Source organism: Gracilinanus agilis, chromosome 2 (assembly GCF_016433145.1).
Source record: "Gracilinanus agilis isolate LMUSP501 chromosome 2, AgileGrace, whole genome shotgun sequence".
Lineage (NCBI taxonomy): Eukaryota > Metazoa > Chordata > Mammalia > Didelphimorphia > Didelphidae > Gracilinanus > Gracilinanus agilis.
In genome coordinates, this window is record NC_058131.1 from 266,763,386 (window position 1) to 266,891,485 (window position 128,100).

General features: G+C 39.1%; 2 protein-coding genes across 2 annotated transcripts in view; one reads left to right on the forward strand and one right to left on the reverse strand.

The window, feature by feature from the left end:
• SAMD10 (sterile alpha motif domain containing 10) overlaps nucleotides 1-10,620 on the reverse strand; it is an 11,912-nt gene extending 1,292 nt beyond the window's left edge. The window contains exons 1-3 of the mRNA XM_044661188.1: nucleotides 10,530-10,620; nucleotides 294-475; nucleotides 1-75 (exon numbers count right to left, since the gene is read on the reverse strand). The exon at nucleotides 1-75 is cut by the window's left edge and continues 94 nt beyond it. Of these exons, the coding sequence (XP_044517123.1) occupies nucleotides 1-75; nucleotides 294-475; nucleotides 10,530-10,620 (348 nt within the window). The remainder of the gene's footprint in view (nucleotides 76-293; nucleotides 476-10,529) is intronic.
• A 33,177-nt stretch (nucleotides 10,621-43,797) lies between these two features.
• On the forward strand, nucleotides 43,798-100,464 carry PRPF6 (pre-mRNA processing factor 6). Its single transcript, XM_044663901.1, has 21 exons — nucleotides 43,798-43,978; nucleotides 45,743-45,911; nucleotides 47,813-47,931; nucleotides 54,832-54,910; nucleotides 55,691-55,867; nucleotides 56,032-56,187; nucleotides 56,380-56,474; nucleotides 57,216-57,372; nucleotides 60,921-61,083; nucleotides 64,213-64,331; nucleotides 65,657-65,875; nucleotides 66,407-66,529; nucleotides 72,289-72,410; nucleotides 75,413-75,551; nucleotides 77,781-77,900; nucleotides 80,396-80,572; nucleotides 81,202-81,335; nucleotides 83,359-83,450; nucleotides 93,392-93,506; nucleotides 97,271-97,397; nucleotides 100,053-100,464. Exons 1-21 carry the CDS (start codon nucleotides 43,908-43,910, stop codon nucleotides 100,203-100,205), a joined length of 2,826 nt encoding a protein of 941 aa, XP_044519836.1. The 5' UTR covers nucleotides 43,798-43,907; the 3' UTR covers nucleotides 100,206-100,464.
• Nucleotides 100,465-128,100: the final 27,636 nt, after the last annotated feature.

The window sequence follows — 128,100 nt, forward strand, 5'->3', positions numbered from 1 at the left end:
CAGGACCACAGGCCGCATCAGGCCACCCAGTGTGGGGCTGGTGTGGTAGAACCCATAGTGGTCATAGTGCCGGCCCTGTAGCAGGAAGGGTGCTGGATAGACCCAAGGAAGGACTTCCTAGCCATAAAAGTAGTGAAACAGTGGGACAGGTAACTGGGGAGGTGGGTGGATAGACAGAAAATAGGCCAATCATATAGTGGGAGAGACTGAAGTTACACATAAGAATGAACTGGGAGGCTTTGGGAGGGGGAGATATTAGAGGGGTCTGGGCAAGGGTTTGGGGAAGGGGCTACCTGCTGTGTTTCAGTGCCCGGCTGCTGCAGGAGCTTGACCGTTCGGCCTCCTGCAGCTCGTTGGCTCCGACTGTCATGCCAAGTGAGGCTGGAGCCTGGTGCCCGCTGTAGCCGGCAGGGGAGGTTCTCAGCAGACACAGTGTGCTCCAAAAGACTCCGGCAGAAGCTGAAATGTGCAGCAGCTATGGAGACACAAGAAAGGATTGGGAGGCGGGGGTTGAAGATAATTAGAGGGACTCAAACCCAGATCCCAGTCTATTCCTCTCCCCCTTGTCCTACCAAACTCAGAAAGTGTCAGAAAGTTTCCTGGATCCCAAATAAGGGGTGTACTGGTAAATGTTTAACAATTGGCTGTCTGTGGAAAAATGGCACCCACAACATACTTTTAAGTTTAATCTGCATTGTTAACATTTTCTCCATCACTTTCTAAAGCCTAGACCAGTGATGGTGAATCTATGGCGCAGGTGCCAAAAATGGCACACAGAGCACTCTCTGTGGACATGTGCTCACCTTCCCCACATTCTACTAGAAGGGCAGAGGGACTCGGTGGAGCTGCTCCCCTCCTCCTCTCCACCATGCCTGGTGACATTGTTTCATATCCCCTACTCAGTAACCTAATGGAAGCACACAAAGGGTAAAGTGGGTGGCTCAAAGGTGGCAGAGCTGGAAGGGAGCAGAGTATTTGGGCCACTCCCCTCCCCCTCTTCACCTGTGCTGAGGACACTCCTCACATGACCCACTTCTCTGCCCAGTGGCCAAATGGGAACCCTTCCTCTCTCACAGTATGTGGTCTATGGGGGGACAGGCACAGCACTTGGTCTGGGGGGTGGTGGTGGAGGCAGGGCCTGGTACTCCATTTCTAAAAGGTTCGCCATCACTGTTCTAGACAATTAATAAAACAATAAATCAAGCCCTGATTTTTTTTTGTAACAGTTGATGATTTCTGAGATGGAAATACTCCAACTGAAAATTTAACACTTTGCCAAGCTGGTAAGAGCTAGTTTCAGTATATCTCTACCCAGATCTACCCTTTCCTCATAATGTTTTTCAGTTTTCCCTATAGCAGCCTCACACCTCAATTCAAGATTCACTCACAGGGTGCTTGGCATTGAGAATGAGCCCAACATTTCTCATTCCTGAAAGAGTGGGCAGTTCCGGAACACCCATTACATAGATAACAACTCTGAGTCATACAAAAATGGACTGAAAATACTGGGATGCTAGCCTGAAGAAAACAATCTGGGGGTGGGAGAGAGGGAATAGAAAGCATGATATCTGTCTTCAAATATGTGAAGGACAGTAGTGTCGAAGAAGAATTAGATTTAGTTATATGAAATCATAAAAATAATTGAGTCCAATCCATATCTGAATTGGAATCCTCTCTACATATCAAAACATAGTAAAAACACAGAATAGTCATCCAACCTTTACTTAAAGATGTCTAGTGGGGACAACTGGGTAACACAGTGGATAGAGCACCAGGTCTGGAGTTGAGAGGATCTGGGTTCAAATTTGGCCTCAGACCCTTACTAGCTGTGTGACCCTGGGCAAATCACTTAACCCTGTTTGCCTAGCCCTTGCCCTTCTGTTTTAGAGTTGTTACTAAGACAGAAAGTAGGGTTAAAAACAAAAAAAGATCTCTGGTGACAGAGAGCTCACTATCTAATGAAGAAGTCCATTTTACTTTTTGATAGATCTGATTATTTCCTTTATATTGGTCCAAGATCTGTCTCCTTATAACATCCAAACATTACTTTTAAAGGTTTTACCATTTGAGCCAAAGTAAAACAAGTCCATTTGTGTTTCTTTACATGAGTCCTTCAAAGACAGCTTTTGGCAATCCCTAACCCTTTTCTTTTCTATGGTAACCAGTTCCAGTTTTTTCAACTGACCCTTCAAAAGAATAGCTTGATATCCTCTCAACATCTTGAGCACCCTCCTCTGGACACACTCCAGTTTGCCTATGTCCTTTTTAAGCTGTGGGTTTTGGCACTGAACACAGTACTGTGGATCTTGTTTAACCAAAATAGAGGACAATTGGACTGTCACCTTGCTTTTTCTTGGCACTATATTCTTATTAATGTAGGCTAATATTGCATCTGGGTTTTGTGTGTGTGTACGTTTGTGTGGCTTTTTGTCTACCTTTTCACAATGTTAACTCCCATTGGATCTGTAATCTGTTTGTATGCCCAGATCTTTTTTCATATGAATATTGCCTAGTCAGACCTCTCCTAGTCTACATTTGTCTAGTTGATATTTTTGGAACTGAAGTGCAGCACTTAAATTCATTCCTATTAAATTTCACCTTATTACATTCAGTGTATTGTTCCATCTTGCAGATGTTTTGAGATCTTCATTCTATTGTCTAGCATGCTACCAATCCCTCTAGCTTTGTGTCATTCACATATCTGATAAGTAGCCATTCATGTCTTCTTCCAATTTACTGATCAAAATGTTGAATAGAATAAGTCCAAAGACAGATTTCTATATCACTCTGCTAAAAGCCTTCCTCTAGGTTTGTATCAATACATTGACTGATTGTTGGGTTCAATTATTCAATTATTTTGAGATCCACCCAATTATATTGTAATTTAATCCCCATCTCAGTTTTGACCACAAGTATATTGGGAGAAACTTTGTCAAATGCCTTACTGAAATCCAGGTTTAACACATAGAATTCATTAATATATAATTCCCCTAATTAATTTACCATAATTGGTCAAAAGAAGAAATGAGGTAATTCTAGCTTGACTTTCTTTTTTTTTTCCAAACCCTTGCTTCTGACTTAGAATCAACACTATATATTGGTTCCAAGGCAAAAGAGTAGCAAGATCTAGGCAACTGGATTAAGTGACTTGCCCAGTCACACAACTAGACATTATCTTAGGTCAGATTTGAACCCAGGACTTCCCATCTATGATTGTGACTTTGAGTCACCTAGATAATCCAACATGACTTTTTCTTAGTGAATTCATTCTAGTTCCTCATGATCACTGATTCCTCATATGGGTTGCATCATCCAATCAAATAAGTAGGGATCGTTATTGCAATGTTCAGAAAAGGCAGTAAGGGCAGTCTGGGATGAATGAAGCCAAATGCCCAAAGCGCCAAATAGTAAATGTGGTCCTTTTATAATATCAGTTAGGAATAATCAGTAATGGAAAGAGAACCATACTTGGAACCAAAAGATCAAGGTTCAAGATGTAGCTTCAGTATCTACTCACTGTATAATTTTGGGCAAGGAATTCTGAATCTCAGCTTCTTCATCTGTAAAATTGGGACAATCACTTTTACTACCTACTTTATGGCAAATAATGTGAGGTTGACACTTTTTAAAATGCTTAAGTGCTATAGAAATATGAGCAATGTGTTTCTTTTAAATTATCAATGGATGACTTTGTAAGAAATACTGGACTGAATTCATTCCTTCCATGAATTCCCTCTTGAATAAACTGTTAGTCATATAGGCACATTTTTTTTTAAAAAATGACACTTTTAAGATAGTGTGATATAAAGGAAAGAGAACAAATGGATTTGAAGTCAGAAGGTTTGAGATTGAATTCTTTTTTTCACTCCTTGCTATCTCTGCAACCTTTGGCAAGTAATTTACCCTTTTGTGACTTGTTTTCTCACTTATAAAATAAAAGAGGGGAAGTAGAAGAGAATATCTCCAAGGTTTCTGCTAGCTCAAATTCCTCTGATCTCCTAGGACAGTGCTAGTGAACCTTTTAGAGATTGCATGCCCAAACTGCACTTTTAAGAGCCCCCCACCCATTACCCCAGACAGCAGAGGGAGGAAGTGCTCACGTTGGGTGGTTGGATGGAGGGATGGAACATTTAAAAATTGCCCTCAGGCTCAGTGGAGAAGGGGAATGAAGCAGCCCCTTCTGGCACCCTGGGGTACATGTGCCACACCTTCACCAACATGGTCCTAGGATATTGGTCATAAGTCAGTTTTGACCAATGCCTCCCTTATTACAAGACTATACCCTGTTAACTGTTTGTCAAACCACTGACTCTTTGGCACACACTATAGTTTACCTCCCCTTGGATACATCAAAATGGAATAGGACCTTCTATTTTGAAGCTCTCACAAAGGCATCCCTTTAATAACACATTCTATCATCTTGCCAAGAATAAAAGTGAAGTTCCCTAGCCTGCTTTTGGAAGAATCCACTTTCTTCTCATTTTCAAAAATAAGTAGTGCATCTGTCCATCCCCAATTTAATGGTACTTCCTCCATCCTTCAGGAATTTCCCAACGATTATTGATTGCAGTTCAGTAACAACATTCATCAATTCCTTCCATTCACTGTGATAGAGTTTGTCCAGGCCAGGTGCCTTGAATTCACTAAAGGCTACTTAACCGTTGCTTTCTTAACTTTGTCTCTCATCTTTCATTTCATTTCCCCAGTAAATATTATTGTTCTATCCTTGCAAGTCCAAAGATCATTCTTCTTAGTAGAGGGAACTAAAATAAAATAGGTGTTGGGTACTTCTGTCTGTTGTGCATTTACTGTAATTCTTTTTCTACTTTTATTCTACTTCTTGCCTCCAAGAAGGACAAGCTGAGGGATGGCTCAGTGGAAAAGAGAAATAGGCCTAGGGTCAGAAAGAGTAGATTTCAAATTATCCTCAGATACTTACTATCTGTGTGAGCCTGGGCAAGTCATTTCATTTTTGAATGACTCGGTTTCTTCAATTGTAAAATGGGGATAAGAATAACACCTATCTCACAGGGTCATGGTGAAGATCAAAGGAAATAATATTTATAAAAAGCACTCAGCACAGTGCATGACATGTAGTAAGTGTGATATAAATGCTTATTTTCTTCACCACAGTAGTTTTTAAAAGTACCCCCTTGGGGCAGCTAAGTAGTATAGTAGATAGAGTGTCAGGCCTGGAGTCCAGAGGACCCAGGCTCAAATTTGGCCTCCAACATCTCTTAGCTGTATGACCCTGGGGAAATCTTTTAACCCTGATTGCCTATCCTTTATTGCTCTTCTGTTTTAGAATTGATACTAAGAAGTCAAGATTTTAAATAAATAAATAAAAATAAAAATATCCCTCTCCTTTACTTTCATTTAGCATTTATCTAAGCCTTAGCTTTAGGGTTCCTGGTACTGTTCTTAAAGGACTATGCCACTTATTTTTCCTTCTATTTCTCCTGTTACCTGCTCTTTTTCTTAAACTCTTCTATCTTATGCAAAAAATATACCAAAAGTCTTAGGGCAGTTTAAGCTTTAATAAGCATATTAAATAATTTATGTATATTTCATTAATTTCCACTTACTATTTCATTAGTGTTAACCATTATTGATATTGATTTATTAATATTTAATGATTTTATTAAAGCTTAAACTGCATGAAGACTTTTGGGATACCCTGCATAAACTCTTTAAAAAACAAATAAAACACCAAGATGGTCAATATATTACCTGTGCATCCATATCTATTTCTTTAGAAAGCTTCCCCATTTATTTCTTATTGAAATAATTCATTTGTGTGTCTTCAGATTTATTTTTCTCAAAAGATTGCTAACTCTCCTGCACTAACTTCTCCTGCATGAATTTAGGACACAGGATCTAACTTATCCTTTCTCTGAACTCTGAGACTTGCTCTCCCAAAATCTGGTGGGGTGGGGGGAGGGATGTTACCCTATACCTGGTGATCACCTCTTTATCTATCTCCTACTTGAAGATGTCATGGCAACCGCCTTCCAAGGTTCCTTTCTATTTCACTAACCAGTTTTTTTCCTTTGTGGTCAAAATCTGATCCACAACAGTGGAACCATCAGATTGGCAAAGGTGACAAAGAAAGAAAATGAGATATGTTGGAGAGGCTGCCAGAAAACAGGCACATTTGTGTACCAGTAGAGCTGTGAATTGGTCCAGCCATTCTGGAAAGCAACTTGGAATTATAACCCCAAAGTTACTAAATTATTCTTGCCCTTTGACCCAAAGATATCATTTCTAGGCCTGCACTTCAAAGAGATCAAAGAAAGAAGAAAAGATCTTATATGTACAAAGAATATTTACAGCAGCTCTTTTTGTGGCAAAGAACTGGAAACAAAAGGGGCACCCATCTACTGTGGGACGGCTGAACAAATTATGGCATATGAATGTAATGAAATACTATTGTGTTTTAAGCAATGATAAAGTGGGACTATTTCAGAAATACCTGAGATGACTTATTTAAATTGATGCAGAGTGATGTGGGTTTGAACCAGGAAAACAATTTATACTGCGACATCAACATTTTAAATACAAACAACCTAAGAACTCTGATCAATGTGTCAGTCAACTATAATTGAATGCTGCTCATCTTATGACAGAGAGGTAATGGATTAATATGCAGAATAAGAAACATATTATTTGATGTGGTTGATTGTTTTGCTTGACTCTGTTTATACCATACAAGGGTTTTAGGTTTTTTGTTTTGTTTTTTAGTAGGAGGGAGAAAAAAAATTAATGTTTGATCATTTAAGAACAAGAAAAAAACCTTTTCAAGTAGAAATACTATTCACATACTGACTTCTCCCTTTTGGGAATATATATATACATATATATCACATGCATATATATGTATATGTACATACATACATACAATGACATATAATAAAGGACAGAATTAAGGGTGGTGAGTGGGGCAATGAGGTAGCACAGTGGATACAGTGCCAGGCTGGAGTCAGGAGGACCTATGTTCAACTCTGGCTTCAAATACTTCCTAGGTGTGTGACCCTAGGCAAGTGACTTAATCCCATTTTCCTAGCCCTTGCTGCTCTTCTGTCTTAGAACTAACACTGAGACTGAGGCAGTTGGGTGTCTTAATAGATAGATTTAGGCCTAAGCCTAGAGATGGGAGGTCCTGGGTTAAAATTTGACCTCAGACACTTTTTAGTTGTGTGACCCTAGATAAGTCACATAATCCTCATTACCTATTCTTTACCACTCTTTTATTCATATTTTATTTTCCCAGTTACATATAATAATTTTCAACATACATTTTTCAGGATAAGATCCAAGTTGTTTCCCTCCCTTTCCTATCCCCCTCCCCAAGATGGTAAGCAATTTGATCTGAGTTATAAATGCATGATCATAGAATACTTATTTCCATTTTGGTCATTGTTGTGAGAGAACATTCATATAAAACCAAACCCCAAAATTAAAACACAAATAAAATTAAGTGAAAAGTTGTATGCTTTGATCTATTTTCCTACTCTAATGGTTCTCTGGAGGTAGAGAGCATTCTTTGTCATGTCTTTCAGAATTATTCTGTATCATTGCATTGCTGATAATAGTTAAATATTTCACAGTTAATCATCATATAATACTGCTGTTTCTATGTACAGTGTTCTCCTGGTTCTGCTCATTTCAGTGTTCATTAGTTTATGTAGGTCTTTCCAGGCTTTTCTGAAATCTTCCTGTTCATTATTTTTTTTAATAGTATAATACTATTCCATCACAATCATATATCACAGTTTATTCAGTCATTCCCTAAATAATGGACATACCCTCAATTTCTGATTCTTTGCCACCACACAAAGAGCTGCTATAAACATTTTTGTGCAAATACGTCCTTTCCCCTCTTTTTTAAAAAATATCTTTGGGACACAGACCAAGAAATGGTATCATTGGATCAAAGGGTTTTACCATTCTTCAGCCTTGGAACCAGTACTTAGTATTAACTCCAAGACAGAAGGTAAGGTAAGAATTGATACTAAGACAGAGGGTAATGGTTTAAAAACAAACAAACAATAGAAAAGAGCAATGAATGAGGTTAGTATTCTATTTGATATATGGGAAAAACTTAACTACTAGGGTGGCTCAAGAATTGTGAATTTCCTATCACTGGAGATCTTTAAGTGAAAAGACTGACTGACAGTTTGTCAGGGATACTGTAGAGGGAGATTCTTGTTCAGGTATAGATTGGCCTACATGATCCTTAAGGTCCCTTCCAACAAGATTCTGCCAACCATTATTACAGAACTTCTCTTTCCTCCAAAAAATGCACTTTTCCCCGCTGCCTTCCTGACCATTATTCAGTAGTTGGGGGATGGACTTGAGGGTTGTGCTTTTTCCAGGGGGTCTGGGAGATGATTCAAAATGCAACAAGGGTGAAGAGAAGGATGTGCTTAAAAAGTCTTTTGACTCATATACAACCAATCCATAAATCTTTCTTATTAGTCCCAGCACCTCCCAAGAGCAACCTGTCCAGTTCCAGGTGCTGTTACTTTGGAGGACCCTCAGGTCTTAATGTAAACATAAAGCCCTAGGTTCAGTTCAGTAGCAGTTCTGTGGAGTAAAAAATGCAGGAAGCATGGCTCTCCTCAATTTGCAGGTAGGAAAACTGAGGCTTAGGTTTGATTGCCCTCTCCCCACTACCTCTTTGAGAGATGCAATTCTTAAATCTCAGAAGATCTTTAGATATAGGACTCCCAATTGATAGTGCCTCTGAGATTCAACCCAACACTTTGTTTTACTTGGAATACCTGCCCTTGGAAAAACTAACAAAGTCATTCATGACACCTAGGCCCAGGACACTTATTCTTGCTATAATAGCCATTAGCTAATGGGGAGCGGGAAGAAAAGGAAATGGTTCATTAGGGAACATAGGATGACAGAATTCACCTGAGTTCCCTTCAGACCTCTTTGGTCTGACACAGGGGACATTCATTTGTTTCCCAGGTTCCCAGTTTGACATTACTTAGGAGGCATAGTACGGAGAGGTCTGACATAGACCAAATCCTATAATAAACTAATAGGTGATATTGGAGAAGAGGGAGTCAGGTCCAAAGCCTTCTTTGAACATCCCTTCCCTTTAGCTTTGAGGACTAGGACTTTGCTGATGCTTCATCCAAGGGTGTGTGTGTGTGTGTGTGTGTGTGTGTGTGTGTGTGTGTGTGTGTGTAGGGGGGCTGAAATTATTTTAATGGAGACTGGGGAGTCCTGGAGACTCAGTGCAGGGAATTGGGTCTGGGCTACTGGGACTCCCCAAGCCAGAGAAGTTTGGAACGTAATCACTCTGCCCCAGTACTGTTCCTCCCTAGAGAAACCTGTCTGACATCCAGGCCCAATTGACATCTGTACATACCTGCCTTCTTAGCACCTCCCCTCATTTCCTGCTTTTCCCTTTTTGGTGGCAGAGAGGCAGGGCTACCCCTTCCCACTTATCACCAAACTTTCACAAATAGAGTCTGATTGAGAGGCAGGGGTCCTAAACTCCCCACTTACTAGACCGGTCTGCATCCAGGTTTCCTTGGCAAGGAGGAGAGGAAAAGTGAAGGGGGATCTTTGAAAGGGAGCTTTCTTTAAGCCTTAGCCCCAGGTCTTTTCTCCCTTCCTCCCAGCTCTGACATGTACAAAATGCTGCTAAACCAAACCCTTTTCATCTTGGGTGTGTGTGTGAAGAGAGGTGTATAATTTTCCCTACAAGGGGAGCTAGGCTCTTAAGAGAGAGGACTGCATGCCTATAAGGGTCAATTCCCCAAGAGAGTTGTGCCCCTAAGAGAGGTAGTGCCCTTGAGGGAGAAGAGGATTCTTTGGAGAACCAGTTCCCTAAAAAGGGTCCTCCGGGAACTCAGTGGGTATGGGTTCTGTTGCCCCCCCTTCCATTTCCTCCCTTCTTTCCCAGGGGATCGGACCAGGGCTGGGAACAACAGGAAGATGGGAAATCAAAGGCGGCTCCACCCCCCCCCCCAACTACAAAGGCGACCGATTTGTCGTTGCTTCCTTTCCCCTCCCCCCACCCTTTGCTGGGGGAATGAGGAGAACTGTCACGGAGGAGTCACCCCAACCCTTCAGGCAAGAGGGGTCTCCTCCCTTTAGCACTGACTAGAATTGAGAGGGACTGGAAATCCCTGTCTCAGACCTCCCCCAACCATTTCTCTTCTTAGTCCCCAAGAGACCTCGGCCCAGAACCCACTCGGGCCAGGCTTAGAACAAACCTCAGTCAGGGATCCCCCACAAAATAATCCGCCCCGCTTCGAATCCGGCTGCGCAGCACCAGCACGAGAAATCATAAATTGGGGCTGAAACGGGATGGGGCGAACTGGAGATCCGGCTCGCTTCTTCTCCACTGTGCCGCAGCTTTATCAGCTGAATGGGAACCTCCCGCCTATCAGTTCCAGCTAGACCTGGTGTCCTTTGCCACCCTTGCCCCCTAGTCCCGAACACTCTTCTCACCTTGGCCCTAGGGCCCTCGGATCCCCGAACCCCAGCCCCCTGCCAGCTCTCACCGTCCACATCTCTGCGGTCCCCGAAGCTCGTCCTCACCGCCCCAGCGCGGCCTCTCGGAGGGCTCAGCTTGGACCTCAGCTCTGTGAACATGGGGCATCCGCGCCGCGGGGGAAAATCAGAGGGGCTCGGGATGGAGGCGTGGACGCGGGCTCAGGGTCCCGCCCCGGCTCCAGCTCCGGTTCGGGTTCTGGCCCCGACCCGGCTCACAGTCAGCGCCTAGTCTGAGGTTCCAAGACACCGACACCGAGACACACGCGCGCACACACACACGCACACGCACACGCACAAACACACAGACAATTCACACACACCCCTTCGGGAAGTGCAGAGGGGCGGGGAATGTGTCACAGAGAGGGAACGAGGGTGCTGATCCAGCTGTGTGTCTTTCGGTGTATGCGTGTGACTGAGTGTGCTAGCGTATGCCTATGCTTACCGAGTTGAGGTTTCTTTACCCCCGCCCCCGCTCTACGGGCTGCCCCGGTCTCCTCGGGTCCGCCCCTAGATCTGCCAGCCCCGCCCTGCTTCCCTGGCCCCTTGGATGGGTGGGGAAAGCTAGCAATGAAGGTAAATGACCCAAGCTTTTTTCTTGGGTGTGCCCCTCTTTACCTCTCCCAGTCTTTCGAGTTTCGGGGTTGGAGGCAAGGGGGAGACACTCTCGTTCAAACCCTTGCACCCCCCGGGCTCCATTAAGGACAAATAGTCACCGGAAACAGCGGCCTCAGATGGTCAGCACAGCTCCTCACTGACTGGCACGCGTGTGTGTACCATCCATGTCTTACGCCTGTCTACGTCCGGCTGTCTATGTTTGAGATTCTTTTGGAATGCGTGTGCGTGTGTGTATGTGTAGATCTGGGTCTGAGGTGATGTGTATCTGTATTCTTTTTCATTTTGTATTTAATATTTGTATCCCTAGCACTAATGCACAGTGCCTTGTACATTAATAGATGGTTGTCAAATGAACGGATTCATGATCGTTCGCTGTGTTTACCTGTGTGAATGTGTGCCTTACATGTTTTTAAACCTGCTCTGTTCCTGCTTCCATGTCTCTGAGCCTCTGCGATTTTGTGCTTCTGAATCCTCCCCCTTCAATCTCCTCACACATTGATGGGGTTTAATTTGTGTTGGATTTGGGTGGTGTCCATCCCACCAAAGTGGCAGAAGTCCTAGCAAGAATCTCCACAGTCAAATGCGCGTTGTATATGGGGGGGGAGGGGGGGTGAAGGGGGGTGAAGGGGAAAGTAAAAACATGAATCATGTAACCATGGAAAATTTTTCTAAAAAAAATAAAATATTAAAAAAAAAAAAAAAAGAATCTCCCCAGTCGAAGAGTGAAAAAAGACATTCTCTTCTCTCTTCTGTCTTTTCTCACTCCCTCCCCAATGTAAGGCCCCTGGCTCCCATTAAAATACTACGTCCTTTATCATCCCTTTGGGGTTGAGGGACAAAGAAACAGACTAGAGCTGTTTGCTGCTCCTGCTTCACTGCAGTATTTGTGCAGTATTTGGGGATTCTAGCCCTAGCCTTAAGCAGGGAGGGGAACATACCCGTTGTGGGGCAGATACCTATGGAGCCTGAAAGCAAGTATATCATTCTGCGGCCAAAGCTGTCAGCTCTCAATTAAATGTACTGACAACATAGAAAAAATAAAACAGTGGATAATCCACAGATCATTCCTCCTTTTATTTGAAAGCCATCAAAGAATATTTCCCACACACACACTCTGAATATTTACCTTCCTAATTCAGTTTGCTGCAGGCTTGCATTTTAAGGATCAATGTCAAATAGATGGGGGGAAGGAGGGAAGGTTAATTGGACTAATTGCTTTTTAGAGATCTAGGAGGGACTTGGGAAGGGTACCTAGACAGGCAATTGAGTCTCTCAGCTTTTCATGATGAATTGAATTTCCTAAAAAGCAGAAGTCACAGCTTGTAGGGGGCGGGGTGGGTGGGGAGTGGGGAAGGGATGAGACCATATGGAATCCCATATGGTAGTTTAGCTGCTAGCTTTTGGGGGATGGGACCTGATATCCAGAAAAGGGGTACATTTCTGGAGGGAAGGAACAGCGGTGAATCAAAGAATCTTTGATGGGGGAGGGGATCTATGGGTCCTTCTGGTTCTTCTGCATCCAAGGACTCAGAATGGGTGGAAGTTTCCTGTGATTTATGATTTTGTTTCAAGGTCTTTAACTTATTTTCCCCCCTAAGGATGATGTCCTCAGAAGGCCTGGTATCTACCAGGGGAAGCTCCCTAAGACCATAAGTTAGGGGCTCTCATCCATTCCAGCTGTCATTTCTTTGGACAGATGAGAGAAAACAGAACTATTTTCTGTTCTGGTCTGAGAATTCATTTGGGTTACTTAAGATCCTATTGACCCAAAGTTTAGCCCACTCTCCCCTCAGAACACTCACCTGGGATGTTTACTCTACTATATAAAGCCTTGGTTGTAGCAACATCAGCCATAATTAGTGTGGACCAGGGGCTGGCAATGTATGGCTCTTTTGAGGGCTGTTACAGGAGCGCGCACTGTGAGCACTGTATGACTCTCACGAAATTACATTTTAAAAAATGTGGCGTTTATGGCTCTCACAGCCAAAAAGGTTGCTGACCCCTGGTGTGGACACTATGTTCTGATTTCTCTAGCTGGGTGGCACAGAGTATATAGTACCAGGCCAGAGTCAGGAAGACCTATGTTCAAATCTGGCCTAAGACACTAGCTGTGTGATCCTGGACATGTTACTTAAGCCCATTTGCTTCAATTTCCTTATCTGTAAAATGAACTGGAGAAGGAAATGGCAAACCTCCCCAGAATCTTTGCCAAGAAAACACCAAATGGGGACATGAAAAGTCAGACATGATTGAAAAAACCAAACAAGAACATATTCTAACTAGAAAAATTATAATTGTACATTCAAGTTATTATTGCTAAGTAGATTTAATGCTCATCCTAAGGCTATAATATTTAGAACTAAAAGGAATCTTAGAGGCCATTTGATCCTATCCTCATTTTACAGATAGGAAAGTAAGGTCCAAAGAGAAGTAACTTACCTGAGATCCTACCACAGAGCTGGTTTACCTGAGATCCTCTACTTCCAAATTTCATGGTTTTTTCACTGGTTATATAATACTGTCTTTAATTCAATTCATGACAGCAGCTGTGACTTGAGTCCTGCTCTGGCTCAAAGATGGAGCCTTTGTTGTGAAATGGTATGTAGGAACTCTGGGAAGGATGTTATAGAGATTCCATTTAGATTCCCCAAATAGACAAGATGCATATAGCATTCCTGGGCACATTTAGACATGTGTCCATCTAGATGTCCTTTCATGTTCACTTTTTTACTGACATGTGCATTCACACATCTAAAATGTATCTACCCAGTATGTAGAAAATACATGCATAGATATTCACATACATAAACACAAATTCAAAAATTCATTTGCACATAGGTACACATTTACCCAGATATACAGAAATACACAGATGCCCCTCTCTCTACTTCCACTACTGACAGGCTGAGAGGTATTATTTATTCCTCTTTGTATCCTCATCGGCCGTAGGCCAAAGCAGGATTTAAAGATTATGTCAGGTCATGGGGTTCCAACCCAATCTGTGCTTTAGATTCAAGGAAATCTGGGTGATTTCCAGCTTCAACCACTTCCCCTATTTCCAAAGACTCAAGGCAAACAAATAAAGAGTATTTGATTTCTCCAAGGGGGAAGGAGAACAGTAGTAGAGACTGTAGCACCCAAGGACAAAGTCGCATTAACTAAGCGTCAAGTGCCCAGGCTAAAAATGGTCATCTTAGAGTTGCTTCTAGCCAGAGCAAACCTAGACACAGACATGGGCATAGAGGTCTGTGTGGGCTGAGGTATACCTTGTCAGAAGTTGACTACCATTTAGCCCACAAAACTCCTCTCCCTTCCTTGTTATGGACTAGTTTGTAGGCTCAAGGACAATTATTGGGATTTGTCAACATGAAGGCAGGGGAATTGGGGGAGGGGAAGGAAGGGAGTCTCTTGGATAAAGTTCCCAAGAGAACAAGGCAGCTGTGTGATTGGAGTGGAGGAAGGGAAGGGATATGGGGTGGGAAGAGGGTTGAGAAGCAGAGGGGGTCAAAGAGGGAAGAGATGTGGGAGTAGGAAAGTGTTATGTATGAATGAGGTTTTTGTTCACAATCCAATTCCTCAAGGATCAGTGGAGCAGGATTGAACTCTGAGAGCCTGCTACCTCTTCTGGGGGGGGGGGAGGAAGAGCCCCTAGAGATGATTCCTTCCACCCCATATCCCCACAAAATTTTCAAAGTCTTCACTATATAGCTAGGTATGGAATTCAGAGTCAAAATTTGAGCTTCTGGACACCTTAGATGGTGGGAGCTTGAACAAAGGACTATGTTGGACAATGCCTCCCAGTCCTAAAATGACTGTTTAGCTGTCAAGTTGTCAACTAGTATCACTTGAAGAATATTAATGTTAATTTTTTTTAACAACACATAAAGATTGAGACCTTGGGTACTTCTTACTGAAGCTGAAATATGGCTCTGTAAAATCTAATTCACTACTTGGTCTCTGCATTTATTCTTTTAAAATTTTAAGTAAAGGGATTAGAAACTCTGATCTTTTGTGTTTTGAAAGGTCAAGAGACTGAGTCCATGTGAAATTTGTTTTTTCTGCCCAGGATCATTAGGCCTATAATATTTCAGCACATTTTTTGTAGATGGGTTGCGAAAATCTTTCTCAAGTAATCTATTGTTTTTAACTATCTGTCTTCCTACCTATCTGTTTTATTGATGCTTTTTTTTGCATCAATAGAACTTTTCAGTGAATCCTCCCAACCATCAGTTATAACAAAAAAGTTAAGTTAATACAAAATCAACATATTGGCCAAGTCTTACCGTATATTGATCTTATCCAATATCTCATTACTGCATTGATTAGAGTTCTAAAGCTCTTCAGTATTGTTTTCCTTTCTGTTACAGCAATTACAATACAATTTTAATCATTCAAAAATTACAATACAAATACAATTTCAGAGATGAAGCTCCCAAAGATATTTGTAAATCTTCCTTCCTAGGAAGGTATGAAGAGTGAATCAAACTTTCTTTGTCTATCAAACAGCAATTTTTAAATTAATCAGTCAAAAACTTAATCACCCCTACTTAACACTAAGTAAGAGAATTCTCAAGTCACTAAAGTGAGTGACAATTCCAGAGGCCATTGCCCTGCCCCTGGGCAGTTCTAGGCAAATTGAAAGACAGCAATTGGACAAGGGCCATAAAAAGTCCTGAACTTCCTGTCCAAGAGACCTTTGACCTTGGAGCTTGGACTTGGGTTCTTGGACTGCTTCTTGGAGTACTGCTCCTGGATCTTCTTTGCACTTTGATTTTGGAGGACTTGGCCTTGGGACTTGGCCTTAGGTCTTCTCCTTTGGAGTTCATCTTGGGTGGGTGAGTAGCTGGCCTTCCTTTCTTGGCTTCTGGAGAGATAAGTTCCAGAGATTTCTGCTTTGACTTTGGAGGAGGCTGCATTGGTGGAACTCTGTCTAAAGACACCACCAAATGTGGGGAAGCCCTTGCGGAGCTGAACCTCACTTCACCTGAGAAGGGATAGTAGGCTTCTTAAAACCTGTCTCTTTAGCTACCTTTTCCATTTTCACTCTTTCTACCTCTTTGTAAATAAAGCTACTAAAAGTCATTTTTGACTTAAGTTATAATATCTTTAAATTGGCAGCTATAATATTACTTTAGAACTTTCATATTTAACATAAAACCTAAATTTAGTTTCTTACAAAGGAGATGCTTCTATATATACCTATGCTGAAAAGGGAAGAAAGGAGAAAAACTTTTCCAGTGACCAAGAAGTTATACAGGTAAGAATGTCTCTGAGGCATTGGGGGAGGGGGAAATGACACATTTTTACTTTAATTATTGCTATATCCTTGAAACAAGTATCCCTTTTTAAAAGCTAATTGATGTTAAGTAGTTAAATGGGCCTGAGATGCTAGTTACTGGTGTCTAACAGTGGGAGGGATAGGGCAGCTAAGTAATGCAACAGATAGAGTGCCAGGCACGGAGTTGGATAGACTCATTTTCCTGAGTTCAAATCTGACCACAGATACTTACTAGCTATGTGACCTTGGGCAAATTACTTAACATTGTTTGCCTTAGTTTCCTCATGTGTAAAGTGAATTGGAGAAGGAAATAGTAAACTACTACAGTATCTTTGCGAAGAAAACTTCAAATGGGATCACTGACTGAACAACAACACATCAATGGGAAAGACATAGCTAATGGAGACTTAGATATAAAAAGGAACCTTAAATCCCTCAGAGAATCTTAATGATAGAGATAGCTGGCCTGGCTCTGTAAGAGTGAGCCAGAGCTATTTGTTACACCTGAAAACAAATAAGCGAAATCACCCTACAGATAGTGACTATTTGCTACTATGCTACTATGTGGCATAGCATTCCTGGAATCAGAAAGATCTGAATTCAAACCTGGCCTCAGACTAGTGACCCTGGGCAAATCAAATTCATATTTCTTTTGCCTCAACTTTCCTGTCTGAAAAATGAAGATAGGGAACAACTAGATGGTGCCTTGGATAGAACACTGGACTTGGAATCAGGAAGAGCCATCTTTCTGAGTTCAAATCTGCCTTCAAAAACTAACTAGCTGTGTAAATCACTTAACCCCATTTGCCTCAGTTTCCTCATCTGTAAAATGACCTGGAGAAGGAAATGGCAAACCATTCCAATATCTTTGCCAAGAAAACCCCCAAATGGGGTTAGGAAGAGCTGGACACAACTGAAAAATGGGTGAACAAGAGAACCAAAAACCTCTCAGGGTTGCTTGTGAGGATCAAGTGAGATAATAATTGTAAAGCACTTAACACAGCACCTAGCACTTAGTGAGTGTTATATAAATGTTAGCTATTGTGATTTTAAAAATCTACTTTGTTTTGCTATGTAGACAATTTGACTATCTCTTATATTATTCTTGATTTCACTGAGAAAACTTTGTAGCGAGCCATGCTCTTTTTTTTTTCTTGAATAGGACAAGAATTTAATTCCTATAGGGAAAATGATAACCGTAAGAATGACAACATATCTCAAGAGAACAATTAGAATGGAATTCAGTAACAATTTGTAGGTGCACTACAGGTGCAATCTGCCAGGAGGCTAGTAGTTAAGCTTCCTAGATAGGAAGTCCTTTATGCATTGTTGCTAATTAGTTACTTTGCATTTTCACCTCTGATTGGCATTGCTTGATCAAATAGCCAATTTGTCCTTTCTGTTAACCACTGAAGATTCTCTTGCTGTCAAGTCGCTCCTGTTGCTGCTATATACCAAGTGTTTTTCCAATACTCCTCTTTGCAAGTAATGTAGTCTTTGATTGAGGTTTGAAACACTACATTATATCCATGGAAAGGGAAAATGTGTTATATAGATAGAGAGTGATGGAGGCAGCCAGAAGTTTCATGCTGATCATAGGAGCATAGATTTTGAGCCTGAAGAGACTTTGTTTTTTTAATTGAAAAATGTTATTTAATTAATTGATTTAGAATATTTTTCCATGGTTACATGATTCATGTTCTTTCCCTCCTCTCCCTCCCACCCCCGCCCCAGCCAACAAGTAATTCCACTGGGTTTTACATATGTCATTGATCAAGACCTATTTCCATATTATTAATATTTTCATTAGGAAATGGCTTAGAGTCTGCATCCCCAATCATGTCCCATCGACTCATGTGATCAAGCAGTTGTTTTTCTTCTGTGTTTCTACTCCTGAAGAGACTTTAGAGACTATCATGTCTAACTCTCTCATTTTACAGACAAAAGAAACTAAAGCTGAGAAGTAGGTTAAATAACTTGTCCATGGGCATATAGCTATTAAAAGCCTGAGACAGGGGCTCAGTGGATAGAGAGCCAGATCTAGAGATGGGAGGTCCTGGGTTTAAATATGGCCTCAGACACTTTTCATTTTTATTTTTTTTAATTTGGAATATTTTTCCATGGTTACATGATTCATGATTCCCCCCTTCTTCTTTTCTCCCCTTCCCTGGGCTGACAAGCAGTTCCACTGGGTTATACATGTATCATTGTTCAAAACCCATTTCCATGTTATTCATATTTACAGTAGAGTGATTTTTTTGATATTAAAACCTTAATCGTATCCTTATCGAACCACATGATCAATCCTATGTTTTTCTTCTGCCTTTCTGTTCCCACAATTCTATCTCTGGATGTGGATAGCATTCTTTCTCATAAATTCGTCTAGATTGTCCTAGGTCATTGCATTGCTGCTAGTAGAAAAGTCCATTACATTTGATTGTGCCATAGTATATCAGTTTCTGTGTATAATGTTCTCCTGGTTCTGCTCCTTTTGCTCTGCAAATTCTTGGAGGTTGTTCCAACTCACATGGAATTTCTCCAGTTCATTATTCCTTTCACCACCATAGTATTACATCACCACCAGATACCACAATTTATTTATTCAGTCATTCCCCACTCAATGGGCACTCCTTCATTTTCCAGCTTTTTGCCACCATGAAGAGTGTGGCTATAAATATTTTTGTACAAGTCTTTTTTCTTATTATCTCTTTGGTACAAACCCAACAGTGGTATGAGCTGGATCAAAAGGCAGGCATTCATTTAGAACCCTTTGCGCATAGTTCCAAATTGCCCTCCAGAATGGTTGAGCCAATTCACAACTCCACCAGCAGTGTATTAGTGTCCCAATTTTGCCACATCCCCTCCAACATTTATCACTTCCTTTGCTGTCATGTTGGCCAATCTGCTGGGTGTAAGGTGTTACCTGAAAGTTGTTTTAATTTGTATTTCTCTAATCAGGAGAGATTTAGAACACTTTTTCATGTGCTTATTGATAGTTTTCATTTCATTGTATAAAAACTGCCTATTCATGTTCCTTGACCATTTGTTGATCCTGGAATGGCTTGATTTTTTGTAAATTTGACTTAGTTCCTTATATATTGGGGAAATTAAACCTTTGTCACAGATACTTTTTAACTGTATAACCCTGGGCAAGTAACTTAACCCCAAATGCAACACTCTTCTTCCTTGGAATCAATACTTAGTTTTGATTCTAAGACACAAAGTAAGGGTTTAAAAAAAATTCTGAGGTAGTATTTGAATTCAAGCCTTCTACTCTCTTCCCTGGTGGTTTTCAAGTGAGGAGGATTAGTATGAACCATAAGGTGAGGACAGTGATTGATTACCTTATCTCTCAACCTGGATGTCAGGTGTCCCTAAGGACATGTTCCAATTTCTTTTGTGTTTCTTCTCTCCTGATCTTAGGTAAATGATATTCTGAGATGGAAGTGCCCATGTACTCATGGAGCCTGGGAGATCTATCAAAGCTACCTGAGGTCCCACTGACAATTGGAATTTGAAAGATGGTAGCAATAGTGGCCAAACAACCTTTACCTAGCCCATCAATGGATGGACCCGTCACCTGAGACACTGAGTCCTGCGAGGAGCTGGCCCAGTTCAATAAGGGAGAGCCTTATCTTTTGATGACACCATTCCTAGAAGCAAAGTTGGTGGAACTTTGTGAGAGGAAAAAATAGGACTCTCAGGCTCATGAATATTGAAATACTTCTACTTTCCACATGCTTCCTACACATATATCTCACTGCCTTTATACATTAAATTTCAAAGTGCTCTCCTCAGTAACCTTGTGTAAATGTAGGAGAGAAGAGTATCCTCCTACTTTAAGGAAGAGGATTTTGTAATTTCATACTATTCTTGCTATAACTTACTATACTTATGAGCTGTGTGACCCTGGGCAAGTCACTTAACCTCCATTTGTTTCAGTTTCCTTATCTGTGAAATGAACCACCTAATAACTCCTACATTTTAGGATGTATAAGGATCAAATGGGAGAATAATTGTAAAGTACTTACCACATTTATGAACACTCTATAAATATTATCTATAATTATTGTTATTTTCTCAATAAATTCCTTTTGTTAAAAAAAATTGATGTCAGCTGGTTGATTTGGGAGCACACCAGATGGAAGCTTGACATTAATAGCATTAGAAACTACAACCCTTATGAGAGAAGCCACCTTCTGGGGACCCAGTCTAATAGTGATAGATTGGGAGAATGAGACCATTCTCATTCCTAACAAAGTGCTGTCCTAACAAAGTGCTTCATATGTAGTTGATGTTTAATAACAGCCAGCTAGATGGTGTAATGGATTGAATCCTGGACCTGAAGTCAAGAATTTGAATTTGAAGTTTGAATTCCACTGTAGATAATTAATGTATGACTCTGGGTTAGTCACTTAACCTATTTGCTTCAGTTTTCAAATCTGCAAAAGTAGCAATCTATACTGTATCTACATCTGAGCATTGTTGTGAGGATCAAATGAGATAATTTTTGCAAAGGACTTTGCAAACCTTAAAGTGCCATGAAAATACTAGTTATTCTTAAAAAAATATCTGTTGAATTGGATCCCACTGAAAATAAGTTATTTTTTAAAAATTAAATTAGCAAATTAAAGGGAAAATTAATCACAACAAAATATAATATAAAAATTAGTTAAATTCACATTGTGTAAAATAGTTCTTCTATTTAACTGTTTGGGGCACCATGGTCTAATATCTTCCTTACCAGTCCCAAGTACATTGCTCAGTGTCTTTGGAGTCAGAAGGCCTGTGTTCAGTTTGTGAATGTGTGATGACTATGTGATCTTGAGTAAATTATTTCACATCTCTGAGCCAAAGTTCTTTCATGTATGAAATATATGAATGAATGAGAATTCAGTAAGTGCTTACTATGTGTCAATGTATGTACAGAATGTTGGAGATACAAAATGAAATGAAGGGGGTTGCATTAAGTTATAGGTATCAAATATGTGGCTTGTGGGATATATGTGCCCACCATTTCTCAGTGTGGCTAGAACCAGATTAAAATGTAATTGGTGGAGCAACCAGGTTGGCTCAGTGGATCAAGAGCCAGACCTAGAGACATGAGGTCCTGGTTTCAAATCTGGTCTCAGACACTTTCTAGCTGTGTGATGCTGGGCAAGTCACTTAACCCTAATTGCCCAGCCTTTATTGCTCTTCTACCATGGAACTAGTATTGATTCTAAGAGAGAAGAAAAGGGTTTTTCTTTAAAAAACACAATTGGGAAATAGTTAACAAAATAAATAAAAATACAAATAATACTATATTTTAAAACTAAGTCAATATGTGGCCCACTAGGATCCTTATGTATGGATTTTATGGATTAGTGTCTCCTCTTTCTATTTGAGTTTGATGTCACTGGACTAGATAACTTCTAAATTCCCTTCTAGCTTTAAATTTATGATCCATTTATGTCCCCTGTCTGTCCGAGTTTAGAGGAGGAATTCAGTCAAAACAATGATCATGAGATTATATATTTAGACTTCCAGTTGTTTTTCAGTTATGTCTGATTTTTCTAGACATTTGGGGTTTTCTTGGCAAAAATACCAGAGGGTTTCCCATTTCCTTCTTCAGCTCATTTTATAGATGAGAAAACTGAGGCAAATATGATTAACTGAGTTGCCTAGGGTCAACCAGTTAATGCCTGAGGCCATTTTTGAACTCAGAAAGAGAAATTTTCCTGATTCCAGGTCTGATTCTCTATTTCAACATCTAGCTGCATGTTTAGACCTTGAAGAGAATTTAAAGACCATCTAGACCAGTGATGGGCAAACTACTATGGCCTGTGGGCCAGATGTGTCCCCCTGAAATGTTCTCTCCTGCTGCCTGACAGATGAACATTTCCTTTCCTTTGGCCCCCTCTTTAAAAAGTTTGCCCATCGTTGATCTAGACCAATACGTTCTGAACAAATGAGGATCTGTGGTCAAGAGAGAAGAAGTGACCTATCCCAAGTCACACAGACTTTAAGTAACAGAGTTAGGATTTGCACCCATGTCATCTAACTCCAATCCAGTGCTCTTTTTGACTACATGAAGGTGTCCTTGGGAGATGCTCATCTTTTGAACTTAGTTTTATTCCTCTCTAGGACCACACTATATCACCATAAACTTGCATAAAGAATTAAATTTTTTGGTTGGACTAAATATGTGAGAATCAAGATAATACTGTGGCTGCCGATTTTAAAATTAATACAGCCCAAGTCAAAATGACTTAAAAAAAAATAAAACCCTTACCTTTCATATTGGAGTCAATACTGTATATTAGCTCCAAGGCAGAAGAGTGGTAAGGGTAGGCAATGGGGGTCAAGTGACCCTTTCCCAGGGTCACACAGCTGGGGAGTATCTGAGGTCAGATTTGAAACTAGGACCTCCTGTCTCTAGGCCTGGCTCTCAATCCACTGAGCTACTCAGCTGCCCCCCCCCCAAATGACTTTTAGCAACTTTTATTTACAAAAAAAGGTTGAGAGAATGAAAGTAGAGAAATGAAAAAAGAGGATAGAGGAGATGTCTATCCTATTACACTAAATATTTATTCCAGTGCCTGTTCAACTCCGGCAGGGCTCGTTAACCCCAACCAGAGGGACTGATGGTAAATTAAACAAGGGTTCCACCCATGCAGCCTCCTCCAAGAAGGGTACACCTCTCTTGAACTAATCTCTCCAGTAGCCAGAAAAAGGGGGTCAGCTTCTCAATTACCCTGGTTGAAGTTCCAAAGGAGAAGATCCAGGAGCAGTCTTACCAGAAGCAGTCCAAAATCCAGAGGCTCAGGTCCAAGTTGTAGCTCTAAGTCATAGTCCCAGTCCAAGATCCTCCAACCCAAAAATTCAGTTCAAAGGCTTCTTGCATAGGAAGTTCATCTCCTTTTATAGCCCTTTTTATGTCACTTTCTGTCCCTTCCTCCATTTTACAGGGACCAATTGCAGTCTTTAAATTTGCTTAGCACTGCCCAGGGGGTGGTCAGTTGTTTCTGAGTTGTCACCCAGTTTAGCAATGGCTTGCTAACCTCCCCTACTTAGTGTTAAGTAGGGGTATCTATGCTTTTGGTTGATTAAATTTAAAAGTAGACAAGGGGAGAGCCAATCCCATCATCACAAACCCTCCTGTGATCCTTTGGGAGACTAGTCTCTCTAATGGATCATTTAAACATAACTATCTTATACCTCTAAAAATCTTCTAACTAAAGGTGCATACAATATTGCACTTTCTAAGAGGAAACTACAATAGTTAAAGATAAGAGGGAAATAGAAGAGAGAGAAAACAAAACCAATGTTTGCTAGGTGCATTGACAAAAAAGCCAATTAGGGGGCAGTCCCCTTTGGCAGGAGTTTACTTTCAGAATAAATGTGTTCAACCCCCTTCAGTTCAATCATTTATATCCCAAAGTTCATTCTGGATCTTCTGATGCAGTGCAGGTTTCTTTATGGCACTTTCTCTGAACAGTTCATTTTCTAGATTCAAGGAGTTAGCAAGCTTCTTTTCTTGAAATCTTTAAAAAAATCTTCAATTTTATGAAAATTATACAATCCCCCCATAGGAGGATATTGACCAATACCCAGATCAACTCAGAATACATGGTTTAGTTATGGGGTGTATAAATCATTTCAAAAGAAAATAAAAATCATTTTTAAAAAAGGAAAAACAAATAGAAGAAAAAATTAAACTTTTGGAGAAAAAAATCAAAACCAAAACCAAAATATCAAAATCTATGTATATAAAAATTTCTGAATAAACAAGAATAAATCCATAACAGGTTCTTAAATCAAGGTTCAATTAAAGGGATTTTTGTCCCACAAGTCTGTAGGACAAATACAGTAATATTGTATTTACTATGATAATTAGATTAAGTCTACACTGCCCATCTTTAGATTTAATCACCAAAGGTGAGAGCACCTTCCAATTCTGGGAGGTCCTAACCCACATGTGCTAGAGTAAGCAATGAATCAGAATCAACCAACTGCCCCCTATGCTTTCTATGAGAAAGTGTCTATTGTGATTGGACACAAAGGCTAGGGGAAGGCACTGGAAGTGATGCATACGTGACCCCTTTAAAAGAGGGAATTGAATGAGTGAGGTTGCTTCTGGTTTGGTGAAGGGGACCTGAGGGAGCTTTGCTGGTTCATGACTGAGACTGTTCCACGTGGTGAGTTTAAAGACTGAATCTTCTTGAACTTCTATTAAGAAACTTTCTTTTATAGACTGTGAATGAAGTTTGCTCCACTCACCTCCAGGCCTCAGGCCCTTTAATCCTCAGCTGAGGGTGAAGATCTACCTGGATTAATTAGTGAGATAGATTCTTATTTTCTTCCTCTCTCTCTTCTCTCATGTAAATAAACTTCCATAAAAGTCAATTTTGATTTGAGATTATTCTTAATTGAGGATTGATAATAGTTCAATCCTCTGGCAACCATCTTTAATATATTGAACCCATAAAACCCCTTTTTCACCCTAACATTACCCATTGGCAGCCAGGACTATAGGAAATTGCCATATTATAAGAGAGAAAAAAGGCCTAGATATTTGTGTAAAAGAGAAGTATGTTTCCTTGGTCTAATTTTACGATATGAGTCTCCCTTCTGATGATTCAACTCACAATGCATCTGAGTTTGGTCAACCAGTCAACAAACACAGTTAAATCTTCTGAATGCAAATAAAAGCTGAACAGAATGACAGTACCTGCCTTCAAGTAGCCTTTCATTATTTTAGAAGGATATAGTTATGTTATTGTTAGTCCTTCATTGCTAGTTCTCCTTGAACAATGGGTACCCCCAAGGAGATGGTACTGTATTTCAAAAGAAGCTGAAGGGAAGAGTGAGGGAAGAAAGCTAGAGTGAAGGCTGGAGACACAAGGCAGGTTTGAGTATTTTCCTTAAAGGAAGGTCTGTGAGGAAAGAGCAGCAGGAGTTAAAGTGTACTTCCAATGTGAGAAGTCCAGGGAAAGAGCAAACTTCTAGAGGAAGGTAGGAGGCTTCTGTGGAAAGATAGAAAATATGAAATCTACACTGAATTTTTTCCATGATAGTGGTGAATCCTTTCACTGCGAATGTATCTCTCTGTTTAGTATATGTTTATTAATTGATTGACTATTTTGTGCCACACTTAATGATCAGAGGTTCACCAAATAAGGGAATGTCTTTGAAACTTTGAAACTTTGAAAGAACTACCAGAGTACTAATGATGAAACATGAAACTAACCACTAGAGAGGGAGGAATCAAGATGCAGAATGAGATAGACATTTTTGGACATGACCAATGTGGAAATTTGTTTTGCTTGACAATGCATATTTGTTATGAAAGTTTTATTTTTATTTTTCTTAATTAAAAACATTTTAAAGCATTTACTCAAACGCACATTCAGGGTTTACAAAATGTTTCCTTCACAATGACTGCAGAGAAGGTAGTTCAAGTCTGTATTATGATCTTCAATAAATTTCAGTTGATTTCTATTGCTTCCAGGATAAAATACAAAACACTCTGGCATTCAAACCCTTCCCTAACCCAATCCCCTCTTACCTTTCCAGTTCTCATATCTTACTCCCCAATACATACTCTCTGATTGAGACACTGGTCTCCTGACTGTTCTATTACTCGAGCTCTCAGTTCTGGGCATACTCTCTGGTTGGATTGTTCTGGAATGTTCTCTCTCCACAGCTCTGACAGCTGATCCCCCAACTTTCTTTAAGTGCCAACTAAAATTCCACCTTCTCCAGGAAGCCTTCCCTAATTCCTCTTAATTCCAGTGCTTTCCTTGTTTTATTTTCCATTTACTATCTATATAGCTTGCTTTGTATATATTATATTTGTTTGGATGTTTTCTCTCTCCTTTAGATTGTGAGCTCTTTGAGGGCAGGGACTGTCTTTTGTCTCTTTTTATATCCCCAGCATTTAACACAATGTCTGTATGTAGTAGCTACTTAATAAATATTTATTAAATTGAGTTGAACATAAAAGAAGTAAGGATGGAAAAGGTTGAATGACTTGTGGAAACTTGAAAAGTAAATTTGATTACTCAAAGACAGACAATCAGGATTTGGATCCAAGTCTTCTGATTCTAATATCCTTTCCCCTTTGGGATATGGAAAAATAATTTTTCTCCTGCCTTTTTTCCTCTCATGAATACTCTTTGGTGGCCTTTACTTCAAAGGAGGGGAGGAAGAAGCAATGTCTGTCTGCCAAGTTTAGGATTTAAATTAATATTCAATACTCCAAGAATTATATTTTATAGAGTTTATTAGTAATCACTTAAAGTAGAAGGAATAAAAAGGAAATAGAAGTTAAAAAGTAATTATCTAACAAAATTAAAACCACATGAGCAAGTTCTCTTGTCTCTCCCCCTCACCTCACCTCCATAATGTGCTATCACTGAAAGAGAAGGATAGAGGCAGGGCTACACCAAATTTATATCCTGCCTAAGTCAGCACATAACATGAGAAGAAACATGAGATGCTGGGAATTGCAGTTCTAGAGTTCAGAAATTAATTACATAATCCCCCCTGTGATTCCCATGGAAACAGGCATGTAGAAATCTCCCAGATTTACATTCCTAGTTTCCCCATGGAATTAGTACACATAATCTACTTATATCTCTAAAGATTTATAATTAGAGGCAGACAGGATTACAAAAATCCATTGACTTTGTATGTACATAAACAGAGAGGGGTGGCTTCAGGTGTTTTAACCCAAACTTTGGGACTGGTTCAGCATCTGGTTGCTTATTATTCGGCCCAGCTGGACACAGTAGCTTCCAGAGCACCACCATATCTTAGAGGCATAGCTGCCACAATTTTATTAGTAACTAAAGCTGTTTATTAATATCGGAATGCCCATTAACAATAATATACCCACATGAAGTCAAAGCATTATTGCTAAGGCATAGAACACAGGCATTTTCTGACCAAAGACTTGCAAGATATGAAGTAATCTTGTTGGGCAATGAGAATATTATTTTAAAACACTGTAAAACTCTTAACCCTGCCACCTTGCTTCCTGATTTACCAGTTCCAGGAGAACCATTACAAAGCTGTGAAAATCTTGAGTGTCCATGGCTGAAAAGCCTTGAGATAATCTCCTGGACACTCCTTTAGACAACCCAGATCTAGCCCTATTCACTGATGGTTCTTCTTTCATGAGGGGTGGCATATGTTATACTGGAGCTTCTGTAGTCACAGAATTTGCCACTGTGTGATCAGCTTCCCTGCTCTCAAATATAAGTGCTCAAGGTGCAGAACTTATAGCTCTAAAACATGCCTGCATAATCACCAAATACAAAAAGGCAACAATTTATATGAATTCCAGGTATGCATTTGGAATTTGTCATGCAGTAAGTATGTTATGGCTTCAAAGGGGATTTTTAACATCAGCTGGAAAATCTATAGCACATGCAGAAATAATTAATGAAGTTCTTTCTGCTCTCCAGCTCCCTGAAGCCCTAGCCATAGTTCATTGCTCTGCCCATACAGCTGGAACTGACCCTGTCGCTAGAGGAAACCAACAGGAAGACACTGCCGCAAAACTTGCTGCCTTAGAATGGCCTGAATTAATTTTAATTTTGACAACAAAACAGATTTATCATTTTCCTATAATGAAAAGTGGAAAAATGGGAACAAAAATTCAAAGCAAAACAGATCAATGGAGTATGGGTGTGATCTGAAGAAAAATCCCCTGCTCCCTAGAAGATTTTATCACCAAATATCCCAATCTTTTCATAAAAACAGTCATTTTGGCAACCAAGGCACTATAGACTCTGTTAAAAGAGTATGGATAGCCCCTGGTATAACTACCATAGCCTCTAAAGTGTGTGCAACCTGCCCCACCTGCCAAGCATATAACCAACATGCCTTTCGTGACAAAGCATTTGGTGGGTACTCTCTGGCTTACACACCTTTTGAACATCTGCAAATTGATTTCATTATAATACCAAAGGCTGGACATTATAAATTTTGTCTAGTCATAGTAGATCAATTGACCAGATGGCTAGAAGCATTTCCTACTGCCTGAGTCACAGCAGCTTTTGTTGCCAAGGTACTCTTGAAAGAGATTATTCCTCACTATGGTTTGCCAGCACAAATTGATTCAGAGAGGAGAACCCATTTTACTGATTTAGTCTTGTCCCAAATTTATTCCTGTTTGGGGATAACTCCTAAATTCCATGTATCGTATCATCCCCAGAGCTCACACCAATTTGAAAGAATGAACAAAGAACTTAAAACTATGATTGGCAAACTAGGCACTCAAACCCATTTAAAAATGGCCTGAAACTCTCCCCCTAACTTCATTTCATCTCTGAAGCAGGCCCAGGGGAAATCTACACATCTCACCATTTGAGATGCTTTCTGGACATCCCCCTATACAAGGTAAGCCTTTTTCTCCTGCATATACATCACTTCCGGGGCGGGGGCACTTCCATTGCTTGATATATACAGGAATTACAGAACAAATTGTGAGAACTTCATGAATCTGGAGTTGCAGTACAAAACTTTTCACTTTGTGACCTAAACCTAAGAGACAAGGTGTACATAAAGAACTTCCAGCTCAGTGGAGCAGCTCAGCCTGCCTGGGAAGGTCTGTTTCAAGTACTTTTAACCACTCCAAAGCTAAAAAATTAGAGAAAAGGACTCTTGGATTCATTGCTCACCTGTAAAGAGAGTACCTTCTATTGACACTAATTGACTATATCCTGTCACATGCATTGGAAATGAAAGTCCATAGACAAGTGGACACTGTCTTGACTGACACACTGAATTCCTGAATCTTATTATTTTATTGCTTTTCTTTTTATTTTCAATAGAATATTTGATTCCCTTGTCTTATTTTTTGTACTTAAAGTATATATATTCAATATTAATCTTTTTTCAATTTTGTAATAGAATAAATTTAAAATATCCATTTGTTCTAATATTAATATATATCCAAAAGCTTTAGACTATGGAAACCTGCATTGATTGATAAATGTTATGGGACTTTGATTAATGATCATGTCTGATTCCAGGAAAAGAAATTATAAAAGAGCCACTGCAGGGGCAGCTGGGTAGCTCAGTGGAGTGAGAGTCAGGCCTAGAGACAGGAGGTCCTAGGTTCAAACCTGGCCTCAGCCACTTCCAGCTGTGTGACCCTGGGCAAGTCACTTGACCCCCATTGCCCACCCTTACCACTCTTCCACCTATGAGAAAATACACCAAAGTACAAGGATTAAAAAAAAAAAAAAGAGCCACTGCACAGTACCAAGGAATCACAAAATTAATCTGCACAGTGCCTATGAGCACAAGGTCAAGGAGACCAACCAATCCCAGTGGGATTAATGAGAATCTGCACCAAGACAAAGGACTTGTTGGAGGTTTGAGATTGCGGCTGTTTGACATACATCAGATGCAGGTCTTCCCTGTGCCACATTCCAACAAGTACCTAAATTTGGCTACCATCTTGGCTCCCCTATCTCTGAGAGTGAAGGTAAAATTAGACCAGGGAAACATACTTCCCTTTTACACAAATATCTAGGCCTTTTTTCTCTCTTATAATATGGCAATTTCCTATAGTCCTGGCTGCCAATGGGTAATGTTAGGGTGAAAAAGGGGTTTTATGGGTTCAATATATTAAAGATGGTTGCCAGAGGATTGAACTATTATCAATCCTCAATTAAGAATAATCTCAAATCAAAATTGACTTTTATGGAAGTTTATTTACATGAGAGAAGAGAGAGAGGAAGAAAATAAGAATCTATCTCACTAATTAATCCAGGTAGATCTTCACCCTCAGCTGAGGATTAAAGGGCCTGAGGCCTGGAGGTGAGTGGAGCAAACTTCATTCACAGTCTATAAAAGAAAGTTTCTTAATAGAAGTTCAAGAAGATTCAGTCTTTAAACTCACCACGTGGAACAGTCTCAGTCATGAACCAGCAAAGCTCCCTCAGGTCCCCTTCACCAAACCAGAAGCAACCTCACTCATTCAATTCCCTCTTTTAAAGGGGTCACGTATGCATCACTTCCAGTGCCTTCCCCTAGCCTTTGTGTCCAATCACAATAGACACTTTCTCATAGAAAGCATAGGGGGCAGTTGGTTGATTCTGATTCGTTGCTTTCTCTAGCACATGTGGGTTAGGACCTCCCAGAATTGGAAGGTGCTCTCACCTTTGGTGATTAAATCTAAAGATGGGCAGTGTAGACTTAATCTAATTATCACACCACTAAACCACATTACCTTACCCAATGATCTCTTCATTGCTAAATTTAGTAGACATTTTTTAGTCCTCTTCATTCTCAATCTTACTGCCCTTCTGTGTCTGACACTATCAACCACCCCTCTTCCTAGATACTTTTACTACCCTAGACAACTAAATGGTACATCATGGATATATCACTAGACTAGAAATTAAAAAGACTTAATTTAAAATATGGCTTAAAATATTTATTTTAGCTTTGTGACCCTGATGAAGTCACTGTAAGTCACTTAACCTTTGTTTGCCCCAGTTTCCTCTTACGTAAAATGGAGATAATATATTTGCTATATAGCATTAAGATAATATACTGAAAAATGCAAAATCTAGTCTCAGAAATGTATTAGTGGTGTGAACTTAAGCTATCATTTATACTTGTTATGGGATTTGTGTCATGCTCTTGTTACTGTGTTTCTATTGTGTCTCTAGATTTCTGATATTTGAATGGAAATAATACCTTGTTAAAATTGTGTTACATACATCTCTTCAGGTTGTCCTTGCCTGCAGATAATATCAACTCTGCTTACCACAACTATACTGATTGCAAGTTGTGAAATTGCTAAGTACTAGTACTGTGTAAATGGAATTAGCTCATCCTCATTAATTTTTAGACTCTAGCCATCAGAAATAATGTCACCCCACCCAACTTAGAATTAAGTGTGTGTGTGGTGGGAAGATTAGTTACCCACACATGACAATAAGTAACAAATCAAGAACAAGGGACTGCCCAAGGGGCAGTGTTGAGGCTGCCATTTGTCCGCTTGAAATTGAAGGTGGGTGCAGGAAGTGACAAAAGATGCTATCTTTTAAATGTGATGGTAACTTCCTGTGGAGGAGTTGGCTCTTTGAACTTGGTGTAGAAGGATCTCTGGTGAGACTTTAGACGACTTCCCTCTGAATTGTCACATGGGTAAGTTAAGCTGACTTCTTTTCACCTCCTTTGGTGTTTCTGGAGGCTCTATCCTCAAGGAGGCCTCTCTTGCCTCTCTAATTGTAAAAGGCCTTGTGGCTAGAAGCCTTGTTTAATTAACCTCTGTGCTCCTTTGCTGGGACCTCTAAATTCTTATCTGGTCTGGACCGCTGGTCCAGGCCAGAGTTTCTCTCTCTCTATTTCCCTACCTTCAACCTTCCTAATTGTAAATAAACTTCCATAAAAGTCATCCTGACTTGGGTCTATTTTTTTATTTGAAATAGAGTTAATCCGATTTCTGGTGACCATATCTTAAATATCTAGTTTCCCCTCTTACAGTACCCAAGTACAATAAGAAAACTTAAGGAGTATTTTTTGGGAGACTACTCTTATGAAATCATATCTGTTCATGTTTTAAAGTCAGCCATCATGCTACTCACTTCAAGGTGTTTGCTATTTGAGGTGAAAATTTGTTAGACTGACATTGCTTTGAGTTTTTATTGTGGTTGTGAAAATCTGAAATCTCCAATATGTCTAACATGTTTAAGGAAATGCTATGTGCTGCCATCTGGCAACTGCTACAAGTGGATGTCTGTCCTTAGGAAAGGTTGGGAGGATAACCTTGGCATGGCCAAGGGAGGATTCTTTTGACTTGGTTTCTTAACCAAAAAATTTTCTTACCTAGTTAATTAATCATAAGCCTATTACTAACATGATACTTTCCTATAGCTATCAAGAAGTTTGTGCCTGAAGTCAAACAGAGGTAGGGGAATATTTTCTTCCTGGTATAATTATATCTCTCCTTTCTTCCACCTTTTATGACAAGATTCTTTGTCAGAGCAGGTGGCCAGTAAAACATTTGAGTTACCGCTGGTTCATATTAAAAATACTAAGATATCCCCATTCAGAGAAAGGACTGTGGAACCAGAAATACATTAGAAAAATATATGATCGACCATGTAGTGCGATAGGGATGTGATTAGGGTTTGATGTTAAAGAATCGCTCTACTACAAATATGAATAACATGGAAATAGGTTTTGAACAATGATACATGTAGAACCCAGTGGAACTTCTTGTTGGCTTTGGGAGGGCGAGGAGAAAGTGGGTAAGGGGATCATGAATCCTGTAACCATGGAAAAGTATTCTAAATAAAAAAAAAATACTAAGATGCCAGTAAGGAGTATTAATTCCCAAACCAACTAAATAAAAGTGGTTTTGAGCTTGTAACCAACTTAAGAATTGTGTGTTTATGTGTGAAAATATTTTTTCAAGTTGTTCTAGTGATAGCTCATCCTCCTAAGGGAAGAATTAATTGGAGAAGAAAATTTTGAGAAACACATGAGACAGGCATAGACATACATAGAGGAAAAATGAAAGGATAGAGCAAAATCTATTGGGCTTCAAATGAGAAAAAGAAGGCAGGGGTTACCATCATGATCTCTGACAGAGCCAAAGTAAAAATAGATATGGTTAAAAGAAATAGGGAAGGTAATTACATCCTAATAAAAGGCAGTATAAACAATGAAGAAATATCAGTACTTAACATGTATGCACCAAATGCTATAGCTTCCAAATTTCTAAAGGAGAAGGTAGTGGAGCTCAAGGATGAAATAGATAGCAAAACTATACTAGTGGGGGACCTCAACCTTCCCTTATCAGATCTAGATAAATCAAACTAAAAAAATAAATAAGAAAGAGATAAGAGAGGTGAATGAAACCTTAGAAAAATTAGAGTTAATAGATATATGGAGAAAAATAAATAGGAATAAAAAGGAATACACCTTCTTTTCAGCAGCACATGGAACATTCACAAAGATAGACCAGGTAATATGGCATAGAAATATGGCAAACAAATGCAAAAAAGCAAAAATAATAAATGCAACCTTATCAGATCATAATGCAATAAAAATAGTTATTAGTAAGAATACATGGAGAGGCAAACTAAAAACTAATTGGAAATTAAATAATATGATTCTCCAAAATAATTTAGTGAAAGAACAAATCCTAGAAACAATTAATAATTTCATTGAAGACAATGACAATGATGAGATTTCTTACCCAAACCTATGGGATGCAGCCAAAGTAGTTCTAGGGGAAAATTTATAACACTGAGTGCATATATTAACAAACTAGTGAGGGCAGAGATTAATTAATTGGGCATGCAACTTAAAAAACTAGAAAATGAACAAATTAAAAATCCTCAAATGAAAACTAAATTAGAAATACTAAAAATCAAAGGAGAAATTAATAAAATCAAAAGTAAAAGAACTATCAAATTAATAAATAAGTCTAGAAGCTGGTATTTTGAAAAAACAGATAAACTAGACAAAGTACTGGTAAATCGAGTAAAAAAAAGGAAAGAAGAAAACCAAATTAACTGTATCAAAGATGAAAAGGGATACCTCACCTCTAATGAAGAGGAAATTAAGGCAATCATTAAAAACTATTTTGCCCAATTATATGGCAATAAATATAGCAATCTAGGTAATATGGATGAATATTTACAAAAATATAAATTGCCTAGATTACAGCAGAAGAAATAGAATACTTAAATAATCCCATATCAGAAAAAGAAATTGAACAAGCCATCAAAGAACTCCCTAAGAAAAAATCACCAGGGCCTGATGGATTCACAAGTGAATTCTATCAAACATTCAAAGAACAACTAATCCCAATACTATGCAAATTATTTGATATAATAAGCAAAGATGGAGTCCTACCAAATTCCTTTTATGACACAAATATGGTACTGATACCAAAGCCAGGTAGATCAAAAACAGAGAAAGAAAACTACAGACCAATTTCCCTAATGAACATAGATGCAAAAATCTTAAATAGCATAATAGCAAAAAGACTCCAGCAAGTTATCAAAAGGGTTCTCCATCATGATCAAGTGGGATTTATACCAGGAATACAAGGATGGTTCAACATCAGGAAAACCATCCACATAATTGACCATATCAACAAGCTAACGAACAAAAATCACATGATTACCTCAATAGATACTGAAAAAGCCTTTGACAAAATACAACACCCATTCCTATTGAAAACACTAGGAAGTATAGGAATAGAAGGACCTTTCCTAAAAATAATAAACAGTATACACCTAAAACCATCAACAAGCATCATACGCAATGTGGATAAATTAGAAGCCTTCCCAATAAGATCAGGAGAGAAACAAGGATGCCTATTATCACCTCTATTATTTAACATTGTACTAGAAACACCAGCAGTAGCAATTAGACACACTCTAGAGTTATGTTGGAGAATCTACAGCACATATGCCAGAGGGGATTCCTTCCCTCTCCTTATCCACATGCACCTGAAGACATTTCTCACTTCACCTGCCCAGCAGACCAATGGGAGAGTTTCCTCTCTCCTCTGTCTAGGGTAAATGAGGTGGGGGGTGGAGGGGACTCAATGTGATGTCAGGGTTGCAGTTTGGTCACTTGGTCTCTAAAAGGTTTGCCATCACTGCTCTAGAAGATGTGACGTGAGGAAACTGGGCACCTAGGTTAGTTCTTCAGTGTCATAACTAAGTGATCTGAGAAGGGAAAGGAGAAAAATGAGGGGCGATCTGGCCATAGCCCCTCTTACTGGAATTTATTAACCATTTCAACAAAATGTTTCCAACTCACTTTAAGAACATGTTCTGCACATATTCCCTATTAATTACTCCTGTTAAGCAATTGAACAAAGCCTTTATAAACCTTGTTATCTGAATATCAGCTGTCTCAGGCCACAGACTGGGTGTGGCTTGCAGACTTCTGATTTTGTATTTTGTGCCCACAAAATAAAATCAGATTCTTGGCTCAGGATGCTGCCTGGTTCTTTTTTATCTCTTTAACAGGGTTGTTGTGTGGGTCAAATGATAAAATAATTATAAAACAATAGTACTTGGCACATAGTAAGTGTTATATACATGTTAGCTATTATTATGCATTCTTTTTATTATTTTTCTAACTTAAGTGACAGAGTTTTCTTAATCTCCTTTGCTGGATCACTGTCCATTCACTTTCCAGGTACTCCCCCTACCCAAAGAAGCCACATGCTTATTTGTCTCCAAGTCAAGTGTTCTTAACTTTTATTATTTTCACTAGATTTTGGCAATCTAGTGAATCCCAGTGATTCAATCTTAGAATAATATTTTTAAATGTATAAATTAAAACAAACAAATAAATATTTCTGAATGTATAAAATAAAATACATAGGATTACAGAGTAAAACAATGATAGTGTTATTATCTAGGTATTTTTAAAAACTCAAACCATAGTTCTATAAACTGAGATATGACTTCTACAGAACTTGAGACCCTCTTCCCCAAGGGAGAGCCTACCCTAGAGGTACTGTGCAAGTATAGCCTCTCAAAGAATCCAAGTCTTTCTGTCCCCAAGAGGAAGAGTATCCAAGGGACACTGTGTGAAGCATAAGTCCTACAAGCCCAGAGTTTCTCTTTCCCCTATGTTAGGAATACCCAAGAGATACAATGCCTATAAAATCAAGAATAGTCTTTATTAAGCAAGGACCTACATGTGTGTATGGAACTGGATCATTAAATTTTGAGACAGCAGGCAGCAGAATGTATATAAAAGTGAATATATATTTTTTCTTTTTTAGGAAAGGGAGATGAGAAAAGGGATTGGAAAAGGCTAATCCAGGGAGGGATTTGGAAGTGCAATGGGTGGAGAGTTAAAAGTTTCAGGAGGAAAGACAAAAATCCTTTGGTACATATTTTTTGGTACAATAGCACTTTCTTCAACAAGATAAACAAATATGAGGTAACTCAGCCCAAAGTTTTATAGTACAATAATCCACAAAGTCTTCAGATCAGCTGTCTTGTCAAGGTCAAGTGATAACAGTTAAATAGGAAGTTTCCACAGCTAAGAAAGATAGTTTGCTGAGACCCAAGGACAGTTGAGTAGCCTGTGATCAGAACATTTTCTGGGACTCAAAGTCATTTGAATATCCCATCCCAAGGATCTAGGGAGCTTGTAGGAGATGGTTGACATGGTTACTAATCCTGCAGAGTTCATTCTCCAAGGCTGCCAGCCTCAGTCAATCTCAAAAACTCTTCAACTGCATAGTTGAGAAGTTCCACCATGTCAAGATAACTAGCATATTTATTTTCACAATTCCCAAGTTAAAAACCTTTCTTGTAGGTGATCTCATCAGCTTCTCATGGATTCAATTATCCTCTCTATTTGAATGTTTGCCAGATCTACATATCTAGCCTTTCTCTTTCTTCAGTTCCAGTCTTACATCACTAATTGCCTACTAGATATCTTTGCCTGAATGCCTTGTAGGCATCTCATACTCAACACATTCACAACAGAACTTCATAATCCTCCTTCTTTAACTCACCCTTGTTCTTAACTTCCGTATTACTGTTGGTAGCACCACCATCTTTCCATTCAGTTTCACTGAACTATGTTGGTTGACATTCTTGACCCTTAGTTCTTCCTTATCCCCTACATTCAATCAATTGTTACATTTTATTGATCTAACCTTCTTATCTCTCACATGTGTTCCCTCCACTCACACAATCATATCTGGGATAAAATACAAACTCCTCTGTTTAGTCTGTCAAGCCCTTCAAAATAGGGCCCCAATCTTTCTTTTCAAACCTTACACCCATTTACAAATTCTGCCGTTCAGTCAAACTGATCTATTTGCTATTCTTTTGCAATTCATAGCCTAGGTACTCGACTCATGGCAAAACCCACTGTAGCTTGGCCCTGGAAATCTTGTATCCTCTTTTGCATAGCTCTTGAAACAGATATTTGCTATCCCTTTGACACACTCAAGCATTTGGTGACATTAGCAAAAGATCATCAACATAATGCACTAGTTTACTCTCGGTGAATATGATTGACTCAAGATCTCTTTTCAGGATCTGGCAAAAGATATTTGCACTTTCTGAAAAACCCTGTGGAATTCGGGTCCAACAGAGTTACTTGCCCTCCCAGGAAAATGCAAAAATCTTCTGACTGGACTCATGCAGGGGTACAGTAAAATATGCACAGCACAGGTCCATGACTGTGAACCAGGATGCATTGCTTGGAATTTCGGTGATGATATTTGCTGGGTTAGGTACCACTGCATGTCCCTTCTTAACAAAGTTGTTTACTGCTCTAAGATCCTGCACAAAACGTCATTGTGTTTTGCCATTTGGACCTTTCTTTGGCTTTTTAGTGGGCATAATAGGTGTGTTGTACTCGGATATAGTATAGACCAAAATGCCTTGTTCCAGGAGACTTTGGATAATGGGCCTGATACCCTCTGTGGCCTCTTTGCTCAACCTATACTGAGGATTTTAGGTGGAGTGCCCTCTTTCACCTCGATCTTTACAGGTTTGGCAGATTTTTAAATTCCCAATCGGTCAAATGCTTAGCACAAACTGCCTCTGGGATATCTTTTCGTATTTCAAAGATACTCCCCATATGTTGTTCCTCCTCATCACCCTCCACTTGCCCTAGAAATAGCAAGGGATGGTGCTTGAGTGACTGTTTGGGTAAGTGTAGGAATATGTAGCCTGACTTATCACACTGGATAGTGGCACCTAATTCACAAAAAACATCCCTCCCCAGGAGGTTGGATGGCATCTGGGTATCAACAGAAAGGAATGATCTAACATCATTGGGCCTATTGTCACCATCTTAGATCTTAGCTTGGGCACCAACTCCATTTGCCCAGTGGCTCCTTTTACTCTCACAGACCCCATTAGTGCACAATTTTCTGGTGCTGATGTCAACACAGACTGGGTTGCTCTGATGTCAATAAGAGCAGGATAGATTTGATCCCCTATTGTCACTATAACCAAGGGTTCCCTGTCTTTAGCTGTCTGATCAATGGGTACCAAAGGTGTTTCTATCTCAATGTCCCCCAAATCCCATTGATCTTGTTCTAGGACTTCTGTCTGTGCTGGCTCAGTATTCTGTGAGTGTAATGATGGTAAGTCTCCTTTAAAAGTGGCTTTTTGGACTGCCAATGCCTGCATTAGCATCCATGGACTGTTCATGGGCCTATCAGTGTCAAGATGTATCTCAGTTTTCCAAGACCATGAGTAAGGTAGAGTGTCCTTCTCTTCACTGAACTTGCTTTGCTTGACGTGCAAAGTTAGATTCAGGAGAGGTATTTCTCTGCACTAAAGGAAATTCTTCAGAATTGGGAATGTGTTTTTGGCTCATGAACACATCCCAATCCTGTGAGTCTATGCCTTCTTCTTGTATTTGTTCCCTAGACTCCATGTCAGTAACAGGAAACTTAACTGCAGATGTACTTTGCATAGGAAACAAAGTCAGTGTTGTAGATTCTTTCTCTGTTCCTATTGATGTAATTTTGTTTCTCTCTTGGCTACTGACATTTATGGAATTGAATTACTTTAAATGCATTAACTCAGAATCTACTCCAAAGGCAGCTCTCTCTGGAGTATCACAGGCTTGAAAGTGTGCTACATCTTCATGCACTTGACACTGAAGTAGGCTTGGTACAAATTCCCTAGCTCCAGGATCCAACTGTAAAGTTCCTTTAGTATTGTAGCTACTAGACCTTCCATTTTTCCCTTCCAACTTTCCCTAGAGAAGAGGTTGTGCCTGTGTATGAGAATTCAGCACTTTTCCTTCTCAATGGTCTGCAGGAGCCCATCTCCCTTGTTGACACTGTCTGTTTTTAAGAGATCCGCATTAGAACACCTGTCTAAAATCATTGCCCTTGTTGTTTGGCCTTGCTGTGCTACAGATTGATGTAAATGATCCACAGTCTTACTACAGAATGATGTTTCTTTCCCCTCATAGTGAGAATCAATGAATGCTACTTTCTTCAAGCTTGATCAAGAACTTGTGCAGATGTGCCTGGTTCCCTGTCAGTGTTGCCCACATCACTGTTTCCTTTCCCATAAATTCTCTCTTTTATTTCTATTATATCCTCCTCCATTTGCAACTCCTCCTCAGTCATTTCCTTGTAACTTTGTGTTACATCCACCAACCCATAATTCGTAATTTCTTCTGCACTCATTTTGTCTTTCCCACATTCCTCTGCCACATCATTGTCACTGCCCTTATCTGTTCTTGCAACAACTAAGGCTACTTTCTCGGTTCATAAGGTACGAGGTCTGGTTCCTTGGGACAGGTATTCCTCCATTTTTGATAAACTAGGGGAATTACTAAATTTGGCACAGTCATGGTCACAACATCTGGCCTTTACTTTATCACTATATCTGTTGTTGTCCCTGTTGTTGTTACTATTATTGTTGTTGTTGTATTTCGAATTATAATAGGTGTTTCTCCTGTTGTTGTTATTATTGCTCCTATTTCCAAAATTTATTTGGGACTTGAACCTACATTCCCAAACTATGTGCCCAAGTTTTGAACATAGGAAACACTGCTTGACCAAGTTGTTTGCACTGCTGGAAGATTGCCTAGGCCTGCTCTGGCTCCTCTGATTGTTGGACATCAGAGCCATATTTTTAATCTCCTCTATTTCCTTGGATTTCTGAGCTTCTTTCAGTTGCCTCTTCAACTCTGCAATCTCCCTATCCTTTTCAGAGGTCTTTGATGGCTTTCGTTCACTCTCTCTAGATTCATGGACATATGCAGCTGTTTTCCTTAACTCCTCAATGGGCATGGTCTCCCATTGTGGGCAAAGTAACTTGAAATAAGCCTGGATATAATTCAGACTGCCCTTAACAAATTGCTTCCTGACATGCTGAATGTTGTCCTCAGCAGTCATGTCCCTGAAACCCAGGATAGTTTCACCAGCCTCTAATAACCTGTCCAGATAAATACTTGGGTGTTTCTCCTTCCCCTGCCTTAATTTTTCAAAGGACCCCCATGCATTAGATCTTCTTGCCTGTAACCTCATTGCTTCTGCTAAGTCCTTCCTGCACCTTCTAAGACAGATCATATTAGCATGTGAGGACAGCTCTAAGTCTGTTAAGCTGTTCTGGCCACAAGGCAAGATTGGGGTTGCTTCTAGTTTCGGCAATAAATTTTGCCTTTTCACTAGGGGTGAACAATTCTGAAAGTAGCAATTCCACGTCCTCAAAATTTGGGTTGTAAAGCCTCACTGCCCGATTATATTCTTTTACTGATTTGTATGGGTTGACATAGAGCTGGGGGAACCTCCTTTTCAAAATCTCCAGATCACCCCCTGAAAAAGGTTTGTAGCCTTTCACATGTATAATGCCTGCATCTGGTTGTACTATAGTTTTGTTGGTGATTGGAAGGATAGTTACAGGAGCTGCTTCAGCCCCTGCAACCTCTTGTTGTTCAGGGTTCTCATCTTTAACCTGTTGTTTCATATCACCCCCCTTCTTTGTTGTGACACATTCTCAATGACCTCTCTAGTTGCATTATTGTTTTAGCATCCAAGTCCTTCCCTTCCCTGATCTGCCTGTTAATTTCAATTAAGGTCTTCATGTGTTCCACCATTTGCTCTAAAACTGGGTTTGTAATTTCAGTTCTCCCAAAGGTAAATGCCAACACCTTTCTTAAAATCATAAGGGCCCCTGAGGTATCACCTTTAGCAGATTGGCTAAAATGAAAGAAGGGGAGAGTAATGAATGTTGGAGGGGATGTGGCAAAATTGGGACATTAATGCATTGCTGGTGGAGTTGTGAACTGATCCAGCCATTCTGGCTGGCAATTTGGAATCATGCTCAAAGGGCTATAAAAGAATGCCTTCCCTTTGATCCAGCCATACCATTGCTGGGTTTGTACCCCAAAGAGATCATAGATAAACAGACTTGTACGAAAATATTTATAGCTGCGCTTTTTGTGGTGGCAACAAACTGGAAAAGGAGGGTATGTTCTTCAATTGGGGAATGGCTGAACAAACTGTGGTATATGCGGGTGATGGAATACTATTGTGCTGAAAGGAATAACAAACTGGAGAAGTTCCAGGCGAACTGGAGAGACCTCCGGGAACTGATGCAGAGCGAAAGGAGCAGAGCCAGAAGAACATTGTACACAGAGACTGATATACTGTGGTAAAATCGAATGTAATGGACCTCTGTACCAGCAGCAATACAATGACCCAGGACAATTCTGAGGGATTTATGGTAAAGATGCTACCCACATTCAGAGGAAGGACTGCAGGAGAGGAAACATATAAGAAAAGCAACTGCTTGAATGCACGGGTTGGGGTGGACATGAATGGGGATGTGGACTCGAAATTACCACACCAATGCAACCACCAACAATTTGGAAATAGGTCTTGATCAAGGACACATGACAAAACCAGTGGAAATGTGCGTCGGCCATGGAGGGGGGAGTGCGGGGGGTGAAGGGGAAAGTAGGAGCATGAATCATGTAACCATGTTAAAAATGATTATTAATAAATGTTAAAAAATAAATCATAAGGGCCCCATAGAAAGTTGCAGTCATGGCTATCCCTGATGGCACATATGCCAAAGCATCACCCACTGATATTGTTAGCCACATGTATGTATCATAAATTTCTATAACCTAAAGAATTGGGGAACTGTAATTAACCAAAAGGTGGCACAAGTCTGCCAACTCCCATATATCAGGACCCCAGAGCACCCCAGTGTAACAACAGCCCTGTTGATGAAGCTGGCCGTATTGATCACTTCCCAACTAAGTTCTGAAGTAAAAATCCTAGGCTGGCTGGCTAAAACTGTTATGTTTGTAATAACAGAGATGTTGGGAAGCTGATGGTCTGGCCAGGGTCAGGTGCTTGCAAGACACTTTCCTCGCCCCCCCCACCCCCCACAGGCTTAAGTGAGTGGGGAGTGGCAAGTGCTCCTTGCTCTCAAACCCCTCCTACTCAGCAGTTGGTTTTCAGTTGAGTATGGAAGCAGGGCAATGACTTCTGACAAGGCTCAGCAAAGCTAATCTCTAATGATGTTCTCCTCAACTTATATTCCCCACAGGTCCGATTGGGGACTGAGTAGAAGCTAGATATCTTGATGTTAAGGACCGAGAAGGAACAGACTTCTTAGGCTGACAACTGACAGGAACCAAGCTTAATGGCTGTAGTGAGTATACCCAAATATTACTGAGGCACTGTTATTAAAGATAAAGCTTTTATTGATAAAAGAAGGAAGGGGAAGGCAAGAGGGGGTAATTAGGATTTGGATAAGAACTGGGAAGCCCTAAACTGTCAGGTTGAAGCTGCCTCCCCCCCCCCCCCCCCCCCCAGGGAGTGGCAGACCTTTAGCTAACTTGCCCTCAAAGCTAATAGTAATTACTTCTAATATCTAAATAACTAAATAATTATTATATTGATGTTGGAAAGGTCTAATCCTACTAGACAGGCACTCTCCTGAGTAGAAACCACAATGGCTTTTGTCACTATGGCCTCCCAGGCGAACCCCAAATCAGGAACAGCAAGCAGAGAGATCTGCTCCCCTCAACTCCCACAAATCAACTGTTTAACTCCCTACCAACTGCCCCCTCACCCATAGTTCTCCGGGGCGTGGGGGGGGGAGGTCCCCTAGAATTCTGGGTGAGGCTTGACCCTGTATTTTGCAGGAATTCCATCCTGCCTTTTTCAATAATACATATTCTGTCTTCTTGTCTTTATACAGGCTGTTCCATATAACCTGAGTTTTTTTTCCTCACCTCTGCTTTTTGGGATTCTTAGCTCTTTTCATGCCTCAATTCTAGTATAATTGAGGCCTTTTTCTGGTTCCAAAGTGCTACCCCATAAATTATTTTATATTTATTTATCTGCGTGCCTGTGGTTTCCCCAGGGTAGAATGTAAGCCACTTGAGGATAGGCATTATTTCATTTTTGTCCTTATATCTCCAAATTCTATCAGAACACCTGGTAAATTTAGCAGCTAAATAAATTTATAATATAATAAATAAATAAAATTTAGTGCTAAATAAATGTTTTGAATGAACTGAATTGTGGTTGTGTGTCTCCCTGTGTTTATGAGCTGGGAGCTTTATATATGCGGTGTGTTGCTCCTAAGTGCAGAAGTATGAACAGTGTAAATTAGTGTTTTCAGTTTCTGAAGTTGTGTATTTGTGCGCATGTGCACATAAAACAGTCCTGTATTCACACGCCCACGGGCGAGATCCCTAGCGCAGAACTCCTACGCAAGCGCAGACACCCACCGCTAGGGCACCTCCCCATTTTTACGCTTCTGGACCGGAAAGTCTGAGGGAGAAGCACTTCCTCTCAACCTTCTGGGAGGAAGAAGCGGGGTGGGGCGTCGCACCGGAGATGCCCTTCGCTTCCGGGTTTCGAGTGACGCACTTCCGCGTCCTCCGGTCAGCGGTTTTGCTACGGCTCTACCTTGAAAGAGGGACCTAGGATTCCCCCTCTGCTTCCCCGGCGACCCCGGTCTTCTCGCTTCCAGTCGCCACCATGAACAAAAAGAAGAAGCCATTCTTGGGGATGCCGGCGCCCCTTGGCTACGTGCCAGGGCTAGGCCGTGGGTGAGCAGGGACTGCGGCCGGTTCTGGGACAGGAGCAAGGCGGCCCTGGGCCCTTGGAGGCTGCGAACCTCAGCTTCCCTCCGCGCCCTAGTCTTCGTCCGCCCGTCCCCTTGGGAGAAAGAGTGGGGAGTTATGGAGGTTGCTCTGGGGGGCCTGGTTGCTAATTTTGATTGTCACACACTTCCTCCCCTATTGTTCTTTTCCTCACTATCTCTCCTCTTCTCAGTCTCGGTACTTCTTACCCATCTTCTCCCAAATAAGTCCTACCCCATTACAGTCATTGTTGCTCACGTTCTTATAATAACGAAGTCATATTCCCATAATGTTTTAAGGTTTGCAAAGGACTTTGTAATTCAGATGGTGACTGATGAAAGTTTACATTACCTACATTTTACAAGTGGGATAAAGTAGAGTTTAAATGATCGCCACCTTAGCCGGTAAATGTCACAGTAAGGATTTTCAACTTAAAGATTCATGAGGGGGGGCAGTTAGTTGGGTGGCTCAGTAGATTGAGAGCCAGATCTAGAGACGGGAGAGCATAGGTACAAATCTGACCTTGGACACTTCCCAACTATGTGCCTCAGGACAAGTTACTTAACCCCTTTTGCCTAGCCCTTTCCGCTCTTCTGCCTTGGAACTAATACGTAGTATTGATTCTAAGATGGAGGGTAAGGGATTAAAAAAAAAAAAAGATTCATGATTCAAACCAGGACTCTTTCTGGCAAATGCCAGTGCTTTGCATTTAAGCCCAGTTTCTTGACCCTGGGACAGGTAGATGATAATATCTGTCATTTTGCTCTTGTTTCCCCCACCTTACCTTCAAATTTGTGTTTCCTTTCTGTAGATCAATCTTTTTGTTTTTTGTCCCAGTATCTCCTCTACCTTAATATAAGTTTATCCAGTTAGGAGAAAAAAAACTCTCTATACTCTGTCCTTCCAACAATAGATCAGAGATAGAGTTTTCCTATACAATTTATAGCACTTAAGTTTTGTTTTCAGGATACAGCAATGGTTAATTAATCCCCACTGAAATAGCTAAATAGCACCTTAAAATTATTTTTTTCTAAAATTTCTCTTTACATTTCTATTCACTTTTAGAATTTAAAGTGTTTAGGTGGATGCTAGAAAAAAAGAAGGGGTAAATGGTTGTAAGGTTAAGGTAGATGAAATGGAATTATTTCCTTCATGACTGGAATCATATTTCTTGGCTATGGTTGAAGGAGTTTGGGGTCAGCTGGGTGGAGAAGAAGATAGTGTTAGGCTGTCGTCTTTACCTCTTGATTTACTTCATGTCTATTAAAACTCTACCTTCTGAAAGAAGCCTTCCTTTCCCATTTCTCCTGAAAATTATTACTTTACCTCTGGGATTTTTTCCATTTTGCATTTTGTCCTATATGTGTATAGCATGTTGCTTTTAGCATAATAGATGCTTAATAAATGCTTTTTTTGACTCGATATATTTCGAAGCATTGTGGCTTTGTAGATAGAGGCTGCACTTGGAGCCAGAAAAACTTTGGTTAAAATCCTGTCTTTTATACTTACTAGATGAGTGATCATACTCATCACTTTACTGTTCTGAACCATAGCTTTTTCACTTTTAAAATGGAGAGAGTAATAGATGTATGTACCTCACAGGGTTATTTTGGGTTTGAAATGAAACAACATGTAAATTTTCAAACCTTAAAATCTCTATTAATATCAGATAGTGATATTAAGCAAACCTCATAGGCATTCATTAACATGAATCCATGCCATTTCCTGCAGAGCCACTGGTTTCACCACCCGGTCAGATATTGGGCCTGCTCGAGATGCCAATGACCCAGTGGATGATCGACATGCTCCACCTGGCAAGAGGACTGTAGGGGACCAGATGAAGAAAAACCAGGCTGCAGATGATGATGATGAAGATCTGAATGACACTAACTATGATGAGGTGATAACCTATAATTGGCCTTTCATGAACTTTTTTGACAACCTCTGAAGAGAGATTCTCTAAACCCCCACCCCCTCTTGTGTTATTGCATCTGTGCTAGAGAATACTCTTGGTAGCTGATTTATTTATATTTTAGCTACTTCTTAGACTATTAATAAGGTGAGAAAGAGAAGGAATAAAATGAAATGTATGTAAAGCTTTTGCCATCTCTTCAGAGGAGATCATTTAAGTTCAGATATTCCAGAATAAAAATAAAAAGCATGAGATTTTTTTGTATTGATGTAGCATCTTAACTTAAAAGAAATTAGTGATATATTTTGTTTTATATTATCTATATTTCTCAGTTTATCCCTCTACTCTTCCCTGAGCAATCCCTTATAATAATAAAAAAGAGGAGAAGAAAGTTCAATAAAACTAGTCAACGCATCATTTAATTTTGACATCATATGCAGTCTGGAGATGCATTCTCATATCTATAAGTGATAACTAATGCTTACAAGTTTGGTCACTGATTTTTTTTGGTTATATTTTTGCACTGATGTTCCTTTTGAGTAGTGAAGAGAAATAACCTAGGTTTATGATTTCATCTAGGTGGTCTCTTCCCTTTTCTAATTAGACTGTTTTCTAACCATACTTTGTCATTTTATGCCAAACTTCTCTCTAGAGCAGGGATGGGCAAACTACAGCCAGCAGGCAAGATGCAGGGGGGCCCCCTGAAATGTTTCTATCTAGTAGCAGGACATTATTCCTAATCTGATGAATACAATGAGTAGGATAGAATACAATGAAACTTCAAAAGAGTTGCCTTAGAAACAGACTGACAGATGAGCATTTCCTTTTCTTTGGCCCCCTCTTTAAAAAATTTGTCCATCACTGCTCTAGAGCATCTCCCCAATGCCCTGGAGAGCTTCCTCTTTCTTTTAGTATCTCTTGGGTACCAGTTTAGCAGTCCATCTATTATCTTGAAATTTGACTATTCCATCTTTTTTTTAAAGTTATATGTCCTTGACAACATCTTTTATACCACTTCTTGAACATGCCATTAATAGTATGATTTAATTTTACTATTTACACTCTATTTTTTTAGACCCTTGCCTTCTGTCCTATTTTTTTCCCCTTGAGATCCATTCATTTATTTATTAATTAGTCAATCCATTAATCAATTAATTTATTTAGGGGTTTATTTTATTTAAAAATTTTTTTGTTTAATTTTAATTTTGAATATTTTCCCATAGTTACATGTTTCATGTTCTTTCCATCTCCCCCAAGCCCCTTTAACCGACACACAATTCCACTGGGTTTTACATGTATCATTAATTAAGACCTAATTCCTTATTATTGATAGTTGGTCTAGAGTTATCATTTAGTGTCTACATCCCCAGTAATATTCTCATCAACCCATGTGTTCAAGCAGTTGTTTTTCTTCTGTGTTTCTCCTCCCACAATTCTTCCTCTGAATGTGGCTAGTTTTCTTTCTCATAAATGCCGTCAGTCTTAAAATCAATACTAAGTATCAGTTCCAAGACAGAAGAGCAGTAAGAGCTAAGCAATTGGGGTTAAGTGATTAATATAGTTGGGAAGTATCTGAGGTCAGATTTGAACCCAAGACCTCACTATCAGCAGAGCTGACTATCTACTGAGCTCTATGTGTTTTTTATTATTCTTAAGGTACCCTACAATTTTGACTTTTGAGATTGTGGTATTTTGTAATTCATACTTCTCTAACAACACTTTCTAAATAAAGATTTTTTTTCCTTCAAAATATTCTATGGTAAATACCTTTTCTGAAAAATTGGAAGAGATCTTTTTACCTAGGATAGAGGTGATTATCCTTATATCTGTTAATGTTGTTTATGTTTAAAGGAATAAATTAATTTAGAAATTATTTCTTTGAATCTTAGTTTAATGGTTATGCTGGAAGTCTTTTCTCCAGTGGTCCTTATGAAAAAGATGATGAGGAAGCAGATGCTATTTATGCAGCATTGGACAAAAGGATGGATGAAAGAAGAAAAGAAAGAAGGTAAGGACAACTTTTTTGCTTATTTAGCTTCTGCAAACAGCTAGGTCTTTATCTGTGGTAGTATTACTTGGATGCCAGATCTAGAGCTGGTAGTCACCTAAGGGGCCAATCTAGTCTTATACCCTCAAACTTTTCACAGATGAAGAAATTGAGACCGAGGTAGGTCCTCTGAAACCTATTGCTCTTTTCATTGTTCTTTTGATCCTTGCATAGAACTCACCATTATGATCTAGGAGCTTGAGTAGAGAAATCAGAAAGTCTTTAGTTTTGTACAGAGCTTTGCCAAAAATTTGCTCTGACTTTGAATGAGTTTCTGAGTCTCAAATTTCATTATTTTTTATAGTCCTACAAAAATCCTTTGGTAGTTTATGGTATTGAATAAATAAATTAATTTAGGTAGTATTACATTTTTATTATATTTGCTCATCCTCCCTATGAGCAATTAATATTTTTCCAGTTATTTAGGGCTGGCATTTTTTTTCCTGTTAATTGTTACTTGTGGTTATATTTTTATGTGGTTCTTTTTTGTGTGATTTTGAAAGGTAGACTCCCAAGTAATTATACATTCAGAGGTAGTTTTATGAAATTTCTCTTTCTGTGCCTTCCAACTGAGTGTTTTTGGTATTTTATAGAAATGCTGATGATTGGTGTAGGTTTATTTTATATCCTGCAAGTTTGCTTTAATTATTGTTTTTTTTATTTCTATAGAAATAGAACAGAGTATACCTATTTCTCAACAATGTATGGCACCATACAATTGATTTATCTTAGAACATGAGGATAAGAATTTCACAAAAAATGTAGAGAAACAGAAATATGTGTCTTTATTGGTCACAATAAAATGAAAGCTATTTTAAATAAAGGGCCACAGGAAAAATATTAAAAATCAACTGGAGACTAAATAACTGAATTAAAAAAAGATTGTTGGATCAAAGAACACAGAAATCATAATTTTATTAAAGATAATTACAATGAGACAGCATTCTATATTTTTTTGTGATGTAGAAAAGCATTTCTTAGGGGAAAATTTAGGAACATCCCAGTTAAATACCAAATTATAATCTTAAGAATTAAAGGGGAAATTAACATAATGGAAAATCAAAACCTCACTTTATTAATAAATAAAAGGAAGAGATTAAAAAAATAAGCTAGATTAAATCACTAGTTATTTTTATTAAAAATAAAAAAGTGAATCAAATCAGTATCAAAAATAGGAATTCAGGGGGCAGCTGGGTAGCTCAGTGGATTGAGAGCCAGGCCTAGAGACGGGAGGTCCTAGGTTCAAATCCGGCCTCAGACACTTCCCAGCTGTGTGACCCTGTGCAAGTCACTTGACCCCCATTGCCTACCCTTACTACTCTTCCACCTATGGGTCAATACACAGAAGTTAAGGGTTTAAAAAATTAAAAAAAAAAATAGGAATTCACAGTGAAGATAGAAGAAATAAGGCTGTTATTATGATAAACTAATTTGCCCAAGTATGTCAATAAAACCAACAATTTAAATTAAAAAAAAGAATATTTACAAAAATGTGATACCCAAATTAATAGAACAAAAAATGGAGTTAAGAGGAAGAAATTGAAAAAGCCATATATGAATTTTCAAAAGAGAAATTCTCTAAGACCAGATGAATTCACAAGTGAATACAATGAAATATTTAAAGAATAATTCTAATATTGCATAAATTTTTTTTGTGTGGTAAAAATAGCAAAATAAAGGATCCCATCAAATGCCTTCTGTTATAAGATATGTTCTTGATACCTAAACCAGAGAGAATCAAAAAAGAGAAAATCATAGACTAATAAATATCTCTAATGAACATAGATGCAAAAAAATTAAAATATTAATAAAGAGGCTAAAATATATCATAAAATATATCATAAAAACTATGTGATTAGGTTATGGATTTAGACCAGGAATGCAGGGTTAGTTTAATATTAGGAAAACTATAAACTTAACCATACTAACAACAAAATCAGCTAAAATTACATGATTACATTAATAGTTGTAGAAAGAGCTTTTGACAATACAACATCCATTTCTGTTAAAAACTTTAGAAAACATAAGATTAAATTGAACTTTCTTTAAAATGATAAATAGTATATACAGAAAATCAAGAATTGTCATTGTAACAGAGATAAAATATTTTCTTTTCCAAAAAATTCAGGGCTGAAACAAGAATATCCATTGTCATAGCTTTATTTGATATGGTACTAGAAATACTGATTATAATAATTAAAACAAGAAAAAGAAATTGAAGGGATAACCATGAGTAATGAGGGAACAAAATGATCACTTTTTAAAGATAATATGCTCTACTTATTAAAGAACCCTAAGGGAGGAAGCTAGGTGGCTCAGTGGATTGAGAGTCAGGCTCAGGAGGTCTTGGGTTCAAATGTGGCCTCAGATTCTTCCTAGCTTTGTTACCCTGGGCAAGTCATTGCCCATTGCCTAGCCCTTACCATTCTTCTGTCTTGGAATCAATATGGGTAAGGGTTAAAAAACCCCAACCAAACAAAACCCTAAGGATTCAACTCAAAATTAAACAATAACTTGAGCAGATTCTACAAATCTATAAAATAAATGTTTACTCTTTTCAAGGGTCAAATTTAGTCATTATAATTATACAGTGATCAGTTCATTATTTTGTTCTTTGACTTATTTTTGATGATGTCATGCTGTCTCTTTGTGATTCCCCTTTGCTTTTCTAGATATTTACTAACTGAATTTATAATAATGTTCTAGAATTTTGCCAGGATTCAGAGTTAAGCTTATTGACCTACTCTCCCATTTTTTGAAAATTGGGATGTCATTTGTCTTTCTCTGATTCAGTAGCTTAATGCTTTGAGAGATCAGTGACAATGTCTCAGTAATCTTGACTACCAATTTTCAAAAATATCCTTTGATGAAATTCATTTGCTCTTGGTGACTTGAATTCATCAAAATGCCTGGTTCCTTCCTTTTTTTTTTTTTTTAATCTCTGGATTGTGGCTTTGAATTTCCTATTAGCCATTTTTGCTCTGTTCTTTCAGTCCCAGGATCATTCTTATTGATAGAGAAAATAAGCAAAATAAAAGCTGAGCAAAATAATTTGTTGGTATCCACCCTCCCTGAGCAGTAGTTCTTTCATCTTCTTTTTCCCAAAGTAAAAGGAAAAAAAAAATCAAACCCTTCATTTTTGTTGTTCTTAATTTTTCTTACATGCTTTTTGCTCATTCTGAATTTTAACTATTCTGCCAGTTTTTACAGGTCTACCATGTTTTTGAATTTATGCTTTATTACTAGTCTACTTGTCCATCTTTGTTGGTTGATAGATCATGGAACCAAAACCTCCCTTTCCCCAATCCCTACCAAAACTAATAGCCCTTCCCTCATAGCACCTATAACAAAGCACCAATAAACCAGAACACCAGGATTTCTGTGTTAGGCCTGGTCAAATGACCTCGCATGACTGACCAGCAGCCAGGAAACTTCTCCTTACCCCAGAGATGAGGTTCCACACCCCCTCTTCGAGCCATAAAACAAACTTGACCCAAGTAGCCCAACTGAACCAGTAGAGGCAACACAAATTATCTCATCCCTGACAGATGGAGACTTGGCAGCCATTTTTGCTGGCGCTGATCTCACCCCCTTGCCACCCTACCCCCCATTCCCCATTCAAGGGGATTCTGCAGCCACCTCTCCTGTAGTGGGGCCTCTCTCTTCCTCATTGCTTTTTCCCTCCCTTTCCCCTTTGCCCCTCTTTCTCTCCATTTCCCTGTCCTTCCTCTCCTACAATAAAGTTTCATTATATCACCACACTGTCATCTTATTAGTCTCTTGGTCAGACTCCCTAAAGTGCTAGATAGGATGAGTAGTTCCAGATCCTTTTCACTGCCTTCTTTAGGTCTCGCCTGGGACAGGTTGGTTGTTTTGATGCTGAGATAAGGCCCTTCACTCTACTTTTGTCTCCTCATGGCTCAGCTTGGGTTGTAAGTAGTTTTGACTCTCTCTTCCTCTTCTTTGTGCAGTCTGTCTGAGAGTAGGCATTGTCTTCTGCTAAGGACCTGATGGGTCCCTAAAAAATGGTTTCTTGGAGAGCCCCAAGATACTGTTGCCTCATTTCTATCTCATTGATTGCCCTGGTACAATCACCAAATAAGATAGATTATGCCTTTTGCCTGGTTGTTGTTCTTTCCTCTTTCAGGTTTATCCCCTCTTCCAGTTAGACTCAGCTTACTGAATCCATGTGTTGCCATTTCTGTTTTCCTAGGCAGTTGCTACTTTTCTTATTTCTTGGCATGGTCCCTTATAGGGAGCTGCTGGGCTTTATGCCATTTGGAGGGCTCTTAAGTTGTCTCAGTTTCCTTGTGCAATGACTTACTCAGAACTGGCTTTTTCCCATGTTCTGATTACAACAGGCCAGGGCTGAGATTCTACTGAATTCAGATCCTCTTCACTGGAGATTAGGTTAGATATAGGACCCTTTGGCTTATGTCTTCATAGAGTACTCACAGATTGCTGGCTGTCTTGTTGTTCAGTCCTGGATTGGATAGAGGAGTTTATTGGTATTTCTATTTTGTTTGATTGCATTGCTTCATTTTATTCCCTTTAAAATTTTTGCTGGGAATTGTCTTTGGAGGAGCTTGCCATCCACTAAACTTTTAGCTCTTTTTCATTTTAACTACATTTTAGTTATTAATTACTTTCTAATTTCTAATTAAAATACTTTCTAATTAATTAATTTCTAATTTCCTATATTTTAAACAGTTGATTTTTCTTTTTAGCTCAAATGTTGGATTTTGCATTTGTCGTTGAATTTCAGTTCATTAGAAATTGCCCATCCTCACTTTTTGTCAAGTTAATTTTGTTATCTAGCATGTCAGCTATTATAGAGAGCCAGCTCACTATATTTTTGGGGATCCTGAGTGGTGTTTAGTGGCGTCGGATTGAAAAGACAGAAACTGAGAACAGCCATACTAGTGGTTAGCCATAGCCGATCCACTGCTATGGAGTTTAGAGTTTATTTATATACTGGTTTCAAACAAAGAACACAGAGAAAGAATCACAGCTGTGAAGGGGTCACAAATCATACACGAACCCATTAAAGTCTAAAAAGTAGAGAGATAGGTCCAGGGTCAAGGGCCAAATTCCAACCACCAATTAGTAGGGGATTAATTCTGGGAGCAGAAACATATTTCATGGAGATTTTTACTAATTGAGTCCTGTCTTCCTGGACCTGGTCAGATAAAGTTTGGACTAGATTGTCTAGCTCCACCTTATCTAAGTAATATTTTTTAGGGTTCAAGCTTCTTAATTATCAAGGAGAAAAATTGTTAACTCAGTAGCTGCTGGTCTACTAAGGACTCAAAGCTTTTCAATAAGTCTATTATGTTTTTCCAATAAGAAAAGGTATGGATCATAAAAGGGGTCAAAAGAGGGGTCTCAGATTTTTATCTAATCTCTTATTGGCTTCCCACAAGCTATCTCTCATAACTGTGTATTCTGCTGATTGATAAAAATGTTGAATAATATAGGGCTATAGACAGCATCTTGGAATAAGAATGCAAAGGTATTGAAGAGAAAAAAATGGCTTATGGATGTAAAGTAAGAATTTACATTGCTTAATTCTTTAGAATTAAAAATAACTCCCTAGAAAGAATGCTATCCACATCCAGAGAAAGAACTGTGGGAGTAGAAATACAGAAGAAAAACAACTGCTTGATCACATGGTTCGATGGGAATATGATTGGAGATATGGACTCTAAATGATCACCTTAGTGCAAATACTAATAATATGGAAATAGGTCTTGATCAATGACACATGTAAAACCCAGTGGAATTGCTCATTGGCTATGGGAGGGGGCTGGGAAGAGGGGAGGGAAGGAACATGAATCGTGTAACCTTGGGAAAATACTCTAAATTAATTAAATAAATAAACGTACAAAAAATTAACTCCCTAGCTATGTGTAGCTGCTTTCTAGCTTAGTACCTTTTTCCCCCTCCTGGATTAGAACATGATTTCATTGGTGTTTAATTTGACAAGTGAAGAAACTCACTAATTATGATCTTAGTGACCTGTGTATACTGAGAATTTAAGTTGTCTAAGGTCATTGTCATCTTCAAGCTTTTAAAAACTTCGTTAGTCTTATATTTGTTCATATTGTGTCATCTTTTTGGTTTTCCTCTTATTTTTAAAGGCAATATGTAAGTTTCTACTGTATATTGAGTGAGGTTCTGCTGCTAAGAGAAGCCTTTTTCTCAAAAACCCTTAATTAACTTCCTTTTCTAAGCTAGAATACTAGATAGTAAATTTTGAGAAAAGGGCAGTACAATATTTAACATGATTTGAGAAGCACCTCTGGAGAGAGGGAAATGTTGAATAGAAAAATTTGGAGAAAGTGAACATTTTTAGCTCCTCCTGATCTTCATTTTTATAATATCACTTAATTGTTTAAAATATTGTGAATTTCTAGAACATCATTTACATCTATTTTCAAATGTAAATATGAAAACATGGTCCAAAACTTAATGCTTGTTTCTGACAGTTTCTTTGCTAAACATAGTATAACAAATGTAACAAAAATAATTTATGAATGCAATAAACATTTGCTTTTCTTTGCTAATGGAAAAATGCAGAAGTACAAATAATGTAAAAATTAATATGCTAGCATTGTAGAATTCCAGTAGGCAAGTTCCTAAAATTCTGTTATGTTAATTTTTGCATTATTTGTACTAATGCATCACTTCATTAGCACAGATAGTCAAATAATCAGTTGCATCTGTGAATGAATGTTTGTTGCCTAGATGGAGATCCTATGAAGTTGTTTCTTTGTGGCTGGGATTTTGAAAGATTTTGTAAAACTCAAGTATACTTGCTCAATGGAGACCTAATATTTTTGTAAATGTTTCCTTTTCTAGGGAACAGAGAGAGAAAGAAGAAATTGAAAAATATCGTATGGAACGTCCTAAAATTCAGCAGCAGTTCTCAGATCTGAAAGTAAGCAAACTATGTAGCAAGCCAGTTCTAGTGCTTTTAGGATAGCACTCAAGAGAATCATTGTTTTTGTTAATTTTGGCTCAAAATTAGTGTGACACTCAGTTATTTTTTTACTTTATTTTTTTTTCTTCTTTTTTTTACATGACTAAAATGGAAATATGTTTTGCATGACTTCATGTGTATAATTCATGCATTGCTTGCCTTCTCAGTGGGTTGGGGAAGGGCTTAAGGGAGGGAGGGAGTTTGGAACTCAGAATTTTAAGAAATAAGGGATAAGTAATGCATCAACACAAAAATAAATAAGTGAATACTAGCTATGGGTAACTTAAAAAAAGAAAGAAAGAAAAAAATCTGTAGCCAAATGCAGCCAAAAAAAAAAAAAAAAAAAAAAAGAGCAAACTCTTGCCTAAATTGTTTCTGTGCATTTTTCCAGTTTAACTCAAATTAGTTTGGCTCCTAAAATATGCTGTTTGGGCTCTTAGAGGAGTTTTTTTCAGTCTCATGGAATGGAGAAGATGTGGTAAGTTGATTGTAAAATAGAAATTATATCTTCAAAAAACTATTCTAACATTAAAGTCTTTTCCAATTAAGGGCATAAGAATTTCGATGCCATAGATTTTAGTTATGAATACTCGGGACCAAACTAGCTAAATTATATCACTAGGATTTGGCCACAGGATTTATGGATTTTAAAAAAACTTTTGAAAATTGTGTAGGAAAATTTTTAAAATCAAAATGCTTGAAAAATTAAAGAATAAGTGATTGATTCTTTTTTCTCAGAGAAAATTGGCAGAAGTTACAGAAGAGGAGTGGCTAAGTATTCCTGAAGTTGGTGATGCTAGAAACAAACGCCAGCGGAATCCACGATATGAAAAACTTACCCCGGTTCCTGATAGTTTCTTTGCTAAACATTTACAGACTGGAGAGAACCATACTTCAGTGGATCCCCGACAAACAGTAAGATTCCATATGAATAAAAACTTTTTTTTCCCTCCAGATCTAACAGAGCAATATGGGATGTTACATAAACTGTATGATTGCTCATGACTTAACCTGAAAGACTTCACAAAGTAAGGTATTTCTTCAGCCCATAAATCTGCTTTTCATTCTTTTTCTTTCAGCAATTTGGAGGTCTTAATACACCCTATCCAGGAGGATTAAATACTCCATACCCAGGTGGAATGACACCTGGGCTAATGACGCCTGGTACAGGTGAATTGGACATGAGGAAGATAGGCCAAGCCAGGAATACCTTGATGGATATGCGATTGAGCCAGGTAGAATGTTAGAATTTAGTGCATTACAAGGAACATGGGTTTGTACATCAGTGTTATTTTCCCCCCATTGATGATAGTTCGTTATTGTTGTTCTTTGGCCTGTTGTGCCCCCACCCTCCCAATTCATCTGACAGAGTTTTTGGTTGACTGAAATTATTTTCAGTTATATTTTTCACAAATTTACATTTGCAGGTGTCTGATTCAGTGAGTGGGCAGACTGTGGTGGATCCCAAGGGTTATCTCACAGATTTGAATTCTATGATTCCTACCCATGGAGGAGATATCAAGTAGGTATTTTAGGGGAATACTATGCTTGGAATCATTTGTTAAACTATTTTAATTGTAAGTATCTCACCCATGATAATATTGAACTCACCATGTGGAGCACTTTGATACTTTATAGGTTGTTTTTTAAAATATTTGCATAGAGGCAGCATAATAGGTAACTGGTTCAAGGCCTGCCTTTGACCAGTATTGGCTATGTGACCATGGCAAATGACTTAACTTTTTAGCACTCCAGGCCAATGGTATCAAACTCAAATAGAAACAATTTCCTGGTGAGAAGGCACATATGTTTACTTAAAAACCTCAAATTAACATTCTATGTTGTATTGCATTAAAATTTTTTTAAAAATTACTTTTTAATGTGATTTGGGCTTGAATTTTAACATTTTTTGCTGCTCAGAGACTTAAAGAATTCCTGAGAAGGTGTCAAATTGCAATGATAAGGGGGAGTTTCTTCATCTAGAAGTTTCCTATAACTACTGAAATCACAGGTGTATTTCCTGTCCCTATATATTTGCATTCTTTTGTCCCATCCTTAGTTGGTTGTATTCTGTTACTGCATTCACAACCCTTTTTGAAGAGTCTGCAAGTAGTTTAGATTCTTTAATATACTGATAATGCATTTAATTGAGGTGCAAGAATTCTTTGTAATTGTATGGACTTGAGTAGCTACTTTGTGTATTTATGAGATTGATGATGTCATGGTGAAAGGTTTAGCATTGTGAATTTTCATGTCCTCTTAGTGACATTAAAAAAGCCCGTTTACTTCTGAAGTCTGTGAGAGAAACAAATCCTCATCATCCTCCAGCATGGATTGCTTCAGCTCGCCTGGAAGAAGTCACTGGAAAACTACAAGTAGCTCGAAACCTCATTATGAAAGGGACAGAAATGTGTCCTAAGGTAAGGCATTTGGGGAGCACCTCCCCAAAATCTGAGTATTATAAATTTGTTGAAAATAGATACTTGTCTTCAATGGCGTCTGTGATCCTAAGAATCCCTGTTCCAAGTATCTAAGAAGAGAGATATTCAAATTAGGACAGTGACTTTTAGATATTAAAATCCATCTCAAATTCGAGAAAGCAGAAAATAGATTTTCTGTCTTGTCCATATAGATTGAATATTGAATCACCATTGTAACTTTCATTTCCTTTTCATCTGTAAGGGGTAAATAGGGGTTTGATTGGGTGAATATTAAAAGGTTTGGTCACCAGGGAATTGAATAATTATCAATCTCCAATTAAAAATAACCTCAAGTCAAAATAATTTTTATGGAAGCTTATTTACAAATGAGAAGAGAGAGAAAGTAAGAAAATTTAGAGAGAGGATAAGGTAAGATAATTAACCTGACAAACTAAATAATTCGCTTAGGTCCCTGGTTTAACCCAAGCAGATCTAACTAGTCCTCAATTGGAAAAGGCCAAGCTTTGAGCTCTGAGGGCTGAGGCCTGAAGGCCCCTGGAGACGTATGAAGCAAAAGCTTCAGTCACAGAGTCTCTTTTGAAAAGGAAGTTCCTTAAGAGAGGTTCAGGAAGATTCAGTTTTTACACTCACCATGTGGAATTCCAAAGGAAAGATTTAAGAACAGTCTCACCAAGCTCCAGAGCTCCTCCAAGTCCTGGTCATGAACCAGTAGAGCGTCTTCAGGTCCCATTCACAAACCCGAAGAGACCCGCTGAGCTCACTGAGCTGTCTTTTAAAGGAGCTTCTTTTGCTTCACTTCCTGTGCTTTCCTCTTAGTTTACGTGTCCAATCACAACAGATGCTTTTCTTAGGACTGCCTAGGAGGCAGTCAGTAAATTTTGATTTGTCACTCACTCTAGCACACTTGAATCACAGACCACCCAACTTGTGAGTTAAGTGGAGATGTTTTCACCTTTGGTGATTAAATCTAAAGATGGGCAAGGTAGATTTAATCTCATTATCACACATCTTAGTTGCTAGTGAAAGATTTGCTGTGGGATCTAGTGAAGTGAAAAATAGTTTAGCACTGGTAACTAGGAAAAAAGTAACCCCATTTACATAACCTTCTCCTGTTGCCTTATATAAAAATAATTATATGCTATCTTAAGGAAATGTGGCCTGCACATTTTCGGGAAGGAATTAAGAGGCAGGAATAGAATGATAAAAACTTTTATTGAGATTTTTTTTTTGTAACGATAAAGCCCCATTATAATGGAATCTTTTAATTCTGTAGATTCAGTGAAGGTCAGATAGTGTCCCCAGGTTCAGAGTGTTTTATATAGAGAGACCAATGACTTAAAAAAACAACCTTACCTTCTGTCTTAGAAATAATACTGTGTATTAATTCCAAGGCAGAAGAATGGTAAGGGCCAGGCTTAGGGTTAGGTAACTGGCCCAGGTCACAGCTAGGGAGTGTTGAAGCCAGTTTTGAACCTAGAACCTGCTGTTTCTAGGCTTGGTTCTCAATCCATTGAGCCTCCCAACTGCCCCCTGCCTAGATCAATGGTTTTTAAACTTTGCATGCTCTACATGATATTCAGATAATTAGGTAAGCATTTAAGTGCTTACTGTGGGCCAGGCATTGTGCCAAATTCTGGGAATAAAAGTATAAACAAGTAAGTCAATCAAAAAAATGTCCTATAGGCTTGGGCCATGACAAGTTAGTGTGAAATGATATTTGTTTCTAGAGGTTATAAAACCACCAGAATATGGAAAAATATTAGGAAAATCACTTTGGCAGCTATGTCGAGATGGATTGGAGTGAGTAAAGACTTGAGGCAGAGAGATCAGATAGAAGCCTATCCCTGTAATCTAAGAGAGGTAAGAGGGCTGAACTAGTGTGATGTCTTTATGGGACATGGGAGAGATGTTGTAAGAGGGAGATTTTAGGTATTTATAGATATGTATTTAAAATGTGGCCGCCAGGAATCAACCATTCAGATTGATTCCATAATTAAAATAGACCCAAGTCAGCATCCAATCTAAGGTAGTTTATTTACAATTAGGAAGGTAAAAAGGTAGGTAAATAGAGAGAGGGAGAGGCCAGTCCAGACCTGGAGAGGCCTGGATGGAGAGAGAAGGTTAAAAGGCTAATTAAACTAGGTCACAAGCCACAAGACTTTAGAAATCAGAGAGGCTATAAGCCTACTTAAGGCAGAGTTTGGAAACGCCAAGGTAGGCCAAGGAAGTCAGCCTAACGTACCCACGTGACAATTCAGAGTAGAAGCATTCTGAGGTCTCGGCTGAGCACCTTCAGCACCAAGTCCAAAGCCGGAACTCCTGAACTCCTTCCACTCCTCAACTAACTTTACCAGGTTGTAACCCACGTATTTAAAGAGATAGCGTCTCTCGTCATTTCCTGTGGGCCACCTCTAATTCAAGTGGACCAATGGCAGCCTCTACACTGATTTGGACTGCCCAAAGGGCAGTCCCTTGTTCTTGATTTGATACTTATTGTCACGTGTGGTTAACTATTTCCACTCCCCTTTTGAGGGAGGTGGGGATGATATAATCTAGATTGCCTAGGGTAAGTAGTTTTTTGACTATGAATGGGCTGGAGTTAATTTCATTTAGACGAGGTGGAGGTAGAACCCACAAGACTTGGTGTTTTATGGATTAGATCCTTGGATATGGAGGGAGAGTGAAGTCACAAATGATAAGAAGGTTGTAAAAACCTGGGTGATTGGAAGAATAGCATTGCCTTTGGTGGGGAAATTTGGAAGAGGAGTGATTAGAGGGTAAAGCCAATATAGTGAGATCTATGAATTAGATCACAAATCTATTCACTGCTCTACCATTTCCATTCCAAAATGCTAGAGGAAAGGTTGAGCTCTTACCAGTCATTTCCAGGTACAAAGCCCAGTGGGCCCTTTGGGGTCACTTGCTACAACCATAGGTTGAGCTAGGCCTGGGGACAGGCTGGAATAGAAGTAGAATTTTTCTAGTGGCACCTGTGGAGCTCCACTTGGTAGCAATTTGTGTAGGTTTTAACTGTCCTTAACACTAGGCTTAAAAGTTAGGGAGGTTGCAAACTTGCACCAGATTAGGGAGGAGGTATGTGTGTTGGAGGAAAATGGTAGATGTAGTTGTGTTGGAGACAAGCCCCACAATTTGACTATTGCTGTAAGAATGGAATTTGACCTGTCTTTCCAACCCCTTATTGGTTGCTCATACACTATAGGGGTCAAGCCATCGTCTTTTAAGGATCCTGGCCCCTGCTTTGGACTTTGATAGAGGGTACCTTCATCACTGTAACACAGAAAAATGATATGATTAACCATATTCCAAAATACTCTCAGAGATCTTTTGTACATAAATAATGTGAAATTTGAACAGTTGAATTTCTTTAAGAAGATTGTTATCTTTAAAAAAATGAACCTCACAACTTTACTGTTTTAACAATTTTTACTGCTGAGAAGCCACTTGGACTTCTTTACTATTTTCAGGTGCCATAGATACTACTTATTCCTATTATCTTTGCTCTACAGAGTGAAGATGTATGGCTAGAAGCAGCCCGTCTACAGCCTGGTGATACGGCCAAGGCAGTGGTTGCCCAAGCTGTCCGTCACCTCCCACAGTCTGTCCGGATTTATATTAGAGCAGCAGAACTTGAAACAGATATCCGAGCAAAGAAGCGTGTTCTTAGGAAAGGTATGGTCTTCTCAATACAAGTAATCTCTTTAAAACACAAAAATACAAAATAAAAACCTTCCATTTTAGAATCAATACTGTGTTTTGGTTCCAAGGCAGAAAAGCAGTGGGGGCTAAGTGACTTGCTCAGGGTCACACAGCTAGGAAGTATCTGAGGTCAGATTTGAACCCAGGGCTTTCCATGTCTAAGCCTGACTCTCAGTCTGCTGAGCTATCTTATCTGCCTCCCACAGCATTCATTTTTGATTGTTTTGTTGTTCCTTTTTATTTGCTTTTTTCATTGTGTTTGGGTCTTGGTTCTGCCTTCTTTTATTATCAGTTCATATAAATCTTCCCATGCTTCTCTGAATCCTTCATATTGTTTATTATCATACAGTAGTATTATTTTACATAGGGTAATAAATTTAGAACTTGTAGGGACCTTGGTGGTTACTTATGTTAGCTCCCTCATGTTACAGGTTAAGTTTCTTGCATAGAGCCACACAGTAAAGGTCTGAGGTGGGATTTGAACTCAAGTCTTCCTGACAAGTCCATTATACTTTGCTAGTCTATTCATGTATCACAATTTGTTTAGCTGTACTCGAGTCAATGGAAAGCCCATCTTTTTAATATCAGATATCAGTATGTTTCTAATATTGTTATATAACTGCATCAAAGAACAATATCGTTTCTGAAGAATTGGAATAGAGTATCACCCATAATGCAGTGGAGAGGTATATGTTGAGTGTGATCAAGTTGTAACATGTTGCAAATCAGCAGTTATGAAGGAGAAATAGTTTAAGATGTCATCAAAGAAATATATGAGAAAAAAAGAAGAGTAGCTGTCATGGATAATCTGTATGCTTCATTCATATATTTGTTGTGCCAGGAGAATCTGAGGAAATTCTTTATAAGGTCTCTTGTAATACTATAGTATCATAAAAATTTTCATCTATTTCTTCGGACCCATATACTGATAGTTATCTATTTCTTGCAGAAATGCAATGAAAAGCTGACATCCAGGGGTGTTCAGCTGTGACTATTTAAAATCACCTCATTGTGGTTTCTGAAAATTTCGTGACCTATTCTAGCTGCCAGAAGAAATCTGCATCTCGTGTGATCTCTGCTCTCCTTAGTTCTTATTGGCATTGTGCTTGTTTTTGTGTGTGCGCTCATGTGTATCTTCCTTTGCTGAAGCTTGGTTTTATTGCTGTAATCTCACTTATTCATTGGAGGATTCTGAGCCAGCATCTCTTTACTGTGAGGCCACAAACAGAAGACTAGCATCTGTCTTGGGTTATAGAAATGGACTGCTTATCTTTGCAACAAGGAAAACAGTTTACTGATGAATAACACATCATGCTATTAGCAATTAACATTATTCATTTAGAAAAGCTCTGCTGATTCTCCTGCTGTATTGAATATGATGAAGGGCAATTAATGTCTATAGGGATACTTTACTATTCACTGGAGAGCTAACGCAGTAAATTTCCTGAATACATTTTTGATTGGTTTTACATATGTAGGGTGGCAGAGTCTTTGGGGCATTGTTAGCATAATTACATTTCAAGGTCATCTGGAGGCATGTCTTAAATAGTTGTTTGTTAGCTTGGGATGCTCTGAACTGTGCAGCAAAGGCAAATCTGTTGATAGCATGTTTTCTCTAAGGAAGAAGGAACGCTGAAAGCCCTTGGTAAAATTGAGAGAATATTCAGTTATTAAAATGACATATAGATTTCAACTGCTTGGATCTTTTTTTCTTCTTTGAATCTTTACCTTCTGTCTTAGAGTCAATACTAAGAATTGGTTACAAGGCAGAAGAGTGGTAAGGACTAGGCAGTGGGAGTTAAGTGACTTGCCCAGGGTCACATGGCTAGGAAGTGCCTGAGATCAGATTTGAACCAAAGACCTCCCATTTCGACTCTCAGTCCACTGAACTACCCAGCTACCCATATAGCTTGTTTTTGAGGTGAGATTTGAACCCTAGTCTTCTTGACTCTAATCCCAGCACTCTATCCACTAAGCTATGTTGCCAAGAAGGATAAAAAGCTTTGCCCACCTAATAAATACTTATTGAATCTTTAGGCAGAATTTGGGTTCTAGTCTCCTGACTAGTTTTATTTTTCACTAAATTTGGACTGTGCAGGACAGTTTACTTCCTTTCTCTGAATTTCTTTTTTTCCTTCTATAAAGTGAAGAATTGGGGCTAGATGATCAGTAAGCTATCTTCTAGCTTGAGTCTACCAATAAGTTACTTCATCATATACTGGAGGCATGAGTTTCTTACATAGATATTTCTCAGGTAGAGGAGCACAGCAGTTGTGGTCTGGTACACTATAAAAAAAATTTATTGCAGGGGGCAGCTGGGTGGCTCAGTAAATGGAGAGCCAGGCCTAGAGACGGGAGATCCAGAGTTCAAATCTTTGGGCAAGTCACCTAACCCCCACTGCCTAGCCTTTACCACTCTTCTGCCTTAGAACCAATACACAGTATTAATTCTAAGATGGAAGGTAAGGATTTAAGAAAAAAATCCATAGTATACCTTGTTCAGAATAAATGTATTCAATTCAATCAAATGATATGCTTTGCTATAGCAAATATGCAAACAACATCTTCAGTAGTGAGTAGGCAATGGTGTTTGATTTTTACCAAAAAATCTTTGGCTTTCTTACCAAAAATGTGTATTAAAATAGAATCTGTATAGCTTTAATTGACTTGGGCAAGATTGAAATCTGATGAGAATGCCCATGCATAGGTCTTCAAGAAATTCAGTGTGAATTTGTTTCTTTATGCTCCAAAATAGTTTCAATTGCAACTACTTGAGTGAGAATGGGTTAATACTCAGCTTATACAACATCCATGCAGCCTTGGCAGGTATAGAATTTCTGATTTTTTTTTTTCCTGAGGGTATCATTTGGTTTCACTTTTTAAAAAATTTCTATCAAAAACCCCCCTCAAAACGAAAGAGCTTCTCTTCCCTTCCTTTGGGTTGGTTGGTTTCTGTTGTTTTAATGAGTAAATCTGTAGTCTTGTTATTTGACTATGGTCCCAGAGGAGGTGCTACTTTATCATAGTGGCAGTAACATAGTTCACATGAGTTTCCTCTTAGTTTCCCTTTTTCCACTCATCTTTTCACATGGTTTCTCCTAGCTCTTGAACATGTTCCAAACTCTGTTCGCTTGTGGAAGGCAGCTGTGGAACTAGAAGAGCCCGAAGATGCTAGAATAATGCTAAGCCGAGCCGTGGAATGTTGTCCCACTAGTGTGGAGGTAAATCACTGAAGTTACTTCCATATAACTACTTCAGGTTTGAACTGTGTGTCAGACAGAGGTTGGAAGTTTAGAATCATGGAAATAAGTTCTGCACTGAAACTTTAGCAGGTTTATTGAATTCATTGTAACTGTAGTGTATCAAATGTAGAATGTTTTGCTTACCTAATTAGCAGGAATGGTCACTTTGTATTCTCTGACCCAAGCGGGCATTACTATTAAATTGTACTTCTGTTTGTTAGGTTCAATATTTTGTTCATCTCGAGGGCTAGTAGCTGGGAAGAGAAAAGTGGCAAGATAGGATATGTAGCTGCCCAGTCTAGTATAGTCATCTCTGTCCTAAAAGCCAATCAAGTCTCTGTATTTTTAAAGCTTTTTCACTTACATTATTTAACACAGTGATTGTTGATCTTGTAGAGGCTGAGACTGGTGTATTTCTGAGCTAGATCATTCTGAGTTGCACTGGGTTATTGCTGATGAAAACTCTGCACTAAGTTTATGATTTGTATGATTAGCTTTGGAGAAAAGGGGTGATTGGTAGTAGGAGGCAAAAAGGGAAATTGTGAACCAGCTCAGGTCAGAAATGGAACAGGTCTAAGCTTCTATGCCATTTTGTAGTTAGATTGAGTCCATGTGTAGGCACTGCATCTTCAGCCTTGGAGAGATGTAGAGACCTAGGCTTTTTATTTAATTTAATTTAATTTATTTATTTTTGGGCCCTTACCTTCTGTCTTAGAATCAATACTGTGTATTGGTTCCAAGGCAGAAGAGTGGTAAGGGCAAGGCAGTGGGGGTTAAAGGACTTGCCCAGGGTCACACAACTAGGAAATGTCTAAGGTCAGATTTGAATCTAGGACCTCCCATCTCTAGGCCTGACTCTCAATCCATTGAGCCTCCCAGCTGCCCTTGGCTTTTTTATTTTAAAAAGAAAAAAGAGGAATGGATTTAATAAATAATATCACAGAATCATTGACTTGAATTAGTATAGTTATTGGAAAAATTGGCTTAGAATTTGCTTCTGGAATTGGAAATTGGCTTCTGTTTGAGTTTTTCAAATGCTACCTGAAAAATGTGAAGAAGTTATTAATCAGTTTAAGAGATTTCATTTAGTGAGAATTGCTACAATAAGAAAAATCAGCCAATTCAGTTTTAAAATCAAGAGGTTGAGTTGTGTTTAAAAAGAAATTTGCTTAAGTAGTAATATTCCCTTGTTCCTTATTGGTGATACACCTTCAGGTTTGTTCAACATCTAGGCTGACATTACTAAGCACTGTCTCCTTTGGCATTATAATTTATCTCATTATCTGGGATGTCTTTCTATACAGCTTTGGCTTGCTTTGGCAAGACTGGAGACCTATGAGAATGCCCGCAAGGTCTTAAACAAAGCACGTGAGAACATTCCCACAGATCGACACATTTGGATTACTGCAGCCAAACTAGAGGAAGCCAATGGAAATACTCAGATGGTGGAGAAAATCATCGACAGAGCCATTACATCACTTAGGGCAAATGGTGTAGAAATCAACAGAGAGCAGTGGATCCAGGTATATACCCATTGTCTTAAATGATTAATATAGAATCAAATTTTTAAAATGTCCTCAAAACTGTAATAAATATTGGAAACATGATTAATGTAGAAAAAAACATCCTGCACATTTAGATGAGAGGAAGCTTGCATAAAACACATAACTAGCATTTGTATACTGTTAGAAGCAGTGAAACACAGCTGCATAGGCATAAATATACCCGATATAAATATATCTCTTTGCCCCAGGGCTATAAACACCTAACTTTTTCCCTCTTTCATAATAACCACTTTGCTCAAACAGTGTACAAATTTCTGAAGAATTTACATTGTATGTTTATGAAACTGGTTACTCTTTGCCAATGGAGAAGAAAAATGGCATCCAAAATTGAGATGGGTGATTCTAGGGGGAAAATGTGCTCTAATGCAGAAGCTTCTGTATTGGAAAAAAATCTTTTGTCCTTAGAAGAATCTTTGACCTGGAGAGAACACCTTGCTCAAGATTAGGCTCTGTGTTAATTTATATTTAACATTGTATCTCTGTATTTAGGATGCTGAGGAGTGTGATAAAGCTGGAAGTGTGGCCACTTGCCAAGCTGTTATGCGTGCGGTCATTGGCATTGGGATTGAGGAAGAAGACAGAAAACATACCTGGATGGAAGATGCGGATAGTGTGAGTCTGTGATCAAGTCTGTGATAAATCGATCTATCTGTCTATCTATCTATATCTGTACACACACACACAATAATACTCTGTGTGTTTGTTGTGGGGAATTTTGTGACAATTCTCTTCAATAAAATTTATTAAATACCCACTATGTGCCAGGTACTGAGCTAGATGTTAGAAATAAAAAGACAAAAATGAGACAGTCCCAGCCCTATGGCTACTCCAGCTATTTTACATTCGAATGGGTGAAAACAACAAGAATACAAAAAACTAAATGCAAAGTGTTTACAAAATAAATAAGTAGTTTAGGGGGCAGAGGGAGTACTAAAAATTGGAGCTGATCAGAAAAGCCCTTGCCTGGGATGTGACACTTAAAAAGAGACTTGTAGGAAGTAGACAGACTTGTTATATAGTATCTGAACAGTTTTCACCCCTTTCCCCTCTTTCCATTATTTATGAAAGTATATTAAGCAACTTAAATCTACATTGCTATGAATTCATGGAGTAAATTTAATTTGTGGGTAATGGACTCTTGATCTGGCTACAATCTGGAAAGATTAATTACAGTTGTTTCTCATCAGATAGTGTATATGAAATTTATCTGGATACCTATATTATCTCCACCCATATTATAAGTTACTTGAGGGAAGGAATTGTGTCTTATTTATCTTTCCTGTCCATCAAATGTAGGTGCTTACTAAATAATATTGAATTAACAAATGACAATATTTTAATAAATTGATTATCTCTAGTCTATAAGAAATCACGTTATTTACAAGCAACTTAGTAATTGAATTTCAAGTAGCTCAGTACCAAATGAGCAGTAACTGTCTCCTTAGTGAATCTGGTACAAAAGACTTCACCAGATTTGTGTTTTCTTCCCTAACTATTCAGAGCCATATTTTTTTTTTCTGAACTTAATGCCAATCTGCTTAGCTATTTTCTTTTTTCCTTATTTGATAGCAACTTGTTTAAATGTGACTAACATATAATGGAGGTGCTTATGCTATTTTAGATTGTTCCTCTAAACAACCTCATCTTTCACATATAGCTATAAATATAACTATTTTTGAAAGCACCTCTTATCAGAAAGAATGAAAGCTAAAGCCTTTTCTGTGCTGAAGGTAGAACATTCTTTGTACTACATTCTACAGTGCTAAGGATTGTCTGGCTCTATTCTCCCCTTGGTCAAGAATGTACAAATCAGTGATTGAGAAAGTTAACTTTTTACTATTATTTACTGTGAATGGAAGTGGGTCTTTATTCTTCCTTTGCATTCTTTCCAATTTATCAGACATTCATTAAATGTCTACTTTGTGTAAGACCTTGGACTAGACTCTCGTCATACCAACATAAAAGATGATGTCCTTTTCACATAAAAAATTTACAACCCAGTAGAGAAAGAAGCACACACAATTAACCATGATACAGATTAAAATACAACTTGGTGTACAGGAGATGTCAGATAGAGTGGCATGAATGGTTCAAGAAGGGAAGGATCCCTTCAAGTTGGAGTTATGAGAGAAGATTTTATGCAAGTGCCTTGAAGAAAGAAAAAGATTTCATTAGATCGAATTTGGAGTTGAGGATGGAGAGTCAGTTCCAGACATAGGAGACAAGTTTGTGTGAAGGTGGGAGTGGGAAGTTCAGGGTTTGGGAACAGTGGATTGTCTAGTTTGTCTATAAGATAGTGTCCTTTTTCATCTGGATGTTTCTGCTTACCTGGGTACAAAAAGCTTTGTGATAGGTATGACATTGCTAGACTGTTCAAAGGTATACATATTTTTCCTTCTCCTTTTTTCAACCAGACATTTTGAAAAAGCTTACTTGTTGTTCCACTTACTTTCCTTTTCTTTCTAGTTTCAGATCCTGTCATTGATCTGAAATTATTCTCCACAAAGTTACCATTGGTCTCTTAATTGCCAAATCTGGTGGTCTTTTTTTTTTATATATATAGGTATCAAGACTAAGTGGTACAGTGGGTAGAACAATGCATTTGGAGTCAGGAAGACTTAGGTTCCCTTTTTGCCTCTGATACTTATTAGCTGTGTGACTCTAGGCAAGTCACTAATCTCTCTAAGCTTCAGTTTCCTCATTGTAAAATGATAATAAAAGCACTCACCTAATAGGATTGTTATGAGAATCAAATGAGATAACAGTATGTAAAGCAAATCACAAAACTCACAAAAAAGTGCTGAATAAATGTTAGCTATTAGTATTGTTATTCTCAAAGTTTATTGTTTTATGCTGTTAACCATCCTCTCCTCCTAGGTACTCTGTTCTGGTTTTTTTTAGACACTTTCCTCTCCTGGCTCACCTCCTACCTGTCTGAGCACTCTCTATCTATTTTAAGTTGGTTCATCTTTGATATCATGACCCCTAACTGTGGCTATTTCCCAGGTTTGTTCACTGTCTAGGCTGACCCTGCTTCCTTGAGGAACAGTCTATACTCTTTCTGGGCAATTTCACTTAGTAAATGCCTTCTTAAGGTATTTAACTATTAATATGGAGATGACTTCAAGATTGATCTATTTAGCCCCAGTTTCTCCCTTGAGTTTCAAGCCTATATTGTCAATTTGGACATTTCAAACTATATTGTAGAGCAGGCCTGTTTTAGCTTAATATATCCAAAACTCGTTTCATCATCATGCCAAGATTCTTTCCTCTTCCAAATTTTCTTATTCTATCAAAGGCTTCACCATTTTGCTAGACTCCCTGGTTTGTAATCTTGGCATTATATTTGAGCCATCACTTTTCCTCTAACCCATGTATCCATTCAATTGCCAGTTATTTATTCTTTCCACTTATATAGCTTTCACCTTAGTTCAAACCCTCATTACTTCATGCTTAGTTGTAACAGCCTCCTAATTGGTCTCCCTGGTTCAAGACTCTCTCTACTCCAGTTTTTCTATATACTGTTTACTTTCTTTAAAAGAAATTAAATACATGTAGAAACAATTTTTTTAAATCCATACTTTCTTTCTTAGAATTAGTACTCTGTATTGGTTCCAAGGCAGAAGAGTGGTAAGGGCTAGGCGTGGGAGTTAAGTAGCTTGCCCAGGGTCACATAATCAGGAAGTGTCTGAGGTTAAATTTGAACTCAGGACCTCTCATCTCCAGATCTGGCTCTCAATCTACTGAACCACCTAGCTGACCCTAGAAACAATTTTTGACAATTGTTGTCTGGCATTTTAGGAATCAGAATCCCACCCCCTCAAAAGTGGTAAATAGTTTGATTATAGGTTATACCAGTGATGGGCAAACAACAACCAGCAGGCCCCCTGAAATGTTTCTATCTAATAGCGGGACATTATTCCTAATCTGATGAATACACTGAGTAGGATACCATACAATGAAACTTCGAAAGAGTTGCCTTAGAAACAGACTGACAGATGAGCATTTCTTTTCCTTTGGTCCCCTCTTTAGAAAGTTTGCCTATCACTGGGTTATACCAATGCTTTCGTGCAACACATTTTTCCATATTGCTCATGTTGTGACAAAAGACATTTATCACAAATAAAATAAAAAACTGATGAAGGAAATAAAGTAGAAGGTAGCATGCTTTGATTTGCAGTCAAACTCCAACAGTTCCTTTGGTTATGGATAGCATTTTTCATCATGAGTCCCTTGTGAATATCTTGGAAATTTGCTTTGCTGGTAATAGTTTAGTCTTTAATAGTTGATCATCATGCAACATTTCTGGTTTTGTATACACTGTTCTGGTTCTCTCACTTCACTTTGCATCAATTCTTACAAGTGTTTCTGGTTGTTTTTTTTAACTCATCCTGTTGGTCATTTCTATAGCACAATAATATTCCTTTATAACCACATACCACCACTTGTTCATCCATTCCCCAAGTGATGAACAAACTCTTAGCTTCCAATTCTTTGACACTACAAAAAGAGCTGCTAAAAAGATTTTTATAGTTAGATCCTTTTCCCATATTTCTGATCTTTTTGATATACAAACCCAGTAATAGTATTGGCTGGGTCAAGGAGTATGCATAGTTTTATGGCCCTTTGAGCATAGTTCCATATTGCTTTCCAGAATGTTTGTATCAGTTCACAGTTCCACCAAAAGTATAGTTGTGTTCCAATTTTCCTATATTTCCCTTCAACATTTATCATTTATCTTTTTGGTTTTGTTAACCAATCTAATAGCTAGTATCTCAGAATTTGTTTTCTAGTCAATAATGATTTGAGCATTTTTTCATATGACTACATAGTTTTAATTTCTTCCTTTGAGAGCTGTCTCTTCATATATACTGCCAAAGGAACTGTTGGAGTATTGATTCTAAGACAGAAGGTATGGGCTTAAAAAATTATTTAATGATATATTTTTTTTTGGAGCTGAAATCAATCAATCATTAAGCATCTACAATGTGTCAGGCACTGTGCTAGGCACCAAAGATAGCAAAATAAAAGTGAAACAGTATTAGAAGGATTGCCTTCTGTGAGAGGAAGGAATATACCATTTTTGGAAAATATAGATGATTTAGAAAAAAATTAATATTTACTTTTAAAAACAAACCCTCCTCTCAGAGTTCTTTTCTTCTACCTGGGAGATACAACATGTATAAAAATACATCCCATCCCATTTCTCCCTGCCTCCCTCGCTCCCCTGACTTTTTGTTTGGAGGTCACTGTTAGCTGGGGAGATCAGGAATCCTCGCATAGAAAGTGGTATTTAAACCACCTTGAAGGAAACTAGGGATTCTGAAGAAGTGGTAGTGAGGAAGTAATGAATTGCAGGCATAGATGGCTGATGTAAAGTAATAGAGTTGGGAGATGTGTAGTGTGTATGAGGAATAGAAAGAAAACACTTTTACTGGACCATAGTGTTATGTGAGGGAGAATATAGTGTAAAAAGAATAGAAGACTATTCTTGTAAGAAGACTATATTGGGACCAGTGTGAAAAGCCTTAGGGACATAACCAGAGGAGTTGAAATTTTAACTCAAAAGCAAATAAGGGAGTCCCTAGGATTTTATTGAATAGGAGAGTAGCATGGTCAGACTTGTACTTTAGGAGAATCCCTTTGGCAACCTTGGGGAGATGAATCAGACAGCTATTTCAGTAGTCAAGGTAAGAGATACTGAGGGTCTGAACTAGTGGTTGTGTAAATGGAGAAAATGGGTTATTTTCAAGAGGAGTATTACTGAGGTAGAAACAAGAATTGGCAATTGATTGAACTTGATTGGGTGAGGTGAGTGAGGGTGAGGAGTCAAGAGTGACTAGAAGATTGGTGATGCCCTCAATAGAAATATAGAAGTTTGGGAGAAGGGTGGATTTTGAGAAAATTAAGAGTTCTTTTTTAGATATGTATAGGACATCCAGTTTGAAGTATCCAGTAGGCAGTTGGTGATGCACAGCTGGCGATTAGGAGAGAGACTAGAGTTGGATATAGAGCTGGAAGTCATTTGTAAAGAGATGATAATTAAACTAGTGTGAAAGATCGAGGTCCTCAAGAAAGAGAACACTTGTTGCAGATGACTAATGTCTTGTATTCTGCTTTAAATTGTTAGCAAGCAGTAGGACCAACCAGAAACAGAAAGCTCCATATGTTTCTTCTTTGGTTTTCAATTTCTTATACAAGCTTTTCCTCTATCTTGGGTTATGATGTTTAATTGTGATCGACCAATATGATGCAATTCCTAGTAAATATCATTACTAGGAATCACGACTGTGCAGGGATGAATCATTCCATCTGTTCCCTTTGGAGAATATTCTAATGCCTATTTTTATCTATTTTTCCCTTCTGTTTAGTGTGTTGCCCACAATGCACTGGAGTGTGCCCGAGCTATTTATGCTTATGCCCTGCAAGTTTTCCCTAGCAAGAAGAGTGTCTGGTTGCGAGCTGCTTACTTTGAGAAGAACCATGGGACCAGGTATGTTGTGAGATAATCAGCACCTTTCAGACTGGGGTAAATCCATGCATTGGGGGTGAGGGGGAGCAGCTAGATAGCTCTGGATTGAGAGCCAGGCCTAGAGATGGGCAGTCTTGGGTTCATATCTGGCCTCAGGCATTTCCTAGCTGTGAGACCCTGGACAAGTCACTTAACCCGTATTGCCTGGCCCTTGCCACTCTTCTGCCTTGGAACAAATACTTCTGCCTTGGAACCAAAACACAGTATCCATTCTAAGATAGAAGGCAAAAGTTTATTTGAAGGAGTGCTCTCTTCTGAATGGTTAAATCCTGATCCTTTGAAGTGATTTATTGGAGAAGAGGTGCTCAGAGGCAGGTCATGATGAAGATAAAAATCTTTTATAACACTTTTGTTGGCCAACCACTTTGTAGTCTTACTTTAAGTTAACCTTTACAACCATTTTGTGTAGGATTATCATCATTTTTCATGTGGAGAAATAAATAGCTCACTGTGTCACATTGTGACACTAAGGGAGAAGTATCACCCATTGAGTTTGGTGGCAGATCCAGAGTTAGAGTGCACAGCCTGAGACTTTTAACTGCCACTGAGCTGATTGAGTATTTCTCTTTCTTTCTTTCTTTCTTTCTTTCTTTCTTTCTTTCTTTCTTTCTTTCTTTCTTTCTTTCTTTCTTTCTTTCTTTCTTTCTTTCTTTCTTTCTTTCTTTCTTTCTTTCTTTCTTTCTTTCTTTCTTTCTTTCTTTCTTTCTTTCTTTCTTTCTTTCTTTCTTTCTTTCTTTCTTTCTTTCTTTCTTTCTTTCTTTCTTTCTTTCTTTCTTTCTTTCTTTCTTTCTTTCTTTCTTTCTTTCTTTCTTTCTTTCTTTCTTTCTTTCTTTCTTTCTTTCTTTCTTTCTTTCTTTCTTTCTTTCTTTCTTTCTTTCTTTCTTTCTTTCTTTCTTTCTTTCTTTCTTTCTTTCTTNTTCTCTCTCTCTCTCCTTCTCTCCCTCTCTCCCTCCCTCCCTCCCTCCCTCTCTCTCTTTCTCTCTCTCTCTCTCTCTCTCTCTCTCTCTTTGTGGTCAGTCAGGTGTTTAGAATGCTTTAGTAAGGGAAGATTATGATAAATTGCTTATTTAGAATGGATTGAGAGTAAGGGTGCTGAGAGATCTTCAGACAATTGAATTGGGCTTCTAACAATGTGGGAGGGTGAGTTATTTGAGATTAGAATCATATGCTTTTCATTTAGAGTTGGTTAGTTCTGATTTTTGGCTAATGCTTATGCTCTGAGGAGGTCTTGGATAATTTTTAATTGTCTCTTTAATTGAAAAAATATTTGAGGTTTTGTTTATTGGATATAAACTCTGATTAAATTAAGTGTTGCAATTTCTTAAATGTTTAACTCTTGAGGGTGTTAACACACAAACATATAGTTTTGCTAGTGCTTCTTCTGTATGATGTTACTTGAATCTGGGTCAATCCTACTGAATTTATAAAGGTCCTAAGTATATGTTAATGATATCTAGTGCCAAGTTGTTTTAACAACCTAGATTTTCTTTCTCTCTTGTAAAATTGTTAATCCTTTTCCTGATAGGACATTTCTCCATGTATATCCCTAAAGTGATACTTTAGAGTGATTAGCTTCAACATTACTTGATTCTATCTTTGTAGTTCTTTCATTCCCATTCAACTCAGTTCAGAAGCTAAGGAAATAAAGGAATGAGAAATCTTGAACTGTTCTTTAGGGTTTGAATGACATGTGCATGGGATCACAGGACTTTACTTCTAGTTCATATATCCTTAAAAAGTTTCATAGTGGATTGCTGGACTTTGTGTGTATTTCCAATACCTAGTAGTTTGGTACATGAACCTAGAATTGTAGAATCTCAGGAGCTGGAAAGGAACTAAGAGGTCATCTAATATAATTCCTATCTGAATAGGAATCTGTGCCAAAACATTCTCAATAGTGTTTATCCAGCCACTGCTTCCAGTGATGGGGAGCCTTTTTTTTTTTTTTTTTTTTTCTTGCTCTGAATCTATGATTTTGTCAGTTTAAGGAGCTCTTGGTGAGGAGACCCTTTCTCACTTCCCCAACCACCGTGTGGATCAACAACTATTTTTCAATTTATTGTCTTAAGAGTCTTGAGTCACTTAAGTGGCACAATTGATAGAGCACTGGACCTATAATCAGGAAGTCTGAATTCTTGGTGACCCTAGGCAAAGCACTGCACTTCTGTTTGTTTCAGTTTCTTTAAATGTAAAATGGAGATAATAGTAATTACCTCCCATGATTGTTGTGAGGATAAAGTGTAACTATATGTAAAGTGCTTTTACGAATTTTAAAGCAGTATATAAATGTTAGCTACTATTATTTTTACCGAGAATGTTTGTCAGAGATCAAGGAGTTTTGTTACTAGGGTGGGGTCTGTTTATAGGGAAGGGAGAATCATTTATAAGTGACAGTGATGTTTTTTTAAAAGCATCAATAAAACTTTAAAAAAAAAAGATCAAGGAGCTGTGAAATGCCACTACAAGCTCAGTCACCTTAAAAATAACTCTTCTAAAATAATAGTGTTTGTTATTTTCTTCTTTTCCTGTTGGAAGAAAAACTCGACTATAATTTTTTATCACTGGTATCCAGGCTATTTTCAGCAATTCAAGGTGAAAAGACCTGACTTAGCACCATATCCAATGAGAAAAAAAACTTCAGTGAGCAGGCCTTTTCCAAGATACAAGTTGTAAAAGGGTGGGGGGAGGGGGGTCTCTCCTGAAGTTGCTTTTATCAGAGAGTGGTAGTTAAACAATGAGCTGCTTTGTAGAACCTTATTGTGAAGTTGGTTTTAGGATTTTTATGGGCAAAAAGAGTTTCCCGAGCCCTCCCCATTGTAAAACTTGATGAATCATTTATAGTTTTGGACTTTGAAACAATAACTATATTTACAACATCAGACGATAGTGGAAGTTAGCACACTGGTTTCCACAAGTTTATGGCTGCAAGGTCCCAGTAACTATAATTCCCTGTTGTCTTGTAGAGAATCCCTCGAAGCACTCCTACAGAGAGCAGTGGCCCACTGCCCTAAGGCTGAGGTGCTTTGGCTCATGGGTGCCAAGTCCAAGTGGTTGGCGGGAGATGTACCTGCTGCAAGAAGCATCTTGGCCTTGGCTTTCCAGGTGGGTATAACTGTCACTAACATAATAAACAGGGGAAATGTTGAGGCCTGAGGGAATTTGGACTTAAGAATAGCAAAAACCCATAGAGAATACATATCTGCCCTTTTCCTCAAGATCTTTTAATTGCTCAGGAATGGATTAGTCCCACATTGATAGTAGGTCTGAAATAGGAGGAAAGAGTGATGATCTAAATGTATCTGGCCACATTCTTTTTTTTTCTTAATTAAAAATTTTTTTAAAATTTTGAATATTTTCCCATAGTAACATGTTTCATGTTCTTTCCGTCTCCCCCAAACCCCCCTAACTCCCCTTAGCTGATGCACAATTCCACTGGGTTTTACATGTATCATTGATTAAGACCTAATTCCATATTATTGATAGTTGGAATAGAGTTATCGTTTAGTGTCTACATCCTCAATAATATCCCCATAAACCCATGTGTTCAAGCAGTTGTTTTTCTTCTGTGTTTTTCCTCCCACAGTTCTTCCTCTGAATGTGGATAGTTTTCTTTCTCATAAGTCCCTCAGCTTTGCTCTGGATCCTTGCATTGCTACTAGTAGAGAAGTCCATTACATTCAATTGTATCACAATGTATCTGTCTCTGTGTACAGTGTTCTCCTGGCTCTGCTCCTTTCACTCTGCATCAATTCCTGGAGGTCATTCCAATTCACATGGAATTCCTCCAGTTCTTTATTCCTTTGAGCACAATAGTATTCCATCATCATCAGATACCACAATTTGTTCAGCCATTCCCCAGTCGAAGGGCATTCTCTTTTTCCAATTTTTTGTCTGGCCACATTCTTAAGCTGAATAGAAATGATTTTTGGATGCTCTGTTTTTCAATATCTTATCTCCTCTCCATTAATGAAAATAATCGAGAAGTAAAAGAATAAGTTATGAGTTGTTATACATATGGTTTGAAAGGATTTCAGGGTTTTGGGGTACCCACTTAGCAGAAAGAATAAAAGACAAGGTCTGCTTCATCCTATACAACTATGCATTAATTTATCAAGACTGGTGCCTTTTGAGTCTCTATGGTCTCTTAGTTAAGCTGAGTAAGCTGAGTCACATTTGGCTTCTGCTGTTTGGTTCAAAAATGGGATGCATTTGGTAGCACTTTACACCTCAAGTCATTAAATATTGAGCCCTCTATAACCTCAATGTAAACATTCTGAAATTTTATGAACAATCAGACATCTTTATCAAAGAAGTCAATCAAACATCTTTATCAAAGAAGTCAAATTCCAATTCTACATCTAAAATATATAGCAACTCCTAGAACTACTCTCTCCATGTAAATTGAAGATAGTGCAGACCAACTTGAGAAAGTGGCCTTGAACATATGTTAGAGTGAATGGTTCTTTGTGTAAGAGACTGAATTTTGTGCTACTATCTTAGGACTTATGTTAGCAAGAAACCCATTCATTGTTCTCTGAGTTTAGAATACAAAATCATAAGAGATTATACTACTTTTGGTTGTTTTTAGCTGACCTTAATTACAATCATGTATTTGTTTTACTTTTTTGTTGTTCATTTTAAATATAATAACTTTGGCATTGACAAATTATATTATTTGTAAAATTGATGCTTCCTCAGTTTCTTAGGTAATGACCCTTAATTGAATATCCTTTTAACCTCCTACAGTTGTTTTCATGGAAAGTGACTTTAGTGCTCTGTATTAATTAGGTGTATAGTGTTATGTTTTATTTTTTTATAACAATAGTGAAGGTAGGGAAAAGGAGGAAAGGAGCATAATAGGTTTTGTATAACTTTCCGACCCCCCTCCCCAAATAATCCCATAGTACATATTTGACTATAGAGTCCATTATCATTAAAAATAACTTGGTTTGTTTTTATATATTTTTTTGACCCTAGTACATTCCCTTGATTGAACATAGATTTAAAGCAGAGAGAAGCAGCCTAGAATTTTGCAGGGTGGAAGAATGATACTAGTCTTATTTTTTAATTTTGTCATCATTAATCTATACTTGAACTATCAAGAATTGGCCAATACATATTTATTGTCTCTAAATAATAATAATGATAGTAACGTGTATGTATGGAGGATGAAGGGAGGAGATTAGATAGTATATATTTATAGAATACTTAGTGGGTATAATTTTGTGATTTTTCTCTGATATTGTGAAGTAGCTCAGAAGTTTTAATCAGGCAAGAAATAAATGTGCTATTGATAAATTGTGTGTGTTTTGCCTGTCGTTTTACCTACAGGCCAACCCCAACAGCGAAGAGATCTGGTTGGCTGCTGTGAAACTTGAGTCAGAGAACAATGAATATGAGCGGGCAAGGAGGCTGTTGGCCAAGGCTCGGAGCAGTGCTCCCACTGCAAGAGTAAGTCAGGGAAGGGGAGGAATGATAGACCTAACCATGTTTTGTAGGTACCCTCTTGGACTGGAGATTGTGAGGAGGCACTCGAGAATTCTGTTCTGGCAAATCAGGGTAGGGGTTATGGAATCTGGAGTTCTCTTAAATATAATAGAAAATATGGTTGTGGTTTTCTTGTGGAGGAGCAATGCCATTCTTCTAACAAAGCTGTTCTACTTTACTCAAAACTCAGGTGGGTTAGGTTTTTGTTTTTAGGATCTGCTATTCTCATATTATAGAACTTGTGTGGGTCCAGGGCAGGGAGCTCTGTCCTTGCTTTTGATCAGTTCAGCATTGTTTTCATTTTGATGAGAAGCAGTATGATTTGGTGGAAAAGGGTGGAAAAGACTCTAAAGTCAGGGGACTTGGGAGTTTTAGTCTTCTTTTATACGTAGCACCTTTGTTATACTGGGCAAGCCATCTTACTTCGCTTGGTTTCCCTGTGTATGAAATGAAAATAATGTTTATTCTGCTTACTTCACATTGCAGTGGTGTGGAAAGCACTTTGTGAAGCTTAAAATACTACAAATTGTCCCTAGAGTTTTAAGATAGTTTTAAGCTTTAACCTTTTAAAACTGCCCTAATACTTTTAGGATTCCTTATATTACAGGAGGGCCTGAACCTGTGAGTTCATTGGTGCTGGGAGTTTCCATTGAGGAATTTTCTCTGCTAAGGAAACATTACCTTCTCTGAAATTTAGTCTCACTCATATGGAAAAATGTTTTATGTGATTATGTGATTGCAATGTAAAATCTATAGCAGATTGCTTATTGTCTCAGGGAAGGGGGAGGAGAGGGAGGGACAAGGAGAGAGGGGTGTGGAAAGAGAATTTGAAACTCAAAAATTTTTTTAAGTGTTAAAAATTTGTGTGTGTGTGTGTGTGTGTGTGTGTGTGTATAAACTTATAGTCTTAGGGGACAGCTGGGTGGCTCAGTGGATTGAGAGCTAGTCCTAGAGATGGGAGGTCCTAGGTTCAAATATGGCCTCAGACACTTTCTAGCTGTGTGACCCTGGGCAAGTCACTTAACCCCCATTACCTAGCCCTTACCACTCTTCTCTTCTGCCTTGGAGCCTATACACAGTATTGACTCCAAGACTGAAGGTAAGGGTTTTTAAAAAAAACAAAATGAAAAAAAAAACCCCAACAAATTATATATTCTTAGGGAGTTAGTCACACAACCAGTATGTGTATCAGAGGCAAGACTTGAACCCAAGAGTTCCTGGCTATAGGCTCAGCTCCGTTGTGTCTCTCATTAAAAAACAAACAGCAAAGCAGAACTACACAGACAAAGAACTCACTATATAGATAAATTATTATTATTATTATTATTATGAAGCTAGGACATGATAACATATCTTCATCAGATTTTTCAGTGACACAGAATTGGGATGGTTAATTATGTTAAATGACAGAATCATTATCTGAAAATAACTCATTAGATTAGAATTATGGACCATGTGCAATAAGATGAAATTAAATAGGGTCAAATGTAATGTCCTACACAGATTTTAAAAATCATTTGCATAAGTATAGGTTGGGCAAACTGTAGCTGGAAAGCAGTTGATGTGAAAAAAGTTCTGGAGCTTTTAATGAACTTCAGGCTCCATATAAATTAACAGAGTAACAAGGCAGTCAGTAAAACTGATGGAATCTTATAGTGTATTACTAGAAGCATAGTTTCCAGAAGAAGGGAAGAAGTTGGTTCACTTATATTCCATCCTAATCAGACCCTCCTTCCATTTATTCTGGGGTCCATCCAGAAGAATGTAAACAGGATAATGAAGGAATTAAAAACTATACCATAGTAAGATTCTTTGATGAAATAGGGATATTGATTCTGGAAAAGAGAGAACTTGGAATACTTGCCTTCAAATATTTGAAGAGCAGGCATGTAAAAAAAGGGTGGGGAGGAAGGGTATTTGTACTTCTTGATTTGGTTCCAAAGGGTAGTAGTAGTACCAATAGGTAGAAATTGTAGGAAGGTAATTTTTGACTCAGTTGAATGAAAAACTTCATAATGACTTAAAACTTTTCCAAAATGCAAAGAATTGTTTTTGGAAGTAGTGAATTCCTCAACTACTTCTTGGTCTTCATTTGAAATTGAGTATAAAAGATATTGAAGAGAGGATTCATGCTTCAAATATAGACTAGATTAAATGATCTCTGAGGTTCTTTCCTTATTCAAGTATTCTATAATTTTGTGTGGAAGAGGACAGAGAACCATTTTTTATGCACATACTTAATGTGACTGAAAACTGGTATGCAGAAGCTTTTTATAGTATTCCTTGAAGAACTATGACAGTGGTGGTTAAAGTCCTGGGACAGTGGTGTCTTTTATTCTAATCTCTTACCATTTGGTGGTTTTGATTCATGTGAAACCCATTTCTTCACTTGGGAAAAGGAATACCTATAAATTGGTTTTTGGTTAATTTGTGATAAAATCCATTCTGTCCTTGTCTAGGTGTTTATGAAATCTGTGAAGCTTGAGTGGGTGCTGGGGAACATTGCAGCTGCTCAGGATCTCTGTGAAGAAGCCTTGAAACACTATGAAGATTTCCCCAAACTGTGGATGATGAAAGGGCAGATTGAGGAGCAAGAAGAACTGACTGAAAAAGCTCGGGAAGCCTATAACCAAGGAGTAAGGGAGCTATGATCAAGCTGTTTTTCATTTATCCAATGACTTTCCTGGCTGTCACTTTCAAAGAGATGATCTCGCTTAGTGAATTAGCTATTAATCTTTATTAGTAAGTAGAATGATAAGGCCCCAGGGCTTAGCAGTGAGGAGCTACTAAGTAAAGTGACTTGGCCAAGATTATTGAATGTTCCCTTCTTGACTTCATTATGTATGAACTTTATAAATTCCTTTTAGAGATATGTTTACAGATTGTAAGGTTAACTTTGCAGTAGCAAAATGAAACATTTTTTTAAAAGTTTAGGATTGGAAAAGGAGTCCGGATTTATATAATGCCTTTGGTTTTCTATGCTACTTATAACAAGTCTTTTTATTGCCTATGAGTATGTATACATTAGAGCTGTTGAGACTTTTTTTTTTTTCAGTCATTCTGGTTGAGACTAAGCATTGAAAAGGCAGAGCATTCTTAGGTGACATTGTAAAAAACATGCAAAAAAACAAACTGGGATGTAGCCATGTAGCAGAGACTAATTTGTTTCAGAGTTTGTTTAGTACTATTTCTCAGGTTCCTATAGGAGATGATATTGATTTCCTGATTTCTATTCTCCCTTCAAACTTTTTATTTTGGGAAATAGTTGAAGAAGTGTCCCCATTCTACACCCCTGTGGCTTTTACTTTCAAGACTGGAGGAGAAAGTTGGACAGCTAACCAGAGCAAGAGCCATTTTGGAGAAATCACGTTTGAAGAATCCAAAGAACCCTGATTTGTGGTAAGTCACATAGTCATGTTTAACTTGTGCATTTGAACTTCTACTTCTAGACAGGCTTTGCAAAGTGAGGGCTTCTTAAGTATCCCTTGTTCGAAAGGAGATTTGGGGAGCTTCTTCATGGCCAGTTCCTTTTTTTTTTTTTAAAAAAAAAAAAAAACCCTTACCTTCCGCCTTAGTATCAATTCTAAGACAGAAGAGCAGCAGTGGCTAGGCAATCAGGGTTAAGTGACTTGCCCAGGGATATACAGCCAAGAAACATTTGATGACAGATTTGAACCCAGATCCTCCTAACTCTAGGCTGGCACTCTAACCACTGCTACCTAATTGCCTCTCATTTTCTTTTTGATAGCCTGACTTTGTATGGAATGGTTGAATTTTACATATGTTGTTTATGTTTCAAGTACTAATTTTGCCTTGTATTTCTTCTGGCCTTGCTCAATAGAGACCAGACTTACCATTTTTCATTTTATCTCCTCTTTTTGATTTTAATAATGCTAAGGAACATCAGACTTCAACCTTGTATTGACAGCTATTAAAATGATCTGTTCAAGAGTTAGCTAGGAGACACAGTGGATAGGGTGCCAGCCTTTAAGTCAGGAAGATCAGGATTCAAATCTGGCCTCAAACACTTTTTTAAAAATTTTATTTTTCTTACCATGCAAAATACACTTCCATATTGGTCATTGTTGTAAGAGCACACTTATATAAAACCAAAACCCCAAAATAAAACCATAAATACATTGAGGTGAAAGATAGTATGCTTTGATCTACTTCCATCTGATCCCAACAGTTCTTTCTCTGGGATGGATAGCATTCTCTGTCATAAATCTTTCAGGATTGTCCCAGATCATTGCATTGCTGAGAGTAGCCAAATTTTCACAGTTGATCATTATGCAATATTGCTGTTATTGTGTACGGTGTTCTCCCAGTTCTGCTTATTTCACTCTGCATCAGTTCATGTAGATCTTTCCAGTTTTTTCTGAAATCATCTTGCTTTTGATTTCTTATAGCACAATAGTATTCCACCAATATGTACCACAATTTGTTCAGCCATTCCCCAATTAATGGACATCCCCTTAATTTCCAGTGCTTTGCCACCACATAAGGAGTTGCTATAAATATTTTTATACAATAGGTCCTTTGCCCTTTTTTATCTCTTTGGGATACAAACCTAGTAATGGTATTACTGGATCAACGGGTATGCATTGTTTTATAGCTTTTGGGGAATAATTCCAAATTGCCCTCCAGAATGTTTGTATCAGCTCACAACTCCACCAATAGTGTATTAGTATCCTGATTTTGCCACATCTCCTCCAACATTTATCTCTTTCCTGCTATTTTAGCCAATCTGAGGTGATATCTCAGCATTGTTTTAATTTGCATTTCTCTAATCAAGAGTAATTTAGAGGGGGCAACTGGGTAGCTCAGTGGATTGAGAGTCAGACCTAGAGATGGGAGGTCCTAGGTTCAAATTCAGCTTCAGACACTTCCCAGCTGTGTGACCCTGGGCAAGTCACCTGACTCCCATTGCCCACCCTTACCACTCTTCCACCTAGGAGCCAATACACAGAAGTTAAAGATTTAAAAAAAAAAGTAATTTAGAGCATTTTTTCATATGATTATTGATAACTTTGATTTCTTCATCTGAAAATTGCTTGTCTGCATCTTTTGACTGTCAGCATCAGATATTTCTTAGCCATGTGACCCTGGACAAGTTACTTTACCCTTTTGCCTACTCCTTGCTTTTTTGTCTTTGAGTTGTTACTAGAATGGAAGGCAAGGATTAAAAAAATATACCTGTTTAATATCAAAGAATGGTAATGGAATAGGCATGTCAGAATCTTTTCTACTACTCTTCACAAAAGCATTATTCGGGATACAGTGGAACTGTTAGTGATCTAGGTACCTTATGGCTATTATTGTTATTTAGTAAGTCTAAAACTCCAGTCTTTCAAATAGAACTGGAGTAGTAATTGAGTTAGTTGCTTAATTTTGATTGGCTATCTGATATCTGTGTCTTCAGGTTAGAATCTGTGAGATTAGAATACCGAGCTGGACTGAAGAACATTGCTAATACACTCATGGCCAAGGCCCTGCAGGAATGTCCCAACTCAGGTAAAGAACAGGTTTCAAATATATATATCATATTATATTTTATATATATTATAACCATATTAATTGTTTTATCTTGTTGGAAAGCAAAAGATCCTGAAGGATCTTGGATTTAAGATTCCGGTTCATATTTAATTAAAAGCTGTTGTAATTGATCTACTTCAGAGTTTAGATCTTTGTTACTACTTGATGTCCAAAATTCAAAAAATCAGCTGGGGAAGCATCATATGTTACTTACTGTTTTAGAAAATAGATATTTTTATCTGTTTAGGTTAAAAGGATTTTCTAAATCAAATGTTTGCCCTTCATAATAGTTGATATTGAATACCTTAAGGTTTACAAATACTTTGCATACATTTTCATTTGGTCCATACAGCAGTCCTGGCATATGGGTTCTGAGGGTATTGCCTCTTTTTAACAAATGAAGAAATTGATACTCTAAGAGGTTAAATAATTTGCCCACGGCTACACAACTATTAAATGTTAGAAGTGGAATATCAGTCACTCAGTCACTAACCATTTATTAAGCAATATTCGAAGAGCTTAGGTTATAAAGAAAAAAAATAGTCCCTGCTATCATTGGACATACTTTTCTCTCAAGGAGGAAGACACACACACACACACACACACACACACACACACACACACACACACACACACACACACGTATGGCACAAACAGATGGAGGGATCAAGAAATTCTTCATGAAGCTATAACATTTGGGCTGAGTTTTGAAGTAACAAGGGATATCTATGAAGTGGTAAAGAGAGAATGCACATGTGAGACGGCCAACATAAAGGATGGAGTGTCATGGGAGAGGAACAACAAAAGGCCAGTTTGAATAGACCACAGAGTGTGAGAGAAAATGTAATTCAAGGTCATGAAGGCATGTTGGGGCTAGTTGTCAAGGGCTTTAAATGTCAAGCAAGAATTTTATATTTGATCCTAAAGGCAATAGGGAGCCGGAGCCATTGAAGTTTATGAAGTAGGAGAATGCTATAGTCAGACTTGTGCTTTAGGGAAAAAAACACTAGTAACTAGGATATGGACTAGATTGAGGAGAAACTTTATCAGGGAGGCAAATTAGGGGATTTTTGTGATAGTTTCAGTGAAAAGCTTGAATTGGAGTGGTCACTCAAGAAACAGCAAGATTTATCAATTGATTGAATATATGGAGTGAATGGGAGTGAGAAGTTGCAGGTGACACTGAGATTGAATTTGAGTTACCAGGAGGATAATGGTACCTTTGGCAGAAATGGGGAAGATTCAATGATTGTGAGAAAGTAGAAAGAAAGGACCATTTTATACGAGTAGAATTTGGGATGTGTGGAAAATCCAATTTGAAGTGTCCAGTGGAGGCAGTTGGTGCTTTACTAGAAGTTAGGAGAGGGACTAGGGTTGGAATCATCTGATAAAGATAATTAAATCCATGGGAACTAATGAGGTTAACCAAGTAAGAGATTATAGAGAAAAATGAGAAGAGGTCCCAGGACAAAGCCTTGGAGAATAGTCTTGGTTTAGAGTGTAGTTTAGATGATAAAACCTGCAAAAGAAACTAAGGAGTGTTCTGATAAAGAGGAAAATGATAAAGAGGAAAAGTAAGAGAGCAGGGTCACCAAGAGAGGAGAAGGTAATAGAAAAAGATAATAAACAGTGTCAAATGCTGCACAAAGATCAAGATGGGATAAGGGTTGAGAAAAAGCCATCAGGCTAATTAAGAGATTATTGGTAATTTTGTAGAGAACTCTTGGTTGAATGATGAAAGTTCATAAGCCACATGCAAAGGCCAATGATTGAATTAGAAAAAAAGGAGCTGGAGCCACCAAGTATAGCAGTTTGGCAGAGAAGGGAAAGGAAATAAAGGGTAACTTGTGAGGGGTTGTAGGGGACTGCTGTAGGATTTTTTTAGGGTGGGGAAGACTTGGGAGTGTTTGTAGGCATCAGGAAAGGAGCCAGTAGTTGGAAGATTACTATAGGTTTGATAAATAGGGCAGTTTTCTGGAGAAGATGGGAAAGGATGGGATCAAGAGTGAAGGCAAGAGATATATCCTGGTCTTGGCATGGAAAAAGAAAGGTTACCTCAGTGTAGATTGGAGGAAAGAGGAGGAGAATTAACATACAGATAATGAACCAGTTCCAGTGCCAACTTCTCTGTACCACATTGTTTTACTCATCAATATAAGTTCATGAATTTCAAAATATGTGGACAAGGATAAGGATAAGCTTGAACATTTGCTTTAGAGTTAATACAGTTTTACTAGGGAGGTATGATTTTGGTTCTTTTGGTGTACTATTGGTTCTGTAGTGCTAGAGATGAAATGATAGAAAAGGGGGAAGCATATAAATCTTTAATTACAGACAAATCTCTTGGTTCTCTTAATGTTCAGTCTTCATCTAGTAACAACTGAGTTGACATACTGCTGTAGGATATGAGCTACAACCATGTTGACATTCTTGCTATGATAGAAGCTAAAAGACATGAAGCTACAATGAAGTGGAAGAATGCTTACAGATTTGCCTCAGAGAGGCAAATAAAAAAGTTGGTGAAATTGGTTTTATCTTATGCCCAAAGGCAACAAGAAACATTTAAACTTAGTCATCTACGGTAAGTGTAAATGAATAGACCACCATGAAGATAATTGGAGTTTATACACTAACATTTGTTGTAGAGCATGAAAAAATAGAGAAATTCTATGAAGAGCTTAACAAGAGTCAGTACATAATTTGGTACTGACTTTAGTCTGATAATAGGGGCAGGAGGAAGACAGCAAAATTTTTTGGGAAAGTATGTTCTAGGATCAAGAAATGAAAGAGATCAAAGGCTTGTAGATTAAAAGGCTTCATACCTAAACATTCTGAACACTCCAATAATAATTGGAAGATGTTGGATATAAAGACTATCAAATAACATAAAATGAAATATGTATTTTAGCAGACATGAAACAACTGGTTATAGATACAGCATTTTTTTTAGAATCAGCTGATTTTATGTGTTTAGATTTTCAGCTGGTTATAGCAGAGGCCTAAGTAAATACCACATTCAGAGAAAGGATAAAATGAGAAGATAGTACATTTGTGATCTTTGGCAAATCACTTAATTTTCTAGATCTCAGTTTCTTCATCTGTAAAAATGAGGATTATGGGTTTTAAAAAGCTCTAACCTGATCTGTTTGAACATGTTACAAATTACAAGAAACTTAAAATAACTGTAAAACCATTCTGTTACCATTTGTTAGGGAAGTTTAACTGATACAAAACAGTTGCTACAGTGTAGACTTGAAAAGAGCCAAGAAATTTCCTTAGCCTGCAAACAAAATCTCCTTGCCAAGCAGAGAATCATGGCAACTAAGGGCAGTATTCCTCTAAAACAGTGGTTCCCAAACTTTTTTGGCCTACCACCCCCTTTCCAGAAAAAATATTACTTAGCCCCCTGAAAATTAAATTTTTAAAAAATCTTAATAGCAATTAATAGGAAAGATAAATGTACCTGTGGCCATCACCGCCTCCCTGGATCACTGCAGCACCCACCAGGGGGCATTGGCACCCACTTTGGGAATCACTGCTCTAAAAGATAAGTTCATTTGCAGAATATTTGAGGGGAGAAAATTTTTTTTTCTCTTTTCCCTTTTATGTTGGAAGACTGTGTTGTATCATCTCACAAAACAATGAAAAATAATTGAGAAAACTAGTCTGCAGGGAACTTAGACTGAGAGCATTTATACATGAAGCTAGAAGGAGACTATCACATACATCATATAAAAAGGAACAACTTGAGATTGTTACTGATTTGTTTTCAAAAGTAATGCTAGTAGAACAACAAAATTTATACTCACTACTTAAGTATCTGATCTTTAAGGGAGTGGCAATGAAATTGAAAAAGATATAGTCTAGGAGTAGATGGATGCCTCAGTAGATAGAGCACCAGACCTCTGGCCTCCACACTTCTTTTCTTGTGACTCTGGGTGAATTCTTTAACCACAATTGCCTAGACTAGTGATGGCAAACCTTTTAGAGACCAAATACCCAAACTGCAACCCTCATGCCACATGTGAACCCCCTGCCTTAACCCAGACAGGGGAGGGAAGAAGCACTCCCATTGGGCTGCTGTGCAGAGGGGCAGATGATAGAAGAAATGCCCTCAGGTGTGTGTGTGGAGAGGGGAAAGGGAATAGTCCTCTCTAGCTCTTGTGTCATAGGTTCGCCAATCCAGGCCTAGACCTTACTGCTCTTCAGCCTTAAAACTAATACTTAATATCAATTTTAAGACAGGTTAGGGTTGTTGCTTTTTTATTTTTTAAGGGGGTTAAAAAAGAAAAAGTTGTACTCCAATAGAATGGCTAGACCTGACTAAATGCAGAAAGACATCCATACTAGAGGCATTTGATAGTAAGATAGTTAAGGGGGCGGGGAGGAGGAAGACATTTTTTAAAGGGAAAAAATTTGGAAAAGATTTTGATAATAATTTATACTATATTTGATAATAATTTAATCAGTAAAGACAGAGGAGAGTGAAAAAGAGAGGAGTGACTCAGTTTATTTCTATAAAATCTTAATAACAATCTGTGTATTGTACATTCTTTTTGAAAATATGAGAAATAAAACAGGTACATTTTCTATACTTGTTTATTATTTTTTAAAGCCAATGTCTTTAGAGGCCTACAAATAGTTGATACAGAAAGTATAAGATTGTAGAATCACAGATTTGGTCCTGGAGATCATGAAGTCCCACCTCCTTATTTTATGGATGAGTAAATTGAATCATAGAGCAGTTAAATAAGTCATTAGGGTTTTCCTGCCTCTTCCTCTCCCTGAGGTGGTATATAATAGGTTATATGTGAGATACTATATCAAGCATAATTCCATATTGGTCATATTATAAAAGAAGACAAGTCAAATTTTTTTTAAAACACATGAAGAAAATAAAGTGAAAAGTGTGCTTTCATCTGCATTCATACTCCATTAGTTCTTTCTTTGGTGCTGTATATTTTTTATCATGGGTCCTTCAGAATTATCTTGCATCATTGTATATCTGAGAATAGCTAAGTCATTGACAGTTGATCATCATACAATATTGCTATTACTTTGTCACAATGTTCTAATTTTGCTCATTTCACTTTGCATCAGTTCATGTAAGTCTTTCCAGTTTTTCTTAAAACCATCCTACTTGTTTTGTGGCACAGTAGTATTCTATTACAATCATAATAGCTTGTTTAGCCATTCCCCAATTGATACTCATTTTTCAATTCCTTGGCACCACAAAAAGAGTTTCTATGAATGTTTTTGTACAAATTGGGCCCTTTTACCACCCCCCCCTTTTTTTTTTTATCTCTTTGGGATAAGAACCTAGTAGTATTATTGCTGGATCAAAGGATATATACAGTTTTATTGCCTTTTGGGCATAGTTCCAAATTGCTCTCCAGAATGATTGGATCAGTTCACAATTCCACCAACAGTGCATTAGTGCCCCAATTTTCCCACTTCCCCTCCATCATTTGAATGAACCTATTTTTAAAAAAGTTTTGATAACTTTAAATTTATTTCCTTTATAATCTTAGCATTTTGAGGGATTCATATATTTCATAAGGGTTCATAACACAAAAGAGATTATGAACTGTGCTATAGAAGACTATTAGAACTTTGCCACCAAAGGATGGGATTTTGTAGGAATAATATCTACCAAGATTGCTGCTATGTAAACTAAGCTAATTTTGAAACAGGTAATTTGGTTTTCTTCTTTTTTTTTAACTCAATCAATGATACAATTATTTAATTGTGTGTGGGTTTTTTTTTTCATAAAACCAACTCCTACTCTTTATTATTATTATTTATTATTAATTAAATGGTTTCTTATTTTCAGTTTTGTTAATTTCTTTGGTTTTCAGGATTTCTGATTGGTCTTTAATAAAAGTTTTTTTGTTCTTTTTCTAGTTTTTTTTTAGTTGCATGCCCAATTTATTGATCTACTCTTTCTCTGTTTTATTGATGTAAGAGATATAATTTCCCCCTAAGTATTACTTTGACTACATCCCATAAATTTTAGTATTTTGCATCATCATTCTCATTATTTTTTATTTTCTAACTAAAAATTTTTTTTTAATTACACATAGTATATGTGTAGGTACCATGTTATCCTGAGAAAAAAAAATATATATTCCTTTCTATTACCATTCAGTTTTCTCTAGAGGTCTATTCTATTTAACTTTTCTAAAATTCTATTCACCTCCTTAAGTTCACCTCCACTGTAGCATATAGCTCTTCTGCACCTCTTCATCTGAGATAATTTACCCAATTTTACACTTTCCTTACCTCTTTTCCCAGTGCAATTCTCTTTCTCACTCAATTGAGGAATTTTGTTTTTTTATATCATCCCATCATTGTCAGCTTACTCCTGTGTCCTCTAGGTATAGTCCTTCTAACTTCTCCAATACTGATAAAGTTCTTAAGAGTTACAAGTATCATCTTCCTGTGTGTTTTACCCTTATTAAATCCTTTATGTTTTATCTCTCCTATTTACTTTTTTATGCTTCTTTTTGAATTGTGTTTTTGAAAATCAAATTTTTCATTTAACTCTGGTCTTTTCATTCAGAATGCTTGAAACACTTCAATTTCATTAAATACCCTTTTTTCCCTCTTGAAGAATTATACTGTAATCCACTGGATAGGTGATTTTTTTGTTGTAATACTAGTTATTTTGTATTCTGGAATATAATATACTAAGCCTTCCAGGCTTATCTATCATGGATTCTTATGTTTAGTGTTTCACACTTCATACAAAGAGAGAGTTCGAGGCTCTGTTTCAGTCTACAAAAACAAATGCCTGCTAAATCCTGTGTAATCCTGACAGTGGCGCCACAATATTTGAATTATTTCTTTCTGGCAGTGTTTCCTCCTTGACTTCGGACCACTGGAATTAACTATAATATTTTTAGAAATTTTCATGTAGGTATCTATTTTAGGAGATGATTGATAGATTCTCTCAGTGTCTTTTTTACCCTCTTGTTCAAGAGTATCAGGATAGTTTTCTGTGATCATTTCTTGTAATATGATATCCAGGCTCTTTTTTTTGATTATGGCTTTCATTTAGTCCAATAATTCATAAATATCTCTCCTGGATATGTTTTCTAGATTGATTATTTTTCTAAGAAGATATTTCACATTTTCTTTTTTTTTCATTCTTTTGATTTTGTTATATTGTTTCTTAATATCTTATGGATTCATTAGCTTCTGCTTACTCAGTTCTAATTTTTAAGTAGTTATTTTCTTCAATGAACTTTTGTATCTCCTCTTTTATACAACCAGTTTTACTTTTTAAGGAATTTTTTTCACTGAATTTTTATATATCTTTTTTCTACTTTTCATATTTCCTTTACTAAGCTGCTGTTTCTTTTTTCATGATTCTCTTGCGACACTCATTTCCTAATTTTTCTTCTTTGTCTCTTATGGGTTTTAAAATTCCTTTTTGAGCTCTTCTAGGAATTCTTTTTGGACCTAATACCATTTCACATTTTCTTTTGAGGCTTCATATATAGACTTCTTGACATTCTTGTCTTTTTCTGAGTTTGTATATTGATCTTCTCTGTCACCTTAGTAACTTTATATGGTCAGGGTTTTTTTGGATCTACTCAATTTTCCAGCCTATTTTGTGGCTTTTATTTTTATGCTAAAGTTGAGCTCTTGGCGGGGGAATGGGGCATGCACCATCCCAAGCTTCTTGGGCTGGGGTTGTGGAGCCTTGGGTGTTTACGGGACTTTGCAGGAATTCGAGGTGCCTGGTTGCAGGTTTGTTGGGGTGAGGCCTGTTACTGGTTTGCTGGGATTTCGCTCCCCTCTTACTTCAGTGAGACAAACCTTTCCTGCCAACCTTCTAAATTATCTTTGACTGGAAAACTGTTTCACCCCATCCTTTTGTTGGTTCTGCCATTCCAGAATTCATTTTGAGGTATTTTTTTAATAGTTGCTTGATTGTAAATTTGAGAGTTTAGGGAATTCCATCATAACTCTGCTTCTGATTTTTGAATTGACATTTGTAGAGCCTTGAATTCTATCTTTGTACAAAATGTGAAACAATAAACTTAAGAATCTGTGATAGATAAGCCCACAAAGGCAAATTTGTTCTGTAAACTGTAGAATATTGACATCAAAGTGAGATTTACGTTCATTATAGGGTATTCATCACTGTTATGGGATATGTCTTTGCAGAGTCCAAAAAAAAAAAAAGCCTTTCTGGCAAGATTCTCCAAATAGTCATATGTGAAAATGATGCTATACTAGTTACATTAAGCTCTGAAATATCACAAAACCTCATCAAGATAAAAAGTGATGTAAATTAAAATAGATCTAACTATATGTACTGGAAAAGTAAAGTGGATGAAAACTGTTTACATTGATGTACAAGGATTACACGTAGCAAAATAAGCAGCCTGTTGAGTTATGTCATCATTATATCATTTCATGGATGTGTACTGCAGGTGGTTGGTGATCTGCATCCATAATTGAATAGAAATAGTGTTTGGGAAGTTCTCTGGTAGTTTTGATTATTGTAAGTTGATCACTGCTGTAAGAAACTGTCTTTCTAATATCTGTATTTTCCCAATAAGGCTAAGTCTGCAAATCTTGGAACCTCTGGGTTAACTTATAATTCTGATACTTCCTAGTTCATTATGTGTATAATTTTCAGAGACTTGGCCTCATTGGGAAAGTGTAGGTATTAGAAAGATACATGTGGAGGGCATAAGTAGACTATAGCATTGTACACAAGAGGTAGTATAAAAGATATCATTTAAGACAGTAATGTCTGGAAATGGAAGTAGGTTAGTGATAAAGCAGCTTAAATGATATGCCCTAGATCAGTGATGGGCGAACTACAGCCCGCAGGCCAGATGCGGTCCCCTGAAATGTTCTATCTGGCAGCACGACATTATTTCTAAGCTGATGAATACAGTGAGTAGGATACAATATAATGAAACTTTGAAAGAGTTGCCTTAAGAAACAGACTGACAGATGAACATTTCCTTTCCTTTGGCTCCCTCTTTAAAAAGTTTGCCTATCACTGCCCTAGATATTAAGAGGAAGGAATATATAAGAGGAAAGCTCCAACACAAAGTGTGACTCTTCCTCTGCAGACTTTTCTACACAGTTCTAGAAATGCACCAAACTGAACTCTGATGGGGAAATCCAGAAATTACAGTGGACCATTTGAGCCATTCGTTCATGAAGGTCAACACAGGGAAACAGACAGGAGGGTCTTCAGATACCAGAGATGATTTGAGCCAGAATCATGTCATTCTCTGAGCACTCCACTGGGTAGGACGAAAGGAGATTCCTACCCATGTTGGTCACCACTATGACCATATTTGGCAGTTGCACAAGCAAGATATTCCATTTCTCACTTCTTGGCATTTTCTCTGGCTATTTTCCATGCCTAGAATGTTCTTCCTCTTCTGCTTTGTCTCCTGACCTTCTTGAGTTCTTTTAAGTCCCAGCTAAAATCTCATCATTTATTGGAAGCTTTCAAGTAACACTTTTTAATTCTAATACCTTCCTTCTCTTGATTTTATTTTTATCTTGTACAAAGTTTAGTGTGTATGTGTGTGTGCGCATGCACGTGCTATATGCCATCTCCCGCATTAGATTGTAAGCTCCTAGGGGGCACAGGTGGTTTTTGCCTCTTTTTGTATCCCCAGTACTTAGCAGATTGCTTGGCATGTAGTAGGTGCTTAGTAAATGTTGATTGATTGATTTGGTAATACATAAGTGTGCCACATTAGGATTTGCATACATTAGAGGTTCAGAGGTTATAAAATTTGAGATCAAGTACATTTGCTTATGGATTTTTACTTGGGGAATATTACATTTATTTTAAATAAACTTTTTAATGACACTTAAAATTAGGAGTTGGTTCTTTGAGATAAGTAGTAGTCAGTCTCTTTGCATTTGCATTTTAGGCATCCTGTGGTCAGAAGCAATTTTCCTTGAGGCAAGACCCCAGAGGAAGACCAAGAGTGTAGATGCCTTGAAGAAGTGTGAACATGACCCCCATGTTCTGCTAGCTGTGGCTAAGTGAGTAACTCTTTCTGTTACGTGTTTAGTGTGCTCTTTGACTGTATTAAGAGAGGCACATGTTGCAGGAATAAGGAGGTAAGAGTCCAGTTGTGTTGAGGCCACATTTGAATTACTGTGCTCAATTCTTTGTGTCATATTTTAGAAAGGACATTGATAGGACTTTGTAGAATGTCCAAAAGATGACAACTGAAATGATGAAGGGCTTCAAGTTTATGTCATTAGAAGATAGCTAGGAGGTAGCCTTAAGAAGAAAGAACTGCCAGGCCTACAGACTGGTCCTAGGTTCAAATCTGACTTCAGACATGTTCTAACTGTGTGACCCCTGGGTAAGTCACTTAACCCCTATTGTCTAGCACTTATTGCTCTTCTGCCTTAGAACCAATACACAGTATTGATTCTAAGATGGAAGGTAATGGTTTAAAAAGTAAAGAAGAAAGGACTAACAATGTTAATGGTGTCTTAGCATCCCAGTTTACCAATTTCTTTCTTCTTTTTTTTTTTTAACAATTCTTATAATTATATAGTTGAGTGATTATTTTATAGGTGCAGAATAAAAGATAAAGACCCTTTGGAAACTTTAGTCCCAAAGATTTCATATATGTGGTGGGTTTGTTGGTATTAATAAGCAGCATCTGTTTTCTCCCAAGGAAATTTCTTATCTTTAATGAAGTATAAGTTTCAGGTTTATGCCATAGGTAGATAGCTAGGAGGAACTGGGGTTATTTAGCCTGAAGAAAAAAGGATTAAGACTAGGATGTGATAACTACCTTTAATTACATGAAGTTTGTCATGTGCATCAGGAATTAGATTTGTTCTGCTTATCTCTAGTGGTCAAAACTAGGTTGAATTTAGAAAGAGGCAAATTTAGTCTTGATGTCAGGAGAAAACTGTCTTTAGCAGCAAGAATTATCCCAAAGTGGAATGACCTCATTGGAGGTCTTCAAATACTTCTGTATTGAATGGTATCATTTGTCATGTGTATTTATATTAGGGATTTGGGGTGGTAATGATGTGGTGGTGGTGGTGATGGTGGTGGTAGTGGTGGTGGTGTGAATTAGAGTAAAATGGTTGATGAAGTCCCTTCCAACTCTGATGTTTTTATGCTATAGATTATTAGAATCTACCTGCTAATTTAGACTGTTTACTTTGTTATGACTCTTTATTTTTGATATGTAGTTGGGCCCCTTCATCTAATCAGATGATGATTCTTGCTAATCAGTCATTCCTGGACAGTTTACAGGCATTTTAGTTGTACGAGTTTTCTGAGGAAGAAAATGCTTCAGTTTCTCTTTAAGTTACTCTCTGAATTGAGGATATTTTTCTCTTTTCCATAGTCCTTATAACTTTTGTGATGAGGCCATGATAAAGCAGATTCAGAATTGCCATGATCTTAATGACTTTTTTTTTTTTAAGTTAAGAAGAGTCTGTGAAAAGTTGTTTAATCTTTATTTTCCCTACCTCCTCCCCCACATGTACATGAGATGTTTTCTAGAAAGGTCTTTTCTTGGGTAGTAGGAAGACTGGAGGTTTAATTGATTTTTCTCTTGATTAAAGCTCATTTGGCATCATGTAAGCACAACCCTGATTGCCCCAATGACAATGAATGAATGAAACCTTCCTCTATCGTGCTCTCTTATTCTCTTTAAAGTTTCTCTTCCTTTAGAGAGTCAGATGGCTTCCTTGTCCTACTTCACTCTTCCTTCTAGTAGTATAGTTCCTGCTACCTTGCTCATTTTATTTTATGTTGAAAAGAGATAGAGATATAGGTGCATTCACAAGATAAAGTTTCTTAGCCTTTTTTTGGCTAGAACATTTTTGAGGAGTGAGCAACTCTTTAGCACAAATGCACTTGTTTCCATTATGGTGGTGGCCTGCACTCTTCTGGGGAGATGATCATTTGTCATAAACTTGACCCCAGCTTTTCCTTTGCTTGATATAATTTCTTTGAAAGACGAGGGAAGCATATACTGATGTTGAAATGAGGCTTGATGAAAATTCCCCTTTTCTTCTTTCTTCCTCTTAGGGTATTTAAAAACTGGTCAGAAAAACAAAACAAAACAACAACAAAAAAAAAAACCAAACTGGTCAGGTCCTATTTATTTGAACTTAAGTTTCCTTTGGTAAAGTTTGTCCCCTGCTTCCTCCTGGCCCCCACAGTGACTTTCTAATGGCTTCTATTCCAGAGCATGACTGGCTTTGGTTTACAGTGAACAGAGCCAACTACTCTATTGCTCATTTTTCTCTTTAGTGCCAAAAGCATTTAATAGATGAGGAGTGGAAATTAATGTCCCGTTCTTTCACAATCTCTTCCAAGCCAAAGCAAATCAGGCCCCACAGACTAGTGGCTTCAGTACTATGGTTGCCAGAAGACTGACAGATAATGTGATGAGTTCAGTTTTGTCAGCAAGGGAGAGAACTTTTTCCAGATTCCCTTTTGGGCCAACTTGTACCTCTTTAGTTATACAATTAAATCCAACACATGTGCTTCTACCTCCTCTAATGACTTTCATATATGACAGTCTGATAGGGATAACTATAACAACCTTGTAAAAGGCTTTAGTTAAAGTAAATAAGTTACTCCTAGCTGTTCCCATGCTGGTATTTTGTATCTCTACTATCAGGGTTCATGCTCTTTAAATCACAGTTTATCTAACACTAAGCAATTAACAGAACCATAAGGCTTAAAAAACAATCATGTTATCAGGCCATGAAATTATACTATTTAGTAACTTGCACCAGCCAAAACAGTCACCTTATTCATAAGAAATTGACTGGCATAATTGAGCCCTGTTTGATGTGCAGAAACCAAGCCCATAAAATATTTGCACAGTGGTAGCTGTAGCCAGAGAGGGAAAATTAAATTAGACCTGCCCTGGACATGGATATAACTGTTGTGGTCCCCCTTTTGACTTGGGGTAGTGGCTTTAAGGTTCCCAATGAATTTTCTTTGATGTAGTGTCCCTTTGAACCTGTGTCTAACAAGTCTGTAGTGCAGGCTGACCGTGATTTGTAGGTGATTGCGGCTTAATCTAGAGAATGAATTTTTGAGTTTTAGCAAACATGACCAAAACCCCCTTTTGTTGTCTTAGCATCCTAGTTTACTCGTTCCTTTTTATTTTTTTTTTCTTCTTTGCTTCTCTTTACAATTCTTTTAGTTATATAGTTGGGTGACATATAGGACTTTGCAGGTATAGAATAGGAGATAAAGACACTTTGGGAATTTTATTCCCGAAGATTTTATATACGTGATGGGTTTTTTGGCATTAATGAGCAGCGTCAACTTTCTTCCAAGGAAATTTCTATCTTTCATAGAATGAATGCTCATAGCCCGGTTTTAGACTGGGCAAGGCAGGAACAATCAGGAAGTTCTTTAATTGAGGTTAATTTCCTCAAAAATGTTTTTTTGTTCCTGCCCTGGTAATATAAATTTAATGCAATTATGCGTATTCATTTTTGTATTTTCTTGCCTGACCCATGGGAAAATGAACATTTATTAGGATTTGAAAATCTGGCTCTTGTGTTTTGACAGTTTGTCTAGACACAATAAAGAACTTTCCGAAAATTATGGTTGTTAACCCAGAGAGATTGTAGATTCCCCTATCTTTAAAAATAAAGCTACGTTTTTTTATGACTTGGGGCTTTTTAGAACTCTCCTGCTTGGAGCATGTAACCCTGTCAATCCTATACAATCTTGGGATTACCAGATGGACATATGCTGGAAATGATGTCTAGCTTACTCTTAAATCTTTTCTCTGCCATAGGCTGTTTTGGAGTGAACGGAAGATCACCAAGGCTAGGGAGTGGTTCCACCGAACAGTAAAGATTGATTCAGACCTCGGGGATGCCTGGGCTTTCTTCTACAAATTTGAATTACAACATGGAACAGAGGTAAGGTTTTTTTAATAACAGTTCCTAAATTGCTACTGCTCTTCCTTATTTCGCTTCTCTGGCTTGAGATGAAAGGGTGAAGTGATTTGAGATTATACTGTAAGAGGACACTGGAGACATGGAGTACTTAAAGTTGGGATATGTGGGTTCAGCCCTGGTTCTACATCTCTCTGGACCTCAGTTTTCACCTCTCTAAAATGAGAAAATCAAGCTAGAGGATCTTTGAGGTCCTATCCATCTTTAACATTCTGTGGTCCAGGAGTGGATTAGGAATACTTTTTGAATTTGCCCAAGGCTGGGCTCCTGAGCAACAACCTTCCCTTTTAATAAGTACCTGTTCTTAGAGGCTGCTAATTAGGTCATGATTTTCTGTTTTTTTTAATGATATAAAAGGATTGGGCTTCTATGTTGATGATTGAAATGTAAAATGTTTATTGTACCATAAGTAAGTCAAATGTAAGTTACAGTCTGTTTTGACTCTACATCTGTTTTTCAGCAGTTGGCTCCAAAATTAGAAAAATAAACCATTCTAAGTAATTTTAAAATGTTATGAGCAGTTTTGAATTGATAGTAAATTGTTAAATGATGGCCAAGGAATCTGTCCAAATCTGAGAAATATCTTTATTCCAAGCCAGCAATCCCTAAACCTAAGGTTTGTTGTGCATAAAAATATTTTAAAATAACTATTTCAGTATAATTGATTTTCTTTGCAATTCTTTGTATTTTTAAAATGTATTTAATGAGAAGGGGTCCATAGGTTTCATTAGACAACTAAAGAAGTCCACGACCCTAAAAAAGATTAAGAGCCTCTGTTCTGAGACTATTCATTTGTGACCTGGATTTATGGGGCAAGTTAGATTTAAGTTTTCTTTGCCTTAAATTCCAGGGGATGCTTTTAACGAAAGGAATGATTGAGACTGCCTAATAGTAATTTGGTCATTCCCAGGAATTGTGCTGTTGGGACATGTTACAGCATGTATTGGGAGTTACTGGCCTGTGATATTACTAGTAATTTTGAATTCCTCTGCTGAGCCTCTACTTTGAGAAAGATAAGCTACACTAGATATTTTCCCTGGACAGCAAATTGTATACTACTGTCATTCCAAGAATGTTAGGGGGAAAATTGCTATATGAACCTCAAGTAGTTAACTATAAAATCCTTTAGCTAGTGATGCTAAAACTTGCAATCTGCTTTCCTCCTCCTGTTAAGTACCCTCCTAAAATCTGGTCTAGGAGGGGTCCAAGAAACTGAGCTAGTCTCTTTAAAGAGATGGATGCCCAGGAAGTGGATAGTGTGGGAAGAGAAAACAAGTATTTATTAGTCACCTACTGTGTTCCAAGGGACTATGCTAGTAAGCTCTTTACAAATATTATCTTTAGGTGCTATTATTATTTCTTTTTTACAGTTGAGGAAACTGAGTCTGACAGTTTAGTGACTTGTCCAGAGTCTCATAGCTAGTCTTTGAATAAGCATGTTTAACTTACTCCAGGTCCTGCACCCTATCCTACTGTGTCACATTTTGGGGAGGGTTAATGTGATCTCTCCCGAAAAGAAATTCTCTCAGGTACATCTTTGTGGTTGGTACAAAAGAGCCAGTCATTGCAAGGTAACCCAAATTGTGCTAAGAGTCATGGGTGTTAAGAAATCTCTGGGAAGAATGCTATCTACCTCCAAAGAAAGAACTGTTAGAGTAGAAATGCAGATGAAAACATATGATTTATCGCTTGTTTATTACTTTATGTTTTGGGGTTTTGGTTTTGTAAGATTATCTACTTGTAAAACTGAATAACATGGAAATATGTTTTGCCTGATAATCCATGTATAACTGAGATTGAATTGCTTGTCAGCTCCAGGAAGGGAGAAGAAAAAAGGGAGGGAGACTATGAATCATATAACTTTGGAAAACTTATGTGGAAATTCATTATTAAAATTTAAAAAATAAAGAAATCTCTGGGAGAGTAGACATATATTTTCCAGTGTTCCACCTGCCACTTACCCATTGGACTGTGTGTTGGTGAAGAAAATGTTTGTTTTCAAGAATAAACAAGTCAATTTTATTATCCACACATTGATTATACTGGTATCTGAGGTGAATTTTAAATTCCAAACAGCTTCTTTCTGCCTAACACTTGCCCGGACTATTTGCAAACATGCTCAGGTGATTTGAATTTAGGAGAAGTAGACTTTTGATTCAACCAGAGCTAAACAAAGATGGATAAATTGGCCAGACTTCCAGATGCATTCCTCTCTCCTTCTCCCCCAAACGATAAAACAAAAGGAAGCATGGTAGTCATGTATTCCAAAGCTGACTGTGAAAGACTTTAGAGTTGTTTGCTATTTTGGATTATCCTTACTTCAGTTGTCCTTTATCATAGTATATGATTAAAAATTGACCATATGTTAATTGTCAGACTGGAAATGAATAGGATTCAAGTGAAGCACTTCTTTTAACTCTGTCACTGATTAATATTTGACATTCTTGTTGGTAGAAACAATTCTACACCACAACTTTTGTGAACTGGAATCTTATCATATTCCTTGACTGCTTCTGCTGGGGTTTAGCATCAAGTATGTGGGGTCCTTGGAGCCGATGCCCTCCAGATGAATGTAGATATATGTCTACTTAAAAACTGCTGTTTTTGTTCTTCCCCTAGGAACAGCAGGAAGAGGTGAAGAAGCGCTGTGAGAATGCGGAGCCCCGCCATGGGGAACTGTGGTGTGAAGTGTCCAAGGACATTGAGAATTGGCAGAAAAAGATTGGGGAGATCCTTGTGCTTGTAGCAGCCAAGATTAAAAACACCTTCTAGCTGTTGCTTTAATTCATTCCTGTCACTGCCCCTGGAGGGAGTAGTGTCTTTCTTGCCATCCTAGGCCGAGAAGGAGGGAAGTAAAAAGGCCTTCCAGTAGCTGTGCTGCAGATGCTTTCCAGATGAACTGTGCATACCATGAGGAGTGGTCTTTGAGACACTAGAATTTGGAGTGCTGATGTACTTAGAAAGCTGTCCCTTTAAGAGGAATGGCTTGCCTTTCAAATTTAATTAATTAAATCTTTTTTTTTTAAATCTATGTGTCAGGTTTAGAAACCTATTATTTATCGAATTGTTCCTTACTGGCCCATTCTGCTTCTATTTCCATTTGGGGGTTTGTCCAGCCCTAAGTTTTTCTCCAGAGAAGTTTGTCATAGATAGCTTAAGTTCAAAGTAGGTAAGCAGGGACTGAGAAGCCATTACTCACTGAGATTGTGGAACAAAAGCAATGTTGCTATGCTTTTTGAAACTGAATTAATGTCATGTATGGGAAAAAATAGAGTTTGGCCACCTTAGCTTTCTTGTATTCCTTACCTAAAATTCAAATCACTATAATTGCTTTAATACCCACTAAATATAGCCTTCATGAGAAAAGTGTGTGTGTGTATGTTTTTGTGAAAGTAAGAGTGATGTAATTGTTTCATTCATTCAGCAAATATAAAATTTGAAGTCTTAAAACATGTTGCTTTAAAGAGCTGTAATAAAAAAGGGATTCTCCCCAATGATTATATGAGGATATAAGCTTCTAGCCATGGTTCAAACTAATAGTTTCCAGGGCCTCTCTAGACCTGTATGATGCATGACTGTGAATAGAAGAAATAGGGAAGCCAAACCTTATTGATATCTGCCTTGCTAGGAAAGTCTCAATATGGTGCCATCAGACATGGCCTGCTTGGATAAATGTTATTTGCCCATCAGCAAGAAGCTTTTTTCTTTTTTACTTTTAATCAGCATTTATCCAACAGAAGTACATTGCCCTCGTTGCTTGAACATACAAAATAACTGAGAGGACTGAATCTTTTCATTATGTATGTTCTGATGCTAGACAGTAATTGTGTCTCAAGGAAAGGAGTAGTGTTTTTGGACATGTAGACTTGTTGGACAGACTTTAGTTCTACAGAAAGTACATGGGCATTGAAAAAACTAACCAGTTTTGTGACTCTTCTGTGTTGCTGTATGACAACTGCTCAACAGACATTGAAAAGTGCAGATTTTCAGGTTTGGAGACAGTTACTAGGTAATGATTGAGAATGTTATCTTAGTTTTACATTTTTCTTTTTGCCAGGATACTAAAGCTGGAGTAAAAGTCGTGTTATCTTGCTTGAAATATCTTTAATTTGTCAAAAGAAATTTTTTTTGATAATCAGGATAAAGGAAGGAAAAACTAGAAGATATGAAATTAATTTTGCACATCAATGACTAGTTTCCAGGAAGAAATATCAATCAAATATTTTCTTAAGAAATGAGGATTCCTTCCTGGGGGAATTTGTTCTTGACATTTGAGGAAGGTTCTACTGCCTATGATGTTATTTTCTAAAGATCTTACTAGCAAAACCTGAGGGATGTTTGACTAGTCTTCCAAATTTCTCAGTTCTACAGAAACAAAAATCTCCATTTACACTATTTATTTCCTCCTTCTTTCTTTCCTTCCTTCCTCCTTCCCTCCCTCCATTCCTCTCTACCTCCCTCCATTCCTTTCTTCCTTCCTTCCTTCTTTCCTTCCTTTCTTGCTTCCTTCCTTCCTTCCCTCCCTCCCCAGTAAACAGAAAAGCAATCTCCTTTTTCCTTCAAGGATGAGTTGAATATGAGTGATGATTTTTCTACAAACTTTTTATTGAACCTTTAGATATATAGAAATTCTACACTAGACACTGAGGTTTATTATTCCTAAATTATATGCACAATTTTATTTATGGAAATTCAAAAACCAGTTTAATAACTAGTTTTTTACCAGTCTACATTGGGTTGCTTTTGGGGAGCTGGGAGAAAAAAAATATATTCTGATCAAAGGCCAAAAGTAGTTCTTGTTGATTTTGTCGATGTCACCCCATGAATAGGCAGGTTGATATTTTCCTTTTCAGCTGCATATTTAAAGAGCATAGGAATAAGAGTTAACATTTCTTGGATATAGTCTATCCCCAAGTAATTTATATTTCTTCCCTTCCTATCAATGTTGAGATGATTTAATCCATGATGATTTACTATGTAGGGAGTGGTAGTATGTACTTCCAGGTTTCACTTAGTTTTCATTTCATTTAGAAATATCCCTTCCTCTCTGGAGGCCCTGTGCACACACACCACCAAGTGTACATTAAGTGATTATAGAGATAAATTTACAGAAACAAAGAAATCCATAGTCGAGGGGAAAGCCTCCTGTTTCCTCAGGTGGTGACCCACAGCAGGGTATGTGGTGAGAAAATTATTCAGGTCTGTTCCCCACTGTACATGGTTCATTTAAGATGTGTCCTGTGTGTCCCTCCCTCCACCCTAAATTGCATTTGAATTTCCTTTTTAGTATTTAGTGCTGTTTTCACACACACACACACACACACAAAACTGAGATAGTTAAATTACACAAACTGTTCTGATTACTTGATGTTAACTTTTGAAATCAGTGTTTCTAGTTTGGGAGTAGTGGAGATTTTAACTTTAAAAAAATCTCAAGACATAGAAAATTGAACTTTTAGACTCAAATCCCAAAGCAAAGACAAGTTCAGTTCTACAGATTCTTTTCTGGTATACTCTTGGCTTAGACTATTTAGTCATCTCTCTGCTCACTTACTCCTTCAGCCAACCCACTCTGGGCTCTGTTCATTAATGTTTAACCTCATAGTTAATCCTAGCCTAAAAGGGTAATCCTGAAGGAAAAGAATGAATATCATAGTAGCTGTAGTGGTGAATCTATGACACATGTGCCAGAGGGAGTACTCAGAGCCCTCTCTGTGGGCATGGCTGCCATTGCCTCAACACAGAGTTTGCCAGAATTCATTACCAGAAAGCCAGAGGGACATGGGGTTGGGCTGCTCCCCTCCTCCCTCCAGCTGTGCCTGAGGACATCACCTGCCCTTTTAAAAGGTTCACCATCACTGCCATAGGTTAACCAAGGAAAGAGAAAAAATGTAACAGCTGAAATGTTTCTTTCCTTGGCATCCTATTCCCTTGCTGAGAAGTTCCTTCCTGAGGAGTATACATTTTTGAATCTGAAGCCTGGTGTTTGTTTTGCTTATAGAATTTACAACTAGTGGAATTTCTTTTCCAATGTTCACATAATTCCCTAAAAATGGATAATCTATAGGGATAGAAGAAGGAAGAATCAAGTACTGCTTTGAATGTGGAGTGCTGGTATATTGTCTGATGAGGTGAAGTCATTTGGCTCTGCTGATTGATCCTTTATAAATTCAGAGATTCTTAGAAAATTAGATCAAGAAAGGAACTTTCAAGATATTCTCTTAGGCCATTCATTTTACAGAGGTGGAAATAGTCCCTAAGAGTAGACTAGGAACCCTGGTTCCATTAAGGAAATTCTTTGTGCCCTGGAGCCCATTTCAACTCCAGGCCTACCAGGTTGTCCTTGCTTTGCTGCCTATTTGATTTAAAGGGTAATGTACATAAGTAAAAGAGAGAGGGGAAAGTCATGGATAGTGCTTTTGTTGACTATTTGAAGAAAAGTTGCTAGAGCTGGAATGAGCCTTTTTCTTGTGCTCTAAACACCCTATAAAGCAGGAAAGACTTGATTTCAGAAAGGAGGGGAAAAAACCCAACTCCTCTGTGCACTCCAGAGAGGTTTTTCATTACGGCCTTTTTACTCTGTCCCGGAGAAATGAAGTCACCACGAGCAAGCCAGGAGACTTGCCTACTTCTACTCCCACCCCCCCACCCCCACTTCTCCAAACAGGGACTTTGAGTTCAGAGGCTGCCAGGAATTAGGCATAGGCCAGCCTCTGGTCTGGAATCCTGGATTGTGTGGGGACAGAAAGTGCTCCCTGGTTTGGCAACAAACTTCTCCCAGCCGGGTCTCTGGAAGTCCCCGCGTCAGGGAGCTGGGTCAAAGCTGCTAGGACATGACAGGACTGGATGGTGTCAGGTCACAGTCACATTGTCTGGCATTGGTTGTTTAGGGAAGCTGACAGATGCTCGCTTTGCTTTCTTGTCATCAGCAGAAAATGGGGCTTCTGGGAGAAAGCTTTCGATTGAGTTACAAAGGATGGAATGCATTAAAACCCAAACTTTCTTAATAGGAGATAAGAAGCAGCCATTGTATAGAACCCAGAAGTAGCAGCCAAGATAGCAGGAATATGACCCATAGGATTTTTCTGGGAACATTGGGTCTGGACAGCACCTGAGTCAGATAAGAAGGCCACAGGCTACAGGCCTCTGGTTTCACTGCTCTGGAACCCCTCAGCAAATAAAGTCACAGGTCTCATCAGAAAGGGAAGGGAACAGAACTTGGCTTTGGGCTTCTTATTGGGACGAGTTGGGAAGTTCAGTGCTAGGCTCACCCCACAGAGCCTTGTCCTTGTCCATCTCCTAAGCATACCATGCTGCTGGGTTTTGGGAATGGTGGTCTCCTCTGGTCCAGACCAGAATGTGGCCAGAGATTGGTTTTCCCTGCTTAGTGGTGATTGTGATACAGCAACTGGCCCCCTGAGAAATTTGTTTTCTCTGACCTTCCTGACTCTTGAGGTTATTTGTTCTTGATAAATTAGTGTGGGGTATCTCAGGGAGTCAGCCAGAGTCTTACTGAGTTGGCCTTTGCGGGGATGATTGCAGGCTTGTGTGATTGAGTTCTTTCAGCCTCCAACTAGTTCAGGCTAAAGATGGCTTGGGTTCCCTCCTACCTTCAATGACCTCACACCTACCCTTGATAGACCAATTTGTTGCTCTGTAATGTGCCTTTTTTCCCTTTTGGCGATAAAAGTTTAATCAAGCACCAAAGGCCCTCTGGAGGGGATCTTGGCTGAGGGAGGTGGCCGCAGAATGCTGGTTAATTGATCATCTGCCTGAAAGACTTGATGGGACAGGATATGAAGAGGCGGAGAGGGGAGGACTGGCAGTTCCGAAGTGCTCCCCTCTCCTCCCCTCCCCTTCCCTCCCCCTTTCATTCCCTCCCTCTCGCTCCCCTATCGCCTGGTGGAGCCAACTTCAAATGCAGAGTCTCGGGTACTTTTAGGGAGTCTGGCAGCCATCTGCCCAAGGGGGATCGACTGAGCTGCGGGACTTCTGCTTGAAGGGGAGGCTGGGGCAGGGAACCCAGGGTCCTGCAGGGACCATGCTGCAAGGCTGCTCTGCCTGAGTGGGGGGCCCTCGGGGGTTCCCAGCTCATAGAGAGTCCAATGGTGAGCGGGGACCTCATCTCAGGTTTGGGGAGGGGTGGGGTAAGGGCCATGGAAGAGGGCTGGGTTTAGATTAAGGAATTCAGGCCAGTAGGTCTGGGTATGAAGTGGAGAGAAAACTTGACTGTTTGGAGGTCCGGAAAAAATGACCTCCAGCTGGAGCTTTGAGGCACTGAGATGCAGCCTGGAGAAAAGGTAGACTGTTTAAAGTTGGGGGAGGGGTTGAGAACTCTTATGAGGACCCCAGATTTGGGGGTTAGAGGCCAAAGTATACTCCTTGGTGGGCAAATCCCCCAAGCTGAGATTTGGGGAACTCGGGGCAAATTGGGAGAAATAGACTGCCTTAATTCAAGTCACGTTTGCATTTCCTTTCCTGTTACCCTTCAGGAAACTCCCTGCAGTGGGTTCCTGTAACCCAGTGGGAGCTCCGGGATCCTTTCCCGGCTAACAGATTGGCTTGTGGAAGGTCTTGCTGGTGAGGAGGGGATTAGGTGTAGACCTAGACCCTCTGTGGGTCTGGACTCTCTGGCTGCCCTGGGTACAGTGGAATCTGTCGGGCTGGGAGGGGCAATCTAAAGTAGCTCTAGCTTATAAGGATGCATGTATATATATATATATATATATATGCCTGTGTTGAGATGTGGGCAGTGCATAATCTGGGTGCACAGAGAAGAGGGGATTAGACTCTACCCATGGAATCCACCCCGGGGCTGCCCCTTACTCCCAACTGCCTTCTTCTGGATGGGTTGAATAAGGAACCAGGGCCTGATTGTGTCCCCTTTCTCTCCCGTATATAGAGCAAGTTCTCTAGGTCCAGTGTCTCTCGTGAGAGAAACCAGTTCTATCCAAAGACTGGGGCCTCAGCAGGAACTCTATTGAGCCCAGGGACTCACATCCAAGGTTATCTTATGCAGCACTTGGCTCCCTCTCTAGGCATATGACCTGCTCTTCCCTATTTTCTTGTGAGAAACCCTGCCTAATTGTCTTGGAGCAGGGAGCAAGAGTCACTCCCCAATTTCTTTGATTTCATGCAGAATTCTCTAAAGGATCTGAATGCACTTGTATGGTAGAGTAAGGTTTAATTTCTCTAAAAAAGACCAAACATACTCATCCACTCACTAATCCTACTCAACAAATCTTTCCAACCTACTTGCTCTCTCATTCACCTGTCCACCTATTCAAGAATATTGCTCTCCCTTTACTCAAACTCCTTATTTACTCACCCAGTTGCTCTTGTGCTCTTGGCCTTGGCACAAAGTAATGTAGCCTGGAGGGGCCCCACTTGGATCCCAATAGTAACTTTCCTGATCTCTAGTTTCTCCAGGGTTGGGATTAAGAGGAAGACTCCAGATTCCTCTGATCCATGTAATCACTGAAAAATTCAGGCATTAGTGGTTTAGGAAACCAGTTTAGCAGGGAATCGGGAGAAAGATATTTCTCAGATGTGCTGGCTTTGTTTTTTTTTTTTTTTTTTAATTTTAAACCCTTAACTTCTGTGTATTGACTTATAGGTGGAAGATTGGTAAGGATAGGCAATGGGGGTCAAGTGACTTGCCCAGGGTCACACAGCTGGGAAGTGTCTGAGGCCGGATTTGAACCTAGGACCTCCTGTCTCTAGGCCTGGTTCTCAATCCACTGAGCTACCCAGCTGCCCCCAGATGTGCTGGCTTTGGAGGTAGAGTGTTGGGAGGATATCATGGGGAGCTGATTATTCTATTTGGTCCTGAAGTGCACCTAGATTTCCACCTTTCAAGCCTTAGCAATCTGGTGTAGGATGGGTAATGCACAGGTCACAAAATGTCAACTCCAATCTGCCTTTGGAGTGTCTAATGAGTTTCCAGCATGTTTCCAGTTTTTATTCTGTGGTCTAGGAGGGCCAGTATCTTACATTATCTATAGATAATTCACCAAGTGGATCTCGGAGGGCACAAACAAGTGGCTTCATCACTACCACTCTCCAAATTATCTCAGAGCTACAGGGTGTGTGTGTATGAGGGGCGCTGTCACTCTGAATTACCAGGGGGTGGATGGGACAGTGCAGGACGCAATGACTTATGGGGAGGTATTCCTGAATAGAATGTTGGATTGTTACATGGATGTTGTGAGATGGTAGATGGTCTGCTGGGAGTTCAAGGGCTCTAGCTAGGGCTTGGGGGTGGGGATGGAATAAGGTGAACTCGGAGAAGTGGTGAGTTCTTCAGGCTGGTGCTCTGGGCTGGATCAACGCCTCTGTGAACCCCGAGACCTCGCTTCCACCCAGGTGCTTGCCAAGACTGCTCTCTTCGTGCTGCTCCTGGCTATTCTGGGTTCAGCCCTAGGGCGTGGCGGCGGGCACAGGGGCTGCAACGTAACAGACGTGCTTCGACATTACCGAGCTGTCATCTTCGAGGAGTTACAGGCAGTGGTGAGGGGGACCCTGACGGGAATGGCTTTTCTGCAGGAGGGACGTGAGGGCTGGGGGCAGGACCTGCGGGGCCGGGGGCTGGGGCTGGGCCTGGGAATTGGGTGAGTGGGGTCGCAGAAACGTCTTATTCTGGCCTGTGGAGAGAGGGCAAGAGTCATTCCCCAATATCTCTCTTTGATTCGATCCAGAAAAACTTGCCTGGCACCCGGGCTCTCAGGCGACGGGGAAGAGGGCGGGCAGGGGGCGCCTCCTGCCGGGCAGAAAAGGTAACTGGATGGGCCTCTTCTCAAAGACGGGTCCTTGCCCACCCTATCAGTTTGAAAGGTGTTGAGACTCTTCCAGTACTGGGACCTAAATGCGGGAGCAGGGGCGGAGCGGGGGTGATGGGGGCGGAGCTAGATCCGCTGTAGCAACAACCTCCTTCTCCTTGCCGGCCAGGAGCACCGTATCTTGATGTCTATCTCGTCCATTGGACGGGCTCTCCTCAAGGCAGTGGCTGAGGCTGGGGCCGGATCCCGAAGCCGCCGCAAGACCCTGGAGGAGGCTGTGTGGACCGTGGCCGTAGACACTGAGGCAGTGACCCGAGACTACTGCGGGACTCTGCATCAGGTCCGTCCCCGACCCTCACTCCCAACTCTGGCAGAACCTTCTCCACTCAGATCAGAGCTTACGTTAACTTGTGAGGTGCCGTCTTGTACCTCAAAGGGTCATCTGGACAGGAGTCCCTTACGGCTTTGCCCGCGGTTTTCCGGAGAACAGCAGTTCGGGCTGCATGTAGAACAAGGGATGTGGGTTGGGAGAAGGGGGGCACCAGGGGCTCCCGCTGACCCTCTCTTTGTCACTGTCCCCACTGTCAGCGAAGTCAGAAGCGGCTGAGCCAGGAGTGGCAAGAGCGGAAGCGGGGTCCGGAGATGGAGCCAGAGCTGAACCTGGAGCCGGCCCTTGTCTCGGGTCGGAGTCGGGGTCGGGGCCAGAAACGGCGTCTATTGGGAGCCGTGGAACACTTGGCTGCCTGTTGGGAGAAATTGTTCTCTCTGCGCTCCCTGGCTTCAGCCTCCGGGAGCTAGGGGGAAGAAATGGGGGTGGGGGATGGGAGGTCCTCGGTGAGTTCTCTGTGCCCCGGGCCTGGGGAGGGGAGCGGTTTCAGGGCTTGAGAGGGGGAATGGTCGGCCCTCTGGCTTCTCCCTGCCTCATCTCTCCTCCTAACTACCAATATGCTCCATGTATGGCGGCTAGGTGTGTGATTGGGCAGGGAGGAAAGGAGAATTCTCCCTCTTTTCACTTGGGTGCAGCCTGGGAATCCGAGGGTTTAAGGCTTAAATAGGCCTTATTTAGGATTCATCAACCCACCTCTTATAGCTGAGCTTATCCCCTGAGAGCAAGATGGGGATTGAGAGTGGGAGCTCCAATTCTGTGTCCCTGGAATTACATGAACAATTTACTCTTTTGTACATTACCTGGAGTGGGACCAGGATAGATGAGGCAGGGTGATTATGGTGCTAAAAGTGATATTTGGGGGACTGATCTATCTTAATGCATTTCCCCAACCCCACACTGGAGACTATTCTGGACCAACATCCCTCAGAGCCCTGAGGAAGCTGCACCTCCCTACTGTCTGGTGCAGGCAATACTTAACCCAGTCCAATCTGCGATTCTCCCCAAGGATCTGGCCCTTGTGCCAGGGCCATATCCCTGCTCTTGGGGCCTCGGGGACTGGCAGATGGCTAGACTGAACCTGGAGGGAGGAGTGATATAAAGGACATCGAATAATGACCTAGTGCCAGGTATATGGGCACAAAATAGGAGATTGAACTTCTGGGACAATTTGAAGAAATGAAGAATAGCTTCTCTCAGTTTATTAACTTGAAAACTGTTACATGCACCTTCTTCCCCACTACTTCGATCCTTTGTTCCACATCAGGCAGAGGATCCCAAGAGAAGAGGGGTCTGTAAGTGGGGGAATGCATCATTATTTGCCTGAGTGTCTATCAGGCACAGATTTCCAGTTACTTCTTTGAAGATCCTTCCTCCTTACCCCAATCCCCAATACTTCCAGTAAATAAATGGTATTTGGCTATTAACACCCAGTAATTATACCAGGCTGGAATTGACTTATTCCTGCACTAAACCTGTCCCAGTACTCATTTTTCTGGGCACTAACTTGCCTGAACATTGACTTGCTGGGGTATTTTATTTGCCCAGGGACTGACCCTTCCAGGCATCAAGGTATCTAGTGGAAGCCCCTGAGCTCAAGTAGAGGTATGCATAGTTCAGTATCATGGAGAGGGGAATGGCTCCAACTCACCTCGATTCTGCAGCCTAGTCTATTCTGTCCCATAGAGAAAGCAGTAGAGTAGGACCCTTACTGTTCTAGGGAAGGGAAGTAAAACAATTATGGGACCTTAGTCCTGGGCCAGCTCACAGAGAAAGGCCACTCCAAACCTGATCAGGTCCTCCTCCAGTTCTCTGTAGTTACTGGTATCTGGGGGATAACTTTCAACCAGATGGATCCAGAGATCTTACTGTCATTAGAAGCTGTTTGTGGGATGACCAGGAACCAAGACTGGGATGGAACACCTTCTACCCAATTTCTCCAGAATCACAGTCTAGATTTCAACTATACTGCAACCCAGACATTCACACGTCTACTTTTCTCACACCACCTTTGGACTGACTTGAGCCTCCTTGTGACACTCCTGCCACCACCCCACCCCTTCCCTTCATTCCTCCATCCCAGCTTTCTGTGATAAGCTTAGTTGCAAGGTATGGACTGCCCTAGAATCTTTGAATTCCCTATTAGGTCACTAGAATCCCAAGGAAAGAGGGCTCCTCTTCATATATAGCTCAGTCCTGAGTTTCATGAGAGGGAAAGTGGAGAATTGCATTTAGGCTTTGGAGATCCCATCTGATTCTCATTCCTGCCTTCTATTAATCCTGTCTCACTTCAGTCTTGTTCCATGTAAAGTCTCACACCTTTCCGTATTTGTTTATTTTTCTGGTAAGGGGATAAAATGACTTTTGCTGCAGGGGGGAGCTGAACTCTAAACCTTTTCTCTCAGAAGGCCACTTTTGTGATTTTGATATTCAGCCAGGTTTTCTGGGCATAAACCTTCCCAATTCCCAGAGGCAGGTAGGGCTCTCCCACAGGATGTTGGGCATTAGTTATCCTTCTGAGTCCCTGTTCCCATTCCAGACAAAGGGACCTAACGAGGTACTTTAGCAGTCCAGGAAAATATTCATCACAGTAATGGGAAATCTCTAAGCCAAACTATGTTGGACCAGGCTCACCTAGGCAGAATCTGTCCTGCACCAGCTCACCTGAGTGTAGCTCTCTTGGATAAGACTGATCTGAATCCCTCAGCTACTTCTGAGAGAAGGTCTGCATGATCCTTCTTAGGTCTCCTTCACCTCTACCCCTACTCTCTTGGATCTAGACTAAAACAGTCTCCCTGCTAATGTCTCTAGTTATCCTAGAAGTCTGAGGAGTTGGGAGGGATAATTTTGATTTAATTTTGTAGTCACATGTACATGTACTGAGGCCACCAGGGGTCAGTATGACCTGGGATGGGCAGGGTGCTCCCCAGGGTCCAGTTCCTTCCCCACGGAGCCTCCTCTCTTTCCACTCTCCCTTCTCCCTTCTCAAGTCTTGGCTATGTTAGTGGCCAGCAGAGGGCAGAGTTGGGACATACTGGGCAGTTTCTCCTTTTAGGGATTCTGAGAGATGCCTGACTCAGAAGATCCAAGAAGGATCCTTGCTCTCAGATCCTATGTCTAGCTTTTATCCCATCCTAGCCCTCAGATTCCTTTCTGATCCCAGTCCTCATTTCCCTCCTCTCCCCATTCCTATAGGGTCTCCTTTTCCTCCCATCTGCATTTGTGGGAAGAAGATGGAAGAGATGGATAATGTTAGGACCTTCCTTCCCAATGACAGACATGGGGGGTGGGGGTGGAGATTAGGGATATCTTCTGGGGATGGAGTTGGATGATTGTCACAGTTCACTACATTGCCCTAAATTAAAGACCCCCTGAACTTATGTGGATAATAATTCAGTTCGGCAAAGGAGGATGTACAGGGAACTTGTCTGACTTTCCAAACAATTATGGAATCATAGAATTTAAGAGCTAGAAGGTATTTCACATTGGCCATCTAATCCAGCTCATACTTGGAAGGAAACATCACTATAACATACCCAGTAAGTGGGCATCCAACTTCTGCTTGACGACTTCCATTGAAGGGGAACCTCACCCCTTTTTAAGGTAGCCCATTCCACTTTTGAATAGATCTAATTGTTAGGACGTTTTTCCTGACATCTTTGCTGCTTCCACCTATTTCTTGTTTCATTCCTCTGGAGCCAAGCAGAACAAGTCTAATGCCTCTACTACACAATAACTCTTCGACCTTTCCCAGTCAGGATTTAGTGGCGATTTTTCACTATGTCTCCCTTGTAGACTCAGTATAAGGTCAGAGGAAATTTACAGGCAGCCAGTCTTGACATGGAAGGGGTTATGACTCATAGGATTCAGCTTCCTCCCCTGAAGCCAAAGGGGTTTTCAGGCCCATTTCCCAAGGGAAACTGTGTTTGCAAGTATGTCCATATGTGCCTGTCTATGTGTAGCCAATTCTTTTCAACAAACATTTATTGATGAATACTCTGTGTGGTGAGCCCTGCAAGACACAGTTCTGAGCACTGTAGGGAGACAAAAGAGTAAGAGGTAATTAATTTTTGAGGTAATTTGTTGTGCTGGATGTATAGTTCCTTGTCTACTTGTTGATTAGGTGGAGGGGAAATTAGGCATGCACACAAGTGGATCCATTATCTCTTAGGTCCTAGTACTTCCACCTCTAGAGAGAGTCACAAGTTATCCATGCCTTTTCACTCTTCATGATTCTTGTTCATAAGTATTCCATAAATTATTTCCAACAGGATGGAGGTTTTCCTTTGGTTCTTTTAATAGATAGCAGTGCAGTATTCAGGTTCTCCTATTACTCTTCCTCACTACAGTGACTGTCCTAGCTTATTTTCAGGTCATATATCTCCTTGATGATGCCTTATGTGCCATTTCTCAAATAAATAATTGTTGGCAATATAATTCCTTTATATGTGTCTCTCCACTGGTCTTTTGGATGGTCTACACTTTTTATCCTTCTGAATTTTTTGTTCTTTAATCCACAGTTAGATGGTGAAAGGAAGGAGAAAAGCATTTAATAAGTACCTATTATGTATGAGGCACTGTGATAAATGCTGTACAAATAATTTTTTCTTTGATTCTCATGATAATCCTGTGGCTTAGATTCTATTATTTCCCACATTTTCAGATGAGTAAACTGAGGCAGAAAGCAGTTAAATGACTTATTCAGGATCACATAACTAGTAAGTATTTGAAGCTAAATTTAAATTTGGGTCTTCCTTCCTCCAAGCCCAATGCCCTACTATCCACTGTGCCACCTGCTGCAATATTGATGTTGAAAAAATGGACTTTTGTGGCAATACATGATAATGAAAAGCCCAGAACAACTTCCCAAATGTGATCTGGCCTAATCTTCCTTTTCTTTATGGGGCCATTATTCCTTCATGTGAACTGACACTTTCCCATTATTGGAAAAAACCTCATCAGCCTTGGTACTTTTCATCATTACCCTTTGCCTCTTTGATGGGAGGGTGGAGGTATGCTCTTAAATTTCTGTTTAGGGATGGAGCTTAGACATCTTGTCATTTCTCATCTAGTTGCACTACTACTTTGGGACTTCTCCATCATGCCCCACATCAAATCCTTTCCTTGTCAGATTGTAAGTTCCTTGAGTGCAGCAACTCTCTTTTTTTCCATATTTGTATCCTTAGTGCTTAGTATAGTACCTTGCATATAGTAGGTGTCTAATAAATGCTTATCAATTATTGACTGATGGACTAACTCTTTGGTCTGCTCATCCAATTGCATGCCACTATCTGGATAACATGCATTTTTCCCCACTAGGTTTCTCCATCATGGAGGGCTATATTGATGTCTTTTGAGTAGCCATGAACCTCACTGAGGAAACCCTGTAGTATTCTGAGACTCGGTGCAATATTTATAATATTATCTACAAACTGGAACATCTATAAATTCTTACCCCATATACAGAATCCCTCTTCTATTTGGATTTTGCACAGAACATCTCCATGATTCTAGAGAACAAACATCTTCCTGTTTTATGCCTTGCTTTATGTTAAATTTCAAAAGATTAAACAAAGTTATCTTTCTAAATGTTTGTCAGACTCTTGCATTATCTTAGCACTCAAAGGGAATCTTTAAGGCAACCTATCACCCTACTCAGTCAAATGCTTTTTGGAATCAACAAATAAACACAGCAGGTTGTGTTGACCTCTCAATTCTTGACCTCTCAATCAGTCGTGTGACTATGAAGATGTGGTCTGTTATAAAAAATCATGTGCATAAGTCTGCCTCATGTTTTCATAAAGAATAATCTCAAAGATGATTACCAATAATAGCTATATTTTGGTGCCAATATCTTCTTAATTGCCTTTTTGGGATAATATGGACATTTTGATTAAACAAAGTATCTTTCTCTCTTTTGGCAATATCTTTTTTTTCAAGTTTCTTTAATTTTTATTTTGAATATTTTCCCATAGTTACATGTTTCATGTTCTTTCCCTCTCTCCCAAACCCCCCTAAGTTGATGCACAATTCCACTGGGTTTTACATGTATCATTGATTAAGACCTAATTCCATATTGTTGATGGTTGGACTAGAGTTATCGTTTAGTGTCAACGTCCCCAATAATATCCCCATCGGCCCATGTGTTCAAGTAGTTGTTTTTCTTCTGTGTTTCTCTTCCCACAGTTTTTCCTCTGAATGTGGCTAGTTTTCTTTCTCAAGTCCCTCAGCCTTGCTCTGGATTCTTGAATCACTGCTAGTAGAGAAAGTCAGTTATGTTCGATTGTACCGCAGAGTATCAGTCTCTGTATATAATGTTCTCCTGGTTCTGCTCCTTTCACTCTGCATCAATTCTTGGAGGTGATTCCAGTTCATGTGAAATTCCTCCAGTTCTTTATTTTTTTGAGCACAATAATATTCCATCACCAACAGATACCACAATTTGTTCAGCCATTCCCCAATTGAAGGACATCCAATTTTTTGTCTTTTGGCAATACCTCGAAAGTTGATTCCCGATTGACTATAAATTGTGTTTTATCTAGGACAGTTTCCCCTCAATGGATTTGGTCAGGTCTAACTCTTTCTGATCATATCTTTTTAGTACCATTTCCACTTCCTCACATAGTATATTGAGTACTGAGGTAGAAGAGTCTAAAATTTCCACTGTCATCAAAATCAATAACAGATATGTTCCAATTCACATCCATTTGTTCTCCTTTTTCCTATTCCATATAAAAATGCACTTGGAATTATATAGCTTAGCTGAGTTATCACACCAAGTTTTCTTTAGCAGCATTCTCTTCTTTCTTGCTTTTTGCTTTTTTTGTAAGGTGATGCTGAACATAATTTAACATTGAATGTAATGTTTTGCGAGTGAATGTATTCTTTAAATATTTGTTGTCCTTGGTGGCCCTTTGCTTGGCAAGGAGATCTAGTGTTTGTTAGCTAAGACAGTTTCTGAGCTCTTTTGGCATCCTCATCATGGCAATTTTTCATCCGATGAAATTTCTTCAAGAAATGACGATAGGCATAGCCCAGTCAATGTCTTTACTTTAGTCTGTTTCCTATTTCAGGGGAGTCAATGGCTTGCTTATACAAATTTAGAATTGTTATAATCACATATTGTATTATCTTGTTTTTATCATTTTTTCTAATTTTGCATTTACCTTGCCTTTTATATTAACTGTTCAGTGATCTAATTGCATACAGACAGATGATATGTGAATAACTTTCATATCAGTGATTGATTGTTTCCTTTTCATCAAATTATCAATAATTTAATTTTATTTGGTGATATTGTCTTGTCCTCACCATGTCCATTGCTTCCAGACAGTCTTTCCAAAGAAAATTTTCATGATATACAGAACATAAATAATAAGCAACACGAATAATCAACAAACTCTTGCCACTCTCATTTCATAAGCCTTAACTATATTTTCCAAAAGATTTTTGTTGTTCTTCCTCTTTCCATTGAAATCACCAGCTTTTAAGTATCAAGGTATACATTGTCTTGATTTGGAGGAGATTGTAAAGTTATGTGTAGAATTCCTCTGTTTTCATCCTCTGCAACAGAGGTTGGCACATAAGTTGCAATTGCAATTGATGGATTTTGATGAAGTGCCCTATGTAGTGGTTTGTTGTCATCTTGGGGGGCATGTTGGTGACATGTTGAAACTGACTTTGACAACTCTTTTATAGGTTTTGCTGAGGAGAACCTGTAAGCCAGTCTTCTATTGGCTATAACTTGTTTACTTTCTGGACATTTATAGGAGGAATGTCAGCATGGATGTGATTCAATTTTTTCAGTAATTCATCCACTTATTGGTAAATATCTCACATTTGGATGATCCACAAGTGAATGAATGTTTGTAGGTGGTTAAAAATGACAAGATTCTTAGCATCCTGTCTCCTTTTCTTCCACCATTCTGGAGAAACTATAGAAATGGAAATGAACTACAAAAGGACTAAAGATTATATTGTACTTCTATCTGTTTTGTGGAGTGCTGTGTTCAAGGAATTCACCATGTAGCAGTTAACTTTTGAGGAATGAACTCTTCTAGGTTATTCCTTTGAAAGAAGATACAATTTTTTTAACTCTTCCATTAGACTCTAAACTCCTTGAGAATAAAGACTTTTTAAAAATATCTTAAAATTTTTTTTTGGCTTTTCATTATATCCCAAATGCTAAGCACCGTGCTTAGAACATAATAGGAGCTTTATAATATTTATTTAACTGACTTTAGCATTTACCTAATATCTCTGAGTGTTAGATGTGTCTCTGGGACTGTATATGATGTGTTACCAACTTAATAAGGCTTGCCAGAACTTGTATTGACATAGCTTTCTAGAACCCAAGGTACTAGACTTTCTTAATGAAGTCTAAAAAATGAACAGACCCTTCCCCCACATCCCAAACTTTCATGAAACCAGGACAAGTTCTGATTGTATGAAAGTAAATTTGAGATTATAGAAAGCTCCAATGAGTTTGTTTTAGAGAATCAAAGTGAACCAATCCCCAAATCAGAAAAGTGGAGGATGTTTGAAGTTGGAAGAATCGTCTTCTGGGACCATGAAGAAGTTGGACACTTTCAGCTTAGTGAAGATCATGAAGCTCAACTTTACTTAAAACTTAGACCAAAGTATTAAGTAAGATCTAGGCTAGAAATGGGTAGTTTTCTTCTATTGGCCTTCCTTTGGTTTGATGTATATGAAGTTAAGTATTCTTCTAACTGTAAATAAATGCTAGAAAACCCTGCTTTTGACAGATGTGGTATGAAGAGAGAGCGAGCAGATTTTAGAACTAAGCATCTCATTTTAGTGCAGTGTCATAAGAAGGGGAGCAGAGTCATCAGGGATTGGTTGAGGCAGATCTCTAAATCCAGATAGCTAAGGAGGTTCAAAAGGCATGGAGGTCAGAAGACATGGAGCCTCAAATTGGGGTTCAGGGATTTGGAAATGTTTAAAAAGTGGTGAAAGTCCTGGAATAGGGCAAAGGTACCCTAGACTATCTCCAAGGATGCATTGGAATCCACAGGAAGTTGAGCCAGATTAACAAAGTTTAAGGCGTAGGTCAAAGTGGTATTTCATAGTTATCTTGTTTTCATTGAACTCAAAACCAAAAGGAGCAATTAGTTATTGCTGTTGAGTTGTTTTAATTATGTCCCATTCTTCATGATCCCATATTTGGTGTTTTCTTGACAAAGACACTGGAATGGTTTGCCATTTCTTCCTCTAACTCATTTTAAAGATGAGGAAATTTTGGCAAACAGAGTTAAGTGACTTACCAGGGTGACATGGTAATCAGTGTCTGAGGTCAGATTTGAACTCGGGAAGATGAGTCTTCCTGACTCCAAGCCTGGAACTCTATCCACTATGCCACCTAGCTGCTTTTTAGGAGCAATTGGACATAAGTACAGTGTCTACAACAAAGGAAATATGTTGTAAATACTATAAGAGAAGGACAGAAGGAGAGGTTTCAGCTTCAGAGTTGATGGAGAGAATTTCACCGAGGTGGTGGAAATGAGTTAGACCTTGGAGGACCAGGGGTGAAGGAAGGGTGAGAGGAAGGAGGGAATCCATGCCAAGCTAGGGTATAAGCAAAAGCAAGGCTGGAAAAACACCAGCACCTTTGGGGGATGATGAGCAAGTGGGCCAGTTTTTCTGAAGGAAGAATAGCATGATATAAGGTTAGAATGAGGGGTGGGAACAGACTGAGGAATTTGGTTTTCATTTGACAACAGGGAGTCTCTGAACCCTTGTGTAAAGGGGAAAGCCATTCTGTCATTCATTATTCCATAAAAGCGTCATATATTCAACACTGAAGGAGATACAGATATGAATAAGATAGGCTCCCTGCTCATAGGGAACTCATTGTCTAGAATGCTCATCTATATATTAGGCAGATGATATTAGATGATAGTAGAAAGGATGTATTGGAAAGTGGAGAGACAGGAGGTGGGAAGATCATTAGGCAGCTACCGCAATAATCTGAATGAGGAAAGATAAAGAGTTCTCAGTCAAGGTTTTGAAAATAGGAAAAGAGAGGAAGTGGGAGATGTGGAGGCATTGTTAAACCCTATGAACAGATTTTTGCTCCTCTTCTCTGGCCCACAAGGTCTGGTCCTCCAGCCCTACCACCATTTTTAGGTTCTGAGTCACCCTACCTATCAAGGACTTAGTAACTCATCAGATAGGAGGGTGGGGGTGAAGGAAAGGAAATGATCGAGTGACCCTGATCTTTTGAACCTGGGTGACTAGAAGGGTGATGATGCCATTAACAGGCATTGGAAAGTTGGGGGGGGACATGTTTTGGGGAGAATGTGAGTAGTTAGGTTTTGGACTGTACCATAATTGTGTGTTTTCCATGGGTGTGACTGTATGTTCATCTCTATGTCCTGTAAGTATACATGTGTTCTCATTTGAAATGATCATGGGAAAAAGAGAGGGCAGGGGAGGGGCCTTGGAAGGACAAAGCCAAAAATGGAATGAGATCCAGGGGGAACCTCTAGGGCTTTAGGTGGATTCAGAGCAAAAACAACCGGAAAAAGGAAACTGGTGAGAAGAGGAAACAGAAATAACTCAGAGCTGCCCGGGGCCATCTCAGGGATAGGAGGCTGCTTCCTCCATCTCTGGGAGGGTCTAGTTCCCTATCCGCCTCTCCTCTTAACTGAGTAGTTATTTTTCACTCTGGTGCCTCCATTCACAGGGTTTGATTGCTCCTTTCCAAACCTCCACCCCTTTAGAAGGCTTAGCCCCTCTTCTCCCTGTCCCCTAAACAGGGTCTTTGCTCTCCCTCCATTTACAGTGTCTTGTCCCCCTGATTCCTAAAGGATATCATTCCTGCTTCCCACCCCCACCCCACATCACAGACTTTGGTTACTCTTCCAGGCAGGATCTGGTTCTCCAACTTACCCTCTACTTAGAGTCTCTGGTTCCCCTCCCATTCACAAGGCCTGTTCCTTCCTCCCTTTTTAGAGTTTAGTCCTAGGGGTCTTGGTCGTGGGCGCAGGATAGGATGTGGCCCTCCATCACCCAATTTCTCTGGTTCTAGGGAAGGAGAGTCATCAAGACTGATTGTCACCATCCTACCCCACCCCCAGCCAGCCTGAGGCCACTGAGTATTTCTGCCAAGTGTCAATTAAGTGCCAGATGCCAAGGCCCAGTGTCAAGGGCTCTGGAAACTCCTACTTCTTCTTCTGGAGTGATGCCTCACAGAAGAAGGTTCCCCTGAAGGATCCTTTTTCCCTCTCCCACATTTGAATCTCCGTCAGGCTTTGTCAAGAGCTGCCCTGGAATGAGCCTCATATATATATTGTCATGGGCCATGAAAATACTCCAGAGGCTGGGTGAGGGGTTGAGGTGGTGGGCTTCCCTTTTTCCTCACTCCTTCCTCCAAGGCTAGAGTAACAACCAGAGAGCCTCGAGCCCTTTACAAAGGCCTTCCCCAATAAGTTAGTGGGAGGATAGAGCGAGGGGCAAGGCACAGATAATACCAAGCAAAGAATAATCTCATGCTCATTTTGGTGTGGGGACATTGTTGACTGCTTTGTAAGTTAATCTTCTTGTGCTCAGTCACGGTCAAGGACATTTGCTTCCTGAGTCCAGGCTAACTTACTAGTATCCCCTCAGGAGACCCCAGGAGGAGGACAAGAGTGGTTTCTTCCTCTTCAGTACTCAGCAGGTGGCCTTTGACTTAGGCACCCTGTAAAAAAAGAGGTACCTTTGGTAACCTTTGGGGATGAACTGAATGACTAATTGTTTTCTTTTTCTTTTTTTTTTTTTCCTGGATGATGGGAAGAATTATCTGTGACATTATATGATGATATTTCCTTCCTCTCTCTGGGGGAGAGATAGAGACAGAGTTTAATTAGTGAGTGAGTCAGTGGGGAATATATGGGTGGAGAGTGAGAGATGGACACCTAGAGCCTTCCCCATTGGCTAATATTTGACACAATTTTCTGTAAGACGAATGAGTGCTGTCCAGGGCTTCTGCTAGGATGATGATAATGGGGTGCGTGCGTGTGTGTGTGTGTGTGTGTGTGTGTGTGTGTGTGTGTGTGTGTATGTGTGTGTGTGTGTGTGTGTGTGTATTGGTGGCAGTGGAGTTGTTAAAATCATGGTAGGTTGGGGGCAGCTGGGTAGCTCAGTGGAGTGAGAGTCAGTCCTAGAGACAGGAGGTCCTAGGTTCAAACCCGGCCTCAGCCACTTCCCAGCTGTGTGACCCTGGGCAAGTCACTTGACCCCCATTGCCCACCCTTACCAATCTTCCACCTATGAGACAATACACCGAAGTACAAGGGTTTAAAAAAAAAATCATGGTAGGTTACTCCACAATGGACCAGTAAAATCGGGAAGAGCCATAGAGTTTTCTCCAACCCATATTGTGTCATTGTTTTCTTTTTTTGTATATGGCCTTGGGTGAAAAGAATACTAGATTTGGAATAAGAAGGCCTGGATTTGAGTTCTAGCTTTGTGCTATCAGGGAAGTTGTATCATCATTGCTCTGTTTCCCTCAGCTGTAAAATGGGATTAATGATATGTGCATCATGAGTGAAGTGAGGCATAAAACAGAAAGGCATATCCTTGCCAGATATATTTGACACAATCCTCCAGAAAGTCTAAATCCCTATGAATAGTAAGTTTTTCCAGATACTCCTGTGGACTGATTTCCAGTGCTGCCATTGTGTTGATTTCAGTGAGCCTTCAAGGAAGTACAGTCTTTTTATGAAATCCAAGACCACTTAAAAGAGATTGGTCAGGACAGCTAAGTGGCTGGTAGATAGAGAGCTAGGCCTGGAGGCTAGAGGTCCTGAATTCAAATCTGGCCTGATAAGCTTCTTAGCTGAGTGACCCTGGGCAAGTCACTTGACCCCCCCTTGCCTAGCCCTTACCACTCTTCTGCCTTGGAACCAATACATAGTATTGATTCTAAGACAGAAGGTAAGGGTTTAAAAAAAAGAATTTGGCTTAACAAATGTACAGCTTACATTAATTATCTAGAAAAATATTAAAAGGCCTAGGAGAAGGTTTCTGTTCATTGGGTGAATCCTCTATGGAGGATTTCTAGGAGGACATGGATGAGAATTGAGCAGAAGAGGAAGACATGAATAGATAGAATATTAAGTTCTTACTATGTGCCAGGAACTATGCTGTTGTAGTTACACAAATACGAGGCAGCCCTACCTTCAAAGGACTTATATTTTAGTGGAGAAAGATAACCTATAAAAGAGAAATGAAGAGCAGGGGGCATAGTGCTATTCTTTTAAATTTTTAAATTTATTTTTCATTTTGTTATTGTCATGTAAAACATACTTCCATATTGGCCATTGTTATAAGAGCACACTCATATATAACCAACCCCCCCCCCCAAAAAAAAAACCAAAGAAAGATACACTGATGTGAAAGACGACTCCAACAATTCTTTCTCCAGAGGTGGATGGCATTCCCCATCATAAGTCTTTCAGGATTGTCCTAGATCAATGCACTACTGAGAGTAGCCAAGTTCTCACAGATAATCATTATATAATATTGTAGTTACTGTGTACAATATTCTCCTGGTTCTACTTATTTCGCTCTGCATCAATTCCTGCAGATCTTTCCAGTTTTTTCCAAAATCATCTTACTTATCATTTCTTATAGCACAATAGTATTCCATTAGCATGGTGCTATTCTTGAATCAGTATGATTTGGAGCTAGTGTGTCAGGGAATTGAGGTAAAAGTATGGGCAAGATATGGTAAAGCTCACCTGTCAGAGCCCAGAGAGGTTTATTGATGTGCAATTGGAATTTTTCTCCCCAGGAACTCTCTCTCCCAGCATCCCAGTTACTTATCTATATAATGTACTAAGGTAGAGAAGATATAAGTTTTGTGTAGCTCCACCCTCACTCTCTGCTCTTTTGAATACAGGTGAGGAGGTTGGGTGAGTGCCAGGTAGGAGAATTTTACTCATGTGGCTTTACTCAGTTTTTACTTTTGTTCATGTATTTCTTCTACTTCAAGTGATTATTAATAAATCTAATAAAATGTTAATACTTGGAGTTATTGGATATTAATTTAAATTTTGCTTTGGTCTCAGTCCAAGTTCATGTGTTGGAGATGAAGGCTAGTGGAGAAGCAACATGGTTCAGAGAGAATGGAAGGGAAATGAGTTTCCATCTACACTGGCAAAGAGAATGCCCATATCATTGAGATCATTGAGCTATTGAAGTGACTACCTCATGGACCTGAAGTGAGGGAAGTGCTTTGTAGACCTTAAAGAAATTCAACATGGCGGTGCATCCTGGTGAAGCTGAGGCCAAGGCTGGTGGATTGCTTGAACCAAACAATCAGCGTCACAGTAGAGTTAAGGCTGCCCAGGTGTTCTCACTAAGCCTCACAGTATAGTGGGTCCCAGGAACAAGGATGGGCTGAGGCACTAGACTGCAAATCTGAGCTTTCATGCTAAACAGCATTTCCAGTTTGGGAGAAATAGGGAGATTTGATCTCAGCTCTCCTTCCTCTGCTAAAACTAAACCAAACTACCTATCACACAGAAACACACAAAAAAATTAAAAAAAAACCCTTAGAGAATTAAAAATGAATTTTTTTTTTTGGTATGCACTTGAAGATCAGAAACACTGATTGATACCTGTGAACGCTACTTTGCTTTGTGGTTTAATCCACTGTAAAACACTGAAGTAGGGGCTGAAAGAGAAAGAAAGATGATGTGCTTTTGGAGAGAGGGTATCCTTGGATGGTGGCAGTGGCACACACCAATTACAAGGAAGCCAAAGAGGGGTATGGCAGATCTCTGAACCCGGGAGCTCAGGAGCAAAACAGCTGGCTTAGAAGGCTAGTCATCAGGAGCTGGTACTTAGTTTTGTTTCTTTTTAAATAAACTCCTACCTTTTATCTTATACTAAGTATTGGCTGTAAGGTAAAAGAATGGTAAAGAATAGGGAATGGGAGTTAAGAGATTTGTCCAGGATCACACAGCTAGAAAGTGTCTAAGGCCAGATTTGAATCCAGGACCTTCCATCTCTAGACTAGGCTCTCAATCCACTGAGCCACCTACCCACTCCCTGGTACCCAGTTCTGAAGAGCAGTGATTGTACAAGGAAGACCTTGGGCCAGGAATAGTTTTTTTTAGGAATAAGTTCTTTCTTTTAGGAGATAAAATGACTTAGTAAGCTTAAGGCCAGGGATTTTTTTCTTTCTACAGTACACCCTCCTTTTATTCTACTGGATTGATTAGAGGTTAGAGGAAGAAGGAAAAGAAATTCAAGATTGGCTTGTCCTATGGGTATCTTTCCTTTCCCACAGTCCCCATGCCTCAGTTTCTCCTCTGGAGCAGCTTCTACATGGGATGAAGTTAAAGAAGAGCCTTGAATATTTCCCCATCATTTGGATGCATGTTTGTATGTGTGTGACAGAGCTCAAATAATTGTGGGGAGGGGGGGTGTTGGGGATATATTCCTACTCTATACATTATTTCCACAACCCCATGAGGGGAATGCAGTGGTAGGGACAGAACAGGTCATGTCTACTTCAGAAGCCACTGTCCAACTTCTTTTAGACCCTAGGTTTGTGCCCCTGAATTTGGTCTGAAGCTGCTCAACAGCTGTCTGTAGCTACAACCCTCCCCCCCAAGGCTGCCCTCACATCTGGCCAGGCCCTGTTCTGCCAGGGACCCTCACTTCCCTCCCAGCTCCTGGCTGAGATCAAAGGCTGAGTGGGGGTTACCACCCCCTCTCCACACTCCTAAAAGGTTCAAACAGAAACCACAGGGTCTCAGGGGGGCCCTCTGAGGAGGCCTCAGAATCACAGGCTTTGAGTTGTATTGGACATATGTTGGCAGGAATTGGGGCTAGGGCACACAGGAGGAGGCACACATAGATGAATCCATGTACCACATGTGACTGAGCCCCTGAACCCTCCTAAGCTTGGAGATGAGATTATAGGGCTCAACTGGCTATTAAGAAGTCCTCTTGCATACTCTCCCTCCACCCCATACACCTCTTGAGGTTCTTCTTGAAGTAGTTCTTGTAGTTCCCTAACTCCAAGTCTGAGGGGGTAGGAGAGTGAGTGTGTGTGTGTGTGTGTGTGTGTGTGTGTGTGTGTGTGTGTGTGTTTCCCTGAGCTAGGTACTCTAGAGTTTTCCTTTGCTACCAGAATCCTCTGAGTATTTTAATCTAAAGATGCTTAATTTTGGGGGGCAGCTGGGTAGCTCAGTGGATTGAGAGCCAGGCCTAGAGATGGGAAGTCCTAGGTTCAAATCTTGCCTCAGCCACTTCCCAGCTGTGTGACCCTGGGCAAGTCACTTTACCCCTATTGCCTAGCCCTTACCACTCTTCTGCCTTGGAGCCAATACACAGTATTGACTCCAAGACAGAAGGTAAGGGTTTAAAAAAATAAAGATGCTTAATGTTTATCTAGTAGCATATATTAACTTCAACAAACCCCTGATCCTCAAACCCTCACTTTTCTTAGGACAGGGCACCTAGAAGTTGTTTTTTTCCCAAAAATCTACTTCCGGGCTCATTTATTATACTTCAGGTGTGTGCTTATTTAATATGTCCAGGTGGCTATTAAAGACAAGAGCCTCTTTCTGGATCTCTTAGCTCAATTTAGTTCCTTCTGGTTGGGAAATCTTTATTACCATGTTACAGCCAATGTCTTCTCTCTAGCTGCAATTTGAGCTCCTTCCTTCTGCCCCGACCTCATGTAGATGGAAAGAAGAGTTTGTGAAGACTTAGACCTCATGAACAACTTTCCAAGGATTCCAGCTCCTCCTAGGAGCCCATCCAGGGGACTTTTCATTTTAGTCTATGGCTTTTACCCTACCCTCCTTTCTAAACCTTCTCTGATCACTGAACCCCATACTTCCCATCCAACATAGGCAGTGAAACTCTCCCCTGACCTTCTTGGCCCCTAAGTCTATTTGACTTCCTAAGTTGAGAGATCTACCACACACCATTCTTGATTACTTTGCCTCTACTCTAAACACTTTTTGTTGCTACTTCCTTCCCTATGCTCTCCACAAAAGAATATATTTCTAGATTTTATTTACAAGGGCAAAGAGAGCATACTAATTTAGAAAGAATAACCCAGGGAAATGTCATTAAATGATCAAATTGATTAATTAATTGATCAAGTATTTATTAAGAACCCACTGTGTGGGGGCAGCTGGGTAGCTCAGTGGATTGAGAGTCAGGCCTCGAGACGGGAGGTCCTAGGTTCAAATCCGGCCTCAGACACTTCCCAGCTGTGTGACCCTGGGCAAGTCATTTGACCCCCATTGCCTACCCTTACCAATCTTCTACCTATAAGTCAATACACAGAAGTTAAGGGTTTAAAAAATTAAAAAAAAAAAAAAAGAACCCACTGTGTGCCAGAAAAAATACCCAAGCCCACATTTAATTGGTACTTAGACATCCTAAGCTAGATATAATTCTCTAGGTTTGGATTTAGCCTATTGCTAGGTTTGACTATCCACCACAGAAAATGGTATCTCCTGCCTCAAAGATAGCTTAAATTCATTGGTCTATTGCACAATTCCACTTCATTCTTCAGCCAATCAGGAAATGATCTGGTTGCTTGATAGGTTTGAAAATGTTCCTCATAAATTCCCATTTAAATCCCTTACTGTCTAGATTCCTCCTCAATACTAGAAATCTCAAGGGAAAATGGAAAAATAGAAGATAATTACAGATAATACTCTTACCATAGTTCAGTATAAGAAAATTCAGAATATCAATCAAAGTTCACGAAAGACATTTCATTACATAAAAGACATGTCTGTGGACTTTCTCTTTTCTGGACTGGCTTTTAGAGAAATCCCTATGCTTGCAAAGCAAGTCATTCCCCAATTGACCCATTCCTGGCCCATTCATTTTGGATGGGCTTATGAGTCAGGTATGTGGCTGTGAATCCCTGGTGGAAGGAAGGAGAGGTTAGAGATGTAGCAGATGAAATGATTGAGGGAAAATCCTATTTCTAGTAACTCCCATGACAGGATGCCTACGGGGGAAGACCTAGAGTTTCTGTAACCCACTGGCCCATTCCCAAGAGGAAATCCCTGCATATATATGCAAAGGAAATGGCAGACCTGAGTTTTAGACCTGATGCCTATGAGATCATACCCACTCAGGTATATTTGGTCTCAGATAGATGCCTGGGGAGCTGGGCTCTCCGTGGGGCAAAGAATTTAAATATTAAGAGTGTCTAGGCTGAGCATGGGAGGGTAGATCAAGAGCCTTGGGAGCATTAAGATGGACTCTATGAGATTAGTAATGCCTATTGCATTCTTGCTACAACTTGGGTCTTTCCTCTAAGGCTACAGCCTCAGGGGTAATATGAGGAATCCCCAGTCATAATGAAATCTGGTGTCCCATATGGTTTTTTTTTTAACCCCTTACCTTCCACCTTAAGAACCAATACTGTGTATTGGTTCCAAGGCAGAAGAGCAGTAGGGCTAGTTAATGGGGCTTAAGTGACTTGCCCAGAGTCACACTGCAGGAAGTGGCTGAGGCCAGATTTGAACCTAGGACCTTCTGCCTCTGGGCCTGACTCTCAATCCACTGAACTACCCAGCTGCACCTCCAATACGTTCTTATGTCTGGAGTTTCATCCCTTTCTCTTACCCAGCAGGAGCAAGGTCCCATATCCCAGCCTGTGACATAACAAATTAACTATAGAATGTTATGTCTCCATTACTTTGGTATTATTTCCCCTATTTTAGGTCCTTTCCTAGTGAGGAGGAAGCAGCAATGGCTTAAGCTCTTAAAAAAATTTTTTTTTCCATGATAAACGCTTACCTTCTGTCTTAGAATTGATCCTAAGGTTCCAAGGCAGGAGGGCTATAAGAGCTTGGCAAATGGGTTTAAGTGACTTGCCCAGGGTTACACAACTGGGAAATGTCTGAGTTCAAATTTGAACCCAGGACCTCTTCTCTCTAGGTTTAGCTCTCTATTCATTGAACCTAGCTCCCTCTGATCTAAGCTCTAGTTCAGGATCCTGTTGGTGGATTTCTGGAGGCCTCAGAGATTCCTTGTTCTGCCCTGAAGAGGGAACTGGTCAGAATTGTGTTGACCCCAAACTCCAAGAAGCTAGAATCAGGACTGAAAATTCAGAAATATGGGTAAGAGCCTCTGAAGTATATTTCCTTGATAACTCAAGAGACAAATACATAGCAGAATTAATTCCTAACTCCTATATGAACCTCTTCATTCTTGTGCCACCCAAATCCATGGAAAGCTGCTGAGTGAAGGTAATACTTAAATATGGCAGTAGAAGTGGGGATGGAAGGAAATCCCATAGTCCCATTAAAAACAGTGCTGGGGTTTTAATGGAACCACTTAGAGTCTGCCTGGGCTAGATACAGCAGAGAACCTATGGGAGAAAAACCCAGGAGTTCACAACCTACAAAAGTTCTAACGGCAGAGACATGGAGAGATAGAGAACTAGGTATACTGAGAAAGAGAAATGGGGGGAGAGAGAGAGAGAGAGAGAGCTGTCTCTTATACA

What these genes read in the sequence shown, in the direction of transcription:
- PRPF6 (XM_044663901.1), top strand. Translation starts at nt 43,908, where the DNA reads ATGAACAAAAAGAAGAAGCCATTCTTGGGGATGCCGGCGCCCCTTGGC. An exon ending in TGGATATGCGATTGAGCCAG is followed by an intron (nt 56,188 to 56,379) that starts GTAGAATGTTAG and finishes TTACATTTGCAG; the next exon opens with GTGTCTGATTCAGTGAGTGG. An exon ending in TCTTGGCCTTGGCTTTCCAG is followed by an intron (nt 75,552 to 77,780) that starts GTGGGTATAACT and finishes TTTTACCTACAG; the next exon opens with GCCAACCCCAACAGCGAAGA.